General features: G+C 42.3%; 1 protein-coding gene and 1 pseudogene across 2 annotated transcripts; both read left to right on the forward strand.

The window, feature by feature from the left end:
• Positions 1-33,084: 33,084 nt before the first annotated feature.
• SLC35F2 (solute carrier family 35 member F2) lies at positions 33,085-105,322 on the forward strand (the record flags this gene model as incomplete). Its single annotated transcript, XM_080697293.1, has 8 exons — positions 33,085-33,185; positions 70,638-70,813; positions 74,950-75,077; positions 82,822-82,981; positions 83,881-84,037; positions 84,569-84,621; positions 89,237-89,391; positions 105,134-105,322. 8 exons carry the CDS (start codon positions 33,085-33,087, stop codon positions 105,320-105,322), a joined length of 1,119 nt encoding a protein of 372 aa, XP_080553419.1.
• LOC308264338 (rRNA-processing protein FCF1 homolog) lies at positions 90,432-90,933 on the forward strand (annotated as a pseudogene). Its single transcript has one exon. The product of its transcript is annotated as an rRNA-processing protein FCF1 homolog (transcript).
• Positions 105,323-144,179: the final 38,857 nt, after the last annotated feature.

Here is a 144,179-nt window from a genome sequence, read left to right on the forward strand (position 1 = left end):
GATTTTTGATTTTTGTTTTTTGACAGTACTTGTGTTGGATTCCAAGGGCATTCTACCTTCGAGCTATATCCCAACTTTTTGTTTCGTCAGGCCCCTCTGCTTTGTAGTCTGTCTTACTGCACACTTCACTTTAGTTTTCCCTGTCACATTTAATGCTAATTAACAGCCAGGCCAAATTGCATGGGTGAATTCCTTTCCTCTTGGGCAGTAAATTGAATCACACATGTTAGGCAGCTCTACAGGAGTTTATTTTTACCAAAATACTACAAGAATCTGTTAAAGATTATAATGTATTTCTAGGAAGATTACACAGGATGCTGTAAAAAATTATAAAAGAAATCCTGAGCTATAGGGAGTCTTGTTAAGACAATTAGCTTGTGATAATACTAATGAAGATTGTCAGGTTGCCAAATGACCTATTAGGGAGAGTGGCAATATTCTTGATTATATGAAGGCCTGTCAAAATATAGGACAGTAAAGCATAGAGCTAAACTGTCTGCCATAGAGACTTTTGCAGTCCAAAAACAAGTACAAAAAAAAAAAAGTTTCAATTGTGGCAAACCAGGTCATATGCAGAGAATGTACAGCCCCTCAAAGTAAGAAAACATCTATACAAAAAAAATAATAATAAGCCCTGAAATGTGTGCAAGGTGTAAAAAAAAGGTAAATACTGGTTAAATAAATACAAATCTAAGTATGATAAAAATGGATAATTGTGCCCTGTAATGCAAAAATAAAATCAGGAAAACTAGATGCAGGGTGTTCCTTCAGCCCCACCTAAAATGAAGAAAATATTAAGACCTCATTAGAAACAGCCATGTTTCCTAATATTGTGACTTTAGCCACTGTCACAAAAGGGAACGCTGCTCTTGACATTCCTTGTCCCAAAGATATTAACTTATTATTTCCGAATAATCCTTTGAATAATAATATTAATAATAATAATTATTATGTTATTAATATATAACATATATTATTAATATAATAATAATAATTTCTAAATAATAAGATTGATACTGGATATTATGAACCTATAAAGCCTAACACTGTTGGACTTATTTTTGGAAGGAGCAGTTTGTCTTTAAAAGAGGTTTCTGTTCGTACTGGGCTAATTGATGAGGATTATAAAAGGTCAGATCTCGGTTATGATGAGTGTTTCTCAGAGCATTAGTTTTAAAAAGGGATCACATTACTCAGTTATTGTTAATGCTCTATTATAAACCTAAAATCACCAATCCAACTCCTCAAGCAGGAGGATTTGGAAGCACTGATTTGACTGAGGAATTAAGTACTATCTTAAAGAAAACCAAGAAACCGGGGTTAACCTTAAAAATCAATGGAAGACAATTTTCAGGCATGTTAGACACCGGGGCTGATGTACCTATTATCCGCTCTATGGAGTGGCCAGTAAACTGGTCTAAACAACCCACTAATACCAGTGTGACTGGGGTAGGAAAATCTAATCAGGAAGGAACGTTCATGAGCAGTAACTATTTGTTAGTTACTGGGCCAGATACTATAGAGGCATACATTCGGCCTTTTATAACTGATCTACCTATAAATTTGTGGGAAAGAGATTTTTTTGCAGCAAACAAATGCTATGTTATCTCTCAATGAGCATTTTTAACAGGGGCTATTAAAAAAACAGAGCCTATAAAAATAACTTGGCAAAGTAATCAACCTGTTTGGACTGCTCAGTGGCCCCTGACTGCTAAAAAGTTGCAGGCTCTAAAGGAAATAGTGTCCAAACAATTACAGACAAAGCATATTAAATCCTCTGATTCTCCTTGGAATTTTGTAGTGTTTGTTATAAGGAAAAAATATAAAAAGTGGAGAGTGCTAATTGACCTAAAAAATGTGAATACCACCCTCATTCCCATAGGGGCATTACAACTCAGGATACCTGCCCCATCTATGATACCAAAAGATTGGCATATTATTATTATAAATCTTAAAGATTGTTTTTTACTATAAAACTGCTACAACGGTACCAATAAACAATCTTATCTCAGGAGGTGGCTAACTCACCAACTATGTGTCAATATTATGTAGCTAAAGCCCTGCAACAAACTAAAAAACTTTACCCTGAAGCATATATTATCTATTATATGATGACATTCTTTTTGCACATTCTGATAAAAACCAATTGCAATGCATTTTAAAATATGCTGTCAAAGATTTAAAACAACAAACTCATATCCCAAGGGAAAGATATGGCACTTTTTTTTTTTTTTTGGTGGTACTAGGGGTGGAACCCAGGGACTTTCTACCTCCCTGCTATACTCCCAGACCTATTTAATACTTTATTTGAGAACAGGGTCTCACTAAGTTGCTGAGAGCCTCACTAAGTAGCTGAGGCTGGCTTCGAACCTGTGCGATCGTCCTGTCTCAGCCTCCCAAGTGCAGAGATTACAAGCGTGCGCCACCACACCTGGCTGTTATGGCACTTTTTAACTCATACTTCATTTGTTATTAACAACATCATTACTAGTAAACCCCTTCATACACCCACCTATTTCATCAACAAAAATAATAAACAGCAAGCTACCATAATTAGACCTAATATTTTCCTCTGTTTACAATCCCTGTATTCATACAAAAAAAAAAGAAACTATTTTCATTAGCTTCTTTGCTCCAAAGAGTTCAGGATAGTATAAATATTAACCCTGATTCCTATTATGTAGTCCATTCTGCTTTTATTACTTCTACAGACAAAGATTTACAATATTTTTTTTTTACCCATATACAATGCCTTCTTAGGAACCGCACCAATCCCCTCTTCATCACACATATTAGATCTCAGAGTAACTTGCCGGGGCCTTAAATCCAAGGGAATGCAGCTGCAGATGTTTTGTTGTATAACCCCATCTTTTCTTCCCCCCATGAAGAACAGCAGTGTTTACACACCAATGCACAACGCTTACATGTTAATTACCAGATCCCACGTAGACAGGCTAAACAGATTGCTTCGCAATGTGATATTGTGCTCCTCTTAATGTTACCACACCACCTAGAGGGGTCAATCCATGAGGACTGTCCCCCAGTGCACTATGGCAGATGGATTTTACCCACTGCACTTTGCCCGGCACTCATTTTTTGGCTGTCATCATTGACACTCAATCCTCTTTTCTTTGGACAGTTGTAACTACCCATAAAACCTTAAAGGCAGCGATTTCTGCATTATTACAAACCTTTACTGTTATGGGTCTTCCCCAGATTTTAAAAATGTGCACTGCCCCTGCATTCACTTCTAAAAAAGTTCAAACATTTCTAAAGGACTGGCAAATTTCTCACATTACAGACATCCCTTATAACCCTCAAAGTCAGAAACATTAAAGTTCCTTCTTACAAAACAAAAAAGGGGGAATATGGTAGCAGTCTCTGGCAAGGATATACTCTCTATAACTCTACCCTTAATTTTTTGAATCTTCCTATGGCTTATGTACACACGTGAACAGAGAAACATTTTCAAGGAGCAAAACTGGGAATGCGACGGGTTAATGTGCCTGTTTATTATAAACTGCTTAATAATTGGCTGCCAGGAATGCCTACGTTCCTAGGAAAAGGTTATGGTCTTGTCATTTCAGAAGATGGCCAAGATGTTTGGTGCCCCCTTCGCTGTATCTGGTACAGAAAAAAAAAATGACCTTGGGAAATCCTCCTCCAATGGAGCCAGTCACCAAAAGAATGGCCATAATGGCTCTAAAACCTCCACATAAAGGATAAGTTCCCTACATGGGGACAGATGAAGATACCTATTGGACTCATGTGCCTTATCCACCGTTACTTCATTTAGTGGACTGGACTATGCCTGCCCTGATAGTATATACCAATGATTCCAATCATTTTCCTGCTCCATGGAGGATTGATGGACCAGACTTTCCGAAAGAAGAAAAAAGGATAAACATTTCTCTGGGATATAAGACTTCACCTATTTGTTTTGGTGCTTCTGATGTTTGTCTGCCTTATACCCTCATTGGTGGGGATATAATGCTCTTCATGGTTCCAAGATACATATGGGTTTCTTTGCTGCTGTTACCTTCTTGTTTAACTCGACTAAACAAACAACATATACTCACATTAGACATTTTTCTACTAATTATATGATGCCTTCAGAGCCATCCTGTAAAATAGTTTCATGGAAGAGACACACCTTTCCTACTCATTGGAGTACCTGCCAAGGAAAATTAAAAAAGATCTCCTACAAAGACACCTATATGTTTGTAGATTGAAGTAAATGTGAGACAACTGCAGCAGGAGATTGCCTCCACTTTTGGAAAACCTGTTCCCAACATGTTTTTGATAAATATTTCTTTGATACTGGAGCAAAGACAGTTGCCCCTTTTAATCCTCTCACTTGGTTTAAAGACATTCGACACATTGTCTATGTCATTATAATATTGGTTATAATATTCTTATTTACTATAGGATTCTCCTTCATCTGGCTGCAGTTGTCCACAAAAGGACCCCAAAATGTAAATCTTGTCCCTGCTATCTTAAAATTACAAAACAACAAAGGGGAAACTGTGAGGTCCGGCTGAAGACAAATGCTGTAGGAAGAGAAGGTCTTCCTAGGACTAGGTGAAGGGCCAGGTCCACGAGCTGCTCCGGAAGCCATGACCACGTGCAAATCCTTTTGTTCTCTTAGGCATACGTATTCTTGATTAAGGTTACCATGATCGAATGCAGACCCTATGTTTGTTCTCTTAGGCACATGTATTCTTGATTAAGTTTATGATTAGCTGAAAAATATTTACTTACTTGTTAGTTTTTCTTTGACTCACATGTCATCCAATCCTTTGCCCTAGATACCCTGACTTGCTCTTCCGTGTTTTATAATATATAAGTGCCTGTTACCCTAAATAAAGTTGTCAGTTGCCTTCCACAACTGTCCGTGTCCTTTTAGAAAAAGGCTCTCCAAGTCCCAGAGAGAAAATCTCCAACAGTGGTTGATGAAAGAGGTGTATACTGCCAGGCGTGGTGGCGCACGCTGGCGCACACTTGTAATCCCAGCATTTGGAAGGCTGAGACAGGAGGATTGTGCAGGTTCGAAGCCAGCCTCAGCTACTTGGTGAGGCCCTCTGCAACTCAGTGAGACCCTGTTTCAAAATAAAGAATAAAAATCAGGGCTGGAGGTGTTGCTTGGAGGTAGAATGCCCCTGGGTTCCATCCCTAGTAATGAAAAAAAAAATGTGTACACATTTTGACTTGCAATTTTGGACGATCATACCTCACCTTCTTCATTGAGAAATTGAAAAAAAAATTGAAAACAAGCCGGGTATGGTGGCACACATCTATAATCCCAATACTTGGGAGGCTGAGTAGGAGGTTCGTGACCAGCTTCAGCAATTTAGAGAGGCCCTCAGCAACTTAGTGAAACCCTGTTTCAATAAAAAAATAAAACAGGGCTGGGGGTGTAGCTTAGAGGTAGAATGCCTCTGGATTCAATCCCCGGTTCCACACAGAGAATAATTAAGAACATGAAATGATGAGCCGGGTGTGGTGGTGCACACCTGTAACCCTGGTCCTTAGGAGGCTGAGACAGGAGGATCACAAGTTTGAGGAGAGCCTCAGAGAGTAGTGAGACCCTGTTTCTAAATAGGAAATAAAATCAGGCTTGGGGTGTAGCTCAAAGGTATATTGCCTCTGAGTTCAATCCCCAGTACGAGAGAGGGAGAGAGAGAGAGAGAGACAGAGAGAGAGAGAGAGAGAGAGAGAGAGAGAGAGAGAGAGAGTTTGAAGATAGAAATACATTTTGGTACTGGAGTTAGAATACTATTTCATTTATAATCTGATTGTGCAACCGCTTCCTCCTGTTTTTATTTATTTATTTTTTTGTACTAGAGATTGAACCCAGGGATGTTCTTTTTTTTCAAGTGAACATATGTTTTTAAAATTTTTTCATATTTTATTTATATGTGGAACATATTGCAAATGGTATACATTTAGATTGCGCTTCGTGCCCTCTCCCCCCGCCCCCTGTTCCCCTTACCCCCTCCCAATAATGAGTGTCCAGGGTAACCACGCTATATTCATACTTTTGCACATATTTGGATGTAGCTCCTCCATTAATCAACCTCAGCTTTCTTCCTCTCCTATCCTTCCATTCTAGCTTTGCTGAGGTTTCCCCTCCATTATCTGGAGTCCCTCTGGTATTACCACTACTCCCTAGCTTGGGCATATTAGAGAAAACATATGTCCCTTCTCTTTCTGTGCTTGACTAATTTCACTTAACATAATGTTCTCCAGTTCCTTCCATCTTCTTGCAAATGCTATTATTTATTCTTCTTTATAGCTGAAAATAATTCCATTGTGTGTATTTCCCATAATTTTACAATCCATTCATCTGTTGATGGTGACCTAGGTTAGTTCCATATTTTGGCTAATTACGAATAGTGCTACTATGGACATGTGAACCCAGGGATGTTCTACCTCTGAGCTACACCCCCAGCTCTATATTTAATTTTTCATTTTGAAGCAAAGTTTCACTAGGTTGTTCAGAGTCTTGCTAAATTGCTGAGGCTGGTCTCAAACCTGTGATCATTCTGTTTTAGCCTCCTAAATACTGGGATTTTAGGTATGTGCCACCACACTTGGTTTCCCTCAAGTCTTTAGATGGACTAAATCATCTTTTATTCAGCTGGCAAAAGACAGGGACTTAGCCTAGACTTCTTTATCCTGTGTGTGTGTGTGTGTGTGTGTGTGTGTGTGTGTGTGTGTGTGTGTGTGTGTGTAAGTACATGTATGACACTGGGGATTGAGCCCATGGGCATTCTACCTTTAAGCTACACCCCCAGTACTGTTTTTATTTATTTATTTATTTACTTATTTTATTTTATTTTGAAACAGAGTCTTACTAAGTTGCAAAGGCCCTCACTAAATTGCTGAGGCTAGCCAAGAACCTGTGATCCTCTTGTGTCAGCTTCCCAAGTACGGGGCTTACTGGTGTGTACCATCTTGCCTATTAGGTTTTTATTTTGAAGCAGTGTCTGTCTCACTACGTTGATGAAGGCCTCACAAAGTTGTTGAGGCTGGATTTGAACTTGCAATCTTCCTGTCATAGCTTCCCAGGTAGTGTACCATCATGTGTGGCTTGTGTTTTTATCCTTCTTTCCTTCCTTTCTTCTTTCTTTGTGTGTGCTGGGGATTGAACCCAGGCCTTTGACTGCTATGCGGTCACTCTTTCACTGACTTACACTCCCAGCCTGAGTTTCCTTTTATTCTGCCTATAATTTCATTTCTATATTCATGACTAGCTACCAGATTTCTACTGTGTGTTTGTGTGTGTGTGTGTGTGTGTGTGTGTGTGTGTGTGTGTGTGGTTGGTGCTGGGGATCGAGTCCAGGGCCTTGTATAAGTGAGGCAGATGCTCTACCCCTGAGCTCTCAAATTTCTACTTACTAAGGAGCTGCTTTTGCTACCTTTCCAGCAAACTCATTCTTGTTCCCTTTTCACCCTCTGGGTGCTCCCTCTTGCCTCTCTGCATTAAGAACTTCTTCCTTTTTACTTTGCTATCACCTTAAAGTCATCTCTCTGTGTTTTAAAGCTCAGATTCTGGCCAGGCACAGTGGCACAAACCTGTAATCACCTACTTGGGAGGCGAAGGCGGGAGAATCACAGACTCAAGGGCAGCCTCAGAAACTTAGCAAGACCATATTTGATATAAAAAATAAGCTGGGTGTGGTGGCACATGCTTTTAATCTGAGTACTTGAGAGGCTGAGACAGGGATTGCAGGTTCAAGGACAGCCTCAGTGAATAGTGACACTCTCATCAACTTAGTGAGACCCTGTTTCAAAACAAAAAAACAGCCGGGCGTGGTGGCGCACGCTTGTAATCCCCGCGCTTGGGAGGCAGAGACAGGAGGATCGCGCAGGTTCGAAGCCAGCCGCGCGCACTGGCTTAGGAGACCCTGTTTCCAAATAAAAATGTAAAAATAGGTTTGGGAGTGTAGCCCGGAGGTAGAAGGGCTTCCAAGAACCCCAGTACCACCAAAAAAAAAAAAAAAAAAAAAAAAAAATAGGGCTGGGAGTGTAGCGTGGAGGTAGAATTCCCCTGGGTTCAATCCTGAGTTCTAACACACACACACACACACACACACACACACACACACACACACACACACAGAGAGAGAGAGAGAGAGAGAGAGAGAGAGAGAGAGAGAGAGAGAGAAAAGAGAAAAAGTTCTATTAATAGCAAGGCCTCATATTTTGCAAGACCCAGCAGGTTTTCTTCTATCCATATGGTGGTCCAACTTTTGGCCCATCTTGGGTTTAGAGCTCTCCTAGGCCCTCAAATAGTTTTCATTCTTCATCCAGAGGAACCTGCAGAGTGAGGATGAGTCGCTCAGGTGGTACCTTGAGATGCAATTTTTCTGCCTTGGGAAAGGTTATTGTAGCCCATAATTTGCTCAGAAAGTCTTTCCACAGCAGTGACACTGGACATTCTGGCATACATAGGAATTGATGTACAATTTCTTGTCTTCTTCTGGTACAGTGCCTGAACTTGCAAAAGGCCTGCTGGGTAGTTTTTCCTGTAGTCCCAGTAATATCTATTCAATCTCTGGTGAGAGAACCAGTGGGGCCAATAATGACAGAATGCTCAGCTCCCATGTCAACCAGAGAGTCAATGTCCTGGTTCCCCACTGTCATCTGCACCATGAGAGGCTCCCTGGCAGTGATGGAGCCTGGTCCCCTTCAATCTTCAAACATACCGGCTCCACCAACAGCAAGCAATTGTGGGGGTTGATTTCCGTGCAGTTCGCAGTGTGGTGGACCTTTTTTTTTTTTTTTTTTTTTTTTTTTTTGTCCATTAGGGCAATTATTTTTCCAGTGCCTGCTTTTCTTGAAGAAGGCATTCTGGCCCCAAAATAGGGGCAGTCTTCTTCCTGGAGGTTTTCCTAGTAGGAGACTTTGACCTGTGGCTGAGTTGACCTGTGACTGAGGAACATATCAGCTCCACTGCTGTGATTAGATCAGCTTTTTTCTTTATCCTCTGATCTGCTTCTCTTTTTTCTTCTACCTGGCAGTTTGTGAAGACCTTGTTGGCAATCTTCAGTAGTTGAGGGACATTCATTCCAGCAAAGCCATCCAGCTTTTGTAACTTGTGGTGGCTACCCCCTGTGCTCTGACTAATGAAGTCTGTATATATCATTCACTAGTTTTCTTGTGTCTTCAGGTTGAAGAGAGTGAAAGTGGATAGGATAGGACTCTCGTCTTGCCATTATAGTACTTCACTGACTTCTGCTATGTTAGTGATTCATCGACCCCTCTCTATATGCCCTGGAGCAATCTTCCCATTACTCCCAGAGGCTCACCATATCTTGGGGGTCATTAGGGTCCCACAGGATTTTCTGCATGCAAACAGAGTCTAGCATCTGTCATTAGGTCCACAATCCCTGACAGGGCAGTTTCCTCAACCTACCAGGTATGCCTGGAGGACTCGCTGCCATTCCTCTGTATTAAAGAGCACGAGAAGCAGCTATCTACAGTCTGCCCAGGTAGGTTGTGAGTCTGACACATGAACTGGATCAAATCCACAAGGCCCTGAGGTTTTTCTGAATATGAGGGAGTGTGATGCTTCCAGTTTAGGAGGTCTGAGGGTGGTGAAGGGCTGATATCCTAGAGTTGGCTGCCCTGGGACCAGCTGTCTATCCACATCTATTCTTCTCTGTCTGTATTTCCTACAAGGAAAATTGATGCACCAGCCTGGAGCACCCTGGCCTGGAGGGTAGACAGTGGCATTTCTAGATCTTTAGGATCTTTAACTAAAACTGGTGCCTTTTCCAGCAGTTTCTAGGAAGTCAACATTTCCCGTCTGTCCCTGGTTACTAGAACTCTGGAGACTAGATCACTCAGCCAGGGGGTTGGGTGTGTGTGACCAATTTGAGCCATGAATCTATATAGTGGAACTGATCTGGGTGCCCAAGGTCTCTAGTAATTTTACCCCATACCTTTGAACAAAAGCTAGTGAATAAGCTGGGTGTGGTGGTGCATGCTTGTAATCCCAGTACTTGGGGGGCTGAGACAGGAGGATCTGGGTTTGAGGCCAGCCTCAGCTACTTAGTGAGGTCCTCTGCAACTTAGTGAAACCCTGTTTCAAAATAATGAATAAAAAAAATAGGGCTGGGGATGTAGCTCAGAAGTAGAATTCCCTGGATTAAATCCCCAGTAATCACACACACACACACACACACACACACACACACACACACACACAATTGCATGAACCTTCCATGGGTTATCCTATATCAAAAGCTAGATACTCTACCTCACAGAGGGTCCACAGTTTACCAGGACTTGATTTTTTTTCCTGTAGTCCCCATTATATCTTTTCTTGAAATTTGTGAAGCTTTTATTAAGAGGTGTCTGCTTTCCTTGTGTTCCTCCCTTTTCGACAGAACACAGATAACAGACAATACTCGCTTCATTCGTCTCATTAGGATATTTCAGGCCTCTTAACTTTGTTAGGCTGGTGATCCTCGCTGTCATATCAGTGCTGCTCTGAGCCATATGAGGTCGCCCTGGAACCTCAGACTGGAACTCCACACTTGCTTCAGCCCTGAAGGCTGAGATTGGAATCCACAGACCTTGCTTGTCTCAGACCCACACCACACAGCATCAGACTCTCAACACCCTCCTTTTCCTCCTGTGACCTGGTTTAGAGGATTGTGGGAGTTGATTAGACCCCGCTTTTGTCCAGTAGGACAGATCCCTAGTCGCCTTGGGCTTTCCAAACATGATTTAGACATCTGCCAATGTCTCTCATTCTGTCCCATCTACACTTTTCTTTGAGTGGCCATGAGAGACATCAGCTTCCCAGTTGGGGCCTCCCAACCAGAGGCAAATGAGCCCCTCGTGTGCTCCATGAACCAGTGTCACCAGGGAAGCTGGGTCCCCTGTGTCCAGTAGAGGGAAAGGAAAAATGCTCTGGGCTGGTATCTCTTGTACCCTGGAAATCCTGGTTGGCCTGCTAATTATTGCACAAGGACAGGTATGGAGAGATGGCAACCTGGAGACCAAATTGGGAGAAGAATAATTAAAAAAAAATTATTCAGGGGATGCCCAGTGGACTAAATTCTGAAGTCTGAGCCCTGAATGGTGTCAGCATACAGATTATATAGCTTCAGGGTGACAGAGCAGGACTTGATTGGCTAGACAGGTGTGAAAGCTTGGGTTAGGTTTCAGTTTCTTTTCATGAGCCTAATTTCCATTAACTGCTCCCACAGCACTACCTTAGCCTCCTGCTTCATCTTAAGTCCAAAGACCATACATATAAAACAAAAATTTGGACATAGATTTTATGAAAATGTGTTTGTACTTGGTAGAAAACAAGTTTAAACCCAGGAGCATTCCACCTCTGAGCCACACTCCCAGCCTTATTTTATTTATATTTTGAGACAAGGTCTTGCTAGGTTGATGAGAGTCTCATTACTTGCTGAAGCTGTTCTTGAAACTGCAATCCTCCTGTCTCAGGCTCCCCAGTAATAGGATTCCAGACATGTGCCACCACATCTGGCTCAGAATTACCATTTGGATTGGGGCAGTTATGACTTATGGGAAATCCACCCAAATCTCATAAATAGGGTTTTTTTTTTGTACTGGTAATTAAATCTACAGGCATTCTGCCTCTGAGCTACACCCTCAGACCAATTTTATTTATTATTTGGAAACAGGGTCTCACTAGGTTCCTGAAAGCCTCACTAAATTGCTAAGGCTATCCTCGAACCTATAATCCTTATATTTCAGCCTCCCAAGAACTGGGATTATGAGTGTGCACCACCATGTCTGGCTCATGAAAAAATTTTAAAGTCATTTGTGTAGATATTTTAAAGTTATTAAAGTTTGGGTTTTTTGGGGGGATGCTAGGGATTGAACTCAGGGGCATTCTATCTCTGAGCTATACCTCCAACCCTATTTTTATTTTTATTTTGAGACAAGGTCTTGCTAGGTTGATGAGAGTTTCATTATTTGCTGAGGCTGTCCTCAAACCTGTGATCCTCCTGTATCAGTCTACCAAGTACTGGGATTAGAAGTGTGTGCCACTATTCGTTTTTGGAAACAGGGTCTCTTAAACCAGCACGGCTGGCTTTGAACCTGCCAGATCATCCTGTCTCTGCCTCCCAACCGCGGGGATTACAAGCGTGCGCCACCACGCCCAGCTTAACCAATGTGTTTTGTAGAATAATAAAGATGATGTTCTTAGCTAGGTGTGGTGGTGCATGCTTGTAATCCTAATACTTAGGAGACTGATACAAGAGGATAGGTTTGAGGACAGTCACACCAAGTAGTGAGACTCATCAACCTAGTAAGCCCCTGTTTCCAAACAAAAATAAAACAGAACTTGGGGTATAGTTTTGATGTAGAATGCCCTAGGTTCAATTCCTAGTGAGGCACACACACACACACACACACACACACACACACACACACACCCCACATACACAAACACATAATGATGTTCTTTGGCACAAAAAAATTAAAAGTTTAATTTTTTTTTTTTTTTTTTTTGGTGGTATGGGTATTGAACCCAGAGGATTATTTTGTGGTCCTGGGGATAGAACCCAGGGGAATTCTATCTACAAACTACACCCCAAGCCCTATTTTTCATTCTTTATTTTGAAACAGGGTCCAAATGAGTTGCAAAAAAAAACCTCACTAAGTAGCTGTGTTGGCCATGAACTCTGATCCTCCTTTCTCAGCCTCCCGAATGCTGGGTATTCATTTTGAAACAGGGTCTCTCTCAGTTGCAATGGTCTCATTAAGTAGCTGAGACTGGCTGCAAACCTGTGATCCTCCTGTCTCAGCCTCCCAAATACTGGGATTACAAGTGTGTGCAACCACACCTGGCCTGAGACATTCTACCTTTAAACTCCACCCCAGCCCAAATTTATTTCTTATTTTGAAACAGGGTCTTGCTATGTTGGTTAGAGTCTCACTACTTGTTGAGATTGTCCTCAAACCTGCAATCCTCCTGTCTCAGCCTCCCAAATATAGGGATTACAAGAATGCACCACCACACTTGGCAACTCTTTTTCATTTTATCTGATATAATGAGAAAACAAGTAAATCAAAGCATGAAAATAAAGTACATTAAACCTCAGAATATTTCTAGCTGATTTATTCTGACATGTGTTTAAATTATTTAGCTATTCTGAATTTATTTGACTTTAATTATTTATAACAGTACACTGTAATGCATTAGTAAATGTCTTAAAGAGTGTTTTGTAAAAGTAGGCAGCATCTCAGTAATAATAGTGCCATAACTCTGCCATTTAATTTTTGCTGACAAGTGGGCTGTCTGGTGAGGATAATTGTAAGACACAGTAGGAAGTAGTGCTTATGCAATAGATACAGGATGCCACTGTATTTGCCTTTTCAATTCTTTGTGCCACAGTGGCTTTTCAATAGTTTTCAAAACTATCAGCAGTTCAATATGATGTTTAGTTCATTGATGAGCTTAAAATATCATTTTTATGTGCACTCTAAGCTACATGTCCAAATTTCTCAAGTCCCTATCTACCGACTTTTTAGCAGGTGCACTTTTGCATGGTATTTCGTTACATCCAAACTACCCAAATCTCTTTTTATTTCTGCTTGGAAAATTTTCAAAAGTGTTTCAATATTTCAATAACAATGCAATAATCTCCAACATAGTCTTCATCTGCAAGAACGCTGGTGATAAGACTAGCTTTCCTATGTATTTTTTCCTGAAAACATTTCCCTTGACATTTTAAAAAATTATGGTACTGGGGATTGAACAAGGGGTCTTCTATGGCTAAGCTAAAGCCCTAGCACTTTCTTACTTTGAGGTATGATCTCTCTAAGTTGCCAAGGGTGGACTCTAACTTAGGATCTTTGTATTTCAGCATCCCAAATACTAGGATTACAGGAATGCACCTGGTACTGGGGGTTGAGCCCAGAGGCATTCTACTTCCAAGCTACATACCCAGCCCTTTTTATATTTATTATATTTTATATATTTTTATATTTATTTTGAAAAAGTTCTCACTAAGTTGCTGAGGGTCTCACTAAATTGTTGAGTCTGGTATCAAATCTGTGATCTTCCTATCTCAGCCTCCCAAGTACTGGGAATACAGTCATTGCCACCAAGCAGAAACTCCCTTTGACATTTTCTATAGATGCTACTAGTTATCCCTCACAGAAGGAGATTGTTAAAGAGGTCTACAGTAATTCATCCTTAGAGTTTGGAGACTTTGAGGGAAAACTAAAAAATATCCAGTACATTAATTAATAACTCTTGCATTGAATGCCAGCTGCTGGGATTAAAATGTCAAGCTAAGGATAGTAAAAAATGAAAAATAAAACAATGGCTTACTGACACCTCACCACAGATGCATCGTATATGCATTTGGTGGTCATAACTAGGTGTCAGCCCACTGACACTCCACCACAGATACATCAGATATGTACCTAGCAGCTGTTATTAGGTGTCACACTGGTAAACATGAATAAAACCAGTAGACACGCCCTGTTTTATGGCCATGCATGAAACGGGCACCAGGTAGCCTAAAGGATGCTCTGGGACAAGTTACACAATAAGAGAGCTAAAAGGATGCTTTTATTTCTCCTCTGTCTCTGAGATGGGAAATGGCCCATCTGCCGAGACTGCCACCACTCCACTAAATTCCTAGTTTTTTCTTGTGGCTGAGTTTGGTTGTATAGATTAAAAGAGAGGATGGCCACCATCCTGTATCTTACAGCTAGATCTGTTTTATAAGAGGAAAGTAAGGAATCTAAAGTTTGTATTAAAAGGAAATCCAGGCCGGCGTGGTGGCGCACGCTTGTAATCCCCGCGCTTGGGAGGCGGAGACAGGAGGATCACGCTGGTTCGAAGCCAGCCCTGCTGGCTTAAGAGACCCTGTTTCTAAATAAAAATATAAAATAGGTCTGGAGTGTAGCCTGGAGGTAGAAGGGCTTCCAGGAACCCCAGTACCACAAAAAAAAAAAAAAAAAAAAAAAAAAAGAAAGAAAGAAAAGAAAAGAAATCCAAAGCTAGCCCAGCAAGGTAAATCAGATATAGCCATTCTGGTCACACTAACAGATAATAATTGTCATACTGCCAGAGCTCAAAAAGACCAAATACACACACACACACACACACACACACACACACACACACACACACACACACTTAAATATTTGTAGACATGAGAGATATTATAATGAAGAAAGTTAAAAGAAAGAAAAATGCTTTTAGGTGAAAAAGAATTTTGTATAGCAAGAATTTTTTTATAAATGACTGAAAGATGAAAACTAAAATCAGAGGGTTTAGTAAATCATAGAAGGTTTGAGGAAGTTGCAAATAATTTTTTTTTTATTTTGTAATATATATATATTTTTTTTTATTGGTGCACTGTATTCATACATCATAGTAGGATACATACTTTTGTAGACATACATGCACACTTTTCCCAGTCAGCCCCCACCCAATCCCCACCCCATTCTCTCCCTATCCCTCCCTCCCATGCTTGGCTTAGTAGTTGACATCTAGTATTATGGCAATTTATCTAAAATTAAAAATGGTAATCTCACATAACAGTTTCATTTGTCTGATACCAAGCTTTTGATGACTTAAAGATGACATTTCAATATTTCTTTTTGCTTTCTTTCTTACCAGAGAATATTTTTTTCTATTTTTTAGGTGAAACTATCATATATTTATATATTTATTTTTCAGAAAAAAAATCTATCCTAATATGGAATATGGAGTCTAGGTACCCAAAACGATCTTGAAAAAGAACAAAACTAGAAGATATATATTTTCTGATTTCAAACCATATAAAGCTACAATAATTGAAACAGTGTAGTACTATTCTAAAGGCAGATATATAAACCATTGGAGTTAAATAAAAGCCTAGAGCTAAATTCTTCCCTATATTGTCAAGTTATTTTTGACAAGGTTTCCACGAACATTTGGTGGTGGAAATGATAATCTTTTAACTAAATATTGTTAAAAAATAATAATTACATGGAAAAGAATAAAATTGGACCCTTACCTAATCCCATATACAAATATTAACTCAAAATAGATAATAGACCTAAATACAAATCTTAAGACTATAAACTTTTAGGAGAAAATCTGGGTCATAAAACCTTACAACATTGAAATTGGCAGTGATTTCTTGGATATGATTTTAATGACACAGGCAACAGAGGAGTATACAGACTCCCTAAAAAATAAAAAAATAAAAAAATTGTATATCCAAAGACAATGTAAACAGAGTTAACAGTTACTAATAGAATGGGATAAAATATTTCCAATTGCTATATCTGAAGTTATATTAATATTCCAACTAGAAATCCTAAAAATTAACAACAATAAAGGCAAACAATACCATTTAGAGATAGGTAAAAGACTAACATAAATAATGAATCTCCACAGATAACCAATCTTAATTGTCTGTTGGATGAAAACTCTTGTTTCTCTGGTTCTGGTGTGTGTTACCTATTTCTTCTTTGTAGTTAATCTCTTTGAGTATTTTCTCTAGTGCTGGTTTTGAAGACATAAATTCCTTCAGTTTCTGTTTGTCATGGAAGCTTCTTATTTCTCCATCTAATTTGATAGAAAGTTTTGCTGGGTAGGAAATTTTTGGCTGGAAGTTGTTTTCTTTCAGAGTTTGGAATATGTTACTCCAAGCCCTTCTGGCTCTCATAACTTGGTTTGGGAAGTCTGGAGTGATTCTAATTGGTTTGCCTCTGAATGTCACTTGGCCCTTTGTTTTTGTTGCCTGTAAGATTCTCTGCTTGGCTTCCACATTGGTCATTTTGACAATTATGTGGCGTGGGGATCCTCTTCTCCGATCCTGTCTAAAGGGAGTTCTATAAGTTTCCTGAACCTTTGTATCGACCTCTTGCTCTATGTTTGGAAAATTTTCTGCTATTACTTCCTTGAAGAGATTGTTGATCCCTTTGGTTTCACTTTCTTTTCCCTCCTCTATTCCAATTATTCTTAGGTTAGCTCTCTTAAAATGGGCCGATATTTCTTCAATATCAGATTCCTGCTGTCGGATATTTTTTCCTAGATTAGAAACTATGAGTTCATTTTTGGATTGCTCATCTTCTAAGAGCGAGATTCTGTTCTCCATGTGTTCTAATCGGTTGTTTGTGCTTTGAATTGAGGCCTTTACTTCATTAATTGCATCCTTTATCTCTTTTTGGCTCTCTCTGAGTTCTTTTCGAAGCACCTCTATTATTTCTACAGTTATTTTCCTGATTTGATCTTCTAGAAATCTCTGATTTTCTGTTTTATCGGGTTCTGATGTTGTGGGGTTGTGGGCATTAATTGCTCCAGTGTTATTCCTCTTTCCCATGATTTCCGATGTTTGTGCCTTCTCTGGGTTCTTCCCTTGGGTCACTATGACTTCCCTTAAGGTGTTCTGGATCTCGAGTCAGTAGTATCTCAGACCCCACTACTCCTTTACTGGTTTTTATCACAGAGTCTCCGACCCAGAGAGTCGATAGAGGCTGCTTTAGACTGTGGGGGGTGCCAGGTTGCACGTTCTCCTATGGTGTGATATCTCTGCCACCCCCCCCCCCCCCACTGGGTCAAGTCCCAGTGAGTACAGTACTGGGATTTCTCCTCTGTGGCCTGCAATTTGATTCACTGTTCTTGAGTACGCAGATGTAGCTGTACTGGACTCTGTGAATTCACTGCTGCTGCTGCCGGTGGCAATATGGCTCCGCTGCTACGCCCTCGGCTATGGGGCTGGCGTTTTTCTTCTTGATTTTGATTTCTACTCTGAATCCCTGCAGCGTGTGCTGAGCTCGGCCACTGGGAGCTTTAGATGCTCTCTGCGCGGAGAAATCCTGCCTGGCTGTTCCGCAGTGGCTCACCTCGGCTTGCTGTAGCTGTCCCGTGAATTCGCCGGTGCCTCCGGCAGTATGGCGCTGCTGCCGTGTCTGCCTCGTCCTCGGGCGCGAGGCCGGTGTATCTCCTCTGTGGCTCTGTTCTCAGTCCGCTTTCTCTCTGGAGCCTGGTGATTTTTTGTTTCACTGGTGATGGTGTTTTCTGGCTATGAAAGGCGCTGATTTTGTGGTAATGGAGATTTGTTGTTAGCGGGGCTCTTAAGCCCCGCTTTTCTCCGCAAATAATTTGTAATGGGTAAAATTTATGAAAGCATTATTGTATGTGATAAAGCTGGTTTAAATTAAGAGGAATTAGCCAGGCGTGGTGGCACAGGCTTGTAATTCCCGCTCTTGGGAAGCAGAGACAGGAGGATCGCGCAGGTTCGAAGCCAGCCGCGCACGCTGGCTTAGGAGACCCTGTTTCCAAATAAATGTAAAAACAGGTCTGGGAGTGTAGCCCGGAGGTAGAAGGGCTTCCAGGAACCCCAGTACCACCAAAAAAAATAAAAAATAAATTAAGAGGAATTGTTTAAAGGATTTTCTAAAAGTAATATTAAATAAATTAATTCTGTGTTTAAAACAACTTATTTTCTCAAGATATTGATCTGCCTTTGGTAAAATTTTATGAAAACAAACCTAGAAAGCAAAATTTTACATCTTATTAAGATAACTATCTAGCCAGGAGTGGTGGCATATGCATGTAATCCCAGTACTTGGTGGGCTGAGATAGGAGGATCACAGATTTGAAGCTAGTCTCATAAACTTAGTGAAGTTTTGTTTCCAAATAAAGCATTAAAATATAGGTCTGGGAGGAGCTGGGCATGGCAGCATATGCTTGTAATCCCAGCATTTGGGAGGCTGAGACAGGAGGATCATGGTTCGTAGATAGCCTCAGCTACTTAGTGAGGCCCTTTGCAACTCAGTGAGACCCTGTTTAAAAAGAATTAAAAAATAGAGCTGAGGGTAGAGCTTGGAGGTAGAATATCCCTGGGTTTCATTCCCAGAGCTGAAAAAAAAAAAAAAAAAAAGGTCTGGGGGATAAAGCCTGAAGGGAAAAGATCTCTGGGTTCCATTTCTAGTACCACAAAAAAGAGAGACTTTTCTGTATTTCCTGCTGTCTCTTGACAACAATATTTGTATTCTCAAAATATATAGGACTTCTAAAATACAAAATATAAGATTACTAAGCTAATGGCATCTAAACAAAACAAAACAATATAATATAACCTTTCCAGGTTTATATTTATATGTGTTTAGTTGTAGTATGACCATTTTCTTTATACAAAGACACAATTGAATCCAGGCATGGTGGTACATGCTTGTAATCCCTGTACTTGGGAGGCTGAGATAAGAGGATTGCAGGTTTGCAGCCAGTCTCAGCTACCTATGGAGGCCTTCCACAACTTTAGCAAGACCCCATTTCAAAAATAAAGAATAAAAAATATGTGTGGGAGCTAGGTATGGTGGAGCATACTTGTAATTTCAGTACTTGGGAGGCTGAGACAGGAGGATCAAAGGTTCAATGCCAGCCTCAGCAACTTGTGAGGCCCTCTGCAATTTAGTGACACCCTGTCTCAACATAAAGAATGAAATAGGGCTGGGAGTGTAGCTCAGAGAAAGAAAGCTCCAGGGTTCAATCCCCAGTACTGAAAAAACAAATAACAACAACAACAACAACAATCAAACAACAAAAAACAAAAACCAAAAAAATCTCCAAATATATAAATGATATTTGTTTTATTCTTGATATTTCTATTTTGTGCTTTTCTTAGAAAATTGTATAACTGTTGTTTGCTAACACTTAACAGAAGTGCAACAAATGGTGTTTTGAGATAATAGCCATCATCTGCAAGACAGCATAAAAGGACTTGTGAAACTACCCTTCTGTGTGTTCAACAACTCGGAGAACAGTCAGGAAGTAATAAAACTACGTAAAACCCACCAACATTTCGGCCCTAAGTCCTCCAGTGTCAAATAGGAACCAGGGATAATGGATTTTACTTAAGGCTTCTCCAACTCTGGTGAGTCACCTGACCTCCCCAAACAAGGAGATCATGAAGGCCCCAGAGGCTCGGAACCTCAAGCACACACTCTGTAAAAAGGACAGTCACTACAGAGAAGATGTCCTCTGTCCTTCAAAGAAAGCCAAGTGGTCAGTGAGACTGAGAACTTTCCTGGCAAATGACACAACTTGTAGAGCCCCACCAAGTCCCTAAGAGTAGCCTTGAGAAGCCTTGACTGACCTTAAGAACAAAAGTCTTAGACAAACTTATGTTTGCCCAACCTTGGGCTAACTACTTGGTACTAAACATCCAGTGAGAAAGTATAATAAAAAATAAGTGTGCTACTTTGGAGGAAAAAGAGTCACATTTATGAAACCATTTAAAAGACTACCCACATAATTTACTTATCTTCTGACTTTGGGTCCCCCTTATATTCTACAATAAAATAATAAAATGGTACTTTTGCTTTTAGGCTCACAAAAAATAAGATTTGACACCAAACGATCAAAGCCTCCCTCTAGTTAAGTACCTATAAAATGCTATAAATTAAACCTGTCAATCTTGAGATTTTTACAAAGCTAGGGCCATCAGACACCATAAAATGTGGAAATTTTTATTTCTGTAAGCTCCTGGAAGATCTGAGTCCTGTTCAAAATCCTATGGACAAAAGACTTGTTTCAGCTAGGTTGAAAATAGCATGCTTAGCTGGGCATGGCAGCGCATGCTTGCAATACCAATACCTGGGAGGCTGAAACAGGAGGACTGCAAGTCTGCAGCCAGCCTCAGCTATTTAGTGAGGCCCTCGACAACTTAGTGAGACCCTGTCTCAAAATAAAGAATAAAAAAATAGGGGCTTCTGGCAGTGGTGGTGGAGCATGGAGGTTTATGGTGGATGGTGCTGGGAGTGGCGTGGGGCTGAGCAGGGGTCCTGCAGGAGCTGGCAGCCTGGCTGAGTCCAGCACCAATGGGCGGCTGAAGCACGAATACTGGCTGGTCCTGTGGCTCCTTGCCCTGTTTGGTGTGGTGCTGTTCTTCTTCGTGTACTTCTTGCCATGACTGATTAGCTGATATCTGGAAAAGTTAGATTTGGAAGTGTAGCTGGGCGTGGTGGCGCACGCTTGTAATCCCCGCGCTTGGGAGGCTGAGACAGGAGGATCGCACGGGTTTGAAGCCAGCCTCAGCTACTTAGTAAGGCTTTCAACAACTTAGTGAGACCCTGTTTCCAAATAAAATGTAAAAAAAGGTCTGGGAGTATATCTCGGAGGTAGAAAGCCTCTGGGTTCTACCCCCAGTACACACACACACACACACACACACACACACACACACACACACACACAAGATTTGGAAGTGTATTCTGAAAACTACTACAAACTTTTTAAATAAAGAAGGCAGTATTGTGTGGCAGCAGAATTTCAAACCTCTAAGTGACCACCATCCTTTAATTATATACAGTCTTTTAACACATTTGGAAAACTATGCAGTGAGCAATGAGCTCCCTCATAGCTAAGTTCTTAAACCAGATCCATTGCTTCTCACTGAAAACCAAACCTTCTTTTAAATGTCTGATAGCTTTTCAGGGGCTGGCGTAAAAGCATTTGTATTTGAATGTTTAGTATATTCATTAACAAACACAGTGAAAGTTGGGTATGGTGGCGCATGCTTGTAATCCCAGCATTTGAGAAGCTGAGAAAGGAGGATCATGGTTCGAGGACAGCCTCAGCTACTTAGTGAGGCCCTTTCCAACTCAGTAAGACCCTGTTTCAAAGTAAAAAATAAAAAATAGAAAATAGAGCCAGGCGTGGTGGTGCACGCTTGTAATCCCCGCGCTTGGGAGGCAGAGACAGGAGGATCGCGCAGGTTCGAAGCCAGCCGCGCGCGCTGGTTTAGGAGACCCTGTTTCCAAATAAAAATGTAAAAATAGGTCTGGGAGTGTAGCCCGGAGGTAGAAGGGCTTCAAAGAACCCCAGTTCCACCAAAAATAAATAAATAAATAAATAAATAAATAAATAAATAAATAAATAAATAAAAATAGGGCTGGGGGTATAGCTCAGAGGAAGAAAGCCCCTGGGTTTCATCCCCAGTACTGAAAAAAAGAAAAGAAAAGAAAAGAACAGCAATGACTTTCATTTAACATTTGAAGGGAAGATTTTACTTGATGCAAATTATATAGTGTATAATGAGATGAGGTATTTATTAATTGAAAAGTAAATTAGTAGGTTTCAAGAAAAAGAACTGAATGTTCTTAGATTACAGGGGTTATAAATACAAAAACTATACAGAAAACACAGCCCACAGTAAATTGGCTCTAAATATGTTTATTCTTTAGATTATCTTTTTATGTCTTTTGAAAATACATGTCACTTTCAGGAGGCTGAGAAACTGGTTTCCAGTATTCAATATTGGAAACCTAGCATACACGTCCTCTTACCTAAATATTATCCTCTAATTCCTTTTAAACATTTTTGTTGTTGTTTTTTGGTGCTGGGCATTGAACCCAGGGAATTCTATCTCCAAGCTACACCCCCAGCTCTATTTAATTATTTTTATTTTGAAATAAGTTCTCACTAAATTGCTGACAGCCTCACTAAATTGTTGAGGTTGGCTTCAAACCTGCAGATGTATACCACCAAACCTGGCTTTCTTTTGAATTCTTGAGCTCCATAAAAATAAGATTTTTCAAAAACCTACTTTTTATTACTGTTGAATTAAGTATGCTTGTAGCCAAAACATATATATATATATATATATATATATATATATATATATATATATATATATATATATATACTTGTAACTTAAATCGAGCCCTCTCTATTGGCCAGGCATTAGATTTTTCCCAAAGTTGTTACTCTCCCCCACCCTCAGCCTGTGGTACAACTGGGGACAGTTTTCCCCCCACAAAAAAGGGGATGGTAAGCCAGTGAATGCATGTTTGAGACAAAGCAGTGAACCAAGTAGAAATCCTTGCCTTAGAGGAGCTTATGTTTCACTGCTGTTCTCTTTTGAAAGTCTAATTATGTTATTTAACAAGAACTTACATTCCAGGGGTGATCACCTGGCATTTAATCAGAAAGGCCACACTCCCAAGACAGCTACTTTAAGCCTTTGGACCCTATTCCTGTTAGTCCTGTAGTCTTTATACAGTGGATATTAAAAATGGGCTCTTGTTAAGATTTGTGGTATTCAATTTATGTGAACGGTCTAAAATGCTGGGGGAATTCCCCTGCCTTATAATCAAGGCATAAGATATGCTAAGCTGCCATCTGCTACCTTTCAGAATAGGCTTTGGGGTTACAATCAAGTCTGGAAATGATTTTGAGGAATTGACATTGGTCTAATAGCTGTAAAGCAAGCAAGCTTTCAGGTAATGTCACGTGTGCCTAAAGAGATCCTTTTATGGTTGAAATGTCAAGGAAACAGATGTGGGACTTCAATGAGTTTACCAAATAGATTGTATGACCTGCTTTTATGCTGCTTACTAATACTTTTGTCTCATAAATGCATACTTGTATAGGTTAAAAAAAAATAGGGCTGGGGTGTAGCATGGATGTAAAATGCCCCTTGGTTCAATCCTTAGTACTACAGAAAAAAAAAAAAATGCTCATTTGTTTTTCAGGCTTTGTGCCACAAAGACTTTTAGCAATGTTATATATATAGTGACTCATGGTCTATTGCAAATAGGTTGGCTACTTGGCATCTAACTTAAAATGCTAACAGGTAGAGGGCCCAAGGTAATGGGTTATGAAAAAAAAAGTTATGGCGAGATATCTGGATTATTGTGTAAGATATTAAAATATAAATTTTATGTAGATACCCACTGAACTACCATGAATGACTTTAAGCCAAGATCACCAGACTCCTTCAGCCTTCCAGCTCCAGATGATTACGAAAACAAAAAACCAGATGAAGAATTCCTTCTTCCATGGTCCTCTGGATCATCCATCCCCTGAGATCCTATACTGCATTACCCTCACTGCACCCCCTACTGGCTCAAAACAGAGTTACATCATCAGAGGGGGGACATGAGGCAGGGCAGAGGACCTGAACAGGAAAAATTAAAGCAGCCACCTGCATCCTCCTTTCTGTAAGATGGGGGGAGATAAGGAGGAAGTTGAGAGACTGATAGGTGCAAAGGAATCAGGGCCCTGGCCAGCCCACAGATAATCATTCAAATAAAGGATCAGAACTGTGCAAAAGTCATTGGTCCCCAAAACCCAATTCTGACCAATCATAAAAGAACAGATAGAAAACCTCAAAAAGGTTTAAAAGTCCACTAGTCCCCAAGGGCTGTGAGGTCACTCTCTTTCTGTAACCCCCCCTCTTGGGGGGGTGGATTGTCCTCTAGATTTTTCTAACTTAAAATAAACTTTCATATGTCTATGCCCTTCACTAGTCCTTGGACTCCATTTGTCGAGATCCATTGGACAAAAATTCTAATACGAGGAGACAACACTGTTTCAATGGCTTAGGACTTGATTTCCACCCAATTTCTTCATAGTGTGTCTTTTTCCTCCCAGTACTGGGGTTAGGAGTATTTGGAGGGCGAATCCTCTGGGTTCAATCTCTAGTACCAAAAATAAATGATCAAATATCCTCAAAACATAGCCAGGTATGGTGGCATTCTCCCGTAATCCCTGTATGGCTGAGATAGGAGCATCCCAGGTTTGAAGACAGCTTCAGAAAGTATCCAGAGTCTCAGCAACCTAACAAGACCCTCTTTCAAAACAAACAATCTGGGTGTGGTGGAACACACTTTTAATTCTAATACTTGAGAGGCTGAGACAGGAGGACCACAGGTTAGCTGCCAGTCTCAGCTACTTAGTGAGGCCCTCCACAACTTAGTGAGACCCTGTTATCAAAAAAAAAAAAAAAAAAAAAAAAGAATAAAAAACAAAGCCGGGTGTGGTGGTGCACGCTTGTAATCCCAACATTTGGGAGGCTGAGACCTGAGGATGGCGGTTCGCGGACAGCCTCAGCTACTTAGTGAGGCCCTCTGCAACTTAGTGAGACCCTGTATCAAAATAAAAAATAAAAAATAGGGCAGGGGGTGTAGCTCGGAGGTCAAATGCCCCGGGTTCGTTCCATCCCCAGACCCGCAAAAAAAAATAAATAAATAAATAAATAAATAAAATAAAATAAAATAAAAAATAAAAAATAAAAATAAATAAATAAATAAATAAATAAATAAATAAATAAATAAAAAACAAGGCTGGGGGTGTAGCCCAGAGGTTGAATGCCCCTAGGTTCAATCTGCAGTACTTCAAAACAGGCAAACAAACAAACAAAGAAACAACAGAAGCAGACAAGAAAACATATACTTTGAAAGCTGGGTACGATGGTCCACAGTTTGTAATCCCAGTACTTGGAAGGCTGAGGCAGGAGGATTGCAGTTTCAAGGAAAGCCTCAGCAACATAGTGAGAAGCTGTTTCAAAGTAAAAAATAAAACAGATCTAGGGGAGCTTGAAGGTTGAATGCTCCTGAGTTCAAACCTCAGTAACACACACACACACACACACACACACACACACACACACACACACACACAATACTTTGAAAGCAAAAATAAAAGATGGATTATTGGATGTAATGGGGAGAATAAGAGAAGTGGGGAATGGAGTAATTCCTATATTCTTAACATGGGAACTGATAGATTGAAATGCTTTACCAAGAACAAGAAATGAAGGAACAGGGAGCTTTGTTTGGGCCATGTTTGATGTGCCTTAAAGACTTCCTAGAGGAAATATCAGTAAGCATTTAGATAAATCTGGAGCTCATGGATAATTTCTATTGGAATTAAAAATTTGGGAGTCTACAGCTGATATTTATAGACCATTGGATTAAGCCAGGGGTGGTGGAGCACGCCTGTAATCCTAGTACTTGGGAGGCTGATATAGGAGGATTACAGGTTCAAGGACAGCATCAGCAAGTAGTAAGATTCTCATGAATTTAGCAAGACCCTGTTTAAAATAAAAAAAATAATAGAGCCAGGTGTGGTGGTTCTTAGCCAGCCTCAGCTACTTAATGAGGCCCCTGGCAACTCAGTGAGACCCTGTTTCAAATTTAAGAATAAAAAATAAGCCTGTGGGTGTAGCTCAGAGGTAAAATACCCCTGGGTTCCATATCTAGTACCACAATAAAATAAAATAAAATAAAATAGGGGTGGAGATGTAGTGCAGATGTAGAATGTCCCTGGGTTCAATCTCTGGTACAACAAAAATAACTTTAAAAAAGATCCTTGGTTAGGCTGGGCGTGGTGGCGCACGCTTGTAATCCCCGCGCTAGGGAGGCAGAGACAGGAGGGTCGCGCAGGTTCGAAGCCAGCCGCGCGCGCTGGCTTAGGAGACCCTGTTTCCAAATAAAAATATAAACTAGGTCTGGGAGTGTAGCCCGGAGGTAGAAGGGCTTCCAGGAACCCCAGTACCACCAAAAAAAAAAAAAAAAAAAAAAAAAAAATCATTGGATTAAACAATAAGGGATAGCTATGGTTAATTACAAAATTTAAAACTTTAGATGAGCTGGGTGTGTAATCTCAGTACTTGGGAGGCTGAGACAGGAGGATTACAGGTTTATGACCAGCCTCAGCAATTTAGTGAGGTCTTTGGCAATTTAGTAAGACCTTGTTTCAAAATAAAAAATAAGCTAGGACTGAGAGTAAAACTCAGATGTAGAATTTCCCCAGGGTTTAATCCCTAGTATCACACCAAAAAACAAAACAAGACAAAACAAAAAACAAAAAACAAAACAAAAAAAAACCTTCAGACAGTATTTGTGTCCCTTTATTTTTTGGCTGCTTTAAAAAAAAATTAAAGTAGAGCCAGGAGTGGTGGCACACATCTGTAATCCCAGTACTTGGGAAGCTGAGACAGGAGGATTGCAGGTATGAGGACAGCCTCAGCAAGTGGTGAGATTCTCATCAACACACACACACACACACACACACACACACACACACAATAAATAAATAAGAATAAAAATATTTAAAAAATAAATAAAACCATTTGGGGTGGAGAGGAGAAAGGATAGGTGAAAGGATCTTTCATATCTAAAGCATAGTAGGCACCATGATGTATGAATACAGTGCACCAATAAAAAATTTAAAAAAATAAAAAATAAAAAATAAAGCATAGTAGGTCACCAGCAGTCTGTACCTGCAGGTACTTGCAGTCTATACTCAATTTACATTTGACCAATATCTGGTTGATTGATTTGCAATATGTCCCATAGTAAGGTAATAGCAATAATGTGAATTCTTCATCCAAAATTGCCATCTAAGCACAGAGTCTTATTGATTCACTCTACTTAGTGACAAAGAATTCTGACATTTTCATTTGTCTGGTGCTCTGTATACTTTTGGCTACTCAAAAAAAAAAAAAAAAAACCAGAAAAAAAAAAACCCAAATAAACCAAAATCAGGCTGGCACTGACCAGGATTCTTAGAACACCTCTGAAAGAGAAAGCGAGGAGGCTTAGCTAGAATAAGACAGCTATTTGTCTTTGTGAGCTTCATGGGTACTGAAAATAAATGTATTTCATAGAATGCTAAAGTAGGATTATTTATTTATTTATTTTTACTTTTTGTGGTACTAAGAATTGATCCCAGGGTCATTCTACTCCAAGCCTATTTTATTCTTTATTTTGAAACAGGATCTCACTAAGGTTCAGATGACCTCACTAAGTTGCTGAGGTTGGCCACAAACCTGCGATCCTCCTGTCTTAGTCTCCTAGTACTGGGATTACGGGCATGCAGCAGCAGGCCTGGAATAAAATAGGATCTTTTAAATTAAGGCTTTTAGCTGGGCATCGTGGGACACGCATATAATCCCAGGTCTTGGGAGGCTAAGACGGGAGGATAGCAGGTTCTCAGCCAGCCTCAGCAACTGAGTGAGATGCTCTCTCCAAATAAAAAATAAAATAGGGCTGGAGGCGGAGCTCAAAGGTAGAATGTTCCTGGGTTTAATCTCCAGCACTGCAAAATAAAATAAAATAAAATAAAATAAAATAGTATGATAAATAAATAAACAAATAAAATACTGTGTTTAAAATGAGGCCTTAGACAGGTGTTGGAGGTGCACGCCTGTAATCCCAGTACTTGGGAGACTGAGATAGGAGGATTATAAATTCAAAGCCAGCTTCAGGCTGGGCATGGTAGTACATGTTTATAATACCAGTTCTTGGAAGGCTGAGACAGGTGGATTGCAGGTTTGAGGCCAGCCTCAGCAAATAGTGAAACTCCCATTAACCTAATGAGATCCTGTTTTGAAATAAAAATAAGGGGCCGGGAGTGGTGGTGCATGCTTGTAATCTTAACATTCAGGAGGCTGAGATGGGAGGATCATAGTTCGCTGACAGCCTCAGGCCCTCTGCAACTTAGTGAGACCCAGTTTCAAAATAAGAATAAAATATAGGGCAGAGAGTGTAGCTCGGAGGTCAAATGCCCCTGGGTTCCATCCTTAGACCCACACACACACAAAAAATAAATAAAAAAAATAAAATTGTGCTGAGGGTGTAGCTCAGAAGGAGAATGCCCTCAGGTTCAATGGCCAGTGCTACAAAATAAAACAATCCAGCCTCAGTAACTAGTAAAGTCCTTTACAACTCAGTGAGACTCTGTTTCAAAAATAAATAAATAAATAAATAAAGTAGAATGCCTCTGAGCATGGTAGCCTATGCTTGTAATCCCAGTACTTGGGAGGCTGAGACAGGAGGATCACAGGTTTGCAGCCAGTCTCAGGTACTTAGCAAGGCCCTCTGCAACTTAGTGAGACCCAGTTTCAAAATATAGAATAAAAAATAGGAGTGGGGTGGAGCTCAGAGGTAGTCTGCCCCTGGGTTCAATCCCCAGTTCTGAAAAAAAAAAAAAAAAAAAGTGCCCTTGGGTTCAATCTTAGCACCACAAGGGAGGTGGGGGAATGAGGCCTTTAATATGAAAATTCTCATAAACTGTTTATAAAAATAACTTTACCTAGCTGGGCACGGTGGGGCACAGTTGTAATCCCAGTACTTGGGAGGCTGAGGCAGGAAGATTGCACAGGTTCGAAGCCATTCTCTGCTACTTAGTGAGGCTCTCAGCAACTTAGTGAGACCCTGTTTCCAAATAAAATATAAAATAGGTCTGGGGGTGTGGCCTGGAAGTAAAAGACCTCTGGGCTCCATCGCAGTACCACAAAACAAACAAACAAACAAACAAACAAAACAAAAAACTTTACCTAAAACATTGGTTATAGATCAAAGAAGTAAAAAACATTTTTATTTTATTCATTTCTTAACTGATCCATAAAAACATAAAAGTTGTACTTTTTTGGGAAGGTCCTAGAGGACCCAGGGCATTCCATCTCTGAGCTACATCTCCAGCCCTTTTTATTTTTGAAACAGGCCTCCCTAATTTACTGAGGCTGTCATTGAACCTGAGATCCTTCTGTCTCAGCCTCCCAAGTACTAGGATTACAGGCATGTGCCACCATGCCTGGTAAAAGTTGTGCAAATTAATGGGGTTCCACGTAATGTTTTGATGCACGAATATATTTCATAATGTTTAAATCAGGTTAAACATATTTATCTCTCCAAACATTTATCATTTCTTTAAGGTGACAACTTTCAAAATGTTTTCTTCTGTTTCTGCAACGGGGCACCGAGGTCTGTCAGGAGCCTGCTGTTGGTGTGTTGTTAACTGTTTCAGTACTAGAGAGCAATCCAAGCCTAGGGTTTGTCCCAAATACACTGTTGGTGTGCTGTTTAGAGAGAAGTGGAAGAATACTGAGAGTAGCTTGGCCCTACAAGCCTTTCCCTGGGATCAGTGTGGGGAAAAGATGCCTTATCCACAGTTACTGGTCAGGCACTGGGGAATTCTGCCTAGCTCTGGGCACAGTCACTGCAGATGGCCCCAGGCTCCTATGTAACACCTGTGGCTACTAGTGCAGCCAAGATATGCTACACCCCAAACCCCCAGGCTGCCAAGACCAGTACAACACTGGTATTGCTGCATAAACTCGTGGCCCAAGACTGCTGAAAAGGCCACCAGTGATCCCAGTTTGAATAGAGGTCTGGTAGATTAGAGCTAAATGTCTTACCCTGGGATTGAAGCTGTCTCAGAGGTTCTATCCACAGGCCTGGGAATGGGGGCCATTAGGAACTTCCCAGGGTTAGTTTCACCAGCTCAGCACTAAATCCAGGGCAAAGTCCTATGCTCTGCTGAGCACTGACTTTCACCATGGCATCCCTGGTACTGGGCTTCAAGTCTAAGGCCCGGACTTAATTCTCCCTCCTTCATCCCCAGCAGGGCCTTTTTTAAAAAAATTTTTTTTAATTTATTTTTTAATTGGTGCATTGTAGTCATATATCAATCACATTGGAGTACAAGACTTGAGAGGATATACAAGCACACATCATCCAATTAGCCCCTACCCCATTCCCTCCCCCTCCCTCAATCCCATGCTTGTTTGGTGATTAACTGATACATTTGTTTACGTACCTCCTGCGTTTTAAAGAGGCTCGGTCCTCCACTATTCCATACCCTCTGATTGGTCACCTTAATTGCTTCACTATAGGGCCCTTTCTATAGCTCAACCTCTTCCTGTTGATTAGGGGAAGCATCTGATTTATATTTTCTGTGATATTTCTCTGTGCATGCCGCGTTGCAAATACCGATCCCACTCTTGACGGCCCCAGTAGTGGCCTGGCTACCCGGTGGACTGATCCAGACCTCGCTGGCTCAAGCAGCGGCCTTGCCTCATGGGAGGCCCCGATTCTGGTCTCCCAGCAAGGCCTTTTTCTCTCTCCAAGTTAGGCTGCCTGGAGTTGGGGGAGGAATCATGCAGGAAACTTTCCTTCCTGCCTTCTTCAATCCATTACACAAAATGGCACAATATTTGCATGTAATCATGCATATTCTCCTGTATACTTTGTCTATGTTTGCATTAATTAATTTATTTTGAAATAGTGTCACACTGTGTTGCTCAGGCTCAATCATCTTTGTGCCTTGGTTTTCTGAGTAGCACTATCATGCCTGAAATATACCTGTAGACTTTAAATCATTTTTAGTTTATTTATAATATTGAATACAATGTCCATGCTACAGAAATAGTTATACTACATTGTTTAGGGAATAATAATAAGAAAAAAAGTCTGTACTTTTTCAATATAAACACCTTTTTTGGGTATAGGGAATTGAATCCAGGGGTCTCACTAAGTAGCTGAGAGTCTCACTAAGCTGTTGAGGTTGGCCTAGAACCTGCAGTCCTCTTGTCACAGCCTCCCAAGTACTGGGATTTATAGGTGTGCCACTTAGGCCTGGTTTACATGGAGAAAATTTTTTTCTTTTCTTTTCTTTTCTTTTTTTTTTTTTGTGTGTGTGGCATTAGGGATGGAACCAGGCATTCTGTCTCTAAGCCTCACCCACAGCCCATTTTTATTCTTCTCTTTTGAACTGGTCTCACTAACTTCCGAGTGTCCTGTCTCAGCCTCCCAAATACTGGGATTACAAGTGTTTGCCACCATGCTCAGCTTCACATGAACAATTTCTGAACCATTACTATTTTCCAGGAGAACAGGGCTTTGTTAAAATTCAACATTGTAAATATGCAGTTTATTTATTTATTTATTTTTGGTGGTACTGGGGTTCTTGGAAACCCTTCTACTTCTGGGCTACACTCTCAGACCTATTTTTTTTTAATATATATTTTTAAATTTGGAAACAGGGTCCCTTAAGCCAGCGCGGCTGGCTTCGAACCTGCGCGGTCCTCCTGTCTCCGCCTCCCAAGCGCGGGGATTACAAGCGTGCGCCACCACGCCTGGCAATATGCAGGGTTTAAAGGGCTGAAGTTAAAAAAACAAAAAACAAAAAACAAAAAACTGGGATGGATCATATGAAACAGGCTTCTAATGTCCTCTTAAAGCTTGACGATGTGGTTGTACAATAAGACGTAATTCAGTCCTTTATGGGTGACCATATCCCCAGTTTTCAGCCCTTCGCCCCTCATCTCACTTGAACAATTTTATTTTTCTGTAATGAGAAGGAAACCCAGGGCCTCCTGCATGAAAGACACTTTTGAAGTTCTACCACTGAACTTTATTCCTAAACCTTTTTTTTTTTTTTTTTTTTTGGCATTGGGGATTGAACCCAGGGGCATTCTACCCCCAGTCCTATTTTATGTTTTATTTGGAAACAGGTTTCACCTAATGGCTGAGGCTGGCTTTGAAACTGAGATCCTCCTGTCTCAGCCTCCGGAGTACTTGGATTACTGGCTTGAGCTACCAGGGCCGGCTTTCAGCAGTCTTTTCAAAATGATTTTCATTTAAACTTTGACGTCCTTGTAGTTGGCAAACTTGGAATTCCCGAAGTTCATCTTTCAAAACATACAATTTTTTTTTCTTAGAATCTTTTTACAGAACTGCCCACTCCTTTGCATGGTCTGCCTTAGAGAACACGGGAGATGTCCCCCTCGTCCCCCAAGGAAGGGCGTGGGTGGCAGTGTGCGGGGCTGGAAAGGGTCCCAGCACCGTTCCTTTGCTTTCCGGAAGCAGGGACCCCACCAGACCCACCGACTTTCTTTTCCACCCCAGGGCAGGTCCCGCTCAGTCCCCGGGAGTCATTCGGCAGCTGGGGAAGGCGCGGCCGGCCGGGGGTCCTGAGCCGGGGGCGGGCTGCGTTTCCCTCCACGGCACCCCTCGCAAGGAAGGAGACAGGCCTTGCTGCTCCGCGCCCCAAAGACACATTTCCAGGGTCTTTTCAGAATCTTCCGTCGTTTTCCAAGACCCCTTGAGTTCTTTGGGATGGGACTGTCGTGTGTCAATCAGAGGCCGGTACCGGGAGAGGTCAGCCGGCCCTTGCAGTTAGCAAAGTACAGGTAGTTTCTCGCCTGGCCGCCGTGCAAGCAGCCACGCTAACCTCGGGTCACCTCCTTTGCCGATTTCCAACACCGAGCCATAAAAACCTGAACTGCACATCGGTCCTCCACCCAAGGCGGAGGCTCGGCTGCCAAGGTGGAGGGAAAAAAAAAAAAAAAAAAAAAAAAAAACACCCAACCCAGCCCTTCCTCCGCCTCCTCCCGGGCCGCGCGAGGTCCCGCCGGGCCCTTGGGGCTCGCAGTTAATGATTCTCGGCGCGGGCGGGGGCGCGGCGGGCCAGCCTCGTCCCGCGGCCGCACAGGCGCCGCCCCCTCTTTTCCGGGCCTCGCACTTCGCGGGGTTCCGGGCGCGGCGCCGGCGGGGGTCCCCATGGAGGCAGAGCCGCGGGCGAGCGCGGGCGCCCCGCAGCCCCGCGCCCCGGGCGCGCTCGGCCGCCTGCTGCGCGGGGCCAAAGGCAAAGTCTTCACCTGGTGAGTGCGGGCGGCGGGGCGCGGGACCCCCCAAACCCGAAGCCACGCGGACCTGGATGCTGGGCGCCCCGCGCGGCCGCGATGCTGCGCGCACCTGGCCTCCCCCTCCCCGGCTCGCTCCAGATCGCGCGGTGCTTTTCCGGGGACCCGGGGGACATCCCCCCCTGGTGGGCTTTGTTAGGTCGGTGCGATGGCTTCCCGGCGGGGAGGGAGGAGGCCCAGACCCCAGGGACGCTGCAGAAGGAGGGGTGCCACCCCCCTCCGCCCCGCAGGTGGTGAGCTCCTGGCACTTCCTGGCCCCGCGCCCAGCGCCTGCTGCCTCCGAGCCGCCTCTCCGCGCAGCCGGCCCAGGAGAGGCCAGGTCAAGTTTGGCACCGCGGCCGGCCAGCCAGGAGCCCAAAGCCCGTCTCGTTCCTGGGCCCCAGCGAGGTGGCGTGGCCACCTCCCAGGCCGGAGTCCCGGGGAGCCCGTGTCTGGTGTCGCTGTTCTGTGGGTAATAGGGAGAAAATGTTCTTAAGGAGTTGGCGGCGAATCTGGGAAAAAGCATTTCTGTGGTTGCCCAAGGACTGGTGTTCTGGAAATACAGATAGATAACCGGGGACCTAAATAATGAAAGCTATTTATTGAGCACTCACTCCGTGCCAGGTACTGTGCGAGCGATTTGTATGGGTACTATCGTCCTCATCCTCATCACTTTATGGGATGGCACTATTGTTATTACCCACTTTGCGGGTAGAGACAAAGAACGCTTAGCAATTTGCCCAGGGACCTGAGATGACCTGTTAAGGGGCAGTGCCTGCAAGCCCTGGCCTTAACCACTCCTGGTGCCTCATACAATGGACATCGGATTTTTTTTCTTTTATATATTTTTATATTAGCATAGTGAACTACCCTTTAAAGGCTGTAAAAGCTATGTCCTGAAAAGCCATACCATTTTCAAAACGGGATCGATAAAGGTGTATGCGTTTTTGTCATAGAAATAAGTATAGCTTAAAATAGATGCATGGGGCATGGTGGCACCGATCTGTAATTTCAGTACTTGGGAGGTGGAGACAGGAAGATCTCAGGTTCAAGACCACAGTCTCAGCTTTGAAACATCCTGTTTCAAACTAAGAAATAAAAAGAGCTGGGGCCTAGCTCAGCGGTAGAAAGCCTTGAGTTCAATCCTGAGTAACAAGAATAAATAAATAAAATAGATGCATATGTTTAAAGAGGAAAGTTGGACAAAAATCATTTGTCTCTTCCAGTTGTGTATGTCCTGAGAATGCAGCTTTATAAATGCTCAGTATAGTAGCATGGCCCAAGGGCTCAGATTCTGGATTCGGATCCTGTCTGGGCAGCTTTGGGCAAATCACTTAACTTCTCTGTGCTCTAGTTTTCTTATTTGTAAAATGAAGGGAATAACGGTATCAACAGAGGCTGGGAGTATAGCTCAGTGGTAGGGTACATACACAACCTGTGCAAGGACCGGGTCTCAATCCCCACCACCGACCAATCAATCAATGAACAAAAACAAAAGTCCCCAAACAAAACAACCCTCTCTCCCACTCCCAAATAATCCAAACCCTCAAGGCAGTACTCACTTGCAGGGCTGTGTGAGGATGGATTGGGTGGCCATGCAGGAGCGGGAGGAGTGAGCCAGGATCCCGGGTGCCTTCCATGGGCTAACATCACCATCAGCAATCTTTATTTCTGGGTGATGAGAATGGATGGGGATCGCACCAGGCGATGCCAGCGGCTCTGAAGCTGGGGCGGCTGTACAGGGGATGATAGTTTAGCGAGATGTGTAGCAATGCTGTTTCTTCTATATTATAGTATTTTCAGTGTCTTGGTATGTTTTACAATCAGAAGAATTCAGTAGTCTCTTCTTCCTCCCCCTTTTTTGTGGTATTGGGGGTTGAACTGAGGAGCTATCTACCTTTGAGCTACATGGCCAACACTGTTTTATTTATTTTGGGGATGTAAGTTGCAGAGGGCCTCACTAAGTTGCTAAGGTTGGCCTTGAACCTATGATCCTCCTGTCTCAGTCCCCCAAGTACTGGGACTAGAATATATTCTCAATGACCTGAATTCTGACATACCCATTTCTCTTAAGGTTCAGACAACTTTTCTCAATGGTTAAAAGTATCAGAGTACTAATTTAGTAAGTTTATTAAGAGCTTACTATGTGCTAGGTATTCATAATAATGAATACCCTATATTCTCATATATACTCTTTTTTATTTTTTTGTGTGGTACTGTGGATTGAATCCAGAGGCATTCTACCTTCAAACTATAACCCCTTCCCTTTATTATTTGGCTTTGACATAGGGTCTTGCTAGGCTGTTCTTGGACCTGTGTCCTCTTGACTCAACTTCCCAGGTACAGGCCTGTGCCACCATGCCTGGCTTAGACTCTACTCTTTTTTTTAACTGGGGATTGAGCCCAGAGGAATTCTGCCTCTGAGCTGTACTCACAGCCCTATTTTATTTTGAAACAGGGTCTCAGTAGGTTGATGAGAGTCTTACCACTTGCTGAGGTTGTCTTCAAACCTGGGATTCTCCTGCCTCAGGCTCCCAAGTACTAGGATTACAAGTGTGCCTGGCTTCTGGCTCTACTCTTGGGTTGTTTTTTTTTTTTTTTTTTTCCCTTATGGAACTAGGGATGCAACCCAGGGGCATTCCACCTCCGAGCTACACAACCAGCCCTCTTTTATTTTTATTTTGAAACAGGATCAGTCTCACGACTCGCAGAGGCTATCCTCGAAACTGTAATCCTCCTGTCACAGCTTCCCAAATACTGGGATTTGAGTGTGCACCATCATGCCCGACTTTAATTTTTAAGACAGGTCTCACCAAATTGCTGAGGATGTCCTCGAGCTTTGATCTTCCTGTCTCAGCCTCTCAAATACTGGGATTACAGGTGTGCACCATGACGCCTGGCCTCTTTGCTCTTTTCTTTAGTTGATTTAAGGAAAGGAAGAGAGATTCCTAGAGCCCACCTCCCCCTTCAACCCCTGCCGTCACTCCTTCAGTCAGGCCCTTCTCATCTCTCATTTGGACTCTTATAACAGCTTCTCTTCACATCCCACCTGCTGTCCCTTCAATTTCCTCGGTACCTGGGAGCCGGAGCGATGCCAGCTAGAGAAAAAAGGACGTCGTTGTCTACACGTGCACACTCGCGGTGTGACAGGTCCTGCTTGCAGTTCATCAGTCCTGTAACACCTCTAGTTCTGTGTGACAGAGCAGCTAGCTAACTCACCAGGACAAACCGCTGGGGAGAAGCAGAGCTGGCTTCCATTTGGTTCTAAAACTAGGATCTGCTTTATCATGTCCGGCTTCTCATCACATCATATTCAAAGGGAGACATATTCTAAGTCCCCAACCCCCATCACCTACACCAGGGGAGCTTTTGGAGTTCCCTGCAGGCCCTGGAGGTTCTGTCAAGTTTGCCATGAGCGATGGAGGGAGAATAGGAGTTTGTGGGCTTCTCGGCCAGCCTTTGGCTTCAACCAGATGTTGCTCTTGTTGCTTTTATACTTGGGCTTTTCTTTTTTTCTTTTTCTTTTTCTTTTTTTTTTTTGTGGTACTAGGGAATGAACTCAGAGGCTTTATACCTTTGAGTTACACCCCTAGCCTGATTTTTTAAATTTCTTATTTAGAAACAGGGTCTGACTAGGTTGATAAGTCTCATTACTTGCTGAGGCTGTCCTCGACCTGGGGTCCTCCTGTCTCAGCCTCCCAAGGACTAGGATTACAAGCATGTGCCACCACGCCTGGCTGGGCTTTTATTTTTTAATTAATTTGTGTATGTGTATGTGTTGTGCTGGGGATTGAACCCATGAGCCTTCTACCTCTGAGCTACACCCTCAGCCCTATTTTATTTTTTATTTTGAAACAAGGTCTTGCAAGGTTGCCCAGGCAGGCCTTCAACCTGTAATCCTCCTGTTTCAGCCTCCCAAGTACTAGGGTTACTGCCACCATGCCTGGCTTAGAGTTGGGCCATTATACAAGATGTCATTCTTACTCCATTTGGGCTGTAAGAACAATACTACAGACCAGGTGTCTTAGAAACAACAGAAATTCCTTTCTTACAGTTCTAGACACTGGGGAACCCAAGGTCAGGTGTGATCAAGGATGAAGGCTCTTCCTGCTTCACGCAGAGCTGTCTTCTGACTGTGTCCTCACGTGGCCGATGGGCCAGAGTGCAGCCTGGGGCCTCTTTTATTAGGGCACTAATCCCAGTCATAAAGACGCCCCCTCATTACCTAGCCACCTCCCAAGCTCCACCTGCAAATACCATCACACTGGGGTTAGATGTCAACATGTGGACGTGGGGGACACAGGCATTCAGCCCCTAGTGCTGCTGCCTGAAGGAAGGGTGTGGAAGCCACTGGTGCTTGCTGGGGCTTGAGCTGCTGCTGGCTCCCCTCCCCTCCGCCTCCCTTCTGCTCCTCCTTTTCTTCTTTACCTGTATATAATAATTGTTTTTTAAAAAATATTTAAAAAATTGTGGTAATATATATGGAACATAAACTGACCATTTTTTTTACCTTTTTATGTAGACAATTCAGGGGCAGTAAGTACATTCCCAGTGTGTACAACGCTCACCACTGCCTATTTCCAGAACTTGTTTATCATCCCAGACAAACTCTGTAGCCATCAGATAATTCTGTGTCCTGTCTCCCCTTAGCCCCGGGCAACCACCATTCTTTCTCTATGTGTTTGACTTCTGGATGCCTCCTAGCAGCACACTTACACAGGATTTGTCTGTTGTGAGAACTTATATACACGCCCCTTCTTGTCATAGTCCTCCTTCTTTTTGTGGCACTGGGTATTAAACCCAGGGCATTCTACCTTTGAAGGACATCCCCTGATTTTTAAATTTTTTTTGCATTTTTGAAACAGGGTCTTGTTAAGTTGCTGAGGCTGGTCTTGAGCCTTTGATGCCTCTGTCACCCTCCATGTAGTAGGATTACAGGTGAGTGCTACAGGCTTGGCTTCTTGATAGGAATTATAAAGCCCCTCCCCCATCACCAGCCCACATCCCCCTCTGACTCATCTCCCAGAGTGTCCATTTCTCACCGGGGGTTGCTCCAGTGATGCTGACATGCCTGCGATTCCCTGGTACACACCATGGCCTGCGCCTCTGCCCCTGTCATTTTCTCTGGTTTTTTTTTTTTTTGATATCTGACCTCTTCTCCTGGCAGTCTAAAGACTCTTTATAAACCTGGCATGGTGGCTCACACCTGTAATCCCAGTACTTGGGAGACTGAGGCAGGAGAATCACAGGTTCAAGGACAGCCTCAGCAAGTAGTGAGACTCTCATCAACCTGGGGAGACCCTGTTTCAAAATTAAAAACAAAACAAAAACAAAAAGAAAAAAAAAAGGGCTGGAGGTAGAATTCCCCTGGCTTCAATCCCCAATAACACACACACACACACACACACACACACACACACACACACACACCTCTTTTTTGTGGTACTGGGGATGGAATCCAGGGACATTCTACCTTTGAGTTACACCTCCAGCCCTATTTTTATTTTTTATTTTGAAACATGGTCTCATTGAATTGTAAAGGGCCTCACTAAGTAGCTGAGACTGGCTGCAAACTGCTATCCTCCCGTCTCAGCCCCTCAAATGCTGGGATTACAAGCGTGCGCCACCACGCCTGGCCTCACATGACTCTTTATAGACAGCACCAGGAAGGCTTCTTCACTGACTCCTTTTAATCTCTTCTCAAACACAGCTTGTTTGGGTCCTCTCTTCTCTATATGTTAGCTACCTCTTTTGTTTCCTTTCTTTTCTTTTCCTTTCTTTCTTTTTCTTTTCTTTTTTTTTTTTTGTGGTGCTGGGATTGAACCCACATGCATTCTATCTCCGAGCTATAACTTCAGCGCTCTCTCTCTCTCTCTCTCTCTCTCTCTCTCTCTCTCTCTCTCTCTTTTTTTTCTAATTTGGAAACAGGGTCTCACTAAGTTGCTGAAGCTGGCCGCGAACCTGTGGTCCTCCTGCCTCAGCCTCCCTCCCACGTACTGGGATTCCAGGCGTGCGCACCACACCCAGCTTCAGGTACCCGATCTTAACTCATCCTAGCACTCTGGCATTGTGGGTGAAGTCCAGTTACACTAGCATGGCAGCGTGCCTTAGGGACAGAGGCTGTAGTTCATCTTGGAAGTCCTTGCAGGACTTTGTGCTCGGCACTGAGTGGTAGCAATTCTTTCCATTTTGGAGGTGAACTCATTTCTAGGAACAATGAAAAAAAAATTGTAAGCTGTGAGTTAGGACTGAGGTAAAGTGAGGTTATTTCTGAAGAGGCGCTTTCAAAGATGTTTCCAAGACACATCTACGGAAGAAGCAGCCAGTCTCTCCAGGAAATCACTTGTGTATATAAACTTTGGTAAGTTTATTAAAAAACTGTTTGCCAGGCATGGTGGTGCACGCCTGTAATCCCAGGATTTAAGAGACTGAGACAGGAGAATCCCAGGTTTGAGGCCAGCCTCAGCAACCTAGTGAGATCCTGTTTCCAAACAAAAAATAAAAAGGGCTGGGAGTGTAGCTCAGAGGTACAATGCCTCTGAGTTCAGTCCTCAGTACCACAAAAGAATAAAACAAACAAAAAAGTATAAAAACTTCCTTATGCTATTATTTGCTGAGGATCATCAGAGAGAACTTATCATTTAACACAGGTTAATTTTCCAAATTACTTCACACTCAATCCTTTTTTTTAAATTCTATTGAGCCAGGGGAGGTGGCACATGCCTGTAATCCTAGTACTTGGGAGGGTGAGACAGGAGGACCACAGATTGGAGGCCAGCCTCAGCACCTTAGTGAGGCCCTCAGCAACCTAGCAAAACCCTGTTTCTAAACGAAAAATAAAAAGGGCTGGGGGTATGGCTTGGAGGTAGAATGCCCATGGGTTCAACCCACATTACCTCCCCCAATCCAATTGGACAGCACTAATTATGTGATGGATTTCTCTCTTCTACGAATTCATTTGTTTATAATTGTTTTGGCAGCAGTTCTCTAACATTTAATTGGTGTGTACTGAACAACTCTCTCGGGTAGGCCAACTTATTTAGTTACTTAGTGGGTCCATTTGTAATTAATCCTAGTGATTTTGCCAAGAAAAAAAATACAACAGTTTAAAATTCTTCATGGCTTATTTATTTATTGTGGTAATAGGGATCGAACCTAGGGGCATTCTACTTTTGAGCTATACCCCTATTTTTTTTATTTTGAAAGAGGGTCTCACTAAGTTGTACAGGGCTTCACTAAATAGCAGGCTGGCCACAAACCTGTGATCCTCCTGTCTCAGCCTCCCAAGCACCGGGATTATAAGCAGGTGTCTCTCCACCCAGCTTCATAGCATTTTTTTTTTTTTTTTTTGGTGGTACTGGGGTTCCTGGAAGCCCTCCTACCTCCGGGCTACACTCCCAGACCTATTTTTTATATTTTTTAAATTTCGAAACAGGGTCTCTTAAACCAGCGCCGGCGTGGTGGCGGACGCTTGTAATCCCCGCGCTTGGGAGGCGGAGACAGTAGGATTGCGCAGGTTCGAAGCCAGCCGCCCGCGCTGGCTTAAGAGACCCTGTTTCCAAATACAAATGTAAAAATGGGTCTGGGAGTGTAGCCCGGAGGTAGAAGGGCTTCCAGGAACCCCAGTACCACCAAGAAAACAAAACAAAACAAAAAAAAACAACACATGCGAATGCTCTCCTCTCATGAAGCCCACTCACTGTGGCGCCACCTTTTCTTCTTGATTTGAGATTCAGGAACTCGATCCTGCTCACTGGCAACAGTATGCTCAGGGGTATTGAAGTGAGTCGACTTATTTTTTTTTTCCAATTTTTTCTTCTAGGTTGTCACAAGCAATTCTTTTTTTCTGTATTACCAAGCCTATCTCTGGAAACCTGTGTTCTTTCTAAATTATGATTTCTAAACTCATTAACACAATAGCAACTTTAGAAATACTTGCAGTGAAAGTATAAGCAGGCCCAAAATAAAAATTGAATGGAAGCTGGGTGTGGTGGCACATGCTTATAATCCCAGTACTTAGGAAGCTGAAACAGGAGGATCACAGGTTCAAGGGTAGCCATAGCAAGTTGTGAGACTCTCATCAACCTGGTAAGACCCTGTTTCAAAATAAATATAAAATAGATCTATGGAGGGGTAGCTCAAAGGTAGAATTCCCCTGGCCTCAATTCTCGTTATCATAAAAACAACAAAAACTCAAAAAGCCCCAAACTTTAATTATAAATCTTTTTTATTTTTTGGTATTGGGGATGGAACTGAGGGGCATTCTACCTCCGAGTGACACCCCAGCCCTATTTTTTATTCATTGTTTTGAAACAGGGTCTCACTGAGTTGCAAAGGGCCTCACTAAGTAGCTGAGGCTGGCTTCGAATCTGCACAATCCTCCTGTCTCAGCCTCCCAAATGCTGGGATTTACAAATGTGTGCCACCATGCCTGGCTAATTATAAATCTTTTAAACCAGGTGTGATGTCCCACCCCTCTAACCTCAGTACTTGGAGGCTGAGGAGTGCAGGTTCCAAGGTAGCCTTATTAACTTAGCTGTTTCAGTAGTAGAACGACCTGGGTTTAACCTCCAATACCACAGGCATGCATGCATGCATACGTGTGTGTACACACACACACACACACACACACACACACACACACACACACCCCTACCTTTTAATCTGCAGATTTTTGAATGCTTATTTGGTTTGTTTATTTATTTTGTGGAGCTAGAGATTGAACCCAGGGGCATTCTGCCTCTGAGCTATACTCCCAGTCCTAATTTATTTATTTATTTTTATTTTGAAATAATGTCTTACTAAATTTCTGGGGCTGGCTGAGAACTCATGAGCCTTCTGTCTCAGCCTCCTAAATACTGGGATTACAGGTGTGTGCCACCATACCTGGCTTATTTTGTTTATTTTTATTTTTATTTTGGTACTGGGGATTGAATGCAGGGGCATTGTACCTACAAGATATATCCCCAGTCCTAATTTTTAAATTTTTAAAAAATTTGAAACAGGGTCTTAATAGGTTGATGAGAGTCTCACTACTTGCTGAGGCTATCTTTGAACCTATGATTCTCCTGTCTCAGCCTCCCAAGTACTCGGATTACAAGTGTGTACCACCATACTTGGCCTTTTATTTTTAAATTTATTTCATTGTTGTTATTATTTTGTAACACTAGGAATTGAACCCAGGTACATTCTACCTCTGAGCTACATCCCAGCCCCATTTTATTTTTTATTTTGAAATGGTCTCTCTAGGTTGATGAGAGTCTTACTACTTGCTGAGGTTGTCCTTGGACCTACTACTCTAGTTTTTAAGAAATTTGTACAAAGCTGTTTTGGACTTGATGAGTGAGGTGGTACATGCTTGTAATCCCAGTATTTGGGAGGCTGAGACAGGAGGGTTGCAGGTTTGCGAACAGCCTCAGCAACATGTGAGGCCCTTTGCAACTTACTGAGAACCTGTTTCAGAATAAAGAATAAAATAGGGTAGGGGTATAATTCAGAGGTAGAGTGTCCTTGGGTTTCTTCCTCAGTACCACAAAAAGAGAAAGAAAGAACAAAAACCATAGAGTATTGCTGGACATTGTGACACATGCTTGTGATCCCAGTATTTGGGAGGCTGAGACAGGAATAGTCCAAGTTTGAGGCTAGCTCCAGCAACTCAGTGAGACACACCTCTCTCTCTCTCTCTCTCTCTCTCTCTCTCTCTCTCTCTCTCTCTCTCTCTCTCTCTCTCTCCCCCCCTCTCCTTCTCCCTCTCCCTCTCCCTCTCCCTCTCTCTCTCTCTCTCTCCCATCTTTTATTCTTTCTTCCTTTGCCGTACTAGGAATTGAACCCAAGGACATTCTTCCTCCGAGCTATACCTCAGTCCTATTTTTTATTCTTTAGTTTTGAAACAGGGTCTCGTTAAGTTGCAGAGGACCTTATTAAGTAGCCGCGGCTGGCTTTCATTTTGGGATTTTTCAGGCTCCCAAGTACTGGGATTACAAGCATGCACCATCACATCTGGTGAGAACCTGTTTCAAAATAAAAGATAGAGGGCAGCCAGTATAACTCCGAGGTAGAATGCCCTTTGGTTCAATCTCAAGTATTCCAAAACAAACAAAAACAAAAACTAGAGTGAGTATTTAAGTAACACATTGATTCAAATTTCTTCAGCCCAAGTCATTCCTGAGAATTTGGGGCTTCTTTTATGCTGGGTGCAGTAGATCTTCCCAAATAATTTTGGGGACATTCCTTCTACAGAAAAGTTTAGTATATACTTAGGAAGAAGGATATTTCCTAAGCTTTTCACAGTGGTATCAAGTGCGAGATAAAAATAACAGTAAGAGGGCCGGGCGTGGTGGCGCACGCTTGTAATCCCCGCGCTTGGGAGGCGGAGACAGGAGGATCGCGCAGGTTCGAAGCCAGCGGAAGCCAGCCGCGCGCGCTGGCTTAGGAGACCCTGTTTCCAAATGAAAAAGGTTAAAAAATAGGTCTGGGAGTGTAGCCCGTGGGAGTGTATCCCGGAGGTATAAGGGCTTCCAGGAACCCCAGTACCACCAAAAAAAAAAAAAAAAAAAAAAAAAAAAAAAAAAAAAAATAACAGTAAGAGCCAAGTTTTATTGAATAAGGGTTACTTTGTCCATTTAGATGCATAGGTTCCCAAAGCGGTTGATACTGTTGACCATTTATTTGGGGTGCTGCAACAAAATATAAATACACAAATGAATGCAAATTCATCGCTGCATCTTTCTACTTATTCCTTTAAAGAAGGCAGACTTCTAGCGGGGGCAGTGAGTAATTTTATTTTTCTGCAAAGGGGGCTATAAGCCAAATAAATTTTGAGGCTTCTGACACACCGACTGCCCTGTCCGGGGGGATTGACTTGTGTAAGCCTCCCATGAACTTTCTGCAGTAAACGTTGTACTATAGTTGCCATCTCCATTTGACACACGTGGAGGCTGAGAGACAGAGACGTTAAGTAATTTCCCCTTAAAAGATTAGTCACAGCCGGGCCTGGTGACGCATGCCTGGAACCTCAGTACTAAGGGTTACAAATTCAATCTCCAGTAAAAAAAAAAAAAAAAAAAAAAAAAAAAAAAGACTAGTCACACAGCATACAGTAGCCAGAAAAATGCAGCCAGGCACAGGCTTCCCTCCAGGCAGTGTGGTCTGACGCTGTGCTCTTAGCCACTGTGCTGTCCTGCTTCTTGTGAGCTGGATGCAAACAGAAAAACATGGGCTTCGGGCAATCTTCCCTTGGGCTCACTTTGGGCTATTTGTGTCTCCAGAGGTTCCAGAAAGTAGATGAAGCTTAACATATCTTTAACTTATTTTTTAAGACTCCAGTGCCTGGCTGCTGGTTCACTCTTCATCATCGACCCAGGAATGGCTCAGCTACTTTTTTTTTTGTTGTTGTTGTTCTACTGGGGATTGGACCTAGGGGCATTCTACCTCTGAGCTACTCCCTGGGCCATATTCTTATTTATTTATTTTTATTTTGGAACAGGGAGGGTTTCACTAAATTGTCGAGGTTCTTGCTAAGTTGCTGAGGCTGGCCTAGAGTTTCTGATTCTCCCCTCTCAGCCTTCCGAGCATTGACATTATAGATGTGCGCCACCATACTCAGCTTGACTTTTTTTTCTTCAGTATTGGGGCATTCTACCTCCAAGCTACATCCACAGCTGTATTTTTTATTCTTTATATTTTAAAACAGTGTCTCACTAAGTTGCAAATTGTCTCACTAAGCAGCTGAGACTGTCTGTGAACCACTATCCTCCCGTCTCAGCCTCCCAAATGCTGGGATTACAAGCGTGCGTTACCACTCCGGGCCAGCTTAATTTTTTGAATTCCCATAGAGCTACCACCAGTCCTGCAACTCAGTTTTACATGCCCTTGGAGTTATCTGCTCCTCCATCTCTCCCTTCCTCACCCACCACTGATACTCATCAACTGGAATCTTCCTTTCATCATTACTTTCCTCTCATTTCTATATAATTTTGTATTTCTCTCTCTTTCTTTTTTTTTTTTTTTGGTGGTACTGGGGATGGAACCCAGAGGCATTCTGCCTCTGAGTTATACCCTCAGCCCTTTTTAGGTTTTATTTTGAAACAGGATCTCACTAAGTTGCTAAGGCCAGCTTTGAAGCCGAGATCCTCCTGTACTGCCTTCTAAGTACTGGGATTATGGGCATGTGCCACCATGCCCACCTTAATTTTGTATTTCTAAATGGTATTTTCTAAATGGTAAATTTTTTTGTTATAAGTGTTTTACTTCATAAAAGGATACCATGCTGTGTGTAATCTGTTGATATCTTTCTCCAGTCACATTGCTAAGATGAACCTATATTGTTGCATGGCAGTGTAGAAAACTCTTACTCAAAATAATCTTCCTTCCTTCCTTCCTTCCTTCCTTCCTTCCTTCCTTCCTTCCTTTCTTTTTTTGTGGTACTGGGAGTGGAACCTAGGGGCTTTTCTACTTCCAGGCTACACTCCCAGACCTATTTTATACTTTATTTGGAAACAGGGTCTCACTAAGTTGCTGAGAGCCTCACTGAGTAGCCGAGACTGTCTGTGAACCACTATCCTCCTGTCTCAGCCTCCCAAGCGCGGGGAGTACAAGTGTGCGCCACCACGCCCAGCTCTTTTCTGTCTTTTCTGTGCATATATCACATTCCTCCTCCTCCTCCTCCTCCTCCTCCTCCTCCTTCTTCTTTGGTGGTACTGGAGATGGAACCCAGGGACATTCTACCTCTGAGCTACACCCCCAGGCCTATTTCTTTTTTATTCTTTTTTTTTGAAACAGGGTCTCACCAAGTTGCAAAGGGCCTCATTAAGTAGCTGAGGCTGTATGCGAACCTCAGTCCACCTGTCTCAGTCTCCCGAATGCTGGGATTACAAGCGTGGGCCACCACGCCCGGCTCATATATCACATTTCATTCATTCATTCCGTTGATGGACATTTGGATATTTTCCAGATGCTGTGCTGCTATGAACAGGACTTCTGGGAACATTCTACCACATGGCTCCTTTTGATCACGTGTTTAAAGCTTCCTCTGTACATACATAGGCACATATACATTCATCTTTGCAGAGAAATTACTGATTTGTAGGGCTAATGACTTTAACTTCATAAAAAAATGCCAGTTTTCCAAAGTCGTTATACCAATTTACACCCCCACGGACCTTATATGAGAGATTTTGTGAACATCCTAACACTCGGCTGTTGTCAGACTTTAAAAGTTTTGACAGCCCAAATATGTGTAAAGGAGTATGTCTTCATTTGCATAGGCTGATGACTAATAAAGTCCAGTCTGTGTATGCTGATTGGTCTTCTGTGTTCTCACTTCTGTGAAGTACTGTTATTCTGTGAAACATCCAACTTTACACATTATTTTTATATTAAATAGATTGCTCTATACACATTGCATCTTAGGAGTTTTAGAGACCACCTGAGAGATGGAAAAATAGGGAGCTGGCATTCAACTTCCCGCTAATGATTCACTTCTTTATTTATTGGTGGCACTGGGGATTGGACCCAGGGGCATTCTACTTCTGAGCTACACCCTAACCCCTATTTTATTTTGAAATAGGGTCTCACTTAATTTGAAATAAGTTGTGGAGGGCCTCACTAAGTTTCTGAAACTGGCTGCAAACCTGCTGATCCTCTTGCCTAAGCCTCTCAGACACTGAGATGACAAGCTTGTACCACCACGCCCATCTTTCATTTGTATGTGAGTGGGAAGTTTGAGAGTGGGGACCTAGCTCAGTTAGTAGTACTTGCCTTAGCGTGCATAAGGCTCTGTGTTCAATTCCCACTACCACCAAAGGGCATGCTTGTAATCTCAGTACTTGGGAAGCTGAGACAGGAGGATCGCAAGTTCAAGGACAACCTCAGCTATTTAGTAAGACCTTTTCACAACTTAGTAAGACCCTGTTTCAAAATAAAGAATAAAAAATTGGGCTGGAGTGTAGCTCGGAGGTAGAATGCCCCTGGGTTCGTTTGAGAGTAGTGAGCATTGGCTGAAATTAGGAGCAGACTAGGCTGGTTCAGGGAAGGAGCGAAACAAGTTTCTCGTCTGGGGCCTGTGGGTGTTGGAAGGCTGGACAGGATCCCGTGACTCACAGGAAATCTCCCCAGCACCTGGGGTTCTCACTGGTCTTCTGCAGCTTTGTAGTTCAGGCGGAGACTTCTGTTTCCTTCAGGTGCCTGGCTGGTGTCTGATGATGTATGAGTATATTTCTTTTTTTTTTTTTTTTTGTGGTACTGGGGGTGGAACCCAGAGGCTTTCTACCTCCGGGGCTATACTCCCAGAACTTTTTTATATTTTATTTGGAAACAGGGTCTCACTAAGTTGCTGAAAGCCTCACTAAGTAGCAGAGGCTGGCTTCGAACCCGTGCGATCCTCCTGTCTCAGCCTCCCAAGCGCGGGGATTACAAGCGTGCGCCACCACGCCCGGCTGTATGAGGATATTTCTTAGAGCTGTGCAGTTCGCCACTGGCATAGAAAGAAGAGGATTATGTCACAGAATCAAGGAGGACTGCCTTGCCAAGCCACAGAGACCAGGGACACAGCTGGAGCCAGGGCCCAAACCACCACGGGGCGCACCGTCTCTGGATTTGTTCCTTGTGTCCAGTGTTGGCTTCGTTCTAACCGCGGGCCAGCCCATGGTCTCCAAGTCAGGACGACACCGGACAATACGGCACGGTTTAAACCACACGAGACAAAATAAACAAATGAGAATTCCACTTTTGGAAATGATTTTTACTTTGCTAATGTTATGACTGTTAAAAATAGTAGTCCTTCAAAACTTTTTATTTGGCTTCAATGGACAGGCAGCAAGAGGAATTTAAGAATTTTGTGGGACGTGGCTTCCTGGCTGCCTGTGGAGAGGAGGGTTGCTTTGTTTTTCGCAGTTCTTGTGCCCGGTTGGGGTGGGGGCAGGGGGGGTTGTGTATCTGTCTCAGGGACAAAGCTCTTGTGATCCAGACTTGAAACAGTGGCGGCGCATTTCTTATCCAACACTAATCCCATGTTTTTTATTTTATTTTTATTTTTATTTTTTGGTGGTCCTGGGGGTAGAACCCAGAGGCTTTCTACCTCCGGGCTATACTCCCAGACCTTTTTTATATTTTATTTGGAAACAGGGTCTCACTAAGTTGCTGAGAGCCTCACTGAGTAGCTGAGGCTGGCTTCGAACCTGTGCGATCCTCCTGTCTCAGCCTCCCAAGCGCGGGGATTACAAGCGTGTGCCACCACGCCCGGCTCTAATCCCATGCTTTTTTTTTTTTTTTTTTTTTTTTTTGGTGGTACTGGAGTTCCTGGAAGCCCTTCTACCTCCGGGCTACACTCCCAGACCTATTTTTACATTTTCATTTGGAAACAGGGTCTCCTAAGCCAGCGCGCGCGGCTGGCTTCGAACCTGCGCGATCCTCCTGTCTCTGCCTCCCAAGCGCGGGGATTACAAGCGTGCGCCACCACGCCCGGCTAATCCCATGCTTTTTAATCCTACCCCTCCCTTAGCCTTATACCCACCTTTTCAGTCCCTGGAACTTTTATGTGTCCACATTGGGGTTCCTCAGAATTGTCACAGAGGAGCTGGGTTTGGTGGTACATGCTTGTAATCCTCATACTTGGGAGGCTGAGACAGGAGGATCACAGGTTCTAGGCCGGCCTCAGCAACTTAATGAGGCCCTCAGCAACTTGGTGAGACACCTTGTCTTGAAATAAAGAGTAAAATGGGCTGGGGCATATAGCTCAGAAGTAGAATGCCCTTGGGTGTAATCCCCAGTACTACAAAAAACAAAACAAAACAAAACACCCAAAACCAAAAAAAAAAAAAAACCCCAAAACAAAAAGAATTGTCACAGAGAGGATGGGGTGGGGTGGTAAGTAACCAGGAGGCAGAGGCCACGTCCTCCACAAACTGCCCACAGTGTAGGGCAACCAGCTCCAGTTTGCTCCCTCCTCAAACCTGAGCTGTAACGCTCAAGGTAGCCTGACACGATCCAAAGGAATAGGTGAGGCTGGGCATGGTGGCGCACGCTTGTAATCCCCGCGCTTGGGAGGCAGAGACAGGAGGATCGCGCAGGTTCGAAGCCAGCTGCCCGCGCTGGCTTAGGAGACCGTTTCCAAATAAAAATGTAAAAATAGGTCTGGGAGTGTAGCCCGGAGGTAGAAGGGCTTCCAGGAACCCCAGTACCACCAAAAAACAACAACAACAACAACAACAACAAAACAAAGGGAATAGGTGATCTGAAAATATGTTTTAAACTTTTTCTTTCCAGCCCATCAAAAGTGGAAGGACAAAGAAGGAAATCATACATCGATTTTATGCCTTCTCCCTTTATTTTCTTCAGAAAACCCCTTATTAAAATAATTGTAGGCCGGGCGTGGTGGCGCACGCTTGTAATCCCCACGCTTGGGAGGCGGAGACAGGAGGATCGCGCAGGTTCAAAGCCAGCCGTGCTGGCTTAGAGACCCTGTTTCCAAATATAAAAGTATAAAATAGGTCTGGGAGTGTAGCCCTAAGGTAGAAGGGCTTCCAGGAACCCCAGTACCACCAAAAAAAAAAAAAATTGTAGAACATATCATCAAATGGGTTGTGCTGATCAGCACCCACTGTTAGCAATGTGGGGTGATTGTCTCAGTTGCTCCCCCTGTGTGGAGGTCATAACCCTCAGCTTGCCATTAGTTATGATCGGTATTATTGTTATTAGCTGGGGGGCAGTGTAGGGACCGGGGAAAATACAGACTTACTGATTCTCTGACTGTGCACAAGTTACTTCTCTGAACAGCTGAGACTCAGTTTCTGATCATGGTTGTGCTTGCCAAGACATCCTGCTGCCTCGGCATCTATGTGTTGAGAACCCCCACTCCACATAGTAAAATCGGCAAGGACGCCCCGAGAAGGAGGTATTGTCTCTGGCCAAAGTACCCCCCACTTTTAGATACCCTTCACTATTATTTCTTTTAACTTTCTACACGAATTGCTCCAGTGATGTGAAATTAGGACTATAAAAAGAAACTGAGTCCGTGGAGATAAACTTTCTAATAATTTGTTTAAACGTCCTTGGCTCTGCTCAACAATAATGAGAGACTGGCCAGAATTCAGGTACTGTGATAAGCACCCCAGCTGCAGCAATCACAAATGGCCTCCGACCTTCATCGTTAACTCTGGCAAATCCTGCTAAGAGACAGAGAAAAACCTTGTGTGTGACCTTAAAGAAACAACTTAGCTGCCCAAATACAATAGACCCAAAGAAAAAGACTGTTAACTTTTACCTCAGTGTGAGCACTCCAGGAGACAGAAAAAATGGCCGCATAGTTAGAAATGAAAATGACAGAATAAAGGACAGACATTCTAAATATATATGTATGAAGGAAAAGAAATACCGTAAGAGTAAGAAAAGTATTTTTGCATGAAGAAGAGCTTATCATAAGAAAGTCCCAACTGGGAAAGAAAGGAATTAGAAAGTTAGAAGCAAGTTGCAGAGAGTTTGTGACAGGGAAGTGGATTATTAAAGATAAGTGGATTCTTTTAATAGGCTTGTTGTTTAAGGAAGAGTGCTCAGCAGTTAAGGAAATGCATCTGACAATTGGAACTGGGAACCTTGTGGTGTTGTTTGTGGTATTTTGTCTGCCAAACTGTGTTGTGAGTATGCTTAAGCTTTCAGATTCAGAAGATAAGATGCCAATACCTGAATTACCAAATCTCCCCACACTTGTTATATGAACTGAGCCCAAAAGATGGAAAGTTCCAGGAAGGGTTAAAAGAAGATTCCCCTGAGAAGTTCCCAAGCCTTGACTATTCCTGTCTATTCTGGGAGGCTGCCACCTGCAACTGCTTATCTGCAAGACCTTGGAGAGAAACAGAAGTTAATTCTTCAAAGGCCAACAGCCAGCTGAGAGACACCCGCCCCCCTTTCTCTTAACTTTACTGGTGAAGTGTATAAATTTCTTGGGTTTTTCATAATAAAGTGTCATTGGCTCAAGAAGCCTTTGTCCACTTCAGGTTTCTTTTCCAAAACGTCGTAACTAAAAACTTGAGGAATTCATAGAGGGAAAGGAACCGCTGCAGATAAGAATCTGCAGTACGTCGCCTGCCTTTTGTCCCATCTTTCTGAGGCCCCGGACCGCTAGTGGACTTGCCCCCACAGGACTGAACCTGCCGGTAACATGTGCTGAATGTCCATATCTCACAGTAGCATTGTGAGACTTAAATGAAACATCAAATACAAGTACTTAGTGATACCCAGCACGTGGTTATTTTTTATTAAACTGTGTGTGTGTGTGTGTGTGTGTGTGTGTGTGTGTGTGTGTGTGTTACTAGGGACTGAATCCAGGGGCATTCTACCTCTGAGTTACACTCCCAGTCCTTTTTACTTTTTTGGAAACAAGGTCTCAGCTAGGAGTAGTGGCACATGCTTGTAATTCCTGTGCTGAGGCTGAGACAGGAGGATTTTACAGGTCTGAGACAATCAGCCTCAGCAACATATGAGATTATCAGCAACCTAGAGAGATCCTGTTTCAAAATAAGAAATAGAAAGTGCTGGAGTGTAGCTCAGAGGGAGAATGCCCCTGGATTCATTCCCCAGTAGCATAAAAAATCAAAAGAAGGAAACAGTGTTTCAACTTAGGTTATTGAGAGTATTATTTAATTGCTTAGGCTGTCCTCAAACCTAAAATCTTCTTGTCTCTCAGCCTACCAAGAACTGGGATTGCAGGCCCGTGCCACCACACCCAGTTTAGTCACTTCATTTTTACTGAGATAAGAAGAAGGGCTTTTTGAGTCCCTAATAGATGCAAATTGTGTTCTACACAGCAGTGGTGATGAGCTCTGCCTCCAGATGAATCACACAGCTTGCTGCTTGGGTTGGTCTCCAGGTCCTACCATATGTCAGCTGTGTGATCCTGGGCAAGGTGCTCAACATCTCTGTGGCTCGGTTTATTTTTTCTATAATAAATAAAAAAGTGCTGGGGGTATAGCTCAGAGGTACAATGTCCCTGGGTTCAATCCCCAATGCCACAAGAAAAAAATTAAAAAAAAGGACTGGGAAATTGTTAGGATAGAGCTTGGTAGATAGTGTAGACTCAATACATATGTCAATCAACATCTTAATTGGCCTAAGCTGAGTACACAGTACTGGGTGGGTGGGATTTGTCCACAAACAAGGGACCTGCTGTAATTGATAAAAGGGCGGTCTTTGACGTCTTCTTCACCCAGGAATGTTGAATCCCTTGTCATATGTCTGCCTCACTGACTTTCCTTATTGTCACCCAGCACAATTACTAGCTTCTGTGTTTGATTAAGTTTTACAATGCTTTGTTTAAAATTTCTATAAAAGCAATACTGGCTGTAGGAGGCCAGGAGAATTGTCAGCCACCTCCTCTCCAGCCACCCCACATATTTCTATTATTAAATATAATATCAGACTCTGCTACAGTCATTTTTGTGAGAGAGTCTTCTTTTTAGTAGCTGCCTGGAACAGCAGCCTTCCATGGCAAGACTATGGAGCAGGTAGCATCTGCTATATTAATCGTTATGAATACCATTACTGTTATGACAGGTATTTTATGTGGCTATATGCATATGAGGGGTAAACATATTCTGGATACAGTTTCTTCATTTATAATCTAGGAATGTGAGACTGGAGGTGGGTCAGTGGCAGAGGGCTTGTCCTGGCTTGATTCCCAGCACTGCAATTAATTAATTAATTAATGTTATCTAGTAAAACAAATGCAGTATGTAAGATTTTAGAGGCAGAATATAGAAAATGGGAAAAGAGGGTTATGGCTTAAATACTATAAGAATGTAGATGTATTTGTGCTGAGACTGGGCACTTCTCTTGCTATCTTTATTCTTAGTTATTTCATTGTCTGTGTGTGTGTGTGTGTGTGTGTGTGTGTGTGTGTGTGTGTGTGCATACTGGGAATTGAACCCAGGGGCATTGTATTTTGAGCCACCCCAGGCCTATTTTATTTTTCTTTTGAAACAGGGTCTTGCTAGGTTGATGAGAGTCTCACTACTTGCTGAGGCTGTCCTCAAACCTGCCATGCAGTATGTAAGATTTTAGAGGCAGAATATAGAAAATGGGAAAAGAGGGTTATGGCTTAAATACTATAAGAATGTAGATGTATTTGTGTGGAGACTGGGCACTTCTCTTGCTATCTTTATTCTTAGTTATTTCATTGTCTCTGTGTGTGTGTGTGTGTGTGTGTGTGTGTGTGTGTGCGCGCGCGTGCGCGCGCGTGTGTGCGCATACTGGGAATTGAACCCAGGGGCATTGTATTTTGAGCCACCCCAGCCCTATTTTATTTTTCTTTTGAAACAGGGTCTTGCTAGGTTGATGAGAGTCTCACTACTTGCTGAGGCTGTCCTCAAACCTGCCATCCTCTTGTCTCCACCTCCCAAGCATTGGGATTACATGGGAGTGCCACCATATCCAGCCAGAATGCGACCGGGGCGTTCTGCCTCCAAGCCACACCTCTGCCCTTTTTAATTTTGTTTTCTTTTTTCATTTTTTTAAAATTTTCATTGGTGCACTGTATTCATACATCTTAATGGGCTGCAGGATGGTGGAGACGTACATGCACACCTCACTCATTTAGCCCTTACCTTTTTCTCTCTCCCCATTCCCTTCCTTTTCCTCCCCCCTCATGTTTGGCTTAGTACAATGATATGTTTGTTGAAGTACATCATGTCCCTTTTAATTTTGAAATAGGTTCTCACTAGGTTCCTGAGGGTCTTGCTAAGTTACTGAGGCTGGCCCGGAACCTGCTCCTCCTGTCTCAGCCTCCCAAGTACTGGAATCACAGGTGTGTGCACAGGCCCTGCCTTTATTTCATTTTCTTAGTATGGTGGAATGGAAAGAACACAGCAGGCTTTAGAATCATATTTGGATTTGAATCTTGTATTTCTATTTATTTGCCATCTGAACTTGGAGACATGGACTTGGGCAAAGATGACACCTATCTTACAGTGTTGTGTAAAAATCCACTAAGGCAATGTGCATAAGAGTTCAGCGCGGAGCCGGGCGAGGTGGCGCACGCTTGTTATCCCAGCATTCGGGAGGTAGAGACTGGAGAATCGCGATTTGCAGACAGCCTCAGCTACTTAGTGAGGCCCTTTGTAACTCAGTGAGACCCTGTTTCAGAAATAAAGAATAAAGAATTAAGGCTGGATCTCTGTCACTCAGAGGCAAAATGCCTCTGGGTTCCATCCTCAGTACCAAAAAAAAAAAAAAAAAGTTCAGCACAACAGCCAGCACTCCTCTTACCCCTCCCCCCTTTTTTCTTTTTACTGAGTAGGGCTTCGGAGCACATTTGTATACTTGGCTATCTAAGGGTCATGCAGGCTGTAATATATATGAAAAATTGGATTTACAATTTTAATTTTTGTTGGTTTGCATAAAACTAGTCCCATAGATTCTGGCTCGCCGGGCCTGGTTTTAGTGTCTCCCTGGCAATTGATGGAAGTGTTTCAGTCTAGGCTGACTTCCATCAGCTTTGCCTGCAGTTATCTAATGGACTTTTTACTTGATGTGATTATCTTGTTACTGGGGAAATTCACTGAGATGAATATGAATAGTTATTATGATTCAAGTATTATTTTAAAGTGTCTCACATGCTATTTACTTAGCATATTATTTTTATTACCATCAATATAGTGGCTTAAAACAACATAAATCTGTTATCTTACAATCGTGTGAGAAGACTAACACAAATCTCACTGGGCCAAAATTAAAATATTGATAGTTGCATCATTTTCTAAAGGCTCTAGAAGAGAATCAATTTTTTGACTTTCCAGCTTTCTAGAAGCTACCTGCCTTCCTAGGCTCATAGCTCATTCTCCTTTCTTCCTTCCTTCTTTCCTTCCTTTTTCTCTCTGTCTGTCCATTCTGGGGATTGAGCCGAGGGACATTCTACCTCTGCACCACACCCCCAGCTCTTTTTTTCCCCATGTTTTCAAAAAATTTGAAACAGGGTCTTGCTAAGTTGCTGAGGCTGGCCTTGAACCTGTGGTCCTCCTGTTACAGCTTTCTAACTACTGGCATTCCAGGCGTGCCCCACCATGCCTGGTTTTGTAATTATTTCTCATGAAATCCACATTACACTTCTCCGGTGTAATGTGGATTTCATGAGAACAGGGGCTTTATTTGTCTCTATGGGTAGAGCCTGGCACAGTGTTAGAATTCATCTAGGTACTAAAAAATATTGCTAAGTTGAACTGGGTATCATTGAAGACATGCTAATAAAGATCACTGTGGGCTGTTGAAGTCACCTTGTGGGATTGGACCCTTTCCACTAATCATGCAAGGAAAATCCTCGGGCATTCTGGTGTCTAGACAGAAACCTTGGAGTGCTGCATGGATTGGCACGAGGCTGTGAAGGGCTCTCCTGGAAAAGACACAGGTGTAACCTTGATTTGAGAGTTTCTAATATAGGCCTTCTTTCAGACAAGGCCGCGTTTACCAGGTATGCTCTGCCCAGCCCGCAGGTGCAATTATATGTAAGTACCTGAAGGGGCTATTTGTTTTTTCTCCACATTTTTCTCTCTCCATCTTTTCATGTGTGTGTTTTTAAAGTTTTAAGACACTGAATATTAGCTTCTTCAACTAACATCCATTTGCTTTTCTGCTTAACTCTTAGTATTCTAGAGGACCTGATATTGGTACCTTCTATTTTTATCACCAGTGGGATGATGTTGTGATGATTAGAGTTGTCAGGTGGCAGGGTGTGGAGTTTTGTGAAGTGCATGCCTGTCAATACTTGGGAGGCTGAGATGAGAGGATTACAGGTTCAAGGGCCAGCCTCAGAAACTTAGTGAAGCCCTCTGCAACTTAGTGAGACTCTATAAAAAAAAAATAAATAAATAAAGCCAGGTGTGGTGGCATACACCTATAGTCCCAGTCTTTGGGAGGCTGAGTTAGGAGGATCACAGGTTTGAGGTCAGCCTTAGCAACTCAGTGAGACCCTATTTTAAAATAAAAATAAAAAAGGTTGGGGGTATAGCTCAGAGGTAGAATGGCTCTGGGTTCAGTTCCCAGTACCTAAAACAAAAACAAAACAAAACAAAATAAAAAGGCCTGGAAGCATAGTAGAATTGAAACGGGGGTTTCTTGCGAGAAAACCCCTGCGAGTTCTTGTCTACGGAGAGCGAAGAATGACACCCGCAGACCTCAGGAAGGGGAGTAAAAGGTTTATTGGAAGCAGCAGGGAATAGGGCAAGGGTGGCTGAACACCCCCAAAGGGGCTGGAACTCTGGGTCCAGCAGCTGCCTTCAGGACAATACTTGAGAGTAGCCCAAGCCGAATTGCCTTCAGGTGCAGGCTGCTTTCTTCCAGAGTCCACGGGATCTGCCAGAAGGGAATAGAGAAAAGTGGCCGAACACCCCATAGGGGCTGTCGGAACTCCGGGGTCCAGTAGCTGCCTTCAGGGTCACTACCCAAGTGTCGCCCGAGCCAAGTGCCCATCAGTTGCAAACTACTTTCTCCCAGAGTCCACACGATCTGCCAGAAAAGAGGTGTAGGTCACGCCTAGGGGCCTGGTCAGCCATGATGTCCAGCAGAGGCCTTCAGGTCACTACTCGAGAGTCGCCCGAGCCACGTGCCCTCAGATGCACTCTGCCTTCTCTCAGGGCCAACATGACCTGCAAGAGAGAGAACAGCTCCCCAAAGGGGGGAGCGGGAAGTCGTCGTCTCCCCCCCCCCCCTCTGGTTTTGCCATCTGACTGGCCGATGCCTGACCGCTTACAAGTCCATTTGTGGTTAGGGTGACTTTGAGATTCCAAGGAGAATTTGCATAGGACATTTGCAAGTTCTTTGAAGGGTCTCCTTTCAGGAATGCCAGACTTGCTGGGTGGGTTTGTTGATTAGGAAACTCAGGATGGCTTTGTGAAGCTCTGGCCTTCTTATCTCTGAACCTTTAGAGTTTCAGGTATCTGTTGTCTCTCAGGAAACTCAGGATGGCTTTGTGAAGCTCTGGCCTTCTTATCTCCTGAGCCTTTGGAGTTTCAGGCATTTGTTGCCCCTCAGGGAACTCAGGAAATTAGCTTTTTTCTACCAAGGCCTTTTCCCTATCTGCCTATTTCCTTTCTATCTCCTCAGAATGGCTTTGAGTTCAATTCCTAGTACCAAAAAAGCCACCACGCCCGGCTCAAAAAAAAAAAAAAAAAAAAAAAAAAAACATAAGTTGCCAGGTATTGTAGGAGTTTGCATGCACTTGTAGTGTGGGCAACATTTATTAAACCAATTAGAGAATATCCAGTCTATATTTGCATGAAAAATTCCAAGTAAAATAAGAAGTCACAGAATTATATTTCTGTAAGAACTATAATAGCTGAGTCTGAAGTTATGGAATATTTATTACATAGTATACTTGTACATTTTTACATAGTATATGAAATGTGATACTCAAGTAATATTCAATAGTCATAAAGCACTTGGGAGGCTGAGACAGGAGGGTCACAGATCCGAGACCGGCCTCAGCAATATAGTGAAAGTCTAAGCCACCTAGGGAGACTCTGTCTCAAAATAAAAATTAGAAAGGGCCAGGGTATACCTTGGAGGTAGAATACCTCTGGGTTCAATCCCTAGTCTATCCCCCACGCCACCTGAAATTAAATAAAAAAGAGAGAAAATCAGATAACAGAGCAGGCATTTACAGAGATGGTCTTAGTCTGATCCCACCTGTATTTTTGCAGTTTCGTTCATTTTCATCAACTCTTTGGTTAGAGAGAAAAAGCAGTAAATCATCGAAAGTGAAGTATTTTATTGGAGTCACACAGGGGAGCACACAGCTAGTGAAATCGCCCTACCTAGCGCCGGTGGCTTGTATTTTTACTCATTTCCGACACTTGAACATTAATCAGGTGATTGTGTCACCTCTCTCAGCTCAGTGTCCTTGTGTGTCCCGGGTATATCTTTGTGAAATGGACATTTTCCTTCCTGGGCCTCTTCTCTACTGAGTGCAAAGAATGACACCAGAGATAACTGAAAGGCGAGCAGGGAGTTTATTGTAAAGAGAACAAGGAAGGGAAAAGAGGCAGTGGGGACCCTGCAGTCCGGGTTACTTGGGAGCTGCCCAAGACACGCACCGTCAGTTGCAAAGAGAGAGAAAAACTCCTAAAAGGGAAGGGTTTCCAGGAGTGGGCTTATATACTTCTTGGAGTCTTTTTTTTTTTTTTTTTGCAGTTGGGATCTCAGAGGCAGTTTCCCAACTGTTTGATTCTCCTCCTTTCCTTTGGGGTCCCAGACGGTTTTCTGGACTTTCTGGAAAATCTCCTGGGATTGCTGATCGGCAAGAAGAACTGGAGTTTTGTGAAGCTCTCCTCACTCCCGGGGGACCTTTGATTCCATTATCACTTGAGATTTGGGAGGTCTGGGTTTTTCAGGAGTTTTGGGGGTTAGCATTTGCTGCCTCTCAGGAAATGAAGTTTTTCCACCATGGTCCTTTGGCCCTATCTGCCTACTTCTTTCTACCTCCTCACTAGAAGAAGACTTAGTTAGAAGCCTAGGAACAAATAGAATAACAAAGGCATCCTCACAGGCTAGAGAAAGGAGAAACAATGTATAGACAACTGCTTTTCTACCCTGGCCACCCTCTCTTGTTCTCTGGGGAACTAGTTTCTTGTAGCAGTGGATGGATAAAAAAAAAAAAATCAGATAAAGTATCCTGTAGGAAAGTTTTTCTTTTAAAATAAACTATGAGGCACTATTAAAAAATACCCAAAGTATTCTGATGGGGTCCATTAGCAAGAATGTAATAAATAAATAATTCCTGATGATGATGGATGCCCCAATGGCAAATCCAGAAAGCTTGAAGTCAGCGCTTTGAATATGTTGAATTTTCAACAGAGGATCACAGGGCAGGAGGAGTGTGTGTGTGTGTGTGTGTGTGTGTGTGTGTGTGTGTAAGTGAGGCGTGACTCCTGGTTAGTGTGTGAGGATTCCAAATGGGGAGTCAAGAAAATGGAATATTATAATGACTGCCTCTATCAGACCCCTTGAGTCTTGGTTCTCTTAAGAATGGAAGATTTTAAACAGATTTCAGTCAGATATGGTGGTGCATGCCTATAATCCCAGTACTTAGGAGGCTGAGACAGGAGGACTGCAGGTTCAAAGACAGCCTCTGCAAGTAGTGAGACTCTCATCAACTTAGTAAGACCCGGTTTCAAAAGAAAAAAAAAGGGGGGGGTGCTGGAAGTGTAGTTCAGAGATAGAATATGTTCAAGCCTTAGTATCTCAAACAACAACAACAACAACAACAAAAACCAATACAAAAACATATATTTCTCCTTGTTAGAAAACTTGGTACAAAATTGTACTTTACTGGAACTCTGCCAGCTGTCACCACCCTAATGAATTTGTTTGTACCTCTCCTCCTGCCCAGTGACCTGTACTTTACTCTGTCTGGGGGAGGTGGGGTGCAGACTGTCTGGAGTCTGTCCTTTTAATGCCCGAGCACTCCAGTTTTCTTCCCTGTAAAGGTTGGTTCAGCTACAGACCAATTAATTCCACCGTTTCAATTTAAAAAAAAAGAAAGAAAAGAAAGGAAAACTTGGTACACGTAAAATGGATAAAGAAAAAATCAACCAAAACACATTCCATAATCCTACCCCAGTTCTCCAGTTCTTTCAAGGTTCAGTCAATGAGGTAATTCGATTTATTCGTCCAGTCACTGATTTCTTACTCTTTCAGCTAGTATCCTTTGGCCCTAAGCCCTCTATTTCCTGCAGCTTCAGAACAGAATGAAACAATTCCAGAAACTCGGAGAGGTGGGAATGACCCGAAGGTTGAAGATTGTTTTCCTTGAAAACATTCTAGGCGGGCATGGTGGTGCGCATCTGTGATGTCAGTACTTGGGAGGCTGAGATAGGACGATTTGAGGTTTGAGGACAGCCTCGGCAATTTAGCGAGGCCTTCAGCAACTTAGTGAGACCCTGTTTCAAAAGAAAAATAAAAGTGCTGAGGGTGTAGCTATTAAGGAATGCTCAAAACAGGCTCCCTTTCCCCTCTCTAGTCTAAGAAGTACAACATGATGTATTGTGAAGATCAGTGGAGAACTTTGTTTTGCCACTCTCAGGAATGTCTTACTCCATCATTTTATGTAATAATCCCAAATTTATGAAGATTTAATTGGTACTGTAATTTATGGGGTAAATTTTGACTTTGTTGCTTCACTAAATGCTGGACTGTGGTTCTGGTAAGACCTTGTGAATATGCTTCTAGAGTCGTACATGGGGCTGACCTGTGGACCTTAGGATTTCTCTACCTTGCAGGAATTTCCTAGTTTTGTATGTCTGCAACGTTAGAATGAGTTTGTCTGGGGGGGGGGCAGTAGTGATTGAACCCAGGGGCGTTATATCTCTGAGCTTTATCCTCCCAGCCTATTTTTAGTTTTGTTTATTTATTTTTATGATTTTTGGCACTGAGAAGTGAACCGAGGGGTATTTGCCTCCTAGTGAAACCCCAACCTGTTTGTTTGTTTGTTTGTTTATTTATTTATTTATTTATAGTACTGGGGATGGAACCCAGGGGCATTCTACCTCCGAGTGAAACCCCCAGCCCTACTTCTTATTCTCTATTTTGAGACAGGTCTCACTAAGTTGCAAAGGGCCTCACTAAGTAGCTGAGGCTGGCCACGTACCTGCGATCTTCCCGCCTCAGCTTCCCAAGAACTGGGATTACAAGCGTGCACCACCACACCTGGCTCCGTTTAATTTTTTATTTTGAAACAGGGTTTCACTAAATTGCGGAAGCTGGCCTCGAATCTGCGATCTTTCAGTCTCAGCCTCCCACGACGTACTGGGATTACAGGTATGTACTACAGTGCCTGGCTATAATTTCTTATTACAATCCATTTGTTGTAGATAGACTAATGGTCAGCTTTCAGCTGGGCATGGTAGCACACATTTGTAATCCCAGTATTTGAAAAGCTGAGACTGGAGGTTCATGGTCAGCCTCAGCTACCTAGTGAGGTCTTCTACAATAAATAACAAAAAATAGGGCTGGGAGCTCGTCGTGGTGGCACACACTTGTAATTCCACACACTTGTAATTCCAGTACTTGGGAGGCTGAAACAGAGGATCACAAGTTTTGGTCAGTCTCAGCTACTTAGTGAGACTATGTTTCAAAATAAAAGAGTAAAAAATAGGGCTGGGGGTAGAGGTAGAATGGCCCTCAGTTCAATCTCCAGTACTGAAAAAAAAAAAAAAGAAGAAAGAAAAAAAAAAGAATAAAAGAAAGGTCAACCCTTCCTTCCTTCCTCCCTCCCTCCCTCCCACCCTCTCTATCCTTTCCTTCCTTCTTTCCTACCTTCCTCCCTCCCTCCCTTCCTCTCCTCCTTCTTTCTTTCTTTCTTTCTTTCTTTCTTTCTTTCTTTCTTTCTTTCTTTCTTTCTTTCTTTCTTTCTTTCTTATCCAGCCAGCCCATACTGACTCACATACAGGATGAACAGAAATGAATCTGACATTGTTTCTACCTTTCAGGAGCCTAAAAATATTATGGAGTTAAATACATATAATTAGATTGTACGACGCTTTATATTAGATCAGCAGTCTTCAGGTTTTTCTATGAGCTTATATTATTATTATTTTTTCTGGGAATCCTATTTCTTGAAAGATTTTTTTGGGGGGGATCTGGGGGTGGACCCCAGAGGCATTCAACCTCTGAGCTTCACCCCCTGCCCTGTTTTTTATTCTTTATTTTGAAACAGGGCCTCACTAAGTAGCTGAGGCTGTCCTTGCACCACGATCCTCTGGTCTCAGCCTCCGGAATGCTGGGATTACAAGCCTGTGCCACCACGCCTGGCTTCTTGAAAGATTTTTTTTTTTTTTTTTTTTGGTGGTACTGGGGTTCCTGGAAGCCCTTCTATCTCCGGGCTACACTCCCAGACCTATTTTTACATTTTTATTTGGAAACAGGGTCTCCTAAGCCAGCGCGCGCAGCTAGCTTCGAACCTGCGCGATCCTCCTGTCTCTGCCTCCCAAGCGTGGGGATTACAAGCGTGCGCCACCACGCCCGGCTTTCTTGAAAGATTTTTAATGCTTCATCCTCATAATTGCATTGAAGTAATGAATTTATTTTTTCTGTCTTTAACCAGACACTAGAACTTCTGATTAGCAAGAGAAAATGAGTGTTACCACACATGGTTGGTATAATTATAGCTGAAAGCAAATATATATGATTCTTTGGTGTGTCTGAAATTTCGTGGGTAAATGTAGGGTTTTTATTAGTTTTTTTTTTTTTTCAGTACTGGGGATAGAATTCAGGGGCATTCTACCTTCGAGCTACAGCCACAGCTCTAATTTTTATTCTTTCTTTCTTTCTTTCTTTCTTTCTTTCTGTACTGGGGATTGGAACCCAGGGGCGTTCTACCTCCAGGCTACACCCCCAGCCTTATTTTATTATTTATTTGGAAACATGGTCTCACTAAGTTGCTGAGAGCCTCACTAAGTAGCTGAGGCTGGCTTCAAACCTGTGCGATCCTCCTGTCTCAGCCTTCCAAGTGCTGTAATTACAAGCATGAGCCACCACGCTAGGATTAAGAATTTTAGCATGTACCGGTCAGAGAAAAGGAGGTTTTATTTAGGAAAGTGAGGGATTCGAGGAGAAAGCGGGTCATCTTAAGAGGCAGAGAACATCTGGGCAAGAGAGCTTTGCAGCTTTTTCAAATCTTATAGAATCCCCACGTGGGTGGGGTCGCACATTAGACGTCTGGACTTCCTCTTCTAGGTTCCCTGGGAGGCCAGGAGGGGTGGTGGGTGTCTGATGTCTGACCTTTGGTTCCTTATGGACCCCCCCTTTTTTTCAGTACTGGAGATGGAATCCATGGGCCTTCTATCTCTGAGCTACACCCCCAGCCTTATTTCTTACTCTTTATTTTTTGAAACAGGGTCTCACTGAGTTGCAAAGGGCCTCACTAAGTGGTTGAGGCTGTTCTCCGGTCTTAGCCTCCCAAATGCTGGGATTACAAGCATGTGCCACCACGCCCAGTTTGGACCCTTTGTTCACTGTGCATCTCAAGAATCTCAGGGGCCTTGTGATTAAAGGTGTGGCTCCTGGAGGCTTCTGCCTAACACTGAACACACCCTATAGGGTGTAGTTAGAGATTAAGAATTTTTCAGATTTTAGAACCATAGTTTCCTTTCCTTCCCAGTTTGTCTCTGTTCTGCCTAATATTTTATTTCTTCTATCCTACCTCACTCCTTTCCTGGTTTTTCCAGGAAATTGCTCACCTTTTTAGTGTCTGATCCGGTGTCCCATCCTCTGTGAACTGTCTCTGTGAAGTCTTGACTCTCCTTTCTCCTTGGCGGCTGGCTCACTCAACTCTTCTTCACTTTATCCTCATTCCTTCTTGTCAGACCTGATTGCTCACCTAGAGAGATGCCCTTGCGCTGCTGGGTGGTGCTGAGCACCCCTTACTGTGAGCCAGGAGCCATGCCAGTCACGGCGGGTGCGCCGCTCCTGTCCTCTTGGAGATGGCAGCTCTGGTGAAGCATGGATGGGCTCCGTGATGGGTGGATGTAATATTTTTTTTTTCCCAGGAATCACAGCATGAAGCCCCTGATCTATTCCTGGGAACAAGGGAGAGGATCTAGACAGGGAAATATGTAGGCCTCTTAAATTCTAAACTTCTTGTGCTTTGCACAGCTTAACATCTAATACATGTCTGAAGAGCTTACTGAATGCATATGTGGATAAAGGAGGGCATAATTTCATTGGAAAGCATATGCGTAGATCTATGTTTTGGAGTAGAAGGGATATTGAGATATGTACTTTAGGTCTTCCGGAAGAAAGAAGGGGGAAAGGAAGTGCCTAGGGCCTGGGGCTGGGCTCCACAGTCCAGTGCTCACCTGGCATGCAGGAGGCTCTGGGCTGGGTCAATAACTGACAAGAATAGCTTCGAGAAGGAAAGGTTTATTTTGGCACATGGTTTCAGAGGTTCAGTCCATGGCCTGAAGGTTCCGGGCTGAAGCATCGTGGTGGGAAAAGCTGCTCAGCTTGTGGTAGGCAGGAAGCAGAGAGAGAATACATGACAAAGGCATCAGAATAATCCTCAGGGCCCTGCCTCCCGCGATCCACTTCCTCCAGCCACACCCCGCTGGACCTGCTGCATCGGGACTGCGTTTTCCACACATGAGCTTTTGGGGGACACTCTAGATCCACACCATAACAGGCCCTCTACACTGTGGGGGGCGGGGGGAACCTTAAGATCTTTTTACATTCCTTAAATTCTTTTTTTTAAAACCCAGCATGGTGGCACATGCTTGAATCCCAGTAATTGGAAGGCTGAGACAGGAGAATTGCAGGTTTGAGGATAGCCTCACTAAATAGTGAGACTCTCATCCACCTAGTGAGATCTTGTTACAAAATAAAAATAAAAAACAGGGGCTGGAGGTATAGCTCAGAGGTAGAATGCTCATGGGTTCCATACTCAGTACTAGGGTTGTTTGACCTCCAACCTACACCCCAGCCCTATTTATTATTTATTTATTTATCTATTTATTTATTTTTATATTCTTTTGTGGTTCTGGAGATTGAACCTAGTAACAGTCTACCTCTAAGCTACGTTCCCAGCCCATTTATTTTGAAATAGGGTCTTGCTAGGTTGATGAGGTTGTTTTTGAACCTGCATTTCTCCTGTCTCAGCCTCCCAAGTACTGGGATTATAGGCATGTACCTCCATACCTGGCTTTAATGTTATTTTCAAATAGGGTCTTGCTAGGTTGCTGAGAGTCTTAAGTTGCCAGAGCTGGTCTTCAACCTGTGATCCTTCTGTTTCAGCCTCCCTGAGATGACAGGACGCCACATCCAACTCATTCTTTAATTCACATCCAAACAGTGCTGTGGTTGGGAGTGGCCTTTCTCAGCTTGTTGTCCTCCTTTCTTCCCATCTTTGCCTCCAAAGATGTAAAGCTCTTGTTTGCCATGCTTTTTGGCGGCCTGGCTCCCACAGCATGACACTGTCTTGGCAAATATGTTTTGCTGTTGGACATATCCTGCCATTGATGTTAACCTCGGTGGAGGTTCCGCTGGAAAGAAGCGCGACAGGATATCTCCCATGGTTAGATGCATTTTGCTTCTGGCAGCTTCCTCTACAAGGAAGGAAACAGGAACAGGTTTTGTTCTGGTATAGTGTGTTTCTCTGTTTAGAATTCATCCAAAGGAGGACCTCGTGGTGAAATGCAAATATGAATGTGAGGTCATTTAGTACAAAAACAAATTTTTGAGTCCTTCGGGTCTTTACCTCCAAGTCTGAAGTCTGAGTGTTCTTTTTCTTCTGTCTTTAATCTCCATCTCTTCAGATTCTCTCTCTCTCTCTCTCTCTCTCTCTCTCTCTCTCTCTCTCTCACTCAATCTTATTCTCTTCCTCTCTCTCTTCCATTAAAAATGAGGTCATTATGATTTGGAGCCAAGAGAAGTGCATTCCTGTAACTTTAAGTCTCCATACTCAATTTGTGACTCTCTCTCTCTCAAAGATGGTTATACTTTATAGCTGGAGGACAGCTTGCTTAATTGTGCTATTTTAGAATACAAATATGAGCCTACTGGAGAAATTTTGTCAATTTGTGAACAGGGCTCGATGCTTCCGCACTTCTTATTCTCACTTACTTTAAATTTATAATTGCTTTCAAATCCATTATGGCATGTTAAAAATATGCTGGGCTTGATTAGGTTACTAGCCAGTTGATTAGATTCTTCTGTGCCTTTTACTTTGGACATGCAGCTCTTCTGTAATATGCAGGGAAGCACTGTTACTACTGGGAGTGGAGAGATCAGGCTAGGCCCCTTCTCTCCTGACAGCGCCGTGCGGTGCCAGGATGCTTTGGAAAAGAGGTTTTCTAATATGAGCTAGGATCTAATATGTTATAGGATCATAATAGAGAGGTGAAGGAGGATGGGGAAAGGGGGAGGGGAAAGGAGAGTGAGGAGAAAGAGGTAGGAAGATACCTACTATGAGGAATGACCTCACCTATTATCCCAAGACCACGTGCAGTAGGTGGGACAGCAGGGGTTTGACGGTCAGGAGGTCTGGGCATTGCATCTGTCCCTCTGTGGCCTTAGGCAATACACTTTTCCCTTCTGGGTCCCAGTTTCCCCTACTTAAAGAAGTAGGTGATAGCACCGATGTTCTGCAATCCCAAGACTCTCTAAGGAATAAAGGAAGTTTCCCTAAGTCCTTTTAAAAGTACTTAATTGGTGCATTGTGATTGTACATCGGAGTGATACAAACGTACGCAGGCACAGCATTTGATGTACGGCCCAGCGCATCCCTCCCGCGCCCCTCCCTCTCCCTGTTTGTGTAGGTGGGTTGGCAGCGGTACCTTCATATACAACACAGCATCCTTTGACCTGTTTCCTTCCTCGAGCCTCTTTTTTCTTTCACTCACTTCCCTCCCCTCAATCCCTTCGGTTCTGCTGGTCTCTCCTCACTTACCTGAAGTCCCTTTTGTTTCCTATTTCCTCTCTAGCTTGCACATATGCGAGAAGTCACATGGCCCTTGACTTTCTGAGCCTGGCTGATGCCGTTTAGTATGCTGTTTCCTAGTTCCATTCATTTTTCTCCTGAAAATGACACATTTTGGTTCCTCCTTATGGTTGCGTAAAACCCCATATGTCTATATACCACGTTTTCTTTACCTGTTCATTTGTTGATGGGCACCTGGGTTGGTTCCATAACTTGGCTACTGTGAATTGTGCTGCTATGAGCACGGCTATGGAGGTATCGCCATCGTATTCTAACGTTAATTCTTTTGAAAGGATACAGAGGAGTGGTATAGCTGGGGCACATGGAGGTTCCGTTCCTAGTCCTCTGAGGCATCTCCATACTGATCTCTATAGTGGTTGCACTAATTTAAAAACCAGTATCTCAATCCTTTTCTTTTAGGGAATTTGAGCCCTTTGATTAGTTCAGAAAGCTGTCATCCTCTGCCTTTTGCCAACTGTAGGACAAGGTGAATTATGGGCATCGCCTGCCCCATCTGTAAGAGTATAATAATACTCTTTTGGGGTGTGTGTGAGGACAGTGTTGCAAATGTGTGCTGCTGTGATGATACTAACTGAACAATGGTGTATGGAGAAACCGAGCCCTTGTCTTTGGCCAGGTACTCTTCCCTGCGTGGTTCCCAAAGGGACTTTGTGGCTGGGAAGGAGGACATGCAATAAATAAGCCCACCCACCCTTTTTCCCTTTCTGCCTTCCTCCCTCCCCTCTCTCCTTCCCTTCCTTTCTTCTTTCCTTTCTCTATCTTTTTTTTTTTTTTTTTTTTTTGGTGGTACTGGGATTTGAACTACTGTCCTAGCCCTATTTTATTTTTTAGTTTGAAACAGGTTCTCACCACATAGCTGAGGGCCTTACGAAGCTGCTGAGGCTGGCCATGAACCCATGATCCTCCTCTCTCAGTTTCTCGAGTGCTGGGATGATCGCAGGTGTGCATCACCACGCCGGGCTGAGTGAACCTCTCACCCTGGCTTTGGCCCCTTCTTCCTGCTCACTCTGAATGCATCACACAGGACCAAGTGTCGCCAGTGGTGACCAGTGTGTCGCCAGGACCTCCTTTGGTTTAGTAGAGGCCCGCCAGATCCCTGCAAACCACATCCCTTTAGTAAGAGGCAAGCACGGGGGAAAAGGGGCAGCGAGCCCTGGGTCTGGCTCACCCCTCGGCCTGTGGCGGGCAGAGCATGCCCAGAAAAAGTCCTTCTTCTCCAAGAGCAAGTCCTCAACACTTTCTCATCTTGGTGAACATTTCCTTCATTAGCTTAATAGAATGTCTTTGATTTTGGCCAATTCTTGGCATCACTCCTCCCTTTTAAAGGGTGGAGATTCTCTCAGTTCCTTCCTTTTGGGAGCCAGAGAATAATCTACAGGAAGCCATCTATCCCTTTGAAGAACAATCTAGCAAAACTCGTAAAGTTGAAGGTGTTTATGCCCTAGAGTCAACCATTCCACTCTTAGATGTATCTCCAGTAAATTCAGAGTGCCTTAAACTTTATGTCTTAGAAATTTATGTCTGAGACCGGAGGATCGTGCAGGTTTGAAGCCAGCTTTGCTGGCTTAAGAGACCCTGTTTCCAAATAAAAAAATATAAAAATGGGACTGGGAGTGTTGCCCGGAGGTAGAAGGGTTTCCAGGAACCCCAGTACCACCAAAGGAAAAAAAAATGGAGTCTCACTAAGTTGTTAAATTTCCTGCTAAGTTGCTGAGGCTGGCCTTGGATCAGTTATCCTCCTGTCTTAGTCTCCCAAATACTGGGATTACAGTTGCCGGCTACTCAATCCTGTTGCAGGGGATAGGTTGGGGTGGGGGGGAAGGTGTGTGGTGTGAAATAATTCCCCCCACCACCACCAGACACACAGAGACAAACAGAAAAACCGTGGATTCTTGTCCTAAGCTAAGAATAAGTATTCATCGCTTGGACAGCTGCTGAAGATTTAAAGAAGTTTATTAAAAAGATAGAAATATAGAGATAGTTACAGCCCTGTGCCGGAGCGAGGCACAGGGGGGCAATTCGAATGAAAATGCCAACGAACTCCAGTTTACTGAGTTTTTATCCTGTCTAAGTCCAACAGGTCCCTCTGATTTTTGGAGATCATGTTACACCTTATCTCCAACCCCGGCTCTGCTTCTGTTATCTCTCCAGCTGGGTTTATGGCCTAAAAGGGGAGACATCTCTGTCTCCAAACACAGGCCCAGATTTATGGCCTGAGAGGGAGGCATCTCTATCTTCAAACACAGGCCCCCAAACTTTGTTAAATTGTTCTTAGGAATGCAAGGACATGTTGGCTAACCCTGGCTTTCTTAGTAAAGAAGATATGTTTCAAGGTTGGACATCTTTCCCAGGATTGATACATTAATACTTTTTAAACTCCCTTCCCAATACCAGTACAAATCCTTTTCTAAAAGAGCTCTCTGTGTCTGGTGCACTTACTTTCTGGTCTTCTAGTCACTGAAATCTGATTTCAGATGTTCCCACTAACAAAAGGTTTTTCTTTAAAGACCTAGCAACTTCCAATGTGCCAAATGTCACTTCTCTGTATTTCCTTCCTCCCTTCCTTCCTTTCTTCCTCTTTCTTTCTTTCTTTCTTTCTTTCTTCCTTCCTTCCTTCCTTTCTTTCTTTCTTTCTTTCTTTCTTTCTTTCTTTCTTTCTTTCTTTCTTTCTTTCTTTCTTTCTTTCTTTCTTTCTTTCTTTCTTTCTTTCTGTGGTACTGGGGATGGAAGCCAGGGGCATTCTACCTCCAAGCTACACCCTCTGCCCTGTTTTTTATTCTTTATTTTGAAACAGGGTCTCACTGAGTTGCAAAGGGCCTCACTAAGTAGCTGAGTCTGTCTGCGAACTGTGATCCTCCTGCCTCAGCCTCCCAATTGCTGAGATTACAAGTGTGTGTCACCATGCCAGGCGCTGGTTTATTTTCTTATGGTTTTAGTCCATGGAGGTCGGGGACCAAGAATTTGAGAGCATGGCGGTGGGAAGTAGAGAGAGGGCGAGCGAGTGGGCTGCGTTTCTCATACCATGGTGGCTGAAAGCAAGAGAGCAAGACCAGGGGGCAGAGGAGCCATGATAATCCCCAAGGCGACCCCATCCCTGCCAGGAACCCACCTCTCCAGCCACACCCAGATAGCTTCATTACTATGGATTTATCGACTGCTGGGATTACAACTCTCATGACTTGGCCACATCAACCCTGAATATATTAATACGTGAGCTCTTTAGGGGACATTTTATTTATTATTTATTTTTTTTAAATTTTATTATTATTATTATTATTATTATTATTATTATTATTATTATTATTATTTGTGGTACTGGGGTTCCTGGAAGCCCTTCTACCTCTGGGCTACACTCCCAGACCTATTTTATACTTTTTATTTGGAAACAGGGTCTCTTAAGCCAGTGCGGCTGGCTTCGAACCTGCGCGATCCTCCTGTCTCCGCCTCCCAAGCGCAGGGTTTACAAGCGTGCGCCACTGCGCCCGGCTTTAGGGGACATTTTATATCTAACTATAACACGGAGTATGTCTTCAGGAGGTGGGGGGGATCATAAATGTAAAAGAGAATAAAAAATGTAGTCAGTCAAAATCCAACAATTTATTTTTTGTACAGATGAAGTAAACAATAAAATGAAATAACCTTTTGAAAGCCAGGTCTGGGGGTTCATGGCTGTAAGCCAGTACTTTCAAGACTGAGGCAGAAAGAGCATTAGGTTCAAGGCCAGCCTCAGCAATTTAGTGAGACCCTCAGCAACTCAGAGAGACTCTATTTAAAAAAAAAAGTAAAAAGGTCTGGAGATGTAGCATGGGGATAAAATTTCCCCGAATTTAATGCATTCCATCTCTGCAACAAAACAAAACAAAAACAAAAACACCATTGAATTTATATGTTTAGCACAAATGTGTGTGTGCGTATGTTACAGGTGTAAGTTACAAGTTCTGATTCCTTCCTCTCTTTTCTAGGACTATTTTGAAAACGATTGCTCTGGGCCAGATGCTGTCCCTGTGCATATGTGGGACGGCCATCACCAGTCAGTACCTGGCAGAAAAGTACAAAGTGAACGCCCCCATGCTACAGAGCTTCGTCAACTACTGCTTACTGCTCCTGGTCTATACAGTGATGCTGGCGTTCCAGTCAGGTACGTCAACTGTGGGAACGGCCTTTTCAACAAAAGCATCTTCGTAAGAATGTTCAGCTTTGCAACCTTTAAAAATAAAGTATAGCCGGGCGTGGTGGCGCACGCTTGTAATCCCCGCGCTTGGGAGGCAGAGACAGGAGGATCGCGCGGGTTCGAAGCCAGCCGCACGTGCTGGTTTAGGAGACCCTGTTTCCAAATAAAAATGTTAAAATAGGTCTGGGAGTGTAGCCCGGAGGTAGAAGGGCTTCCAGGAACCCCAGTACCACCAAATAAATAAATAAATAAATAAATAAATAAATAAATAAATAAATAAAAATAAAGTACACATGCCGGGCATGGTGGCACACCTGCTTGTAATCCCTGCGCTTGGGAGGCAGAGACAGGAGGATCGCGCAGGTTCGAAGCCAGCCACGCACGCTGGCTTAGGAGACCCCGTTTCCAAATAAAAATATAAAATAGGTCTGGGAGTGTAGCCCGGAGTTAGAAGGGTTCCATTCCCAGTACCACCAAAAAATAAAAAATAAAAAATAAATAAAAATTAAAAGTACACAGAACAAGAACAGGAAATAATATTGTATTTATAAAAGCTGTTAGAAAAGCACGACACCTCTAAATTCTATCAAAGTAGCGACTATGGATTAATATGTAGCTCGCTGGAATTGTTGGTTAAAATAAAACACATAGCACCAACTATTGTAGCAGAGTAGGAGTTATAAAAATAAGTATAAATAAGCAGGAAGTGGTGGCGCACTCCTGTAATCCCAGGGCTTGGGAGGCTGAGACAGGAGGATCTTGTGTTTGAGGACAGCCTCAGCAACTTAGTGAGATTTCTCAGCAACCTAGTGAGACTCTGTTTCAAAACAAAACAAAAAAAAAAATAAAAAAGGGCTGGGGGTGTAGCTTGGAGGTAGATTGTTTCTGGGTTCGATCCCCAGTCCCACCAAAAATAGAAAACACAAAGCGTAATTGTTCGGTTTTATTTTTTTCCTCTCCCCTCTGGTTGATAAAATTAAGATAAAATTCCAGAAATACCTTGAAAGTTAAGAACTTTACTCTCCCCAAACCCTCATTTTCCAGCTAAGTGGGGAATGCTATGTAGATGCAATACATGCAGATCAAATCTGTTCTGAGAGTAAGATAAGAAATTGGTAAGGAATTAACATCTTTATCACAAACTGCTCCAAAATACTTTAGCACCATCAGAGAATTACTGTTTCTAGCTAGCTGCACAACAACGGGAAAAGCTAGCTTCTAACATTTTTGCACCGGGCAGATTTTGTTTTGTGTTTTGTGTGCTTGGGATGGGACCCAGGCTTTGATGATGCCGGGCCAGCGCCCACCACTGAGCTGCACCCCAGCGCCAGGCATTGCTTGCCCTGCTCCACTTGTGTAGCTTATATAGGAACTCGTGGGCACCCACAGCTCAGGGGAGGGTTACTGTTGTCCTCACTTTGCAGATGAGAAACAGACGTGGCCAGCACTTGGGTAACTTGCTTTGAGTCATGTTGGTGGGAACTGGGGAACCAGAAGTCAACCTTGGCAGCCTGCCCCAGATCCCATGTGCTCGCCAGCTCTGGGTATCGGGGGCTGCTGCAGAGCACCCAAAGGTCCTTCCCGTAAGAGAAGAGCATGATGTTGTCACAGCAGGCAGTCAGGTGAGATGGAATCCAGGAGCGGGGAGAAAACATGCAGCCTGCATGGTATGGTGAGGTTCCCATCCTCCATCCTCTTGTTGATCCTCTTAAAATAGACCTTAGTACCTCTGTGGGGTGTGTCCATACAGCGCCTAAGGAGATGCAGCCTCCCTCGGCCTGAGCGGCCTGCAGCCTAAGGCAAAACTTTAAGTAAAGTGATTCAGCAGAAAATGAGCTAAAGATGGCCCCTGGAGGAAGCTACGAAGGCGTGGTTTCCCCATTCATTATGGGTGGGGAGACTGAGCAGTTTTTCCCTTTCTACCTTTAAAGGAGCTTTCCGCACACATGAATGGCTCATGTACTGGCCTGGGATTGGCTGTGAACTGCGTGCTAGTGATCTTTATCCCGGATAGGCTAGGCTATTTCTCATGGGAATTCCCCTCGTGGCTTGGTGCTATATATGATTGTTTGGAAAGAAATAAATGAGATCTTGCTTGACTTGACTCCCGGCTCGTGGGTTTGTGTTCGAGTTGTCGGTACTCATCATCTCGTCAAGCCCCGCCACTGTTGGGCTGGATTCCCGACACATCTGTGGGTTTCCTATGGGTCAGGATTTAGTCTTCCTTTATTTAACTTTGATGGTACTTAGGATGGAACTTCTGAGCTATACCTCCAGACTTATTTCATTCTTTTACTTGTTTTTTTGTTTGTTTGTTTTAGTGGTACTGGGGGTGGAACCCAGAGGCTTTCTACCTCCGGGCTATACACCCAGACCTTTTTTATATTTTATTTGGAAACAGGGTCTCACTAAGTAGCTGAGGCTGGCTTCGAACCCGTGGGATCCTCCTGTCTCAGCCTCCCAAGCGCGGGGATTACAAGTGTGCGCCACCACGCCCAACTCATTCTTTAATTTGGAAACAGGGTCTCTCTCACTAAGTTGCTGAGGCTGGCTGGGCACCTGAAATCCTCCTGTCTCAGCCCCCCAAATCCTGAGATTACAAGTGTGGGCCACCATGTCCAGCTCGTGATTTATTATTATTATTATTATTATTATTATTATTATTATTATTATTATTTTTGTGGTACTGGGGTTCCTGGAAGCCCTTCTACCTCCAGGCTACACTCTTAGCATGGTGCTAAGAGCCCTGCTAAGTCACCGAGGCTGGCCTTGAGCCTGCAATCCTCCTGTCTCAGCCTTCTAAGTACTGGGATTATAGGCAGACACCACCAAACCCCGCTTAGTTGGATTTATGTGTGTGTGGGTTTGGTACTGAGGATTGGACCCACGGGCATTCTACCTAAAGCTACCCTCTCCCCACCCCAATTTTATTTTTTTGTTTTGAAATGGGGTCTCACTAGGTTACTTGCTGAGGCTGCCCTCATTGGTTAGATTTTAATGATAATCATTTGGTTGTGATTCTCACTAGTTTTATTTCTTTGTGGGTGGTCTTACCATAAAGCCTTCCCATGTGTGCCAGCTGTGCACCTCCTGTCATCTTAGATTCTCCAAAGCAGTGGGTCCTAGTTAACTTGAATAAATGGAATTGGGGGAATAAAAGGTGTGTGTCTAATAATGCCACTAAGCCCTTCCCTGAGCCCATCACTGGCTTAATTTTCGCTTGCAAATACATCTTTTCCAAAGAATACCACGTGCGGTTTCCTTTGAAGAAGGAAGATTACATGACCAGTTAATTAACAGGGGAAATCTCATTCTCTATAGTAGTTCGTGGTTTGTCAGAAATGGTGACATCCAAGTTCATGTCCAGATTCTATATTTCTGTTCCAATAGAAAAGGGAATTTAACTACTTTTCTCCTACTTTCTGGGGCTTTTTTTTTTTTCCCTTTGGTGGTATTGGGGTTCCTGGAAGCCCTTCTACCTCCGGGCTACACTCCCAGACCTATTTTTACATTTTTGTTTGGAAACAGGGTCTCCTGAGCCAGCTCACGCGGCTGGCTTCGAACCTGCACGATCCTCCTGTCTCTGCCTCCCAAGCGCGGGGATTACAAGCGTGCGCCACCACGCCCGGCTTTCTGGGGCTTTTATTGAACAGTTCATCTATGATGACACCTTAATGTGAGTTTCATACTAGAAAAAAAATCTGACTGACTCTGCTAAGCTGATGTGGGAGGGCTCTGGGTAATGGAAATTACGATGGCTCACTTTCAAAATACTCAACATGGCTGGGTATAGTGGCACAGGCCTGTAATATCAGTACTTAGGTGGCCGACACAGGGGACTCGCAGGATCAAGGCCAGTCTCAGCAACTTAGCAAGACCCTGCTTCAAAATAAAAAAAAAAAGCAAAAGTAGGGCTTGGTGGTGCAGCTTGGAGGTAGAATGTCTCTGGGTTCAATCTCCAATACCAAATAAATAAATAAATAAATAAATATAAAAAGAAAGAAAAAAAAATGCACAAGCCCTTGCTTTGATCCTATGACCTCCAAATGAACTTGTGTGCTATCATTTTCCTGTAATACGCACTAACTCGATTTTCTTACCAGGCACCAATAACCTTTTGGACATCTTGAAAAGAAAATGGTGGAAGTACATTCTGCTGGCCCTGGCGGACGTGGAAGCGAATTACCTGATTGTCAGAGCGTACCAGTACACGACCCTCACCAGCGTCCAGGTGAGAGGGAGCCGCCGCCCACCACAGCCGGTGCAGCTCCAGGAGGACAGGCGCTCCCGCGTGTTGACTAGCTTTATTGAAATCTGTTCATGCGACACAAACCCAAACACAGGTGGATGATGTCTGTTTTTCAGTAGAGCGTACGCTTCTAATGAGTAATGGTGCTGGGAATTAGTGAAAATGTATACAAGTTAATCATTTCCTAAACTGCTGATGCTATAGCAGATTAGAACAATTTCTACCAAAATAAACATCAATATTTAGATGGCAGTTGGCGCTGTGATGTTGTATGTGGAAGTGGATGTACCTTGGTACGTACTACAGAGGAGTTGGAGGTTTGCAAGCTTCTGGGAGGAGCATATTAGACGTCGTGGGGAGAGGTGGTAGCCAAAGGGGAAACTCCCCTTCCTTCCTTCCTTCCTTCCTTCCTTCCTTCCTTCCTTCCTCCCTTCCTTCCTTCCTTCCTTCCTTCTTTCCCTTGTTCCTTTGTTCCTCTCTCCCTCTCTTCCTTTTTCTTTTCTTTATTTACTAGAGATCGAACCTGGGGCATTCTGCCTTTGAACTACACTCTCAGCCTTTTTTTCTTTTAATTTTTGAAACAAGGTCTTGCTAAGTTGCTGAGGCTGGCCTCAAACCTGCAATCTTCCCGTCTCAGCCTCCCAAGTCCTGGGGTTATCAGTGTGCACCACTATGCCCAGCTCTTCCCTATTTCTTCTTTAGGTTCACTCTTATAGGGTTGAAAGAAAAATGTTCCTATATAGCCGTGCTTATTAACTTTGTGGCATTGAGGAATGCCGATTTCAGTCTTAATGTTGGCAAATGATGGGCTGTATCATAACGCTGACTCACCACCACTAACAACAAAATTGTTTATAATTAGAGGTACAAATGAGGTAAACTCCAGTGTCACGCTCAGACTTCATAGTGTAATGAATTTATAATTTTTCTTGGGGGGCACTGGGAATTGAACTCAAGAGCATTGTACCGCTGAGCTACACCCCCAGCCTTACTTTATTTTTGTTTTGAAACAGGGTCTCTGTAGGTTGATGAGAGTCTCGCTACTTGCTGAGGCTGCCCTCGAACCTGCGATCCTCCTGTCTTAGCCTCCAAAGTACTGGGGTTACAGATGTGTACCACCATACCCAACACATTTATAACTTTTTGATATATCACTTTTCTCACTATACATACTACAGAGATATTCTTATTAGATCTCCAAGTTTTAGGAACTGTGGAGAAATTAAAATGAAATTAGACTTATTTCACTGGAAAAGGTAAGAATAAAAATTCAGTACTTTTTCTATGAGCATGCACATTAAGTCATTACCAGGATACATTCTATGAAATGCTTTTCTTTCTGTAACACTGTTCCAAGCTAAGTATTAGCAAGGGAAACTCTGCAGACCTCTTGGGTTTTGACTGATCTGATAAAAAAAAAAATCAGAGAGAGAGCTGGGCATGGTAGTTCACACCTATAATCCTAGTAGTTGGACGGCTGAGACAAGAGGATTGCAGGTTTGAGGACTGCCTCTGCAACCTAGTAAAACTGTTTTAAAACAAAAAATAAAAAGAACCGGGGTGTAGCTTGGAGATAGAATGCCCCTTGGTTCAATTCCCAGCATGAATACCCCCTTAAAAATTATGTAGAAAATGGCCTTTCTAGTCACATCAACCCTTATAATTTCTCTCTCTTTTTCTTTTTCTTTTTGCAGTACTAGGGATTCAACCCAGGAGCATTCTACCTCCAAGCTACATCCCCCACCCTATTTTTTATTCTTTATTTTGAAACAGGGTCTGAGTTAGTTGCAGAGGGCCTCACTAAGTAGCTGAGGCTGTCCAGGACCCTGTGATCCTCCTTTCTCAGCTTCCCAAATCCTGGGATTACAAGTGTGCACCACCATGCCGGGATATATATTAATTTAACAATTTAAGCTCCCTCCAGCAGTAGAGATGTCTGTTACTGAAATTATTTAAGTTGATTTTCTTTGACCCTATGACCTCCAAATGAACCTGTATGCTATCATTTTCTTGAGTAAATCTCTGGCCTAGGTAATCTGAAAAGGTAGAAGTATGAATTAGATGGCTTCTGAACCTCCTTCATATGGATTCCTTCAAGGCTGGGCATGGCTGTGCACACCAGTAATCTTAATACTTGGGAGGCTGAGACAAGAAGATTATAATATTAGTATTAGTATTAGTATTAGTATTAGTAGTAGTAGTAGTATTGATTTTGTGGTACTGGGGAGAGAACCCTGGGGACGTCTACTTCTGGGCTATACCACCAGACCTATTTTATTTTTTATTTAGGAAGAAGGTCTTATTAAGTTACTGAGAGCCTCACTAAATTGAGGCTGGCTTTGAACCTGCAATCCTCCTATCTCAGCTTCTCAGGTACTGGGATTACAAGCATGTGCCACCACTCCTGGCTAAGAGGATCATATTTGAAAGCTAGCTCCAGCAACTTAATAAAACCTGTTTCAAATACAAAAAATACAAAGGGCTTGGAGTATAGCTCAGAGGTAGACTGCCCCTGGGTTCAAGGATTCCTTCAAATATCCTGTAGTAGCTTAGTGTGGTGCCCCATCCTTATAATCCCAGCACTGGGGGCTGAGACAGAAGGATCGCACAAGGACAGCCTCAGCAAGTCGTGAGACTTCCATCAAGTGAGTCTCTTTTTTTAATTTTTACTTTTTTGTATAAAAATGTATCATTTATTAAACTGAATATGTTGAATACAATGTAGTCCTTGATAACTAACACTCTATCAATGCAAATTATTTAGTGGCTTGTTTATTAAACTATTCTGTGTATGGGGTGATTCTTTTACTCTCTTAAATTAAGCAGACCTAGAAATAAGTTTATATAGTTACTGTTTCCTTTCTTAATATTGTTTCACATTTCTATCAGTGTATTTCTCAGGATTTGCCTTTAGTTTTTGAAATTCTATGAACCTTTTCATGCACTCTGTTGCTTCACATGTAGGATACAGACATTCTCAATTCTCCGTTAACCTTGCCCCACACAGAGGGTAGCAGCATTTAAACTATTTCTAGCTGGATGGGAGAAAGATATTTAAGCAAGGTATCACATGTTTACCACCTTATTTATTTATTTATTTTTTTGGTGGTACTGGGGTTCCTGGAAACCCTTCTACTTCTGGGCTACACTCCCAGACCTATTTATACTTTTTAAAAATTAATTTGGAAACAGGGTCTCTTAAGCCAGAGCAGCTGGCTTCGAACCTGCGCGATCCTCCTGTCTCCGCCTCCCAAGCATGGGAATTACAAGAGTGCGCCATCACGCCCGGCTTACCACCCTATCTTGAATTGTCCTTGTTCTTGGCATGCCTGACATTTCCTGATTTCCAAATACCTAAAATTTAAACTCCCTTTTTGGCTTTGATTTTTTTTTCTTCCTGGTACTGGAGAAGGAACTTGGGCATTCTACCTTCGAGCTATGCCTCCAGCCCTATTTTTTATTCTTTATTTTGAAACAGGGTCTCACTAAGTTGCAGAGAGCCTCACAAAGTAGCTGAGGGTGGCTGAGAACCCAGATCCTTCTGTCTCAGCCTCCCGAAAGCTGGGGTTACAAGTGTGCGCCACCGTGCCCCGCTTTGGCTTTGGTTTTTGCTGCTTAAATGTTCCTATTTTAGCCAAGCATAGTGGTGCATCCCCTGTTTAAAAAAAAAAAATAGGCTTGGGGGGGTGTAGCTCAGAGGTAGAATGCTCTGAGCTTCATTCCCCAGTACCACTACCACAACAAAAGATTCTGCAATTATAGGTAGTCACGTGGTGGTTCACGTGAAGGTTGTGATGCGGCCATTAGCATCCCCAGCCTAGGCTTCCACCCTGTGGCTTCCATGGCACCATCACATCTGCCTGTCCCTATACAGCTGGCTTCTTCTTTTAGGCTACTTTAGTTTTTCAATAATCCAATCTGTTTTGAAGCCCATCCCCCCTTCTCTAAGGCCTAATTTAATTTCATTTTTTCTTTGGTATTTTTTTTATACTTCCAATATGTTCTAACTCATTTTTCTTTTTTCTTTCTTTCTGGGTATTTTACCTCCAAGCTACACCCCCAGCCAGATATTTTATTCTATATTTGGAAACAGGGTCTCACTAAGTTGCAGAGAGCCTCACTAAGTAGCTGAGGCTGGCCATGAACCTACCATCTTCCTGTCTCAGCCTCCCAAGTACTGGATTACAAGCATGTGCCACCACGCCCAGCTCTATTTTTTATTCTTTGTTTTTAAATAGGGTCTCACTAAGTTGCAGAGGGCCTCACTAAGTAGCTGAGGCTGGCCGCAAACCTGTGATCCTCTTGTCTCAGCCTCCCAAGTACAGGGATTACAAGCGTGCACCACCATGCCCAGCTCAGTGATCGGCTTCTAAAGTGGGCTTTTTTTTTTTTTTTTCTACTTTCTTTTGGCTTAAGAAAGTTTAGACTTTGTTAAGCTATCATGGCTGGATTCCACTGGGGTCTTCCGGGACAGGCTATTATCATTTGCATCATTTAATAGTTTGTTATTCAGGCAGGCTCAATAAAGCACTTAGGAGATGAGAGTTCTGCAGTTGGAATAAATAACAAGGCAAGGTGCCCATTCCTACACATGGCGTGTTGGATTCTGGCAATGTTGTCGCAGTGAAAAGCAATCAGTGAATAACTGCAGACAAGATGGAACCAGCTGCTGGAGATTTAAGAGTTTGTTTTTGTCCATGGCTGAACAGACACAGAGTCAGGAACAAGGCTGAACAAACCAAACCGAACCAAACCAATAACACCAGAAACCAGGGTGGGCGCTAGAACAGCAGTTTCAGGAATATTACCAATGTAAGGAAATATGTTATTCTTGAATGTGCTTGAATGCATTAAGAATTATCCTTTTTATACTTTGGTGCATTGTAATGATAAATGATGATGTGATTCAAAGTGATACAGACACACACTTGGTGCATTCTCCTCCACATCCCACACCGCTCCCCTCCTCTCTCCCCATTCATATGAGATTACTAGTATTATCTTCATATATAAAGATAGTGTCATTGGAGATCTGTTTTCTTCCTCAAGCTTCGTTTTCCTCCTCCCTCCCCCAGCCCCCTTCCTCTATTCTACTGGCCTGTCTTCTCATTTATCTGAAGTCCTTTTGTTACCTATTTATCTCTAGCTTCCACATACGAGAGAAAACACACCACCCCGGACTTTCTGAGACTGGCTGAGAAATGGCAGTTTCATCCATTTTCCTGAAAATGACATAATTTTGTTCTTCTTTACGGCTGAGTAAAACTCCATCATGAGCATATACCACACTTTTTATCTTTACCCATTCACCTGTTGATGGACACTTAGGTTGGTTCCATAATTTAGCTACTGTGAATTGTGCTGCTGTAAACACGAGTGTCATGCGTCAGTACAGTACTTTAATTCTCTTGGAAAGATACTAAGTAGTGGTGTAGTTGGGTCTATATTTCTAGTCTTTTGAAGAACCTCGACGTTGATTGCCATAGTGAATATACTGATTTTCAATTTCACCTATAGTATATGAGTTCCTTTTCCTCACATTCTCCCCAGCATTTATTATTTTTTGTATTCTTGATGATTGCCATTCTAACTGGAGTTAGATGGCATCTCAGTGCATTTTTGTTTTTGTTTCCTACTTGCTAATGATGTTGAATATTTTTATGGCCATCTTCCTTCCCTCCTTCCCTCCCTTCCTTTTTTTTTCTTTCTTTTTGTGGTACCCTTGTGTGTTATGCCTCTAAGCTATACCCCAATTTATTTATTTTGAAACTGGATCTCACTAAGTTGCTGAGGACCTTGCTGAGTTGCTAAAAACTTGTGATCCTCCTTTCTCAGCCTTACAAGTACTAGGATTACAGGTTTGGGATTACCTCCACACCCAACACAAGCCTGTACTTTTTAGAGAAGTACCTATTCACTTGCCAATTTAAAAAATTGAGTTATTTGTTGTTTTAGTGAAGAGTTATTCTTGAATATATTTTACTTTGACTTTACATAAAATTTGTGAAGTTAAGAATTGAGTAAACGAAGCCAGGTGTGGTGGCGCACACTTGTAATCCCAGCATTCGGGAGGCTGAGACAGGAGGATCTCGGTTTGCAGACAGACTCAGCTACTTAGTGAGACCGTTTGCAACTCAGTGAGATCCTGTTTCAAAATAAAGAATAAAAAATAGGGCTGGGGTTGTCGTTTGGAGGTATACTAACGCTCCTGGTATTATAGCCAGTACTGCCAAAAAAAAAAAAAAAAAAAGAATTGAGTAAATGAAATCTCTATTTTTTTTTAATTTTTATTTTTTTATTTTTTAATTTTTTTTTTATCTTGCAAATGATTTTGGATTCCCTGTAACGGGATCCCTTAATCTCCCTGCCTTTGAAATGGGCAGCATCAGGGGTATAGCAAGTGTTTTCTGGTCCCAGGATCAGTAGGTGATGGGGGAGCATATGATGAAGTTTGTGCTGTGAGGCAGCATCTGTCTCACGTGGTGGGGTTGGACACTTGTCAGGGAGAAGGTGACTGTCTGTTCTCTCATGGGAACCTGTACTTCTTGGTAGCACTTTGCCAAGTTGCAGTTAAATATCATGCTATGTTATTTATTTATTTATTTATTTATGTTTGATTGTTTATTTATTTACTTATTAATTGGTACTGTGGTTTGAACCCAGGGACATTCTACCTCTGAGCAATACTGCCAGCCCTATTTTATTCTTTATTTTGAAACAGGATCCTATAAGTTATGAAGAGCTTCACCAAGTTGTAGATATTGGCTATGATCCTGCAGTCCTCTGTCCCAGCCTCCAAAGTATTGGAATTACATGCGTGTACCACCACGCCCAGTGTTGTGATTATTTATTCCATATCTGTGTGGCCTTGTGTAAGCTCTTGATGACAAGGCTTGTATCTGTCTTGTTCACCTCTGTAATCTTAGCTCCTCCTACCAGTGTCTTGCACATGCCAAATGTTTTAATAAATATTTGTTGATTGAGCAAATGGTTGCATACAGGATGGAAATTTTTGATTCCTTGACTTAAGGATAAACACAGGTGAGTGTGTAGATGTAAATTGCATAGGCCTTTGGATAGAATTTTTGGGTTTTAGCTGGGTCCTACTACTTGGGAGACAGAGACAGGAGTATAGAGGCCAGTGTGTGTGATAACTTAGTGAGACCCTATTTCAAACTAAAAAGTAAAAATGGCTGGGGTGTTGCTCAGAGATAGAATGCCTCTGGGTTCAATTCCCCATACCAAAAAAAAAAAAAAAAAAATCTTTGTTTCAACCAAGTGTGCTTGTGAACGCTTGTAATTCCAATAATTCGAAGGCTGAGACAGGAGGATCCAAAGTTTGAGAAGGGCCCCGTTTCAGAAAGAAAAAAAGGTAGGGGGCTGAGGATGTAGCTCAGTGGTAGAGTGTCTCAGTGTTTGATCCCCAGTACTACAAAGAATTCTTGGGTTCAGCAACTAATTCTCCACTTTTAACTATATGATTTTGGGCAGTTCAGTTACTTCTCTGCGCCTTTGTTTTCTCACGTATGAAACAAGAGTATAAATCCAATCTCAGAGTTGAGAGTTGTTGTGAGGAGTATTGAATGAATTAAACCTGGCAGCGCACTTAATATGCAGGGCTGGCAATAATAAATTTTCAACAAATACTGCCGCCTATTTTTACTTACTCGCCTGTCTTTTACCTACTGAGAGATGTTTGAAACTGTTTATTTTTCCTTCCTTGAAGCTTTTGGATTGCTTTGGGATTCCTGTGTTGATGGCTCTCTCCTGGTTTATTCTTCATGCAAGATACAGAGTGATCCACTTTGTGGCCGTGTTTGTCTGTCTGCTAGGGGTAGGAACCATGGTTGGCGCAGACATATTAGCAGGGAGGGAAGACAATTCAGGTAAGACTGTCTGTGTCACTCCTTTGTGGTTCAGTCGCAACAAAGTTTTGTTCATGTCTTCAGCTTTGTTTATCAGTAACTTGATAAATCTACATTTAAAATTTTATTTTCAGAGTTACTTGTTTCTGCCACTTTGTAACTATTTCCATAAAACCACGTTTATGTTCCTATTGGCCATAGTCTTTGCCAACCAGGCTTTTTCTTTCTTTCTTTCTTTCTTTCTTTCTTTCTTTCTTTCTTTCTTTCTTTCTTTCTTTCTCTTTTTTTGTCACACTAAATAGTTTTGTCTCATAACAGAGAAATTTATTTGTAATAATCTTATTTTGGTTCAAACGTTTTGGGTTAGTCACTGTAAAACCTACTGCAGATTCTTTGCTTTTAGTTTTTAGTAAGAAAGGAGACTTGCTGTTCAGTGGTGACACCCTTTCAAGTCACTCTGTAGATAAGAACACTTTGGTGTCAAATTTACACAGTTGATAGTATAATATTTAAATAAGGTCTGCATTCACCCAATTTCAAGTGACTTCAGGGACTCCCTGGATTGAGAAAAAATTGCCTTGCTTACCAACCTTCCTCCTCAAAGTTTCCAATAAATTCCCTTTGATAAATGTCATGCATTTCTCAAGTCATAGACTCTGTTTCTGAGGACTGACATAATGACATATGTACTACCATTGTCCAATCTGTTAATCTCTTGAGGAGTCAAAGTATGAAAAATGTGCCATGTAGTAAGATTTGGACCCAACAGTGATAATTGTGCCAGTCAGTGAGTTTAAATTAATGAGAGTTTAAATTGATAGAAACCACGATTAAATAAAATCTCTCAAAAATGAATAGGAGTCCACCTCCTGTCTCTCTTAGTGACCGTGTGCCCCTCTTTCGGCCTTGCCTTCCTGTAGGGAGCGATGTACTGATTGGAGACCTCTTGGTGCTGCTGGGGGCTTCTCTCTACGCGGTTTCTAATGTGTGTGAAGAATATGTTGTGAAGAAGCTGAGCAGACAGGAGTTTTTGGGAATGGTGGGATTATTTGGAACAATTATCAGTGGTATACAGCTGTAAGTTTCTAAGAATTTTTTAAAAAACAAAATAAGCAAATGTGTAGATTACTAACTACTAATATTCATTGTTTGGCCCAAATTTACATTTGAAATCAGTAACTTGGTAAAGGTCTAATACTAGGATCATTAAAACTTTGAGAATTATATCTTTTTTTTTTATCATGTGTGATGCTTAGTATTCCAGATTACAGTATGGCTGAGGCATACAAGTAAGGATTATTCTTTTGCATTATTTCCAGAAAATATTAACACATTAACTTCCAAAGCTCATTCAAGTGAAAGTGTGATGTGATGTTTTCCTCCTATAGCTGACTACAGTTGCAGAGCACTTGTAAGGTAGTCAGATATATCTTTATTCACTCCTTTGGTTTTATTCTGTTGTTTTTATTAAAGACAGTTATTTTTATATTCCAAAAAATTCAAAAGTCAATATAATTCCTTATCTTAGCTGAAGTATACCAAATAAATTGTTTATAAAGTAGTAAAAATTAATTTTGATTTCTTTGTAACCTCTTGTTTTAATCATAGATTGATTGTGGAATATAAGGACATTGCCAGCATTCACTGGAACTGGAAAATTGGTATGTAAATAAATGATCTTTTTCTTTTCATCAGTGTTCTGTCCTTTAACTGACAAAAATGCATACTAAGAAACAAATATTTCATCTGGGTGTGGTGGTGAATGCTTGTAACCCCAGTACTTGGGATGCTGAGATAGGAGGATTGCAGGTTCGTGGCCAGCCTCAGCAATTTAATGAGATCCTCTTCAACTTAGTGAGTCCCTGTTTCCAAATCCAAAAAATAAAATAGGGATGGAGGTGTAGCTCAGAGGTAGAAAGCTCCTAGGTTCAATCCCCAGTAAAACACACACACACACACACACACACACACACACACACACACGCGTGCGCGCGCACACACACACATTTTATTTTAATAAGATATGTATTTCTTCATAAAATCACACTAGCCATAGAGGTTTACATTGAGATTTCTCTGAGAATTGCTAGGTTAACCTTTATAGCAGTTAATTTTTTTTTTTTTTTTGGTGCTAGGGGTTGAACCCAGGAGCATTCTACCTCACACCCCCCAATTCCTATTTTATTTTTTATTTTGTAACAAGATCTCACGAATTTGTTGATGGTGGCAGCGAACCTATGAGGATTCCTCCTGTCTCAGCCTCCCAAGTATTGGGCATAAAAGTTAGTGTCTTTACCTACAAAAATAGCTCTTCTTTCTTCCTTTTCTTTTTGAACTAGGAATTCTGAACAAGGCCACATATTTTTTGTCACACTAGCTGTCAATTAGATCTGTATCTGAGGTCCTCCTGTCATGGGAGAAGAGAGAGCTCTGCAAGAAGATCTGAGGGGTTCTCAGACAGAGGGGGAGCGCGTCTCAGCACAAGTGGGATTCTTGATGTATGTGATGGAAAAGAGTCCCAGCACATGTCAGTAGAGACACAGACATTTATTTAGGAAAGCAAGGAGTACACTCAAGGAGAATGTAGGCCACGTCCAGAGCAAGAGACACGTTTTAGGGTTTCCTGGCTCTTCTTTTAAAGGGAACTTGGTGAAGAGTGGGTATGAGAAGGTCTGTGAAGATGACATCAGTTTGGCAATCACAAGTTTGACAGTTTATAGTTGATCCAGTCATCTTCTGGATTCTTGACATGGTCTCCATTATCTGATCAGTAGATAATGCTGGAAAGTTCTCTACATTATAGATATCTCAAGATATAATATCTGTTTTGCTCAAGCTCCTTATCAGGAGGGTTAATTAACAGTGTACAATATAATTAGCCAGGTGTGGTGGCGCACACTTGTAATCCCCGCACTTGGGAGGCAGAGACAGGAGGATCGCGCAGGTTCGAAGCCAGCCGTGCGTGCTGGCTTAGGAGACCCTGTTACCAAATAAAAATGTAAAAATAGGTCTGGGAGTGTAGCCCGGAGGTAGAAGGGCTTCCAGGAACCCCAGTACCACCAAAAACAAACAAAAAAAAAACCCAAAAAACAAAAACAAAAAAAACAAAACAGTGTACAATATAATTATAATTTTGGGGTAGAAGAATGAATTTACACTCCAGTCTCTTATTCTGTACAAACATCAACTCAAGATGGATCAGAGACTTAGACATTAGACCAGAATGTTTGCAATTACTAGAAGAAAACATAGGACCAATTCTCTAACATGTAGAGAATTCCTCACCTCAGTATGATCCCCAGAACTTGGGAAATAAAACTGAGAATCAATAAATGGGATAGCATCATATTTAAAAATGCTTCTGAAGAGTAAAGGAAACATCAAAGAGTCTGAAAGGAAGCTGGGTGTGGTGGCACAGGACATAATCCCAGTACTTGGAAGGTTGAGACAGGCAGATCATAGGTTGAAGGCCAGCATCAGCAACTTGTGAGGACCTGTACAACTTAGTGAGACCTTGTTTCAAAATAAGAATTAAAATAGGGCTGGGGGTATAAGTTGGGGGTAGAATTCCCCTGAGTTTCATCCCAATACCATCAGAAAAAGAAGTCTGAAGGGAGAGCCTACAGACTTGGAGAAGATTTTTGACAGCTACTCTTAGGATAGAGGACTAGTATCTAGAATATTACAAAGAACTGAAAAGAGTTAACACTAAAAAAAAAGTAACTCAAGCAAAAACAATGGGCAACTGAACTGAATAGATACTTCTCAAAAGCAGAAATAAATATGCCCAACAAATATTTGAAAAAAATGGTCAATATTATTATCAGTCACGAAAACTCAAATAAAAACTGCACTGAGATTCCATCAAACTTCAGTTACAATGGCAGTCATCAAGAATAGAAGCAATAAATGTTGGTGAGGATGTGGGAAAATAGGAATCCTTACATACTGTTGGTGGGAGTATAAATTAATATAACCACTATATAGATCAGTATAGAGGCTCCTCAAAAGGCTAAGAGTCAAAGCTAAGCGTGGTGGCTCACTCTTGTAATCCCAATATTTAGAAGACTGAGACAGGAGGATCACAGGTTCACAGCCAGCCTCAGCTACTTAGTGAGGCCCTCTGCAACTTAATGAGACCCTGTTTCAAAAATAAAGAATAAAGCCGACATGGTGGCCTATGTTTGTAATCTCGACATTTGAGAGGCTGAAACAGGAGGGTGGTGGTTTGTGGACAGCCTCAGCTACTTAGGTCTTTGGCAACTCACAGACCCTGTTTCAAGATAAAGAATAAAAAATAGGGCTGGAAGTGTATCTCAGAGGTAGAATGCCCCTGGGTTCCATCACTAGTACTGAAAAACAAAAACAAACAGACAAACAAACAAAACCCCCAAAACCAATAGGGCTGGAGATGTAGCTTGGAGGTTCACCCCTGAGTTCTATCCCCAGCACTGGGTGGGGGGGAGGCTAGGAGTCGAACCATCATATGATCCAAATTCAGCTTTAGTACTCCTAGGTATCTTTCCAAAATAATTAAAGTCAGAATAATATATTAATAACATTCACATGCATGTTTATTACAGTACAACTCAAAATAGCCAAATTATGGAGTCAACCTACGTTTCTATCAACAGATGGAATGGATAAAGAAAATATGATATACACACAATGGAATTTTACTCAGTTATAAAGAAGAACAAAATTATGCCCTTTGAAGGAAAATGGTGTTAACTAGAGAACATTATGCTAAGTGAAGTCAGCTAGTGTCAGTAATTCAAGGGTTGTATGTTTTCTCTTATATGTGAAAACTAGAGAGAATATAGAAAACAAAGGGATTTCATGATAATAAGGAGAGAAACCAGGAGAATAGTGAAAGGGAATTAGAGGAGGGAAGTGGGGAGGGGAAAGGAGGCTTGGTGAAGGAAACAGTTCAAATAATGCTGTATCCATGTATGAAAGTATCACTACATGGTATTACTAAAATGCACGAGGAGAGAGGGGTGGAGTCTGGAAGGAATCCTGCCATGTGCTCTGTGTACATATGTTTGTATCACACTGAACCTCTCTAGGATGTATAATTACAACACACCAATAAAAGTATATTTAAAAAAAGATTTACAGATTTCCCAGGAACTCAAGAGTGACAGGCCTGGAAAAGTATGGAGAACCCCTGAACTAGAGTTTTATTTTCTTCTCCTTCCTTTGTGTTTTCTTTCCACACATCTCGTTTATCCTATCACACTCACATGTGTGAAGGCTGTTGTCTGCTTGATGTAATTTGTGAAGCATTAATGGAAGCAACTGAAGATTGTGTGATCATTTAGTGCCTTCCATTGGTCCTCTTCTGACCTCGCTAGGTATCTTCACAATATAAAGCAGACGAGAATGTTAGGACAGTTAGAAGAGCTTTGAACTTTCTTTAATGAGGGGTGGAAAGAAGGTAAATAGTACATAAATGCCTTTGAAGACTGTGTAGTACCATGCTTGGATAATGAGAGAGAGAGAGAGAGAGAGAGAGAGAGAGAGAGAGAGAGAGAGAGAGAGGGAGAGAGGGAGAGAGGAGAGAGGAGAGAGGAGAGAGGAGAGAGGAGAGAGGAGAGAGGAGAGAGGAGAGAGGAGAGAGGAAGAAAGAGAGAGGATATGAATGAATATGAATGTGTGCTAAGCATGGGCTGAGATTAAAGAAGTGGTTCCAGAGCAGACACACTGCTGCTGTAGTCAGCATGCACTTGACTTACTCTGTCCTAAAGAAAATAGTTACATTGTGCTATGTTACGGCATATATCAAGATGAACAAAATACGATGGGTTTAATATTTGTCTTTGATGTCCTAAAAATACTTTATTCTGAATATAGTTACACAAACCATATCCAACTGACCAGATAAAAGTAAACAAAAGATAATGAGTGATTTTTCTTGACCCATGACATCGATTCTGCTTTTATTGATCTTTTATCACAGGGTTAGTCTGCCATGAGAGGGTGGATATGGGGAAATATGAGTTGTTGACTCAGTCAAACCATAAGCAAGATTTTATGACTTTGATCACCTAATACTCTGTTGGATTTTTTAGGCTCTTCATCTATACTATAAATTGCCATTATTATTATTATTATTATTATTATTATTACTATTATTCAGAGAGCTTTGTCTGTTATTTTGCCATGCTGATGGGAGGAGCTTTATAGATAGTGTGCTAAAGGAGTAGGGAGTTTTATGTGGCCTTTGTCTCTCAATGTCTTCTCATAACGTTAGCTATTCCGCTTTCCCCACAGCTCTGCTGTTTGTGGCATTTGCCCTCTGTATGTTTTGCCTGTACACCTTCATGCCGTTGGTGATTAAAGTCACAAGCGCCACTTCTGTTAACCTGGGCATCCTGACAGCTGACCTCTACAGCCTTTTCTTTGGACTCTTTCTGTTTGGCTATAAGGTAAAAATGAATCATGTTCAAATAGGAGCAACTGCTTGTTATAAATAAATTTCTTTAAGCAGGTTTCTTTAAGACTCTCGATCAAAACTGAAACCTCCTTATTGCATTGGCAAGAGCTTCACTGGACAGGCCTCTCTCTTGTTACTGCTTTCAAACTCCAACATTGGTCTAATAAGAATTTCCCTTCTAGGGTTTTTCTAAAGGGTGAATATTATGGTTTTCACCTTTTGGAAATGCTAATGCATGTGGCCAGTTTACAAATAAGTAATCTCAGAGCTGCTATTGACCTTGCAAAACAATCTGTCTTTGTACACAGGCAGAGTCTGGAGTACATGATGGAAAGGAAAGAGAGGAGCCAGGCATGGTGGTGCATGCTGTAATCTCAGTTCTTTGGGAGGCTGAGACAGGAGGATAACAGGTTTGCAGCCAGCCTCAGAAATTTAGTGAGCCTTTCTGCAGCTTAGTGAAACCCTGTTTCCAAATAAAGAATAAAATAGGGCTAGGGGTATAGCTCAGAGGTAGAATGCCCCTGGGTTCCACAAAAGAAGAAGAAGAAGGAGGAGGAGGAGGAAGGAGAGTAAGGTATATTATTATGCATTCATGACTGGAATGGTTGCTCTTTGATAGGAATTTTGTTTATGGATATAAAGGGATCTTAATAGTAATTCAGTCCTGTGGGTTTTCAGACTAATTCTATTTCTACCACATCACAGCATACACGGGTGTAACCTATCCCCATCAGTGACAGTTCCTGCTATGGGTACTAAGTCTCAAGGGAGTGGGGTGGGAGGAAATGTATCACTGTCTTTCAAAGAATGAAATGTGTAGTTTGGAAAAATAGTATTCCCATTCGGACCGACCATCTCTTGAGAATCACTGATTGAACCATCTCATTTTAGAAAGAGGAAATGAAGGCCTAGGGAAGCTACATGCACTGAAGTGATTTATCCTTACCAGTGGGTGGTTAGTGGTAAAATCAAGACCAAATCTTGGTTATAATCCCCTTTCGGATTCCGGAACCGACGGGAAAGAGAGCGATCATGGGGAAGCAAAAGAAAACAAGGAAGTACACGACCATGAAGTGAATGCTTAGTTTTAGAGACTTAAAGAAAAGGATAGATTAAAACCAAAAAAGAAACCAAAGAAAGATCCCAGTGTACTGAAAAAAAGAGAAGTCCCCCAACACCCTTCATCCTTATTCTTCCAATATAACACTCAGTTGGGCCCACCTTACCACATTCTGGTTGATACCAACTTTATCAACTTTTCCATTAAAGCCAAATTGGACTTAGTGCAATCAATGATGGATTGTCTATATGCCAAGTGTATCCCTTGTACAACTGATTGTGTAATGGCTGATATTGAAAAACTGGGGCAGAAGTATTGAGTGGCTTTAAGCACAAGTGTTACATCGTGGCCACAGTTGACCGTGACCTTAAACAAAGAATCCGGAAGATCCCTGGAGTTCCTATCATGTACATTTCTAACCATAGGTACGGCATTGAGCGGATGCCCGATGATTATGGAGCCCCTTGGTTCTAATTCTTACAACAAAGTTCCTCTGCCTGCTTTCAACCAACTTTGTCTGCTTCAGTTCACTAAACATGCTGTATAGCATGGATTATTATTTTTATCACCCATTTGCTCTATTGAGCCGATTTTGGTTAAATATACTCAGTTTTTGATGCTTTTTGAAAATATTTTGTCTCATTCAAAAATTTTTAATCCAGGCATGGTGGCAAATGCTTGTAATCCCAGTATATAGAAGGCTGAGACAAGAGGTTCACAGGTTCCAGACCAACCTCAGCAATTTTGCATGACCCTAATTCAAAATAAAAATAAAAGGGATTGGGGGTATAGTTTGGAGAAAAAAAAAATCACCTTTCCTCCCCAATCAATCTAGTCTTCTGTCCTTCACGTTCTCCTCCTCATTTTTTGTTATTAAGATGAGACTCCCCATACATTTGAGAGAGCCAAATGAGTAGGTATTGTTCAGTTTCACAGCCAATTCGAAAACTTTTAGGGCATCAGTTCCTATGTGTTTTGGTCATAAGACCCTTCCAAATGCTTAAAATTTGAGGGCTCCTATCACCTTTCCCTATTATTTAACATACTAGAGATTAAAACTGAGGGAAAAAGATTAAATGGCAGAATAGAGGGAGACAGTACATTTCAGTTGCTCTGTAACTCGGAAGTCAACCAGAGGGAAGATTGCTTCTTGTGAGCAATGGGGCCACAAGGTCCCAAGACCAATGAGTTATATCACACAGAGTTTGTCTTTCCAGAGTGTCACAAGGTTATTCAACACTCAAAGATTATGACATGCAAGAACTTATCAGGAAATTATCTGAGTAAAGTTAAGCTAAGTTCTAAGTTCAGATGCTGGACAGCGGCTTTGCCAAAGCTGGTTAACAGTGAATGGGCATCACACAATACATTCCACACCAGTGAATCTAACAGTTGAGTTTGAACAAGCATATTATACAATATACAAGGCCTTAAACTTAAGAGCATCTCAAATAATCAGCAAAATAATACAATACAAACAGGGATTAGAGATTAATGGACCAAATGCAGGAATGGAAGAGAAGATTCAGGAGTTGTCCCTGAGTGCTGAGCTGGTCAGTTTTCTCACACTAATCCTTGGTCAATGAGGAGAGCAGGACTGGAGCAAGTCACCAGATTGGACATGTACATTTGGGCAGATGGTTTTGGCAAAAGCAAAGTTTAGTTAGCTGCTTGTAGGAAGGCCCGGGTCTTTATAGGACTTTCTGGGCTTTTCCCAGAGTCTTTGTCAAGCTTACCCAGTAAAGAAGAAGCTGAAATTTCTTGAAATGCTGACTGCAGAAAACGATCATCAAAAGCAATTGCATTCTTCTCTCCATGCACAAATACCTCAAGACTCAACTCCCTCAGCTGTCCAGTGAGACCGTGCAGCATTCAAAAAGGTCTAGAAACATTAGGTGTAGGGTATTAAAAAATCTCTCCAAAGAAATATCAGAGAATTTCCCCAAAATAGAAAAAGACTTGGACATCCATGTACTGGAGACAGTCCAAACACCAACAAGTAAGATCAAAGAAGAATTTCTCCACACCACATAGCAATCATAATGACTAATATAGAGGCCATGGAAAAAAATCATAAATGCATCAAGAACAAAAGAATGGGTGACAGTCAGGGACAAAACAATAAGGATCACTCCAGACCTCTCAACCCAAGTCATAAAAAGCCAAGAAGGTTAAGACTGGTATGATGTACTCCAGACCCTGAATGAGAACAATTTCAACCAAGACTGTATATCCAGCAAAGATATTAAAAACTCATAGAGAAACAAAAACCTTCTTAAACAAGAAGAAACAAAAAGAATTCATGACTACCAACCCAGCACTAGAGAAAATGTTCAAACAAATAAAACACAAAGAAGGAAAAAGTATATTCCAAAGTCAGAGAAGGGACAAATTCCACCAGATGGGCAACTAAGTGAAGGAGAAATAACGCTACATCAAACAGAATATATTATTTAAAATGACAGGAATAAAAAATCATCTCTCAATAATACTGAATGTCAAAGATTTAAACTACCCAATTAAAAGGCAATATGGATTAAAGAACATAATCTAACTGTATGCTGCTTGAAAGAAACTTACCTTACAGGCAACGAAATTCATAGGCTAAAGGTGAAAGGATGGAAAAAAATGTACCATGCAAATTGAAACCAAAAACAAGCAAGGATAGCAATCCTCATCCAACAAAGCAGACTTTAAGCCCAAACTTATCAACAGAGACAAAGTGGGTCACTCTTACTAACAAAAGGAACAATCCAACAAAAAGATATAAGGATAGTAAACATTTATGCCCCAACTTTTATAGAACAGACTCCTTGGGACATTATGTCTCAAATAGACCCAAATATAATAATATTGGGAGACTGCTTACACCACTAGATCAGTCTTCCAGGCAAAAAATAGTAAAGACTCTTCAGATCTAAAGAACACTGCAATGCCGGGCGTGGTGGCGCACGCTTGTAATCCCCGCGCTTGGGAGGCAGAGACAGGAGGATCGCGCAGGTTCGAAGCCAGCCGCGTGCGCTGGCTTAGGAGACCCTGTTTCCAAATAAAAATGTTAAAAATAGGTCTGGGAGTGTAGCCCAGAGGTAGAAGGGCTTCCAGGAACCCCAGTACCACCAAAAAAAAAAAAAAAAAAAAAAAAAAAAGAACACTGCAAACCAAATGAATCTAATAGATACGTACAGGATATTTCAACCAACAACTGAATACACATTGTTATCAGCTCATGGAACCTTCTTCAAAATAGACCACAGTCTTGGACATAAAGCCAGGACTAGCAAATTTAAAAAGTATAATATAATGACTACATCTTTTCAACTCATAGAAATCAATAACAAGAAGACCAAAAGAAATTGCTTAAATACAATTGGATGTACACTTTTTTTTGGTGGTAGTAGGGATGGAACCCAGGGTACTTCTATTTCCGGGCTACATTCCCAGACCTATTTTATATTTTTTATTTGGAAACAGGGTCTCTTAAGCCAACTGAGGCTGGCATCGAACCTGTGTGGTCCTCCTGTCTCAGCCTCCCAAGCACCGGGATTACAAGCGTGCGCCACCACGCCTGACTCAAATGTACACTTTTTAATGAATGAAGACTGGATCAGAGAAGATATAAGGGGAGAAATAAAAAAAATTCATGGAATTAAGAGAAAATAGAGACACAACAACCCAAAATCTATGGGACACTTTGGAGACACTTTTAAGAGGAAAACTTATAGCACTGAGTGTCCACATAAGCAAAACAGAAAGCCACCAAATAAACTAATGGCACATTTCAAGGACCTAGAAAAATAGGATCAGTCTAATCCCAAAGCTAGTAGAAGGCAAGAGATAATTAATATCAGAGCAGAAATCAATGAAATAGAGAACCAAAAACAATACAAAAGATCAAGAAAACAAAATATTGGCTCTTTGAAAAGATGAACAATTTTGATGAACTCTTAGGCAACCTAACCTAAAGAAAGAAAAAATCAATCCAAATTATCAAAATCAGAAATGAAAAAAGAGACATCAGCTGGGCATGGGCACACACTTGTAATCCCTGCATTTGGGAGGCTAAGACAGGAGGATCACAGTTCATGGACAGCCTCAGCTACTTAACCCCTTTGCAACTCCGTGAGACCCTGTTTCAAAATAAAGAATAAAAAATAGGGCTGGGAATGTAGCTCAGAGGTAGAATGCCCCTGGGTTCCATCCCCAGTACCACACACACACACACACACAAAGAAAATTACAGACCAATATCCTTAATGGACATACCTGCAAAAATTCTAAAGAAAATACTAGTGATACATCTTCAAAACCACATCAAGAAAATCATATACTATGACCAAGTTTATTTCATCCCAGGGATGGAAGCCTAGCTCAACATATGCAAATCAATACATATTATTCACCACATAAATAGATTGAAAGACAAAAAGCACATGATCATCTCAATAGATGCTGAAAAAGCATTTGACAAAATTCAACACTCGTTCATGTTGAAAACTGCAGAAAGCTGGAATAGAAGGAACTTACCTCAACATCATTAATGCAATATATAATAAACGCAAAGGCAACATCACACTGAGTGGAGAAAAACTTTGGGAATTCCCTTTAAAATCAATAACAAGCGGGTGTGGTGGCACACACTTGTAATCCCAGTACTTGGGAGGCCCAGACAGGAGGATCAAAGGTTCATGTGTGGCCAGCCTCAGCTACTTAGTGAGGCACTCCACAATTTAGTGAGACCCTGTTTCAAAATAAAGAATAAAAAGTAGGGCTGGGAATACAGCTCAGAGGTAGAATGGCTCTGGGTTCAATCTCCAGTACAAAATATATATATATATAACAACAAGACAAGAATACTCACTATCGCCACATTTTTTTCTTTTTGTCTTTTTTCAGTACTGGGTATTGAACCCGGAGGCATTCTGCCTCCAAGCTACAACCCCAGCTCTATTTTTTATTCTTTATTTTGAAACAGGGTCTCACTAAGTTGGGGAGGGCCTAAATAGCTGAGGCTGGCCTTGAACTTGCAATCCTCCTGTCTCAGCATCCCAAGTACAGGGATTACAAGCATGTGCCACCATGCCAGGCTTCACCACTTCTTTTAATATATTCTTCGAGACTCTTGCCAGAACAATAAGGCAACAGAAGGATATCAAAAGAATTCAAATGGGAAAAGAAGAACTGAAACTATCTTTATTTGCAGATGACATGATCCTATATTTAGAAGACCCCCAAAATTCAATGAAAAGACGTCTAGAGCTGGTTAACGAATTCAATAAAGTAGCAGAATATAATATCAATCTAAAAAAAACACAGTAACTTTTCTATATGACAGCTATCATTCCACAGAGAAACAAATTCAGCAAACAATTCAATTCACAATAACCTCAAAAACAGTAACATACCTAGGAATAAATCTAAGAGGTAAAAGACTGCTACAGTGAAAATTATACAACCAAATAAATTCCTGAGGAAGATCTTAGAAGATGGAAAAACTACCCTTGCTCTTGGAAAGGCAGAATAAATACTATCAAAATGGCCATTCTACCAAAAGTGATCTACAGAGTCAGTGCAATCCCTATCAAAATACCAGTGTCATTCTTCACAGACTGGAAAAACCAGTCATAAATTTCATATGGAGAAATTAAAGACCCAGAACAGACAAAGCCATTTTCAGCAATAAGAACCATGCAAGAAGAATTACAATTCCTGACTTCAAATTATACTACAGAGTTATAGTAATAAAAACACCTTGGTACTGGCACAAAAACAGACACATATATCAGTTGGACAGAATAGAAGATACAGAAACAAATTCACACATTTGTAGCCAATTGACTTTTGACAAAGGTACCAAACACATTGGAGAAAAGGCAGCTTTTCAACAAATAGTGTAGGGGAAATTGATTACCCGTTTATAGAAAAATGGAATTAAATCCTTACCTCTCACCCTGCACAAGGGTCAACTTGAAATGGATCAAATTGAGACCTGAGAATTAGACCAGAGACTTTAAAGTTACCAGCAGAGGGCATAGGTCCAACACTCCAGCATATAGGCACAGGTTAGAAACTTCTTCAGTAAGACCTCCAAAGCTCAAGAAATTAAAACAAGAATTAACAAATAGGATGGCATTAAACTCAAAAACTTCTGTTCATCAAAGGAAACTCACAAAAGACTAAAAGGAAAGCCTACAGAATGGGAGAAGATCTTTGCCAGCTATCCCTCTGATAAAAGACTGTTATCTAGAATATGCAAAGTACTTAAAGGACTCAATACTTAAAAAAAAAAACTCAAAACAAAACAAAACAAACAAACAAAAAAAACTCAGTCAAGAAATAGGCAACTGAATTACATGGACCCTTTACAAAAGAAGAGATATAAATGGACAATAAATATATGAAAAGGTATTCAACATCAATTAGGAGATGCAAATCAAAACTGCACTGAGATTCTAGCCCCAATTAGAATGGCAATCATCAAGAAGTCAAACAAAATAAACGGTGGCAAAGATGCAGGGAAATAGAAACTCTACTTGGTTGGATTGCAAATTAATGCATCTGCTATGGAGATTAGTCTGGAGATTCCTCCAAAAATTGGGAATGAATCCACCATATCATCTAGTTATACCACTCCTGGATATCTTTCCAATGGGAGTGAAATCAGAAAAAAACATACTAATATGTGTATATCCATGTTTATAGCAGCATAATTCACAATAGCTAAATTATGGACCCAACTTATGTCTCCGTCAACAGATGAATGGATATGCACACAATGGAATTCTACTCAACAATAAAGGAGAACAAAATAATGCCATTTGCAGAAAAATGGATAGACTTGGCAAACCTTCGGCCAAGTCAGATTAGCCAGTCACAGAAAGTGAAGGGTGATATATTTTATCTCATATGTGAAAACTGCAATAATCAGGATACCAGAGGGGCTTCAGACAATGGAGGAAAACTTCAGTGAAGCCAGGGAGATGGTCTAGGGAAAGGGGAGGGAGGAGAGTGGGAATCAATGAAGGAATTATTACTTCCATCGACATTATGTACATATGTGAGAACACCAGTGTCAGTTTCAGTAGCCTGTAAGAGAAAGGGAGGAGTGGGGAGAGAGCTGGGGGCAAGCCCACCAAATGCTGTGTGCATGGATGGCACTATTACTGTCAACTACATTATGATGTGAGACTACAATGCAACAATAAAAGTATTAAAAAATGAGCTGGGCGTGGTGGTGCACGCTTGCAATCCCAGTACTTGGGAGGCTGAGACAGGAGGATCGAGCAGCTTTGAAGCCAGCCTCAGCTGCTTAGTGAAGCTCTCAACAACTTAGTGAGACCTGTTAGGTTGAAAATAGAGTTAGGAGGTTTAGAAGGGAGGTAAAAACACCAACTGGGTTATCAAAGACCGCTGCTTTATTCGGACCCGGCCCCTCCGGAGAGTCAGCTGGCCGGCCGTGGGGGAAAGGGACCTATAGGCCACGCGTCTGAAGAGTTGCGCATTGTCCTGATTGGCTGGCTGAGTCACGTGGTGGATTGGAGGCACCGATGTTTTATAGGCGTGCCAATTCTCTCGCGACATCTGTAGTCTCGTGATGTTTGGAGTCTTGAGGCACCTGGAGTCTTGCATTATCTCCGCTTCTGGCTTCCGGGGTTCCGCCTCCTGTTCCCGCTGACCTCATGTGGGGGAGGGACCCAACTTATCAAGACCCTGTTTCCAAATAAAATATAAAATAGGCCGGGAGTGTAGCCCAGAGGTAGAAGGCTCCTGGGTTCCATCCCCAGTACCACACAAAAAAGTATCACAAATGAAACAAATTTATTTATAAACTTGTTAAGAAAATAGCAAACTCACTTCATATTAACATAAGTAACATTTTTTAATGAAAAACTATATTGTCTAGATTTTTTTTAAAGTAGGAATGAAACTGATTTACATTTTAAAGAATCTAATGCATGGCCTAATAGAAAAAAGCTGGAATTTCACATCTGCTTCTTCATTTTGCCTTGTGACTATACCTTTTGTAGTCTCTGGAAGATTCCACCAGCATTTGTAAGACGATGACATTGTATCTTAGTGTCACTGTGAAATAGTTTTGACCTCACAGATTCCCCTCAAGGGCCTTTGAACCACACTTTGAGAGTCACTGCCTTATAAGTTTATCTTTTCTCTGTATACTAAAAGCAGAGGCTGGTTGGCCTGCTTACAGTCTTTCCCTAGGGTCATTTGAAGAAATAGTTATGATGTTGGCTGTCACCTGATAGTTTTAGTTTCAGTAGGGGCTAGCAACTATGTTTCTGTCCTTGTAAAGTTTTGTATCCAAGCACTAATCCTTGATCTTGAGTTAGGTTCTTCCCATCAACCAGCCATAAACTGCTAAAGTTTATTGGAATTACTGATACAGGAAGCTCACTGAAGCCTCTAGAAGCTGCTGCTTGTGAAGGGCAGAGGGTTTGCCTTGCAAGATTGTAACTAGGACAAGACAGGAATCAGCTTTTTATCTTTGCAGACTTGATTAAGGTATTTTGTTTTTTTTTTATTTTATTGGTGGTACTGGGGTTTCTGGAAACTCTTCTAGCTTTAGGCTATACTCCCAGACCTATTTTATATTTTTATTTGGAAAAAGGGTCTCTTAAGCCAGCGTGGCTGTCTTTGAACCAGTGTGATCCTCCTGTCTCCCACCTCTCAAGCTCGGGGATTACAAGTGTGCGCCATCACGCCCGGCTGGGTATTTCTGAACTAAGACTGAAGAAGTATTTATAGTGGTAGTATCATAAGAAAGTAAGAAATGTCACAGTGAGTCAGAGAAGTGGTCCTGACAGGCCCAGGTTTTTTTGTTTTGTTTTGTTATGGTGAAAACTGTCAAGGGCTACACACCAGTCTTAAGGTAGTGGGTTCTTCCTTGGTGCTGTGGCTGAATTTCACAGGACCACCCCTAGGGATGATGGTGTTCTCATGCTGTGAATGTGTCTAACCCAAAGAAAGCCTGAGAATACAATGCACCAATGAAAGTTTATTGAAAAAAGAAAAGAAACAAAGAAAGAAAGACAAAGAAAGAGCAAGCCTGAGAGGTCAAAACTTTGTAGAGCAAGCCTGAGAGGTCAACACTTTGTCATTTGTGACCTCTCTCATCTGTGCTTTTTAATAAAATTAACCAAAACATAAACATCTAAGTAAAAGTATATTCATCACTATTATAAACTCGTGTGTGTGTGTGTGTGTGTGTGTGTGTGTGTGTGAGAGAGAGAGAGAGAGAGAGAGAGAGAGAGAGAGAGAGAGAGAGAGAGAGAGAGAGAGAAGGACTGGGGATTGAGCCCAGGGTCATTCCACCTCTGGCTATACCCAGTCCTTCCTATATATATTTTTTTATTTTCAAAGAGGGTCTTACTAAATTGCAGATGGCCTTGCTCAGTTTCGGAGGCTGTCCTTGAACCTGCAATCTTCCAGTTGCAGCCTCTCAAGTACTGGGGTTACAAGTATATACTACCATGGCTTATTCCAAACTGTTAATCGTAATGAATATTTCACTTAAAATATTAATAAATACTTAAGATTTGGATCTGAAAATTTTCAACTGCCCTTAACTTTAATATAAAGAAGCCCCTTTCTGTGTCCTTTTTTAATTACATGACTTCAAATTGCTATATTCTTGTAATGGGAGCAAGCAGTCTATTAATTCCTTTTCAGTTGTTTTGTTTTATGGTCTTTTATCACTGCATGTCTAGCAGCTCACTTTTAGATCAGATTTTATTGTTCTTGGTCAAAGGCCACTTCAAGACTTCCAGAACAAAGATCAGGTCTATGGTAGTTATGAGAGTAAATTATAGAGGTATAAAAACTCCAGGGCATAATGAAGACATAGTTTTTTTTTGTTTTGTTTTTGTTTTTTTGGTGGTACTGGGGTTCCTGGAAACCCTTCTACCTCCGGGCTACACTCCTAGACCTATTTTTGTACTTTTTAAAATTTGGAAACAGGGTCTCTTAAGCCAGCACGGCTGGCTTTGAACCTGCGCGATCCTCCTGTCTCTACCTCCCAAGCACGGGGATTACAAGCGTGCGCCACCACCACCGGCTGAAGACATAGTTTTTAAAGGCAGAATTGAAAGCCCAATGTACTACCAATTAAAAAAATTGCAGTACCTAAAGTAGCATTAGCTCTGATCCTTTTGAGTGAGGCAGTTGAAAAAAGAGATTTAAAATGTTTATACTGAGCCGGGCATGGTGGCACATGCTTGTAATCCCTGCGCTTGGGAGGCGGAGACAGGAGGATTGCGCAGGTTCGAAGCCAGACGCGCTGGCTTAAGAGACCCTGTTTCCAAATAAAAAATAAAATGTTTATACTCACCTGTGTCAGATCTTAAGCACTCTGCTTTTTGGAGTTGATCTGAAGTAAATATCGCTGGACCAGAAACGTCCTGTGTAGACCCAGACACAAAGGGTAGAATTTTAAAAAAGGTAGAAGTCTTTATTCGGGACACCTCACTCCATTAGTGTCTCTGATGTAATAAAGGCACCTTCGTTTCATCTCTGACCTTCTTAAGAGGAACATAGAGTTTCTCCCAGACATTTGAAAACCACCAGATGAAGCATGTCTTGAACAAGTTTTACAGGTTTTCCTACAGGTGACAGTGAGTACTTTATGAGAAAGCATAATGACTTTTTAGCTTATTTTTTTAAGGGGTTCTTTTTTTTTTTTTTTTTCTTTTTGGAACTGGGGATCGAACCCAGAGTGCCATACCTGCAAAGCAGGCGCTTTGCCACTGAGCTACATCCTGGCCCCGAACATGATTATTTTTCCTAATACTGACTTTAAAAATTTAAGGAGTTGAGTACTGTGGTGCTTGCTGATAGTCTTAGCTACTTGGGAAGCGGGGGCAGGAGGATCTAAAGTCCAAGAGTTAAGCCACACATGGTGGTGCACACTTGTATTCCTAGTACTTGGGAGACTGAGACTGGAGGATTGCAGGTTCAAGCACAGCCTCAGAAATTTAGTGAGGCTCTCAGCAACCTAGTGAGACCCTGTTTCCAAATAAAAGATAAAGTCAGTCTGGGTATGTAGCTGGGAGGTAGAATACCTTTGGGTTCAATTCCCAGTACCACACACTAAATAAATAAGTAAACAAATAAGTCCATACATAAATCTAAGAGTTACCACACACTAAAACAAACAAACAAATAAATAAATAAAAAGTCTGAAAGTTAAAGATCAGCCTGGGCAACATAGTGAAATGCCATTTTAAAAGAAAAAAAAAGGTTTAAGGTATTCTAAATAGCTCTAACTTCTCCTAATATTCTCTGCATAATTTTAACCCACTACAAACATTAGACACCAGCTATGTGTTGGGCACCATGCTTAGTAGCAGACATAAGTATTAAAGTCAATGGTAGAAAATAATTCAGTTGCTCAGCTTGACATTGTTACTGATTTTATACATTACTGAATCCAGAGAGGGCAGCCTTGGCTTGGACAGGCTATAGTGATTCTATTCTTTGTAGAGGTTAATATTAAGAGGTAGTTGAACACCTGAATAATTAACATGCAGTGGTGTTTGCAGAAGCCCAAGGCTGGATGTGATCAGCAATCTACATAATACTCATTTCAAAAACCTATTTAGTTTTTCCTTCTACCTTTGGGTAAAAGAAGCCCATTTCTTTTTTTAAATACATATTTTTATTAAAAATAAATGGTATACATTCAAACTGTACATGGGGTCCTCTCTCCCCCACCCCTGTCTTCCCTTCCCCCCTCCCACCAATAGTTGTCCAGGGTAACCATGCCATATTCATACTTTTGCACATATTTGGATGTGGACCCTCATTAATCAAGTTCAGCCTTCCTCCTCTTCTACCTTTCCATTTAAACTTTGCTGAGGTTTCCTTCCCATTATCTGGAGTCCATCTGGTATTCTCTACGTTCCCTAGTTTGGGCATATTAGAGGAAACATATGTACCTTCTCCTTCTGTGCTTGGCTGATCTCACTTAACATAATGCTCTCCAGGACTTTCCATCTTCTTGCAAATGATATGATTTTGTTCTTCTTTATGGCTGAATAGAATTGCATTGTGTGTATAATCCCGTAGTTTTGCTATCCATTCATCTGTTGATGGAGATCTGGGTTGGTTCCATATTTTGGCTATCACGAATTGTGCTGCTATGAACATAGGTATGCATATGTTGCTGTATTTCTCTGATTTCAACCCTTTTGGAACAATACCCAGGAGTGGTAGAGCTGGATCATGTGGATCTATTCCCGGTTTTCTTAGGAATTTCCACACTGATCTCCATAGTGGTTGAACTAGTTTGCACTCCCACTAACAGTGTAAAAGAGTTCCTCTTTCCCCACATCCTCGTCAGCATTTGTTGTTATTTGATTTCTTTATGCTTGCCACTCTGACTGGGGTTAGATGGAATCTCAGTGTAGTTTTGATTTGCATCTCCCTGACAAAAGCCCATTTCTTGTATCTTTTTCATCTGTGTTTTTCTCCAATCTTTTTCTTTCTCTTCCCCAGCCCATTCCATTTTCTTATTGCTTTTCTCTTTGATTCCTGGTGTGTGTGTGTGTGTGTGTGTGTGTGTGTGTGTGTGTGTGTGTGTCTAGAGATTGAACCCAGAGGCATTCTACCTCTGAGATACACCTCCAGCCCTGTTTTATTTTTTATTTTGAAACACAATCTCACTAAATTGAGAAGGGCCTCAATAAGTTGCTGAGGCTGGCCTAAGACCTGTAATTTTCCTGTTTCAGCCTACCAAGTACTGGGATTACAAGAAGGTGCCACCATACCCAACTTGTGATCCCCTAATTTAAACTTTTCTTATTAGACATAATGTAAAATCTTAGTTAATTTTTGGGGGTTTATTTTTGATGGGACCCAGAGACTTTCTACCTCTGGGCTATACTCCTAGACCTATTTTATATTTTATTTGGAAACAGGGTCTCACCAAGTTGCTGGGAGCCTCACTCAGTAGCTGAGGCTGGCTTTGAACCTGTGTGATCCTCCTGTCTCAGCCTCCCAAGTGCAGGAATTACAAGCGTGCGCTACCAGGCCTGGCAAATCTTAATTAATTTAAGCATATTTATTGGCTTGAATAAAATAGTATGTCCTCAATCTTAATTTCTTTTCTTTTCTTTTCTGAGACTGGGGGTGAAATCCAGAAGCAAGCTACCTCTGAGCTACATCTTCATCCTTATTTTTTATTCTTTATTTTGAAAAAGAGTCTAAGTTGCAGAGGGCATCGCTAAGTAGCTGAGGCTGGCCTCAAACTTGTGGTCCTATCTTAGCCTCCCAAGAACTGGATTTACAAGCATATGCCAGCATGCCTGGCCAATGTTAATTTTGAAATCCGTTTAGCAGGACTATTCATGAATGGAGTTTGCATGTTTCAAAGAAAAAACTGATCCTGGGCATTTAATTAAATGTTGATTATGCTACATAATTTCCCTAATTAACGTTGCCATTCTTGATTAGTCTTTAGTTATTTTTTTCTGTGCTTTATCATCCTATTAAAAACAAATTCAGTCTGGGCATGGCAGCACACTCCTATAATTCTAGCCATTTGAGGAGGGATGAGGCAATTCCAGGCATTCACTGGGAATTTTGCAACATATTCCACACAGATAAGGGGGGAGGTACTGTATTTGTTTTACTTATAAACTTACTTGCAGTGCTGGGAAGTGAACTCAAGGCCTCGAGCATGCTAAGCAAGCACTCCACTATTAAGCTACGCCTCTAGTCCCATTTTATTTCTTACTTGGAATCAGGGGTTAATGAGTCTCACTACTTGCTGAGGCTGTCCTCAAACCTGCCATCCTCCTGGCTCAGCCTCCCAAGTACAGAGATTATAGGCATGCACCACCATCTTTTAAGCCCCCAGCTTTTTAAAATTTTATTTTGACACAGGGTCTCACTAAGTTGCTCAGGATGGCCTGGAACTTGTGATCTTCTTCTCAGCTTCTCTAGTGCTTGAATTACAGGAGTGGGCCAACATGGCTGGCCTGTATTTGGATTTTGGGTATATTCTGGAAGCAGAGGGGCTAGCAGAGCCCCCCTGCGGGCTCCATTCCCATGGTTATCTTCACCGGGCTGTCCTTTGGGTTTCAGACTCTTAGGAAAAATGATGTTGCAGTCTCTTTCTAGCGATAAAAAACCTGAATCTGCACAGTCGGTCATAAAGCTTACTATGTAGCACTTGCCAATAGAGACAAGATAATTTATAAATCTTAACAAAATGAAACTTATTGGGATAGCACAGACTGTGAGGTTATTGGGCAGATGTCGCCTCTCTACGGCCACATTTCTTCTGAGGCCCTCTGTTCGTTTTATAATGATATTGTAATGTGGTCTGAAATGGGCTCTCTCCTGGTACTCAAGCCGACCTGCTACTTTCTCCACGTGGTGGGATTGCCTGCAGGGCGGGGTGCAACTGGATCATCGCAGAAATAGGCAAAGATTCCCTTTCTCCTCAGGATCCATGGGTCCCTTTGGCTCTTGTGCCAGGCGCTGTTGCCAGAGAGCGCACGCGTTGGCCGGTGCACGAGGGAGGGTTTGGGGCACTGGCATCTCCTTAGACAACTTTCAGATAAAAGATAACGGGAAGGGCGCGCTCAGGCACCGCCGGCCAAAGGCAGCGGCACGGCTGTGTAAGCGGGGGCGCACTCATCTCTTGTGCTTCTCCCAGTTTTCAGGCCTCTACATCCTGTCCTTTGTGGTCATCATGGTGGGGTTCATCGTGTATTGCTCCACGCCGACGCGCACGGCGGAGCCCGCGGAAAGCAGCGTGCCCCCGGTCACCAGCATCGGCATCGACAACCTGGGACTGAAGCTGGAGGAGAGCGGGCTCCCCGAGACGCCCCCTGCGGTCCTGTAGCCGCGGAAGAGCGCACAGCTGTCTCCACCCTGAGGACACCGAGCGGGCTGCTGAGGGGACCCTGGGGCACCAGGGCGCAAGTGAGCACCTGGGCTCAGATTGCATCCAGGCCTGGACTTCAGCAAGGAACCCTGAACAGTGTATCCAAAGTAGAAACGCCCAAATACAGTAGAACTCGAGGCTGGGATAGTGTCTGTGCGCGTTGAGGCCTCTGTGAGGGAGGAGGCCCCAGGCGACCCCACCCTGGGGTCTTGGAGGCAGTGTGGGAAGCCGGATGGGGAGACACCCCGGGGGAGCCCCTGGGCAGGGCCTCAAGGCAGGCCGTCCCGGCTGGGCCAGGTGCTCCATGGAGTTCTGTAGAGGGTGTCCTCCATGGGCAGCTTTGGGTTTGCGTCCTGCTGAGGCAGTCGTCCACAGGACTCGTGGGCTTTGGGTACAGATGATACCTGGTCACTAATTGCAGCATATGGCTGAAAAATGGGTGGCATGGCATTTCTGAAGTTCCGAGATAAAAGCAGCAGTACTATGGGAGCAATAAACTGAATGCAGTAGCCTAGGAACCTCTCCTGATTGTGCTCTTTTATTTATTTTTTAGTATTTATCCTCCATTGCTCCCTGCTCCTTACTGGCCACTTTTGCTCCTTCATTCCAGGTCCCCAAGCAAACTTCTCTCAAAGCCTGTGACCATGGACACCTTGTCCACATTTTAAGTCCCACACTATACTCTCCAGAATATCCCAGACCTGAGTAAATACTCAGGATGGATGCTATCCTTTTACAAAAATTCTCATGGCTCCCAGGAATATTTTCTATTGATCTCATGAAGTTTCAGCTCAGAGAATGAAGTCAAATTACCATAGCAAGGAGAATTTTTTTTAAAGCAGTGGTTTAAGAAAATTATCATCAAAATGAAAACAAAAAGTTTAATAATTTCTCAGCATAGTATAACCTGGAGCCCTGGAAGCCCGTAATTACTAAAAGAGGATGCTGTGCTGCTCCTTATCAAATGTTTGTAACTCCATGGGGATTTTATAATACTTCTTCAATACAAAGTGTTAATGGGTTGGATCAGTATAATATCAACCATCAGAATGACACTATCAGAAAACTCTGTATATAATTTTTTTTGTAAAAGTATAACAAAGTAATTGGGCTGAATAATCATTTTATTAAAAGACTTTGAATTTATGGAAAGTCAGCCACTGTGTGTTTTCTTAGGTTAACCAGTTCCCTTTGTAGATATTAAATGACTTGATATATTCAAGATTTCTCGTGTCCAGCTTTTTAGAATTCTGTCTCCTGTGAGGTGAGGCATGCATACCTATTGGGGAGGCTGTAAGAGGATCGAGGGGGATTCGGACTGAGCTTGAAGGTCATTTGCAGGAACCTAAATGACCACAGTGATTTTTTTTTACTTTTTTTTTCGCGGGTCTGGGGATGGAACCCAGGGACATTTGACCTCCGAGCTACACCCCACGCCCTATTTTTTATTCTTGTTTTTTTTTTTTTTTAAAACAGAGTCTCACTAAGTTGCAGAGGGTCTCACTAAGTAGCTGAGGCTGGCCGCAAACTGCGTTCCTCCAGTCTCAGCCTCCTGAATGCTGGAATTACAAGGATGAGTCACCACACCCGGCTCTTTTTTAATTTTTTGATTGAAATTCTTTTATTCTCTGCTACCTATTCAAACTGCCTGTTAAAACAATCCTTCCTTCCTTCCTTCCTTCCCCTGGAGATTGAATCCACAGATACCATGCAAGTTCTCAACCATTGAGCTATATCTTAAGCCCTCCTTTTTTGAATTTGATTGTGAGAGAAGGTCTTTCTAAGTTGCCCAGGCTGGCCTAGAACTTGTGATCCTCCTGCCCAGCCTTCCAAGCACAGGATTACAGGCATGCACTCCCATGCCCAGCTATTAATAGATTTTTATAATAAAATACTAATTAACCAGGCTACGTGGCAAGACTGTTTTGTTTTGTGGTACTGGAAATTAAACCCAGGGTTAGTCTACCTCTGAGCTACACCCCCAGTTCTATTTTATTTTTATATTATTATTATTATTATTATTATTATTATTATTATTAATTTTTTTGGTGGTTCTGGGGGTGGAACCCAGGGGCTTTTCTACCTCTGGACTATCCTCCCAGACCTATTTTATACTTTTATTTGCAAAAAGGGTCTCACCAAGTTGCTGAGAGCCTTGCTAAGTAGCTGAGGCTGGCTTCAAACCTATGTGATCCTCCTATCTCAAACCCCCAAGCGCAGGGATTACAAGTGTGCGCCACCACTCCTGGCTATTTTTATTTTTGAAACAGGGTCTCAGTAGGTTGATGAGAGTCTCACCACTTGTGGAGGCTGTCCTTGGACCTGTGTTTCTCCTGTTTCAGCCTTCCAAGTACTGGAATTTACGGGTGTGTGCCACCAGGTCTGGCTGGCAAAACTGTTTTTTGTTTTGTTTTTTGTTGTGCTGAGGATTAAACTCAGGAGCATTCTACTTCTGAGCTATACCCCAGCCTGATTTTTTATTCTTCATTTTAAAACAGGTTCTTACTACGTTTCAGAGGGCCTCACTAAGTAGCTGAAGCTGGCCATGAACCTGGATCCCCTTGTCTCAGCCTCCCAAGTACTGGGATTACAAACTTGTGCCACCATGCCCGGCTGGCAAGACTGTTTTAAAATAAAAAAGTAAACTAGGCATGGTGGCACATGCCTGTAATCCCAATACTTGGGAGGCTGAGACAGGAGGATCTCAGGTTCAAAGACAGCCTCAGAAACATAGTGAGCTCTCAGCAACTTATTAAAGCTCTGTTTCCAAATAAAAGGTAATAAAATAGGGCTGGGAGTATAGTCTGGAGGTAGAAGGCCCCAGGGCTTCATTCCCAGTTCCACAGAAAAATTGAATAAATAAATAATAAAAAGTAAAAAGTGCTAGGGTAATGGCTCAGTGATATAGTGTCCCTGGGTTCAATCCTCAGTATTATCATTTATAATAATTTAAAAATATACTATAAAGATAATTTATTTAAATACATTTAATTCCCAAGCCTAAAAATCAAGAGCATATAAATGCTTTTGAAACAACGTATTCTTAATTTAAGAACCTCTTCTAAATCCTTTTTTGATCTAGTAGAACAATATTAATTTTCCCCCCAATATTTCTTGTAGCTATTCACACCACTTAAAAATCCTACTAAATAGCAACTGAACTGGTAGCATTATAAGAAGAATTTTCCAGCACCATATTTACTCATTATTTTTTGCAATAAAACATTTCAAGTTTTATTTATGAATTCTGAGCCACAATAAATGTTAAAAACACTGATAGCAGCTAAGCGTGGCAGGACACGCCTGTAATCCCAGTACTTGGGAGGCTGAGACAGGAGGATTTCAGGTTTTCAGCCAACCTCAGCAACTTAATGAAGCCCTCTGCAACTTAGTGAGATCCTGTTTCAAAATTTAAAAAACATGCCACGTGTGGTGGCGCACGCTTGTAATCCCTGCACTTGGGAGGCGGAGACAGGAGGATCGCACCAGATTTGAAGCCAGCCTCGCTGGCTTAAGAGATCCTGTTTCAAAATTTAAAAAAATATATAAAAATAGGTCTGGGAGTGTAGCCCAGAGGTAGAAGGGTTTCCAGGAACCCCAGTAACACACACACACACACACACACACACACACACACACACACACTTTTTAAAAAGGCATAATAAGTAGGGCTGACCATGTAGTTCAGATATAGAATGCCTTTGGGTTCAATCCCCAGGCACGTGTGTTCGTTCTCTCTCTCTCTCTCTCTCTCTCTCTCTCTCTCTCTCTCTCTCTCTCTTTCTCTCTTTCTCTCTCCCTCTCTTGTTCTATCAATACACACACACACACACACACACACACACACACACACACCAAAAACCAAACAACAACAAAAACAGTGATAGCCTCTTCTCAAAGGTGTCATTAAGGGGATTACAATAGATTAAAATGCATTAAAACATGCAAATCTATAAAAATAAAAGACTACATAATATCCTAAAACTGGATTACTTTGTGTTGCTCCAGAGGGTCCAACTCTCTCTTATTTTGAAATTAGGTTTTTCTTTGTGGCAGAGAGTTGGGGTTTTTTTACCTTTCTGATAACCAGCCTCTCGATGGATTGGTATGTAATTATTGGTGGTTCCCAGAAGGTGGCGCTTTAACAATTTTAACAACCCAAAGACTTCTGACATAAACAATTGTCTCATTTTATAGTTCTTCCATACTGTCCTTTCAAAGTGTTTTGTTTTTAGAGAGGGTGCTATAATCATCAGCAGGGATTGCCCTTGGTCTTCAGTGAAGGAATTGGGGGTCTCAGAAGAGTCAAAACATCTTTTATGGCTCACACAGTTTGGTGGCTAAGGTGAAAACAGACTCCGGTCCACACACAGTCAAGGTCCCTGCAGAGTGAGCCGGCCAGTGCAAATGATCCTCTTAGAGCTGCTGCTAATAATGTTCATGGGAAAAGTAGCTCAGGAGTGTTGTTTTCTCAGCCACACTGGAGCCTGCCCTTTAAAGGACCTGTCCCGTCATCTCTAGAGGTCTTCTGTATGCCTAGTCACGATCCTCTATCTGTCACAATTATGGTGATGTGCCATTTCATCTGCATTGAATCACTTGGTTTCTGGACATATCCTCAGCTCTCAAACTATATCAATAAATCAGAGAAATTCAGCAGAGAGCCACTTAGCTGATTAAAAGGCAAGAGATTTATGAGGAAATTAGGTAATGCTGAATACTCAGCTCTCTGGGTAGTTAAATCAAGGGTATTTTGAGATATTTGAGCATATATAAATGGCATATGCATCTGCAAACTAGCAAAATGTTACTTGTCCTCCTATGTATAAATATTTTAGGATGTGGTGTCCCAAGGAAGGTTTTTTTCCTCCAGATTCTCAAACTTTCTCCATACCCTTTATTCTTTATTTTATTTTTTTGTTTTTGGTACTTGGGATTGAACTCAGAAGCATTTTACCTCCAAGCCATACCCCCAGCCTGATTTTATTTTTTATTTGGAAACAGAGTCTCACTAGGTTGCTGAGAACTTCACTAAGTTGCCAAGGCTGGCTTCGAGCCTGTGATCCTTCTGTCTCAGCCTTCCAGGTACTGGGATTGCAAGCATACGCCACCAGACACAGTTTATTCCTTGTTTTAAATCATATCCTTTTCTAATAATCAAAATTTAAAATGAAGACTCTTTTGGAGAAGGATATTATTTATTTTATTTTATTTTGATAGTGGAGTTTTAACCCAGGAGGATTCTACCTCTGAGCTACATCCCCTAACCTAGCCCTTTTTTATTTTTTTATTTTTTGCCAGACTGAGGATTGAACCCAGGGGTGTATTACTTCTGAGCTACATCCTCAGCCCGATTTTATTCTTTAATTTGAAACAGGGTCTTACTAAGTTGCCGAGGGTCTCACTAAGTAGCTGAGGCTGGCCGTGAACCCGGATCCTCCTGTCTCAGCCTATCAAGTACTGGAAGAACAATCATGCGCCACCACACCTGGCTTCTTTTGTGTTTTGAAACAGGGTCTCACTAGGTTGCTGAGTCTTTCTAAATTGTTGAGGCTGGTCTCAACCCTGTGATTCTCCTGTCTCAGCTTCCCAAGTGCTGGGATTGCAGGCATGAATCATCATGCACAGTTTGGAGAAGGAAATTCAGATGGAAAAGATGAATGGGACCAACAGCAATGTAAAAGTAAGCATTTGAACAATCGCCATCTCCCACTGACCATAAACAGGCATTTAGATGTTTCCATCTGCTCATTGGTCAGTTGTCCATTATCACTCACTGCTCGCCCACGGGAGAGCCACGTTGAACACCAAGTGTGGCATGGAGTGGTCACGGGGCTAAGTAGCTGTCATTTCCTTGTGAAATCCCACCCTTTCTGACCCTGATGCCTGGCGATTCCTTTTGCACATTTGTCTGATGATTTCACATACCTTCAGATTCATAATCTGACTTTGGCCTTGTGATTCCATGTGGGACCTTCTCTACCTTGGTCTTCATAAAAAAAAGTCTACTAGTTTAGTGTATATACCTTTAGACAAGAAACTACACACACACACACTCACACACACACACACACACATTATCACCTACACAAGACCCACAGAAGTCTGTTTTCTCGAGGATCTGCTATTCTCATTAAGACTATTTGCAGCAGCTTCAGGGAGTCTGCCTCTGCCTTAGACACGTATCTAAAGGCTTTCCTGTAGAACCTCATTTTGCCCTTCATCTGCTGGACTGAGTGTGTATGTTACCCATGCTTTGACACGATTGGTGTTCAGCACTTTTTTGTTCTCTGTTGTCAATCTGGAGGATTAGACATGCTTGTAATCCCAGTACTTGGGAAGCTGAGACAGGAGGATTGCAAGTTTGCAGCCAGCCTTAGCTACTTAGTGAGGCCCTCTGCAACTTAGTGAGACCCTGTTTCAAAATAGAGAATAAAAATAGAGCTGGGGGTATAGTTCAGAGATAGAAGGCCCCTGGGTTCAATCTCTAGTACCTCAAAATGCGGAGTGGGGGGCAATTCTCCTGCTAAGACTATTTTGTATTGCCTTAAGCTCAGGATATCAAATGGAAGCACATTAACTCTCCTGTCTGTGTTCTTATATTATCTCAAATCCTCATTACTTTTGTTTGTACAAGTTCCAAAGCTTTCTGTACTAATCAGGGTTCTTGAGAGAAATAGAACTAATAGGGTACAGTTATAGATACAGATAAATAGGAAGAAATGTATTGTCTAGGGTTGGCCCCTGTAATTAGAAGGTGAAGAAGTTCCACAATATCCCATCTTGCAAGGTGGAAACCCATGAAAACTAGGGGTGTAGTTTTAGTCCAATCTCAAAATTTAAGAACCAGGCAAGCCAATGGTATAAGTCCCAATCCAAATCATAAGACCCAAGAACTGGAGTCTGCTGTCCAAGTAGAGGATAGGTGGACAGATCAAGCATGGAGAGTGAATTTAACTTTCCTCTGTCTTTTTGTTCTACTTGGGACTTCGAGGGTCCAGATGGTGCCCACTCACTTGGCAAGGGCAATTTATTGATTAAAATGCTAATCTCGCCAGGCGTGGTGGCACACACTTGTAATCCCCGTGCTTGGGAGGCAGAGACAGGAGGATTGCGCAGGTTCGAAGCCAGCCACGGGCACTGGCTTAGGAGACCCTGTTTCCAATAAAAAAAAAAATGTAAAAATAGGTCTGGGAGTGTAGCCTGGAGGTAGAAGGGCTTCCAGGAACCCCAGTACCAAAAAAAAAAAAAAATGCTAATCTCTTCCAGAAACACTTTCATAGACTCAACCAGGCATAATGTTTTACCAGCATTTGGGCATCCTTTAGTCCAGTCAAATTTACACATAAAATTAACCATCACATCACAGTAGTACTGAACAAGGAAACTATCTTAAATCTCTACTCATGATTTCTTTTCTACACATTCCTATAATTTCCTTCCTTCCTTTTCTCCCCTTCTCTCCTCTTTTTTTTCTTTCCTTCCCTTTCTTTCATACCAAGGTTGAAACCAGGGACATTCTACTTTTGAGCTTTAGCCCCAGAACTATCTTATTTTCTATTTTGAACTAGGGTCTTGCTAAGTTGCTGAGGTTAGCGTCAAACCTATAATCCTCATGTCTCAGCCTCCCAAGTACTGGGATTACAGTCATATACCACAGCACCCACTCCACATTTCTATTGCTCTTCAGTCCTACATATTCTTGCCAGAGGAATTTTTCTAAAAAATCTTTAATTGACCAAGAAACCTACAATAGTTCCCAATTACTTATAAAGTCCAAACTGAGTCTGATTCTGCTCTTACCTTCCCAACCTTATCTCCTATTACTGTTTTCTTACACAAATTCAGCCAATGAGGTCCCTTCCTGGTCTATGCTCAGATGCCTTGTGCATTTCTCCTCCACATACTGTACAGGCAGTTCTCCTTAGGCATGATTTCTTTATCTAGTTCATTTTTATCTGCATAGTATGTGCTTCATTCTCCAACCTTCAATTCAAGTCCACTCCCTCTTTTTTAGATTTCTGTTTCAGTCAGCATTTTACTGCTATAATCCAAAAGACCTGACCACACAACTTAGAGAAAGAAAGATTTATTTGCTCATAGTTTCTTGGAGATTCCAGGTTTAGTCTCTGTGAAGCCGGGGGTTATGGATCTCAGGGAATGGCAGTGAGAAGCAGAGAGAAGGGAAGTACATGGGTTCTGCTCCTCTCACCACAGAGGCCAGAAGCATAAAGATACCAAGGGGAGTAGAGAATCTGATCTGATCTCTAAGACTAAACACCCCCAGGGATTCCTCCTTAGCAGCTACTCCCTTATTCCAACATTGCTACCTTGTTTCCATGAGAGCTAGGGGGACATTCTAAATCAAACCATTACACTTATCATGGTCACCTCACAATGGAGAATGCATTTAGTCTATCTCCAAGAATTCCCACAGTCTTAGTATTTCCAGCATCACTCAAAGGTCCAAAGTCTCCTCTGACACTCAAAAGTGAACTCTTCACTGTGGGCCCTTGTAAAAGAAAATAAAAAGCAAGATACATGCATCCGATGCACAATGGTAAAGAGTAAACATCTGCATTCCAAAAGGGAGAAATGTGGCCACAGAAAGAAGGAATGGGATTAAAACAGTATCAAACTCCAGCAGGGGAAGCATTTGATTCTGTAGCTCCACTTCTCACATCTGGAGCACATGGGGGTGAGATGCCATCTCAAGGGCCCTTGGCAGCCCTGACCTTGTAAACTCACTCACTCTTCCAGCCTGGCTCCATGGCTTACAGCTTGCAACCTCTCCTCATTTCTGGCATTTTTAAATCACAGGGGTTTTCCTTGAAACCTTGGCTTCACCCTCATACCTTCACAAATTGCTCCCTTTGGGCCTGCTTGCAGGGATTCCGACCCTGCCACACACTGCCTGGTTTCCCAGGCCTTCCTTTGAAATCTGGGGTGTGTGTGTGTGTGTGTGTGTGTGTGTGTGTGTGTGTGTTGGTGAGACTTCATGACCCTTTGTTCCCTCAGCAAAGCCAGTATTACGTGAGCACCAAGACTGATCACCAGCAGGAATGGTAGTCCTAATCTCTTTAATCATTGCCATAGGGTTCTTCTCCATCTTGACCAAGGCTGAGCTCATTCCCATCATGGGTGGTGCTGGGCCTGCCTCCATCAAGACCACAGGGAAGAATCTGAGTGCCTTTCTTCAAACCATTGCCATTGTTTCCATAGTTGCAAGCTTCCCTGATCTCATTCCTTTCTTTTTATGCAAAATTTCCACTGCCCTGACCACATTCTTTTCTTTGTTTCTAATCAAGGTATTGGACTCCTTTCAGCCATCTTTCTTTCACAGCACCAACTCTTGGCCCCAGCTTTACACATACTGCAAATCTATAAAGACTCTTTGCTTTGCTTTTTACTCCCAGAATTCAGTGTTCAATTCGCTGAACATGGACATCAATATCCATAATGCAGTTTGGATATTTTGTTGTTTTGAGATTTCCTCCACCAGTTTAATCAGTTCACTATCTTTAAATTCAGCCTCATGCAAAGTTTCAGGACACTGGCAAAATTCTGATAAGTTCTTCGCCAGAATTTAATATGTGTGGTCTCTACTTTATTTCCCTATGGAGTCCTCTTTTCTGTTCAAAATCTTTTGAGCAGTCTCTACCATCTGCCTTTCTAGCCACATTCTAACCTTTCCAAGTTTCTCTCACAAAACAGTCCCAAAAACTCACAAAACACATGGTCAGACTGGATATAGCAGCAACCCCACTTCTGGTTCTAATTTCTGTGTCAGTATTCTTGCTACTATAACCTGAAAGACCTGATCCAATTTAGAGGAAGATTTATTTGCTCAGTTTCTTGGATTCCTGGTTCAGTCCATGTGGGCCAGGGCATGGTGATGGTGAAACGGGGGTTTCTTGAGAGGAAACCCGGCGTTTCCTCGAGATGAAACGGAGTTTCCTAAGAAGGAACTAGATGTTTCCTTACCGGGTTCTTGTCTACGGTGAGCGAAGAATGATACCCGCAGACCTCAGGAAGGGGAGTAAAAGGTTTATTGGAAGCAGCAGGGAATGGGGGGTGGTGGTGGCTGAATACCCCAAAGGGGCTGGAACTCTGGGTCCAGCAGCTGCCTTCAGGACAATACTTGAAAGTAGCCCAAGCTGAATTGCCTTCAGGTGCAGGCTGCTTTCTTCCAGAGTCCACGCGATCTGCCAGAAGGGAATAGAGAAAAGTGGCTGAACACTCCAAAGGGGCGGTCAGAACTCCGGGGTCCAGTAGCTGCCTTCAGGGTCACTACCCAAGTGTCGCCCAAGCCAAGTGCCCGTCAGTTGCAAACTACTTTCTCCCAGAGTCCACGCGATCTGCCAGAAAAGAGGTGCAGGTCACCCCTAGGGGCCTGGCCAGCCTTGATGTCCAGCAGAGACCCTCAGGTCACTACTCGAGAGTCGCCTGAGCCACGTGCCCTCAGATGCACTCTGCCTTCTCCCAGGGTCAACATGACCTGTGAGAGAGAGAACAGCTCCCCAAAAGGGGAGGGGGTTCTGAGAGGGAAAGTCCCCAATTGCCGTCCGACTAAAGCAAAGGCATGACCGCTTGCAAGTCCTCTTTGATTAGGGTGACTTTGGGATTCCAAGGAGAATTCTGGGAAGTAGCTCTCAGAATTTGCATAGGGTATTTGTAAGTCCTTTGAAGGGTCTCATCTCCTTTCATTCAGTAGTAGTGTCCGACTTGCTCTGTGCTGGCTCCTGGGTTTGTTGATTAGTAAACAGATGGCCTTCTTATCTCTGAGCCTTTGGAATTTCAGGCATTTGTCGCCCCTCAGGAAATTCAGGAAATTAACTTTTTTTCTATGGAGGCCTTTTCCCTATCTGCCTATTTCCTTTCTACCTCCTCAATGGGAAAGAGAGGGAGGGAGAACACAGACTCTGCTCCTTACATCCTGGAGAGGGGAAGAGGGAGAGACCAAGGGGAGGAGAGAGTCTGATATAATACTGAGGTCATCCCCCTTCAAGGAAAACCTCTGTGACTTTAGACTTCCTCAGAAACGAAGCCATGCTTACAGCATTGCTATCTTGTTTCCACGAGGGATAGGAGGATCATTACAAAATCCAAACCCTTCCAATGGTGGAGTCCACAAGTTCGGCTCCTTTTTTTTTTTTTTTTTTTTGGTGGTAATGGAGGTAGAACTCCAGGGACTTTCTACCTCCGGGCTACACTCCCAGACCTATTTTATACTTTATGTTTGGAAACAGGGTCTCCTAAGCCAGCGCGCGCGGCTGGCTTTGAAACTGCGCGATCCTCCTGTCTCTGCCTCCCAAGCGCGGGGATTACAAGCGTGCGCCACCACGCCCGGCGGCTTTTTTAAATTTTTTTTAAAATTTTGATATTGGCAATTGAACTCAGTGGTGTCCTATCTTCAATCTATGGCCCCAACCTTTTTTTCTGAAACAGTGTCAGCTATGTTGCAGTGGGCTTCACTAAGTTTCTGAGGCCGGCTTTGAACTTGTGTGATCCTCCTATCTCAGCCTTCCAAATACTAGGATTACAAGCGGGCACCACCATGCCTTCATTATCACTTTTTTATAAAATGAGATAAATAGCCAACAGTTACATAAATGTCAGTTGCTCAGTGGGGATAATGCTGGAATTATACTGTTTATTCACAGTGTCTTATTCATCAGTTCATTTGAAAATGTATTTGTTGAGTTGGGTATGGTGGTACATGCTTGTAATCCCATACTTGGGAGGCTGAGACAGGAGGATTGTAGATTTGAAGCCAGCCTCAGCAATTTAGCGAATCCCTCTACAACTTAGTGAGACCCTGTTTCCAAGTAAGAAATTAAGTGTTCGCTTTGGCAGCACATATACTAAAATTGGAACCAAATAAGAAATAAAATTGGGCTGAGGGTATAGCTCAGAGTTATGACCTTAGAGGTGTAGCTTAGAATGCCCCTGGGTTCCATCCCCTGTTCTGCCAAAAAAAAACCAAAAAGCAAAACCAAAAACAAAAATAGTATTTATTGAACAGTGGAGTCGGGGGTACTGTTCTAGGCTATGGTCCTATAGGGCTTGTGAAAGATGGTTTGGGTTATAGAAAAATGTGGATTTTATGAAAATATTAAATTTGAGGTCTTGCATTGCTAACTTGCCTAATTAAAAGTTCATATGAATATATTATTATTTTTCTTTTTTTTGTTTGTTTTTTGGTGGTACTGGGGTTCCTGGAAGCTCTTCTACCTTTGGGCTACACTCCCAGACCTATTTTATTTTTGGAAACAGGGTCTCTTAAGCCAGCGCAGCTGACTTCGAACCTGCGTGATCCTCTTGTCTCCGCCTCCCAAGCGAGGGGATTACAAGCGTGTGCCACCACGCCCGCAATTTTCTTAATGAGATTATAGGATCCTTGTGGACAGACATTGTGTCTGTTATAGAGTGAATGCTTGTTGCCTGCAAAATTTGTATGATGAAATGTAATTCCTGATGTCATGGCATTTGGAAGTGGGGCCTTTGGGAGGTGATTAAAAAATATAAAAAGGGCTGGGGTATAGCTCAGAAGGAAAATGCCTCTGATCTCACACACACACACACACACACACACACACACACACACACCACAAACAACACACACACACACAGAAGGAAAGAATATTAAAAAGATGACCAAGCTGGTCGTGGTGGCGCACACTTGTAATCCCAGCATTCGGGAGGCTGAGACCAGAGGATCGTGGTTCGCGGACAGTCTCAGCTACTTAGTGAGGCCCTCTGCAACTCAGTGAGACCCTGTTTCAAAATAAAGAATAAAAAATAGGGCAAGGGGTATAGCTCGGAGGTCAAATGCCTCTGGGTTCCATCTCCAGACTCACAAAAATAAATAAATAAATAAATAAATAACCAAATTACAAGTGTTTTTTTTGTTTTGTTTGTTTGTTTGTTTTTTTGGTGGCACTGGGGTTCCTGGAAACCCTTCTACCTCCGGTCTACACTCCCAGACCTATTTTATATTTTTTATTTGGAAACAGGGTCTCTTAAACCAGTGTGGCTGGCTTCGAACCTGAACCTGCACGATCCTCTTGTCTCCGCCTCCCAAGCGTGGGGATTACAAGCATATGCCACCACACCCGGCTCAAATTGTTTTTTAACTTAAAAAAATTCTTATCAGCTGGGCGTTGTTGTGCATGCCTATAATCTCAGTACCTGGGAGGCAGAAACAGTAGGATTGCAGGTTCAAGAACAACCTCAATAAGTAGTGAGACCCTCATTCACCTAGTGAGACCCTGTTTCACAATAAAAATAAAATAGGGCTGGAGGTGTAGTTCAGAGGTAGAATGTCCTTGGTTTCTATCCCTAGTACACACACACAAAAATTCTTATTGAGTCAGGCATAGTGGCACGTGTTATAATTCTAGTACTTGGGAGGCCGAGACAGGTGGCTCACAAGTTTGCAGCAGCCTCAGCTACCTAGTGAGGCCCTCTTTCAAAATAAAGAATAAAATAGGGCTGGAGGTGTATGTGGGTGTAGCTTGGAGGTAGAATGCCCCTGGGTTCAATTCCCAGTACCTCAAAAAAAAAAAATTCCTTGTCATTTCGAACCAAAAGAGTTAGGAGCTTTTTAAGCATTAACATCTCTCTCTCTCTCTCTCTCTCTCTCTCTCTCTCTCTCTCTCTCTCTCTCTCTCTCTCTCTCTCTCTCTCGTGGTACTGGGGGTGGAAAGCCTCTGGGCTATACTCCAGACCTATTTTCTATTTTATTTGGAAACAGGGTCTCACTAAGTTGCTGAGAGCCTCACTAAAGTAAAGCCTCACTAAGTAGCTGTGGCTGGCTTTGCACCTCTGCGATCCTCCTGTCTCAGCCTCCCAAGCGGGGATTGCAAATGTGTGCCACCACGCCCGGCTTAAGCATTAACATCTTATTACATCTGAATTAGTAGGACTCAAATGCAATGGTTTGTGAGCACTTGATCTTTTTGCACCTAAACCAAGCAGAGAGTGTTCTGAGTCCCAAGGAATCTGAGCTTCAAACTTCGGCTGTTTTCCAGACCTCTGACTGCTACCCAGGGAGCTGTTGAAAATGCCAGCCAGAATAACTAATGTGCCAGGATATTAAACCCTATGAGACGTGGATTTCTTCATCTGAAACTTCACACACACACACACACACACACACACACACACACACACACACACCAAAACCCTGGGTGAATTGAAGTTCACAAACAGACTGGCGTCTGCAGGGATTGACGTCTTGGCCTGTCAGCCTGGCGACAAAGCGGCCCAGCCTGGTGACGGAGAGAGGAGGGGTGCACGCCTGCTCTGCCTCTCCCTGGGTGAGGCTGGGGTGTCTACAGGGCAAGGCTCCTCTGGCAATTTTTGGGGCCACGGTCCTCTGGGGTGCTGGTGCCACCTACAAATGTCCCATCATGTTACCTTCTTATGCTTTGGCTAATTTCAATTTTTATAAAATCACCACCTCCTTTGTTATCTCAAGATGCCTAATTGTTTCTGTGTAGACAGTGAAGAAGAAGAGCTGAGATAAAGGAAGCACAGAGTTACTTATTGTTAAAGTTGCACATGTAGCCAGGGGTGGTGGTGCCGTCTGTAATCCCAGCACTTGGGAAGCTGGGACAGGAGGATCTCAGGTACAAGGACAGCATCAGAAGCATAGTGAGGTCCTGCTTCAATATAAAAAATAAAATAGGAATGAGGGTGTGGCTTGGAGGCAGGATGCCCCTAGGTTCAATCTCCACCGTTGCACATGCAAACACACACACACACACACACACACACACACACACACACTCATATACACAAGACACGGATATTAGCTGCTTCATAAAATGGAGGCACTGCTATATCACATTTATATTACTAATGAATTACTTTACAATGCATATTCCATTTTAGTAAGGAGAACTCTCTCTCCCCCTCCCTTTTTCCTTTTCTGTTTTTGCAGTGATGGAGATCTAACCCAAGGCTTCCCACAGCTAGGCAAGCACTCTGCCACCAAGTCGCCTCCTGGCCCTATGAGCTCTCTCTTTAGGACTCTCCCCTTTCCCTGAATCATCTGAGCACCCAAGAGGGCATTTGCAGGTCAGGTGGCTGACGGTGCTTCTGACACACTTTCATGCCCAGCGAGAGAAGCAGATGTCATTTTGTCTCTCCAACACGTGGCACCACTGTGGGAAAGCTGGTCCTCCAAGGTCCAACAGAAGTCTTAGAGAATCTGACTGAGGATGCCCCTCCTCACTCACCTCGAGAGCCCTGAGGTCGTCTGAATCTGCACTAATCTGAGGCAGATTTGATGGAGTCAATGGTCCAAGCCTGAGGAAGTTTGGCCAGGTACATAGTGCTCCCTAATAACTAGCATCCTAGTGTACACTTAATAATTTCCTTCCTTCCTTTCCTTCCTTCCTTCCTTCCTTCCTTCCTTCCTTCCTTCCTTCCTTCCTTCCTTCCTCTTTTCTTTTCTCCCTCTCTCTCTTTTTCTTTTTTGTGTTACTGAGGATTGAACATTCAGGGTATATTCTTCCTCTGAGCTATACCCCTAGCCTCTTTTTATTTTTTTTAAACTTTGATACAGGGTCTCACTAAGTTGCTGAGAGTATCTCTAAGTTGTCTTTGATCCTTTTGCCTCAGTCTCTCAAGTATTAGAATTACAGGCATGAACAACCATGCCTGATCATAATGATCGCTTAAATGTCACCTGGACTTGGGCATTTAAAAATAGTGTCTCACTGAGTTACAAAGGGCCTCACTAAGTGGCCGAGGCTGTCTACAAACCATGATCTGCTGTCTCACCTTCCCAAATGCTGGTATTACTTGTGTGTACCACCATGCCTGGCTAAATAAGATTGGTTTTAATTTTTACCGCCCAAAACTACTGACTTTCTTTCCTGTCCTGGGAACTTACACCTTTACCAGACACACAATTTTAAAATGTTCATTCTCAAAACAGAATAATGCTCACTCTCCCACACATTAAGACCACCAATCCTCCTCAGGGATGCAATGCTTAGTACTTTGAATGTTGTGTAGATAGCCCATCTTTTTAGAAATATTCCTCCAAGGAATTAAAATATATGCACATCAAATTCTAGAGCCATGTCCCCCCATTTTTGTTATTAGGGATTGAACCCAGGAGCTTTCTACCTCTGAGCTATACCTCCAGCCTTTTTATTTTTAATTTTGAAATAGAATCTCACTAAGTTGCTGAGGCTGGCCTTGAACCCGTGATCTACCTATTTTAGCCTCCTGAATACTAGGCTTATGGGCATGAGCTGGCAATGAATATTTTTAATGACTTTAAGCTATTGTGTCCTTTCTCCAAAGAAATCATTCTCAATGCATCTAGGGCAGTTATCTGCACCTTCCTTGCTTAAAAAAAAAAAAAAAAAACCACAAAAAAAAAACAATGCCAGGCGTGGTGGCGCACACTTGTAATCCCCGCACTTGGGAGGCAGAGACAGGAGGATCGCGCAGGTTTGAAGCCAGCCTCGCTGGCTTAAGAGACCCTGTTTCCAAATAAAAAAAAGAAGTATAAAATAGGTCTGGGAGTGTATCCCAGAGGTAGAAGGGCTTCCAGGAACCCCCGTACCACCAAAAACAAACAAACAAACAAACAAAACCCATTCTCCCCCAATTTTTTTCTAGACGTTAATTTCACTACACTATTATGATGATTTACACATAAGAATAAACTATCAAATTTTAAAAACCCAACTATTAATAACTGTGCTTTATGGCCATGGCAACAAAATTTGCTGCCAACACAATTATTTCAAGTTAAGCCTCAATGGCAAATTAGTGATTTTTCTCAAAGCAATAAAATATATTCCCAGTAACATAACTGTACATTTTATTCTCCTTCTGCTTTGTATTTCGTTTGGCACTCCCAGGCTCTTGGTGAGGCCACTGACTGCCTCTTGGTCACTTTGCCACCATCAAAGGAGTGCATCTTATATAGTTGCCCAATATACATCTTTGAATAAAATTATATTTAGAAAATCTTTTTTGGATGGATTTTCACCTTGGGGAGTTTATTTAGACATTAAAAAACAAAGCAAAACAAGCCGGGAGTAAAGGCGCAAGCTTGTAATCCCAGCATTTGGAGGCTGAGACTGGAGAATCGCGGTTCTCAGACAGCCTCAGCTACTTATTGAGGCCCTCTGCAACTCAGTGAGACCGGGTTTCAAAATAAAGAATAAAAAATAGATAAGGGGGTGTAGCTCGAAGGTCAAATGCCCCTGGGTTCCATCCCCAGACCCGCAAAACAAAACAAAACAAGAAAACAGCCAGGCATGGTGGTGCACGCTTGTAATCCCAGTAGTTGGGAGGCTGAGACAAGAGGATCTTGGTTCAAAGACAGCCTCAGCTACTTAGGGAGGCACTCTGCAACTTAATAAGAGTCTGCTTCAAAATAAAGAATAAAATAGGGCTGGGGATTTAGCTCAGAGGTAGAATGCCCCTGGGTTTAATCCTCAGTACCACACATAAAAGAAATCAAGCCTTCTTACTATTTACATAAATTACCAATTAGTGCTGTGAAAAAAACAGAGAATGACAGATAAAAATAAGAAGTAACTAAAAAATTTCTCAAATCTTACCAACCAGGATAATCATATCATCAATAATATAGAAAATATTTCTAGACTTTTATATATACACACATATGAATAATAAATACATTCACATCTGTCAAATGTATGGATGCACATATATGCATCATTTTGTAATTTAGTTTTCTGCACTGAGAATATTGTTTAAGCATCGAGCATTTCAACAGATATCCTGAGATTTATCAGTAAACCGAACACTAGATGGCGGTGTTGAAAGAAAAATGTTGAAAAATAATTACATCAATAAAAGAACAAGAACCTCTGGGACTTTGTTCAGCTGAATCTTGTTATTGACAACCTGATAATTAACAACTGGTAGGAAACCAGTTATCTATCTGATTAAGATTGTGTTCCTATGGAGGCTCCATGTTTCTTCAGCTTGCTGCAAATATCAGCTCCCCAAACCAAAGGTCTTGAAGACAGCTTCTAGGTCTGTTTCAGCAGCCATCTGTGGTACTGAGAACTCCCACTCCAGGGAACACATAGGCTGCTTGCCATCTCTGTCACCCTCTTCTGAATGTTCAGACCAGACACCGCAGATGGAATGCTCTTCTTGAGGCCACCTCACCCCAAAACCAAGTCTTATGTTTGCATTATGGTCCCTACAACAGAGGAAGCCCCCATCCTTGGCAATGGGGTAAGAAAGGCCTCCCTTTCTGGTCCAAAGTATGCTGGGATGCTACATCACTCTGGGAACCCAAATCCCAGAGACCTGGATCCGGTGTCTCAGCAATGTATACTTCACAGAGCAACTGTATATACAGAGCTGGTCAACCTGGAACCCCAGCCTTCTTTGAGTCAGATTATGTTGTGTCTTATCAATATTCCCCACCCCTGATCCCAACACACACACACACACACACACACACACAGTGTTTGTGCAGTATAAGCTACTAGAGAGAATACAATATCTGGCTCCATGCTGGAATATATATATCCCCCTCCCATTCTCATGCATGTGCTAGGGTCCTTCTAGCTCCACCCATAAAATAAGAAAAATATTTTTAAGGAATTTGATTTCTATTTTTAAAATAGTCATCTTTTTTTTCTTTCCTTGGTAGTAGAGATTGAACCTAGGAGTATTCAACTGCCTAGCTACAACCCCAGACCCATTTATTTATTTATCTATTAATTTGTTGGCACTAGAGATTGAACCCCCAGCCCTATTTTTTTTTTCCATTTTCAAATTGGGTCTCACTGGCTGGTGCCAGGACCAGCGAGGCCAAGATTGGAGCCTGCTATGCATCAAGGCTAGTGCCGGGGGCTTAGATGCTGGGATCGGAGCCTGCCGTGAGGCAAGGCTGGTGCTGGGGCCTTTGAGTTTGGGATCGGACGGAGTCTGCCAAGTAGTGAGGCCGGTGCAGGTGCCTCCAAGGCCAGGATAGGAGATTGCTGGGCAGTGAGGCTGGTGCCAAGACCTGCAAGGCTAGGATCAAAGCCTGCCATGGGGTGGGGCTGGTTCCAGGGCCAGTGAGGTCAGGATCAGAGCCTGCAGTGCGGTGAGGCTGGTGCCTGCGAGGCCAGGATCAGAGCCTGCTATGCGGCGAGGCTGGTGCCAGGGCCTGTGAGGCTGGGATTGGAGCCTGCCATGCGGTGAGGCCAGTGCCGGCGCCTCCGAGGCCATGATAGGAGACTGCCGGGCGGCAAGGCAGGTGCTAAGTCCTGTGAGACTGGGATCAAAACCTGCCCTGCAGTGAGGCTGGTTCCAGGGCCTGAGGGGCTGGGATCGGAGCCTGCAGTGTGGCATCCACAGGGGAATATTACACCCCCCCCCCCAAAATCAGATGCTTTCCCTAAAATGCGAAAACTAGGGAGAAATGGGTAATAGGAGAAACTCTAGTTGAAGAAGGGGCCTCATAGAGGAGCAATCTGAGGGGATGGGAGGGGGGGAAGATGGAATCCCTTTAAAGTACATGATGTACTTAAATATATCAAAGTCAATCACTAAAGCATGGGAACGAGGGAGGGAGAGGGAATGGGATGGGGATTAGATAAAGGCTAATTGGGTGATGTGTGCCTGTATATCCTCACAAGTCTTGTATTCCATTGAGATGTTTGACTACAATGCACCAATAAAAATATACACAAAAAAACAGGGTCTCATTAATTTGCTGAGGGCCTTGCTAAATTGCTGAGCAGCCTCACACCTGTGATTCTCCCTTCTCAGCCTTCCTAGTTCTGGGAATTTAGGTGTGTGACACCATACCTGGCTGATTTATTTATTTTTATCTTGCACTATGCTTTTCAAAGTCTTCTTTGATAGAGGCTCCTAAAACCCAGTGTTATCAAAATACTGTATGATTTAGTATGTGAGGGTATTTTCAGAGTCAGAGCTCAGTCTTCACTGGTGGCGACTCCTACATCTGTGATAGCACCAAGTCATGGGCATAAATGCGTCCCAGGGAAGCAGCACAGGAGAAGCAGCTTTGTTCACACACCTCTGGGAGCTGACAGCCCTGGCGGTACCTGGAGAAGGTAGAGCTGCCTGTCTGTAAACCAAAGTCTGAATAAGAGGGCTTGAGGAGGTGGTTTGGGAAGGGCAGAGGTGAAGGCTTAAAGGCAAGGTAGCTCTCTTCCTGGTCACAGGCAACCACCTAAAGAGTGATTAGTGGACCAAATGAAGCATTGAAGCATCGCCAAGCTTATAAACTTTGAGTGAGTAGAAAGGGCAAAACTCTCCCCCCTCCCTCCCTCTCTCTCTCTATTTGTTATTTCTATTTCCTATTATACTATATACTGTTTTGCTCCTTGTTTTTCATTCAACACTATATCCCAGAGATGATTTCCCATAGTGAAATAAGAGGCCTTCCTCTACCTCATTTTCTCCCTCCCTTTCTTTCTTCCTTCCTTCCCACTAGGGATTGAAACTGGGGGTTTCTACCTCTGAGCTACAACTCCATCATCATCATCATCATCATCATCATCACTATTAGTACTGAAACAAGGTCTCACTAGCTTGCTGAGGGCCTTGCTAAATTACTGAGGCTAGCCTCGAACCTTTGATCCTCCTGTCTGTCTTAGGTACTGGGATTCTATGCCTGACTCTCATTTCCTTTTATAGTTGTGTATTATCCCATCATATAGCTATATGATACTTTATTCAAATGGTCCCTCCATGATGGATATTTGAATTATTTACAGTTCTTCACTGCAGTGAATTATCTTGTTCAGTACTATTTTTTAACAGCAGAGGTAATCCTTGCCAGTGCTAAAACAACAATAACGAAAAGACATAACAGGTATAAATAAAAGAGGAAAAACTGAAATGAAAGAGATAAAACCCAATCTCTCCAATATGCCAAGAAGTAATAACAAAACATTTGGCAAAATTTCTGGATGCAAGAAAAAAAATCAACTCTGTTTTTCTCTAGGCCAGTAATAGCAAGCTTGGAAGTAAAATAAAAAATAAGATTCTGTTGCCAATAGCAATAAAATTGCATAAGAGGATAGATAATAAAATATAGTGGATAAAACCTGAAATAGAAGCCAGGCGTGGTGGCGCATGCTTGTAATCCCAGTACTTGGGAGGCCAAGATAGGAGGATTGCAGGTTCGAAGCCAGCCTCAGCAGCTTAAGGAGGTTCTCAGCAACTTAGTGAGACCCTGTTTCCAAATAAACTGGGGGTATAGACTGGAGGTAGAAGTCTCTGGGTTACATTCCAGTACCACAAAACAAAAACAAACAAACAAACACCTGAAATAGAAGCTTTGAAGCAGATATTTATGCAGGAATAGATACATCTTAAAAGTGGTGTCAATAGCCAGGCGTGGTGACGCATGCTTGTAATCCCAATACTTGGGAGGCTGAGACAGGAGGATTGCAGGCTTGCAGCCAGCCTCTGGCACTTAGTGAGGCTCTCCACAACTTAGTGAGACCCTGTTTCAAAATAAAAAATATAGCTTGGAGATAAAATGCCCCTGGGTTCCATCCCTGGTACACCCCACTCAAAAAAAAAAGTGGTGTCAAAATGATAAAAGCAAGAAAAGAGGTTGAAATTACATTAAAAGTACATACACACTACAACAAGTGTCATGAGGAGGTAGACTTATTTTTGAAAATTTATAAAATACGTCAGAGTTAGTGACTTTGGGGTCAGGAATGGAGGAGAGAAGTAAGGAGATCAAGCAAGAGGGATGCTTTGCATGGACTGGTGATGGCAATGTGCTCGGAGTCAGGGTCATACTTATGCAACTCTTCATCTACGTTAGAACAAAACAACCCCTCATAAACAGAAATCCCTGCAGATCCCCAGAGACAAGCTCACCTCACACAGGGCAAATGAAGGTTGCATAGGCGCATCATTAGAAATCGCATGGTATGAGAAGAAGCTGCAGGACAGATTTTCCAGGCATGTAAGCACTTGGGTGAGATGAATTCAACAACTTGTTAAACGGGGGCCTCTGTGCCTTCACTGACATGATGGGCATCTGGCTTCCCCCTGAGAGCCAATCATAAGAAACTCACTGAACTTATGCACACGGGAGCCGGGTAGCAGAGTATAGTTTCCTATGACCATGTGGCGAGTGTCATTTCATAGGGTTTAAAGTGGGAAGCAACTGTCCATGACCTTGAGTCACAGAGATCCATACTTAGAATATCTCCGCGGTTGGCTGGACTGTTGGGCACCAAGACCACCTCCTGCTGACAGAGCGCACAGCGGAGGCCCTCTAGGCGGTGGCATTTAGAATGTGCGCAGCCCTAAGGAGGGTCGAGTTTCACCTGGCTTATTTCGTCTGACTCAGATAATGAGCTTGAGGCACTGTGGTCAAAATAAAGGTATCCAAGGGAACTGTGTTCCTTTGACTCACAGAATATTTTTAGAAGGAGTCTCTTAAACGATTGTCCTGTCCAATTTGCCATCTGATGCAGGGTGCCGCTTAGCAAGATTCCATTAATTATTCACCTGATTATGATTGAATATCCTTGTCTGAAAAGCTCATTATTATTTCAGCAACAGGGATTGTTTTTGCCCTTTTCATACATTAATGTGATCATTAATTCAACAAATACATATGTGTTTTTTTTGTGTGTGGTGTGTGTGTGTGTGTGTGTGTGTGTGTGTGTGTTATTGGGGATTGAACTCAGGGATATTCCACCTTTGAGCTATATTCTCAGCCCTTTTTATTTTGAAAAAGAGTTTCACCAAGTTGCCGAGGATCTTTGCCTAATTGCTGAAGCTGGCCTTGAACCTTAAATCCTCCTGTCTCAGCCTCCTAAGTACTGGAATTACAGGCATGTACCACCACTCCCGACTTCAACAAATATTTATTGGATACCAACTATGTGTCAAGCCCTAGGTATAGCAGGCTGAACAAGACAGATACATTTCTAACTCTGTGGGTCTGGCTTTCTAGCAAGAAAGTATTTGCTTCCCAGGCGTGGTGGCACACGCTTGCAATCCCAGCATTTGGGAGGCTGAGACAGGGGGATCACGGTTCGAGGACAGCCTTAGCTACTACTTGGTGAGGCCCTTCACAAATCAGTGAAACCCTGTTTCAAAGTGAAGAATAAGAGATAGGGCGAGGGTTTAGCTCAGAGGTAGAATGCCACTGGGTTTCATCCCCTGTACCACAAACAAACAAACAAACAAACAAACAAGGGCTGAGGGTATAACTTGGAGGTAGAATGCCCCTGGGTTCAATCCACAGTACCTTCCCCTCAAAATCTTATCAATGTTTCTCCTTATGGATTTTGCCTTATGGGTCTTGTTTAAGAAGTCTCTTGCTGAGTTATAAGTTTTCTTTCCTTCCCTCCTTCTTTTCTTCCTCCTTCCTTCCTTCCTTCCTTCCTTCCTTCCTTTCTTTCCTTCCTCTTTTCTTTTCTTTTCTTTTCTTTTCTTTTCTTTTCTTTTCTTTTCTTTCTTTCTTCTAGGGATTGAACCCAGGACCTTCAACCTCTGAGCTACACCCCAATCCTATTTTATTTTTATTTGGAAACAGAGTCTTGTTAGTTTGATGAGAATCTCATTACTTGATGAGGCTGTCCTCAAACTTGTGATCCTCCTATCTTAGCCTCCCAAGTACTGGGATTATAGGCATGTGATACTATGCCTGGCTTTCTTTTTTTCAAATGGGAATTGAGCCCAGGGGCAGTGTACTGCCAAGCTACACCCCCAACTCTATCTTATTTTTTTATTTGGAAACAGGGTCCCACTAAGTTGCTGAGGGCCTTGCTAAGTTGCCAACGCTGTCTTTGTACCTGCAATCCTCCTATCTCAGTCTCCCAACTACTTGGGATTACAGGTGTGTACCACCATGCCCAGGATGTTTTTTTCATTTTCCTCTCATCTGCTTTATAAATGTACCTTTCCCATGTAAGTATTAATCCATTTAGAATTTAACTTTATTTACGGTATGAAGTGCAGATCCACATTTAATTTTTTCCAGAGCATGACATACTTTTTTCCAGCACCATCTTGCCTCTAGGTTGATGACACTGCTTCTACAATAAGCCAAACAAGATCTGGGCACCAGCAGCTCTTCCTGCTATGATGTGTTTGCTTGTTATAGAAACCACCTGTGCATGACTAGGCCTCCAGCGCCCCACAGAGATCCTTCTTTCTTTCCTCCTTTCCATGATGGCACCTCTGCTCTTCCACAGTGAGGGCTCTGGCTTTCCCAAACATCATCACATTCACTCATTTACTGAGTTTATAATCAGTATGAAGTACATTCAGAGTTTTTATCTTCATACCACTACAAAAACCAACCAAATAAAAAGAGTTCAGATATATTTTTTTTGCCATCCTCCCCTTCTACTTGGACTGGACTGACAACTGAGGATTATGGTCAAAATATCGCATCCAAAAATTGTTTAGTAGCTGGGCGATGTGGCGCATGCCTGTAATCCTAGTACTTGGGAGGCTTGGAGGTAGAATGCCCCGGGATTCAATTCCCAGTGCAGAAACAAAAACAAAAACAATAACTTTATTAATATTTCAGTCCTGCCATCTCTCTCTCCACTGTGGTTCTTTATTTCAAATTCATTTGAGTTCACTTATGTCTGTTTGTATTCAGCTTTAGGTCCCTTTCCCGCTCTTGTGAAATTATTCACTTTATTACTCACATATATAGAAAATCAATATTATTTTTCAGAACTGGGGATTGAACCTAGGGGCATTGACCCTCCATCCCTACTTTTCATTCTTTATTTTGAAACAGAGTCTCACTAAATCGTGGAGGGCCTCCCAAAGAAGCTGAGGCTGTCTGTGAACCTGTGATCCTCCTGTCTCAGCCTCCCAAGTCCTGGGATTACAGGTGGGGGCCTCTATGCCAGTTCTCAGTCAATTCCTTTTTTGTGTATGTGTGGTATTGGGGATGGAATCCTGGGGCATTCTACCTCCGAGCTTCACCTTCAGTCCTATATTTTTATTCTTTATTTTGAAACAGGGTCTCAGTGAGTTGAAAAGGATCTCACTAAATAGCTGAGGCTGGCCATGAACCGAGATCCTCCTGTCTCGGCCTCCTGAATGCTGGGATTACAAGGATGTGCCACCAGGCCCAGCTTCAGTTAACTCTTGAAGAAAACATCCCCAGAAGCTTCCTCAGGAAGACTTGTTGCACTGGAAACATAGCTTGGCTGTGTATAAAATCCTTGATTTTCTCCTCTAACCTGTTATCTGGTTCTTTGTTTCATACAAGAATAGAGATTCGATGGGACCACCCCAATGACAAATTCTTCTTTCTCACATCAGACCTATATTGACCGCAAGTTCTATGTTTGGGTTCAACATATGCTCACCAAACCTCTAAGCCTAGTGTTATCTCCAAGAATGAATGGTAATAAACTTTCAAGTTAAGGCTTTTGGCTTGGAGTAGGGGAAGGGAAACAGGATGTCCAGACCCCAGTATTATTGTATAAAACTTTGTGTAGAAGCTGAATTTAGATAGGGATCCCAGAACAGAAATAGATGGGACACTGAGAAATGCCTCCAGTGTCAGGCTATGTGATTCTCATTTAGAGTTTAAAAAAGGTTCCAGGATTCCCGCCCCCCTTGTAACAGCTGGCAATTTATTCCTAGCCCCTTTCCAGAATTTATTGGAACAAAAGCTCTCTCATCTCCAAGTTCCCTGAGCTCTTTTGGGAATTCACAAGAGACTAGGGTGTCAGGCCTTGAAGGATCTGAAATGTGATCTATTTTACCTTTTCTTCCATTAACAGATGAGGAAGCTGGCGGAATGAAGTCTGGGGTGGAAGGGGAAGTATTTTAAACTTCCGTGTGAAACATCAGGCTTAAGCCAGGCATTGTGGCACACACTTGTAATCCCAGTACTTGGGAGGCTGAGTCAGGAGGATCTCGGGTTTATGGCCAGCCTCAGCTACTTAGTTAGACCTTATTTCAAAAATAATGAATAAGAAATAGGGCTGGAGGTGTAAGTGGAGGTAGAATGCCCCTGGGTTCAATCTCCAGTTCTGGAAAAAAAATGTCAGCCTTCTTAAAGAATTTTGCTGCTTAAATGAGTAAGAAGTAAAATATTCTTAAGTATCTGATTCAGATTTTTAAAAACAATTTAAGAAGATAAAAAGCTCAACAAGGTTGAAGTCTCTATGTTTCTCTCTTTTATCCTATTTCCCTCCTTTCCTAAAGGCAGTTTAGTATTATCAAGAGTTTAGTATAAATTTGTTCCACATGTTCACATTTTTGTTTTATATATATTATTTATTATATTTAAATATTATATATTAGTAAATGTTAAGTATTTTATCTTATAGAAATGGTAACATCGTTTATCACGCCCCAAACTTTGCTTTGCTTTTGGTTGTGATACAGACAATAGCTTTAGTGCACGGCCTGGTACATCCTCTGCAAGTATGTGCAAGAGTATCTTTTATATATCATCACATAGAGAAGTGGAATTCATTACTAGATAATAAAATAATTTCTTGAGTGGAGATGGTCTGATTCTTCCCAAAGTGGAGTTCTTTGTTGTCCTGTCTTCATTAGCACGTCCCATTGTTAGACTTAAGCATTTTTATAAGCTGGGTGTGTTGGTTCATGCCTGTAATTCCAGAATTTAGGAGGCTGAAACAGGAGGATTGCAGGTTCAAGGACAGCCTCAGCAAATAGTGAGACTCTCATTAACCTGGCAAAATCCTCTTTTAAAATAAAATATAAAAATAGGGCTGGGGTGTAGTTTGAAGGTAGAATACCCTTGGGTTCAATCCCCAGTACCACACACACACACACACACACACACACACTTTTCTTTTTGGGTTATTAGTCTTTTACTTAATGACTTGTAGAAACTCCTTAAACTCCAGAAATTATTTCTTAAATGGTTTTAATATAAAGTTAATATTTACCCCCAGTCTATGGTTTGTCTTTTTGTGTGTATCTGTGTGGTATCAGGGATTGAACCCACAGCGTTCTTCTTCTGAGCTAGATCACAGCCCTATTTCATTTCATTTATTTATTTTTCACACTAGGGACCAAACCCAGGGCATTCTACCTCTGAGCTACACCCTAGCCCTTTTATTTTTTTTTGGAAACAGGGTGTCACTAGGTTGCTTACTGATAGTCTCAAGTGGCTGAGGCTGTCCTCCAACCTGTGATCCTCCTGTCTTAGCCTCCCAAGTACTGGGATTACAGGCATGTGCCGCCACACCCGACCTATGGCTTATCTTTTAACTCTGTTTATAGAATTCTGCTTTTATGAACATTTCACATTTTATATAGTCAAAATTGATGATGTTTTTATTTATAATAATACTGATCTACAATTGAACACTAAATGAAAGCACCACTAAATAAACTCCTGTAACTCCAGTGTTCTCCAGGCTATCAGTGAATAAGTCATTCAGCACAAGTGTTCTGGTAACTGGGACAGGCTGTGGGTAATAAGGTATCAGAATGCCCTAGCCTTCTGAAAGACGCTTTGGGTGAGGAGTCACCTCCTGAGTCTCTGCTCCTCTTGGTGTGACTGGGAGGGAGCTGGGGCATGTCCGGAAGAACTCTGAGCAGATACCAGCACACCTGGCATCCAGCTCTGTCTTTAACTCCATTTGAACCTCAGTTTCCTGAGCTGTAAAAAACAATGATGCTGCTTCACAGGGCTCAAATTGGATAGGGATGAAATGCTTTGTGAAATGACAGATAAAAGCAAAAGGCTGTTGTTACGAACCCATGTGGATCTCAGTGCTCAGCTGTAGAATAAGAAGGATTAATGGCCCACTTCAGCTCCACAATAAAATATCATTCTGTGACTTGGGGTAAGATCAGACCCTCCAAATAAGAGTAGCAGGCGGCTTCTAGCTACCTTGGCTAGAAGTGCTCTTGTAAGGCCACCTTCTAGAACAAGAGATAGCACAAGGCATATAAAATAATGTCCCTGTCTCCATTGCTTCTCCCACGCCCTCCTTTCTCTCTTCATCCTTTCCTCTGTCTCTCTTTCCTTCTTTCTCCCATTCTCCAAACCTGTTCTCCACAGAGCACACCTTCTCCCTTTCCTGATTAGCTTTTATTTGCCTTCAGTTCCTCCACTGCTGCTCTTTTCTCCTCCTCCTCCTCCTCCTCCTCCTCCTCCTCCTCCTCCTCCTCTTTAGAAATAATCCTCTAGGAAATTTTTTCTGTGCGCTCAATTTTTTCTTACTGTCTTGTCTGAATTCCTTGCAATGAGCTCTTCCCAGTTGCCTCTACAGTGTACTCACAACCTCCATCATTACACTTACCACGTACATTGCTTTTTGTGGGTCTGGAGATGGAACCCAGGGGCATTTGACCTCCAAGCTACATCCCCTGCCCTATTTTTTATTCTTTATTTTGAAACAGGGTCTCACTAAGTTGCAGAGGGCCTCACTAAGTAGCTGAGGCTGTCTGCGAACTGCGATCCTCCGGTCTCAGCCTCCCAAATGCTGGGATTACAAGCGTGCGCCATCACTCCCGGCTTTCTTTTTTATTTTTGAAACAGCATTTCACTGAGTTGCAAAGGGCCTCGCTAAGTAGCTGAGTCTGTCTGCGAACCGCAATCCTCCTGTCTCATCCTCCTGAATGCTGGGATTACAAGTGTGCGCCACCACGCCCGGCATCACATACATTTTAGTGATCTGCAGTCCTTAATAGAATACAAATTTGGGTTATGGAAGCTCATATCTTGTTTTCTTCCGTATCCTTAGAGCCTATTCTGAGGCACCTACACTGCAGATACTCAAACCCTGTTGAATGGAGGAATAGTAAAACAGGAAGCAGGTGAAAGCGCTAAGGGCCAGTTCACTTTGGAGCGTGTGCAGGGCGCGGGTTTCACTAAGGTGGCACTGGGAACATTACCAAAATGGCGGGAACAGAGCAGACACCTTAAGCGGTACTGAGGATGGAATCCAGGGGCATTCTACCTCTGAGTTACACCCTCAGCTCTATTTTTTATTCTTTATTTTGAAACAGGTAAACTCTCTTCTCCAGCTGGCTGTAGGCACGGGAATGTGGTTCATAATGAGAAACAGAGAAAGAGACAGACAGGCAGTAGGGATATATTAAGCTGTGGTGCAGAAAAGGTCAGTGAGGTCTCCAACTGCAAACACATGGGTAGGAAGGTTTCCAGACTGAGTAAAACCACATGGAAACTCACCTCTGTTTTCTACTCCTGAAAAGTGGTCTGCTCCAGACCCTTTCTCTGGTGCATAAGTGCTTTATCGTGGCCTTCTCTTGCCTCTACCCTCACTTCTCTATGTCAATCTATTGTGTTTCCCTGGTCATGCTTTCCTTGGGGAGGCAAGGACCATGGCGATCCCCCTTCACCCAACGACAGATGGACTCATCTTGAAGGAAGAACAGCAATGTGTCAGTCTGAGAAAAGTGACCTGTGTGTTGGTCAGAGAAGCAGAATATTTATTAAACAACTCCCTCAACAAATGTTCATAGAGCCCCAGTATGCGCCCCATCCTGTTGTGGATGCTGATGGTGGCCTGCACAAAGGGACTGATCCTCCTGGGGGCCCTCCTTTCCCCTGCCGAGGTCCTTCTGGGTTGAGGACCGCAGTCAGCTGAGCCCGTGCAGCTCCTTTGAGGACGTGGGTATTCAGTGCTTAGGAAGTCCTAGGAGTTTGTGACATGCCTCTACGTGGTCCAGGAGAACAGGGGCCTGGCTGTTTTTGTGCCCAGGAGGACATGAGGGCTTGAGTTTCTCAGTGTTGTGATCAAAGGAACACAGCTGTTACAGGAGAAGCCTTGGAAATGTCATCTGACCGCCCTGGGGCGCGGACCTGGCCTCACCATCTGTCTCAGGCCAGAGTTTCACGACTGTCTTTGGCTAAACACTCCTTGCACGCATCTGCCAGGGGAAATAACAAGGTAAGAAAAAATAGAAATGGAAAAAAGGCTGGAAGAAGTTTCATAAATCACTACACATCATTATGCAGAGCTTTTATGGAGAAGATCAGTAGAAAGAAACACAGGGTTACAGGAAGATGAAAGGTAAATTATTAAAGGGGTAATTTTTATGGCAAAACTAGAATTTCCACTTGTAGCCAGTTTTGGACAGATTCATATGGAGTGCTAGGAAGAAAATGAGCTTTTTTTCTTTGACTGGGTTCTGCTTATTTGTCTGAATGGGGTCAACCTGATTTTATATATATATATATATATATATATATATATATACATACACACATATATATATACATATATATGTATATATACACATATATATACATATATATGTATATATATATATATTGTGTGTGTGTGTGTGTGTGTGTGTGTGTGTGTGTGTGTGTGTGGTACTGGGGATGGAATCCAGGGACATTCTACCTCAGAGTTACACCTACAGCCCTATTTTTTATTCTTTATTTTGAAACAGGTTAAACTCTCTTCTCCAGATGGCTGTAGGCACTGGCATGCGGTTTATAATGAGAGAGAGAGAGAGAGAGAGAGAGAGAGAGAGAGAGAGAGAGAAGGTAGTAGAGTAGGGATATATTTTACTATTAAAATATTTTTACATATTAAAAAACTTTCATTGGTTTTAATTTTTAAGTTATATATGCAAAGTTATATAAAGGGACTCTCAGTGCCAGGTGTGGGGGTTCATGCCTGTAATCCCAGTACTTGGGAAGCTGAAACAGGAGGATGGAGATTTGAAGCCAGCCTTAGTACCAGCTGTCTTTTATTCCAGGTACACGGATGGGCATTCACTCTCAGCTTGGGATTCCATTGGTCTCTCCTCTTTCTTGGGTCCCATGTCTTATTTTATGGCCAATCTCCTCTAGGATTGCTCCATTGGAGGCAAAATGTTTGAAACCAAGGTTGTCTGAAAATATCTTTATTCCATCCTTTACTAGATTGATAGTTGATTAGGCACAGCATTTCGAGTTCTATATAGCTGACCTTCAGAATTTTGAAGTGATCTTTCCACTGCCTTTTATTTTGCAGTGTTGCTCACCAGAGGTTAGAAACCAGTCTCATTTTTTCCTCCTGTGTGTTTTCTTCTCCTGGTATAATTTCTCTTTCTCACAAATTGCTTTGCTTCTGCTTATTTTAGACTCTTCCATATTTTCTGCTAATAGTAGATGTATAGAGCTATTTTTTTTGTGTGTGTGGTACTGAGAATTGAGCCCAGGGGCATTCTACCTCCAAGCTATACCTCCAGCTCTATTTTTACCTTTATTTTGAAATAGGGGCTCACTGAGGATCTTGCCAAGATGCTGAAGCTGGTCTTGACACTGTGATCCTCCTGTTTCAACCTCTCAAGTACTGGAATTATAGGTGTGCCCGCTATACACCTGTCCTTTTGCCAAATACCTTCTAGCATTTAGTTGCTGCTTCTCCTTCAGTTCTTCTTGTCTTCATAGCTTTATGCCTTAAAAAATCATTTACTAGCCGGGCGTGGTGGCGCACGCTTGTAATCCCCGCGCTTGGGAGGCAGAGTCAGGAGGATCGCGCAGGTTCGAAGCCAGCAGCGCGCGCTGGCTTAGGAGACCCTGTTTCCAAATAAACATGTAAAAATAGGTCTGGGAGTGTAGCCCGGAGGTAGAAGGGCTTCCAGGAACCCCAGTACCACCAAAAAAAAAAAAAATCATTTACTTACAGTTGGGGTTTAAGAAGGACAAAAATTAGAAATATTTGTATAATCTGCTATAGTTATTAAACTAAACTAGAAGCCCAGAAAACTTTTACATTGAAGGCAAAGAGATACTGTTCCTATCACTGAATCTCAAACATCAGTCAAAGCCAAGAAATTAGAAGCAGGTCGCATAAAAGTCAGGATCTTAGACACTAGCATCAAGCCCGAGACTGGACGCTGTTATTTGCTATATCTCAATCCATTTTGTGGTTGCTGGAACAAAATACCCTAGTCTGGATACTCTGTAAAGAAAAGAGGTTCATCTGGCTCACAATTCTGGTGGCTGGAGGTTCCAAACAGCATGGTGCTGGCGTCTGGGAAGGGCCCTCTGCATCACAATGGGGCAGGTGGCATCATGGCAGGCACCTGCGCAAGAGGTGAGTGTGGGGGGGAAAGATGACGAAGCAAGAGAGGAAGCAAGCAACCAAGGAGGAGCCAGGCTTACCCTTTGTAACAACCTGTTCTTGAGAGGACTGTGCCGCTCCTGTGAGACCCAAGCTCTGCCTCCATGAGGCTAGCCAGGACCAGTCATCTGTGTCTAAGCCCCGCCTGTCAGAGGTCCTGCACCTATCTATACCATTACATTGGGGATGGAGCTTCTAACACACGAACATTTGGAGAACAAACCATAACTAGCGTGAAGTTTCTGCCCTTTTGACATGTACCTGATCTCTCTCAACGTGAGACTCTCTCTTCCGGACAATAGAGATAGCTAATTTATGACCTCAAAGTATACACACTTATTTGATGTACTTCTTATGTTGTCTAAATTCTAGAGCATAGTAAATGCTCGAGGTAACTAGGGTCTTTATGCCATCTCATTGCATGTTATTGTACGCCCACCATATACCAGGCTCTGCACCAGGCACTGAGGGCGGAGTGGAGACCAGAGTGTGCATAATGTTGGCCTTCAAGGACTTTAGTGTCCGGAGAGGGAGAAAACAATAAATAAGCACAAGTAATATATAATTAAAATTTGTAGTAAGTGCTAGAGAGGAAAGAAACAGAAGGCTCATGAAAGAGAACAAGAGGGAATCAGTTTGAATTAGTCTATTGGGAAAAATCTCTTAATGAGGGAGACCACTGCAGATACCAAATGCAGACTAATGTCAAAGTGGATCAATAAGACTCTCCTGCCTTTTAACCATTCAAATAAATGAATATTATCCATAACATAATATTTAAAGGATCTGTGGTGTGGTCTTACTGTCTAGTCATGTAATGTGGCTTTAATTTCCTCTTCTATAAAATAGAGGCTGGAGAAAATAATCTCTCAGTTAATCCATAGGCCTATGAATCTATGTGATAGGTTGGGTCCCTTCCCTTCCCCTCACGGGACTCTGCAGTGGAAGAGGAGGCAGAACCCCAGAAGCCAATAGCAGAGATGTAGGGAGACTCCAGAGGTCGCCAGAGGACCAGCATTCCCACATCGCTAGCCCCCACATTCAAGACCCTGGTTACATAAATACCCTCACTTCCTCTCTGTGGCATGACTCTGCTGACTGATCATTGGCCCCTTCCCCCACGGTAGACAGACCTCACCGAAAGGTGTCAGTTAATTAAAGAGGCCTGGTCTCACACAAAAACTTGGCTGGTTTTTGCCTTCTTTGCCACCCCTGACTCAATTTCAACATTACGCTATGCAAATATTGGACAGTGGGACTAACATAATGTTAAAAATAAAGAGAACAAGCCAGGCATGGTGGCACATGCTTGTAATCCTAGCATTTGTGAGGCTGAGACCGGAGTATCTCAGTTCGCGGACAGCCTCAGCTACTTAGCGAGGCCCTTCGCAACTCAGTGAGACCCTATTTCGAAAAAAAAAAAAAAAATCCGGGTGTGGTGGTGGTGCAGGCTTGTAATTCCAGCATTTGGGAGGCTGAGACAGGAAGATTGAGGTTCACGGATAGCCTCAACTACTTAATGAGGCCTTTTGCAACTTAGTGAGACCCCGTTTCAAAATAAAGAATAAAAAATAGGGCTGGGAGTGCAGCTCAGTGGTAGAATGCCCTGGGTTCCATCCCCAGTACCGCAATAAATAAATAAATAAATAAATAAATAAATAAATAAATAAATAAATAAACTAAAAATATAAATAAGAATAGAATTTTCCCTTTTAGTCCTCATGTTTTAGTTTTATTATTGAATGAAGTGTTTTTAGTAAAGTGTCAATATGGTTTAGGAATGATGGTCAAAAGCGAAGCATCCTTCTTTCCCTGCCGGCCTCACCACGGGACCTTGCCCCCACAGGGCCTCATCACTAATTCATTCCTTTTCCCCAGCTTGCCCTTTTGCATTTCCTCTGAGTATATGACATTATATTCTCAGAAATGAAAAATATAAATGTATGCAAGACTAGAATGTGAGAGACTAGAATGTGGTTGATGTTGCTATTTTATACTCAATTTTCTTTTCTCAATGTTTTTCTCCTTTTCCACAATTTGCACATATCAAATTTGCACATATCACTTTTATAACTAAAAAGTTAATTCTATTTAAATAAAAGAGTGTCGGTTGTGATGAATAATAACAAAGCCCCCCCCCCCCCTTTGTGGTGCTGAGAATTGAATCTAGGGGCATTCTACCTCTGAGCTACACTCCCAGTCCTATTTTACTTTTTATTTAGAACAGAATCTCATTAAGTTGCTGACAGTCTCAGTTGCTGAGGCTGACTTCAAACCTGTGATTCTTCTGTCTCTGCCTCCCATGTACTGGGTTTACAAATGTGCACGACCAGGCCCAGCTCTGTCTCAAAGAGAGAGAAATATTCATTTGATTAAAAAATGTGGCTGAGCGTGGTGATGCACACTTGTAATCCCAGTACTTAAGAGGCTGAGACAGGAGGATTGCAGGTTCGAAACCATCCTTGATAAGTTAGTGAGGCCCTTTGCATCTTAGTGAGACCTTGTCTCCAAGTAAGAAATTAAATTGGGATGGGGGTTTAACTCAGAGGTAGAATGCCTCCAGGTTCAATCCTCAGTGACACACAAGAAAACAAACAAAAAAGTGTGGTGATATTTCTAACTAGTGATTTTATTTTGCTGAACCCATATTACCTGTGAATATTTATTCTGCTAGTTTTTAGAATATGAGCCAGGCGTGGTGGTGCACGCTTGGGAGGCTGAGACAGGAGGATCGCACAGGTTTGAAGCCAGTCTCAGCTACTTAGTGAGGCTCTCAGCAACTTAGTGAGACCCTGTTTCCAAATAAAATAGAAAATAGGTCTGGGAGTATAGCCCGAAAGTAAAAGCTTCTGAGTTTCACCCCCAGCACCACACACACACACACACACACACACACACACACACACACACACACACATACACACACACACACACACACACACACACACACACACACACATGAATATGTAACAGCAAGACCATGATTCAATCTCTAATAGCCATGTAAAATATTCATAAAAGGATGTGCTGGCCTTTGTCAGCAAGGTTTTCTTTTCTGTAATGAATTCAGGAGCAGTTTTCTTTGAAGAAAACTTCTCTAATATCTTTAATAGTAGAATTGAGAATTTATCAGCCTTCAAAGAAGAATGGTTAAGTCTCCATTCTTTTCTCCTCCTCCTCCTCCTCCTCCTCTTCCTCCTCTTCCCCCTCCCCCTTCTTCCTCCTCTTTTTTTTTTTTTTTTTTTTTTTAGCAGTACTGGGGATGATACCCAGGGGCATTCTAACTCTGAGCTATACCCCTCGCTCTGTTTTTTATTCTTCATTTTGAAACAGGGTCTCACTGAGTTGCGAAGGGCCTTGCTAAGTAGCTGAGGCTGTCCTCGAACTGCGATCTTCCTATCTCAGCCTCCCAAATGCTGGAATGACAAGCGTGCGTCATTATACCAAGCTCTTCTTATTAACTTAGTTTTATTTAGTGTGTGTGTGTGGGGGGGTACTGAGGATTGAACCTTGAACCCAGGGGCATTCTACTTCTGAGATATACTCCAACCCTTTTTTATTTTTATTTTGAAATAGGGTCTTTCTAGGTTAAAGAGAGTCTCACTGTTTGCTGAGGCTGTCCTCAAACCCAAAATTCTGTCTCAGCCTCCCAAGTACTCATATTACAAGTTGTGCCACCATACCTGGCTAAAAGTTTTATTATTTTCTATATAACAGGTCAGAGGACATATACAATATAAATAAATGCATATATAAATAACTATGTATTCTCATTCAATGATTCACTTGATTTTAACATAATTAAATTGTATCAAGGTTTTGCTAGTTCTTGGAGACATTCAGGTAAAGTTTTGTGATCTCATATTGTTAATGAAATTTTAATGGACTGAAAATGTTCCATGAATTATATAATTGGGTCAGTGCCTGGGTATCATGAAATTACTACTAAAGTTTGGGAATGTTTATCCATATCAATCACAGCCTATAGACTGAACACTTAATATTTATTGCTATTTTTTAAATATTTGTAGATGGTGCAGGATTTAATATAATGTTAATTCACTTAAAACTATTAAATGGGTGAATTTGCTTGAAGCAGCCCCTCATGTTACCTGGTAATTATCTTCTGTATTTCTATCTTTTTAATACACTCTTTTAAATCTTCAGCAAGAGTCCGGGCTAATGTGTATTTATCCTTAGCCCAGGACAAGAACCTGCACCTTTTTATCTTTTTGTCTTGTTGTGGTTTGAGGGAAATTGTGTCCGGGACCCTAACAGGGGTCCCCGGGGACAGTTTCCCAAACCATAACATATTCTCAAACTGTAACAGTTTTGACGCCCACACGAGGCTATCTTTCAAGCCAAAGGCGACTCCAGCGGACAGTGGCCCGAAAGCCACTGCATCTTGAAGATGGAATCCCAGCAATCCAAATTAGCTGGATCTCCACTTGCATGTGTTCTCCAAAACTGGGAAAAGATTGACACCAAAATGCTACGGAAGAAAGATCTCATATTTAACATAGTAACCAACTAAATTTTGTTTGAATCCTAATTTGTACAAACTGGAGAAATATATTTTGAAACAATCATGAAATTTGAATATACATTGACTTTGAATAGAATTCAGGAATTATTATTACTTTTGTTAGGCATGACAATGGTGTGGTGACTGTGTTTAAGTTTTTATTAAGTCTAGATGCATAGTGATGATCATATTTCTGGGCTTTCCATTAAAATATATCAGAAGAAACTGGGCAGGGTGGTGCAGGTTTGTAATCCTAGTACTTGGGAGGCTGAGACAGGAGGATCACAGGTTCACGGTCAGCCTCAACTACTTATTAGTGAGGCTGGCTTTGAACCTGCGTGATCCTCTTGTCTCAGCCTGCCAAGCGCGGGGATTACAAGCGTGCGCCACCACACCTGGCTTTATTCTTTATTTTTGAAACAGGGTCTCACTAAGTTGCAGAGGACCTCACTAAGTAGCTGAGGCTGTCCGCGAGCCATGATGCTCCGGTCTCAGCCTCCCGAATGCTGGGATTACAAGCGTGTGCCAGCACGCCCGGCTTACCATGAAAAGTTTAAGTGTACACAATAGAACTTTACTCAGACATAAAGAAGAATAAAATTATGTCATTTGCAGGGAAATGGATGGAACCGGAGAACATAATGCTAAGTGAGATTAGCCAGGCACAATAAGTGAAGAGCAGGATATTCTCTCTAATATGCAGAAGCTAGAGAGAACATGGGACATAGGAAGGGCTCCAGACAAGGAGAAACCTTAGATGAGTAAAGAAGGCAACCAGAGGGTAGGGGAGGGGAGACACCCTAATGTGCAGGTTGAACAGGAAAAGTAGGGAGGGGGAGGGAATGGGGTGGGAATTGGGGAAGGGCTAAATGAGTAATGTGTATAAACATGCCTCCATCTGTACCTCATAATGATGTATGATTTTAATGCACCAATAAATAAAATAAATAAAAGCCCTAAAAAGGAAGGAGTTAAAGATAGATAAAAGCAAAATTGAAAAGGTCTAGGCATATGCAATGCAAAGTCATAGTAAAAATTACAAAAAGATTAAATGGATAACTTTCCAGTAATATAGTAAATTGCTAGACTTAGGAAGAAATAGAAAACATATTAAACAAGACCTATAACCATGAAAAAATATGACATAGTCATAAATTTTTCTGACATCCCCCAAAGGTTAGCAGACTCATGCAGTTTAATGGTCCACTTGTAAAAAAAAAAAAAAGCCAGGTATGGTGGCACATGGCTGTAATCCCAGTACTTGGGAGCCTGAGACAGAAGAATTGAAGGTTCAAGTCCAGTTTTATCAACTTAGTAAGACCCTTTTCAAGATAGAAAATACAAAAAGGACTATGGGTGTAGTTTGGAGGTAGAATGTCACTTAGTTCAATCCACATAATAATAATAATAATAATAATAATAATAATAATAAACAAAATTTGTTTCAGTGAAGAAAGAGGGAAATACCTATCAGACTTGCATAGTCTGCATGGTAGATCTAATAGGGTTAACTATAGAAACTTGGATTATGCACCAAATTCAGAACAGCTGTTATATCTGGGGAGGTGGGAAGGAGCTTAGAACTAGATATGGTGGTTCCATGGGGTCCCAACTTTATTTGTGATATTTTAATTCTTTTATTTTAAAAAAAACATGGAACAATATGACAAAAACATTAAGAATTTTTAATTTTGTGTAGTAGGAACATTAAAATTATTCTTTGCTTTTCTCATTTTAAAATTTTCTAAAAAAAAGATCCACAGCAAATTACATTATCCCTGGCCCCACTTCAACAGCAGAGAATGATCCCTTTGAAGCATATTCTGCTCCAGCCTCATAAATAGCTATCAGACCTGCATGGTGATAGGAAGCCTAGAATGTACTATTCTTAGACCAAGAAATTCTAAGTAGTTCATGTTGCCATGACTCTTGTAAACATCATCATATTTTCTGAGCTTAAAGTGATGAAAGATCAGAATGCTATTTATTTATTTATTTATTTATTTATTTATTTATTTATTTATTTATTTGTGGTACTGGGGATGGAACCCAGGGGCCTTTTACTTCTGGGCTATACTCCCAGACCTATTTTATATTTTTTTATTTGGAAACAGGGTCTCCTAAGCCAGTGGAGGCTGGCTTCGAACCTGCGAGATCCTTCTGTCTCAGCCTTCCAAGTGCAGAAATTACAAGCGTGCGCCACCATGCCCAGCAGAATTCTTTATTT

The sequence above is a fragment of the Muscardinus avellanarius genome (assembly GCF_963383645.1).
Source record: "Muscardinus avellanarius genome assembly, chromosome: 1".
NCBI lineage: Eukaryota > Metazoa > Chordata > Mammalia > Rodentia > Gliridae > Muscardinus > Muscardinus avellanarius.